Source organism: Salvelinus fontinalis, chromosome 18, assembly GCF_029448725.1.
Source record: "Salvelinus fontinalis isolate EN_2023a chromosome 18, ASM2944872v1, whole genome shotgun sequence".
NCBI lineage: Eukaryota > Metazoa > Chordata > Actinopteri > Salmoniformes > Salmonidae > Salvelinus > Salvelinus fontinalis.
Window position 1 is genome coordinate 25,258,989 of NC_074682.1, and position 144,179 is coordinate 25,403,167.

General features: G+C 42.8%; 3 protein-coding genes and 1 long non-coding RNA gene across 6 annotated transcripts; 1 reads left to right on the forward strand and 3 right to left on the reverse strand.

The window, feature by feature from the left end:
• The first annotated feature begins 37,400 nt into the window (after positions 1-37,400).
• Positions 37,401-63,503, forward strand: LOC129815195 (syntaxin-18-like). 2 transcript variants are annotated; one of them, XM_055868707.1, is made up of 11 exons: positions 37,401-37,917; positions 51,829-51,896; positions 57,973-58,088; positions 58,253-58,330; positions 58,440-58,506; positions 59,096-59,205; positions 59,597-59,694; positions 61,932-61,990; positions 62,101-62,170; positions 62,275-62,355; positions 62,624-63,503. In XM_055868707.1, exons 1-11 carry the CDS (start codon positions 37,768-37,770, stop codon positions 62,717-62,719), a joined length of 993 nt encoding a protein of 330 aa, XP_055724682.1. In that variant the 5' UTR covers positions 37,401-37,767; the 3' UTR covers positions 62,720-63,503. The 2 variants fall into 2 exon arrangements, with proteins under 2 accessions (XP_055724682.1, XP_055724683.1); XM_055868708.1 differs by lacking the exon at positions 51,829-51,896 and having other exon boundaries at positions 37,770-37,917.
• Positions 63,504-65,015: 1,512 nt separating this feature from the next.
• On the reverse strand, positions 65,016-69,557 carry LOC129815196 (neuronal vesicle trafficking-associated protein 1-like). Its single transcript, XM_055868709.1, has 5 exons — positions 69,377-69,557; positions 68,883-69,042; positions 68,445-68,561; positions 66,855-66,965; positions 65,016-66,539 (listed from the first exon to the last, which is right to left on the reverse strand). Exons 2-5 carry the CDS (start codon positions 69,009-69,011, stop codon positions 66,348-66,350), a joined length of 549 nt encoding a protein of 182 aa, XP_055724684.1. The 5' UTR covers positions 69,012-69,042; positions 69,377-69,557; the 3' UTR covers positions 65,016-66,347.
• A 788-nt stretch (positions 69,558-70,345) lies between these two features.
• zbtb49 (zinc finger and BTB domain containing 49) lies at positions 70,346-76,988 on the reverse strand. 2 transcript variants are annotated; one of them, XM_055868710.1, is made up of 9 exons: positions 76,722-76,988; positions 76,041-76,242; positions 74,655-75,793; positions 74,475-74,521; positions 74,295-74,368; positions 73,832-73,914; positions 72,318-72,410; positions 71,930-72,091; positions 70,346-71,667 (listed from the first exon to the last, which is right to left on the reverse strand). In XM_055868710.1, the coding sequence occupies exons 2-9, from the start codon at positions 76,190-76,192 to the stop codon at positions 70,895-70,897; spliced, it is 2,523 nt and encodes an 840-aa protein (XP_055724685.1). In that variant the 5' UTR covers positions 76,193-76,242; positions 76,722-76,988; the 3' UTR covers positions 70,346-70,894. The 2 variants fall into 2 exon arrangements, with proteins under 2 accessions (XP_055724685.1, XP_055724686.1); XM_055868711.1 differs by lacking the exon at positions 72,318-72,410.
• An 8,066-nt stretch (positions 76,989-85,054) lies between these two features.
• Positions 85,055-111,401, reverse strand: LOC129815199 (uncharacterized). The gene is made up of 5 exons (XR_008753401.1): positions 111,259-111,401; positions 86,046-86,085; positions 85,796-85,936; positions 85,615-85,709; positions 85,055-85,519 (listed from the first exon to the last, which is right to left on the reverse strand). It is a non-coding gene; the product is annotated as an uncharacterized LOC129815199 (long non-coding RNA).
• Positions 111,402-144,179: the final 32,778 nt, after the last annotated feature.

The window sequence follows — 144,179 nt, forward strand, 5'->3', positions numbered from 1 at the left end:
TGTATTTGGCTTGTCCTGTCTTGTCCCATGTACATAGCCGTTTTCCTCGTTTTTTCGTATATATTTCGTATATATTTTAATCTCACTTTCCATCCACGGACTGAATATACTTTCCTGCAACCCACCTCACCCAATGTGGTACGGATCTGCTATTTTTATACTTTAGAATCGGAACCTCCATCAGAAGCTAGCCAGCTAACTAGCTACTAGCTAGTAGTCAGTTAGCCACTGCTAGCGGTCTTCAACGTTAACTCGGACTCCAGCCAGCTTCTGCTCGGTCAATACCTGCCAGTCTGCACAGCGCGATATCAACCCAGAGAATATCGGACTGCTTTTTCTCTACCTCAACACCGGATTCCTGCCAAGCCCTGGTCGATTTCACCGGATCATCGCAGCTAGCCAGCTGCATTCAAGTGGCTACTGCTGGCTAACGCCTCTGTCCCGAAGCAAGCACCAGTTAGCCTTGAGCTAGCCTCGAGCTTGGCCCATCTCCCGGCTAGCAGAAGAGGTCTACCAGCTAATTCTTGGGCTACAATACCGCTTTGCCAATTGGCCTGGACCCTTTATTGCCGACACGGAGCCCCACCAATCCATCACGACTGGTCTGCCGACGTAATCGTACGAGGTGGTTTCAACAGGCTCTTCCGTTGCGATGTCGCCGAAGGCCCATCTGCTAGCCCCGGCCCGCTAGCTGTCTGAATCGTCGTGTCTCTAGCTCGCCTAGCGTAGTAGACACCACTGAACGGCTCCCTGACTCACCTATTGCTGATCATTGGACCCTATGATCACTCTGCTACACATGCCTCTCCCTAGTGTCAATATGCCTTGTCTATTGCTGTTTTGGTTAGTTATTATTGTCTTATTTCACTGTAGAGCCCCCAGCCCTGCCCTACATGCCATAGATAGCCCTCTTGTCCCACCCCCCACACATGCGGTGACCTCAACTGGCTTAACTGTTGCCTCTAGAGGCAAAACCTCTCTCATCGTCACTCAATGCCTAGGTTTACCTCCACTGTACTCACATCCTACCATACCTTTGTCTGTACGTTATGCCTTGAAAAACATTATTCCACGCCCTGAAATGTGCTCCTTTACTCTCTGTTCTGAATGCACTAGATGACCAGTTCTTATAGCCTTTAGCCATACCCTTATCCTACTCCTCCTCTGTTCCTCTGGTGATGTAGAGGTTAACCCAGGCCCTGCAGCCCCCAGCACCACTCCTATTCCCCAGGCGCTCTCATTTGTTGACTTCTGTAACTGTAAAAGCCTTGGTTTCATGCATGTTAACATCTAAAGTCTCCTCCCTAAGCTTGTTTTTTTCACTGCTTTAGCACACACCGCCAACCCTGATGTCCTAGCCGTGTATGAATCCTGTTTTAGGAAGGCCATTTTCCGACAAGATAGAACTGCCAAAGGGGGTGGAGTTGCAATCTACTGCAGAGATCTGTCTTCCTATCCAGGTCTGCGCCCAAACAATTCAAGCTTCTACTTTTAAAAATCAACCTTTCCAGAAACAAGTCTCTCACCGTTGCCGCTTGTTATAGACCCCCCTCAGCCCCCAGCTGTGCCCTGGACTCCATATGTGAATTGATTGCCCCCCATCTATCTTCAGAGTTCGTATTGTTAGGTGATGTAAACTGGGATATGCTTAACACCCCGGTCGGCCTACAATCTCAGCTAGATGCCCTCAATCTCACACAAAGTATCAAGGAACCTACCAGGTACAACCCTAAATTCGTAACCATGGGCACCCTCTTAGATATCATCCTGACCAACTTGACCTCTAAATACACTTCTGCTGTCTTCAACCAGGATCTCAGCGATCACTGCCTCATTGCCTGTGTCCGTAATGGGTCCACCGTCAAACGACCACCTCTCATCACTGTCAAATGCTCCCTAAAACACTTCAGCGAGCAGGCCTTTCTAATCGACCTGGCCCGGGTGTCCTGGAAAGATATTGACCTCATCCCGTCAGTAGAGGATGCCTGGTTGCTCTTTAAAAGTGCTTTCCTCACCATCTTAAATAAGCATGCCCATTTCCCCAAAAAAATAGGACTAAGAGCAGATATAGCCCAGCACAAAAACATTCTGAGGTGGTCGGCATTAGCATCGAATAGCCCCCGCGATATGCAACTTTCAGGGAAGTCAGGAACCAATATACACAGTCAGTTAGGAAAGCTCAGGCTAGCTTTTTCAAACAGAAATTTGTATCCCGTAGCACTAATTCCAAAAGGTTTAGAGACAATGTAAAGTCCATGGAGAATGAGGGCACCTCCTCCCAGCTGCCATCTGCACTATGGCTAGGAAACACTGTCACCACCGATAAATCTACGATAATCGAGAATTTCAGTAAGCATTTTTCTACGGTTGGCCATGCTTTCCACCTGGTTACCCCTACCCCGGCCAACAGCTCTGCACCCTCTGCAGCAACTTGCCCCCCCCCCCCCCCCCACACACACTTCCCCTTCACCCAAATCCAGACAGCTGATATTCTGAAAGAGCTGCAAAATCTGGATCCCTACAAATCAGCTGGGCTAGACAATCTGGACCGTCCCTTTCTAAAATTATCCGCCGAAATTGTTGTAACCCCGATTACTAGCCTGTTAAACCTCTCTTTCGTATCGTCTGAGATCCAAAAGACTGTAAAGCTGGCGCGGTCATCCCCCTCTTCAAAGGGGGAGACACTCTAGACCCAAACTGTTATAGACCTATATCCATCCTGCCCTGCCTTTGTAAAATCTTCGAAAGCCAAGTTAACAAACAGATCACCGACCATTTCGAATCCCACCTTACCTTCTCCACTATGCAATCTGGTTTCGAAGCTGGTCATGGGTGCACCTCAGCCACACTGGTCCTAAACGATATCATAACTGGCATCGGGCCGACTCTTTTCTCTGTGTATATCAATGATGTCGCTCATGCTGCTGGTGAGTCTCTGATCCACCTCTACGCAGACGACACCATTCTGTATTAATCTGGCCCTTCTTTGGACACTGTGTTAAAAAACCTCCAAATGAGCTTCAATACCATACAACACTCCTTCCATGGCCTTAAACTACTTTTAAATGCAAGTCAAACTAAATGCATGCTCTTCAACCTGCTCTCTGCTCTCATGCTCTCTGGACAGTTTTGACTTAGAATATGTGGACAACTACAAATACCTAGGTGTTTGGCTAGACAGTAAACTCTCCTTCCAGACTCAAATTAAGCATCTCCAATCCAAAATTAAATCTAGAATCGGCTTCCTGTTTCACAACATAGCCTCCTTCACTCGTGCTGCCAAACATACCCTCGTAAAACTGACTATCCTACCAATCCTTGACTTTGACGATGTCATTTACAAAACAGCCTCCAACACTCTACTCAGCAAACTGGATGTAGTATGTCACAGTGCCATCCGTTTTGTCACCAAAGCCCATATACTACCCACCACTGCGACCTGTATGCTCTCATTGGCTGGCCATCGCTACATAGTCATCACCTAACCCACTGGCTCCAGGTCATCTATAAGTCTTTGCTTGGTAAAGCCCCGCCTTATCTCAGATCACTGGTCACCATAGCAGCACCCACCCGTAGCATGCGCTCCAGCTGGTATATTTCACTGGTCATCCCCAAAGCCAACACCTCGTTTGGCCGACCTTTCCTTCCAGTTCTCTGCTGCCAATGACTGGAATAAATTGAAAAAAATCACTGAAGCTGGAGACTTATATCTCCCTCTCTAACTTTAAGCATCAGCTGTCAGAGCAGCTTACTGATCACCGCACCTGTACACAGCCAATCTATAAATAGCACACCCACCTACCTCATCCCCATATTGTTATTTATCTTTTTGCTCTTTTGCACCCCAGTATCTCTACTTGCACATCATCATCTGCACATCTACTTCATTACTCCAGTGTCAATGCTACATTGTAATTATTTCACCTCTATGGCCTATTTATTGCCTTACCTCCCTAATCTTCTACATTTGCACACACCGTACTTACATTTTTCTATTGTGTTATTGACTGTACGTTTGTTTATGTGTAACTCTGTGTTGTTGTTTTTGTCGCACTGCTTTGCTTTATGTTGGCCATGTCGCAGTTGTAAAAGAGAACTTGTTCTGAACTGGCCTACCTGGTTAAATAAAGGTGAAATAAAATGTAAAAAAAATATTTCTAAAGAAAATAATGCACTTTTTACAACATACATTTACCCAGACATCCAAAAGTACATTTTGAATGCTTTGCTGGAGATTAAAATTGGCCAATTGTCACGCCCTGGCCTTAGTATTCTTTGTTTTCTTTATTATTTTAGTTTGGTCAGGGTGTGACATGGGGAATGTTTATGTTTTGTTGGTTTTGGGTGTTGTTTATGGTAAAGGGGTTGTGTATAGTATATGGGTTTGTGTGGAGTACATGTTTCTAGTGTTGTCTATGTGTGTTTAGTTGTCTAGGAGAGTCTATGGTTACCTGAATGAGTTCCCAATTAGAGACAGCTGATTTCGGTTGTCTCTGATTGGGAGCCTTATTTAGGGTAGCCATAGGCTCTCATTGGTTGTGGGTAATTGTCTATGTAGAACGTTTGTAGCCTGTATGTATGTGCACAACGTTTGTAGCTTCACGGTCGTTTTGTTGTTTTGTTAGTGTTTCGTGTTTATTTTTTGTCATCTTTTTTTAAAATAAAAGAAGATGGCTTATTTTCCAACTGCTGCGTTTTGGTCCGTCAATCCGCCACACGATCGTGACAGAATTACCCACCATAGGACCAAGCGGCATGGAAGGCGGCAACAGGACCTACCCACAAAGGATTTCTGGAGATGGGAGGAAATTCTAGACGGGAGAGGACCCTGGTCACAGCCAGGGGAATATCACTGCCCCAAGGCAGAGATAGAGGCAGCACGGCGACACGGGAGGAAGCCCAAGAGACAGCAAAAAAAATTTTTTGGAGGGGGGCACTTGGAGCAGTCGGCGAAGTTGAGGGGTGAGTCTGAGTGTGTCGAGGAGTTATTGGACAGATTGGAGGAGAGTGAACGAAGGGGAGATTATGAGACATTCGAAGAGTTGTTGACGAAATTGGAGGAGAGTGAAGAGAGAGAACTGTTGGTTTGGCAGAGTATGCAATGCATTCTTCCTGAGGAGCGTATTAGCTGTCCGATGCCACCTGTGTCAGTTTCTCGTACTCAGCCTGAAACTCGTGTTAAAGTTCCGGAAGATTTGATGCCGGCTATACACACCAGGTCTCCAGTACACCTTCACAACCCGGTGTGTCCTGTTCCTACTTTTTGCACTCATCCTGAGATGCATGTCCCCAGCCCTGTACCACTAGTTCCGGCACCAAGCACTAGGTCTAAGGTGCGTCTCCAGAGCCCTTTACGCACTGTTCCTGCTCCCCGCACTAGCTTTGAGGTGCGTGTTTCCAACCCATTACCACCAGTGCCTACACCACGCATCAAGCTTCCTGGGTGTCTCCAGAGCCCTGTTGTTCCTCCACGTACTAGCCCTGTGGTGCGTGTCTCCAGCACATTACCACCAGTGCCTACACCACGCACCAAGCCCTCTGTGTGTTTCCAGAGTCCTGTACGCACTGTTCCTTCTCCCCGTACTCGCCTTGATGTGCGGGTCCTCAGCCCGGTACCACCAGTACCGGTACCACGCACAAGGCCTATAGTACGCCTTGAGAGTCCAGTGTGCCCTGTTGCTGCTCCCCGCATTAGCCCTGAGATGCGTGTCCCCAGTCCGGTACCACCAGTTCCGGCCCCACGCGCTAGGCCTAATGTGCGTCCCCAGGGTCCAGTATGCCCTGTTCCTGCTCCCCGCACTAGCCCTGAGATGCGTGTCCCCAGCCCGGTACCACCAGTTCCGGCCCCACGCACTAGGCCTAATGTGCGCTCCCAGGGTCCAGTATGCCCTGTTCCTTCTCCCCGCACTAGCCCTGAGATGCGTGTCCCCAGCCCGGTGCAACCAGTCCCGGCACCACGCACCAGGCCTACAGTGCGCCTCAGCCGGCAGGAGTCTGCCGTCTGCACAGCAATGACTGAACTGCCCGTCTCCCCAGCGCCATCTGAGCCATCCGTCTCCCCAGCGCCATCTGAGCCATCCGTCTCCCCAGCGCCATCTGAGCCATCCGTCTGCCATGAGCCTGCAAAGCCGCCCGTCTGCCATGAGCCTGCAAAGCCGCCCGTCTGCCATGAGCCTACTGAGCCGTCCGCCAGACAGGAGCCGCTAGAGCCGCCAGCCAGACAGGAGCCGCTAGAGCCGTCCGTCAGACAGGATCTGCCAGAGCCGCCAACCAGACAGGATCTGCCAGAGCCGCCAACCAGACAGGATCTGCCAGAGCCGCCAACCAGACATGATCTGCCAGAGCCGCCAACCAGACAGGAGCAGCCAGATCAGTCAGCCAGCCATGAGCAGCCAGATCCGTCAGCCAGCCATGAGCAGCCAGATCCGTCAGCTAGCCATGAGCAGCCAGATCCGTCAGCTAGCCATGAGCAGCCAGATCCGTCAGCTAGCCATGAGCAGCCAGATCCGTCAGCCAGCCATGAGCAGCCAGATCCGTCAGCTAGCCATGAGCAGCCAGATCCGTCAGCTAGCCATGAGCAGCCAGATCCGTCAGCCAGCCATGAGCAGCCAGATCCGTCAGCTAGCCATGAGCAGCCAGATCCGTCAGCTAGCCATGAGCAGCCAGATCCGTCAGCCAGCCATGGGCCATCCCTCAGTCCGGAGCTGCAGTCCCTCAGTCCGGAGCTGCAGTCCCTCAGTCCGGAGCTGCCATTCTTCAGTCCGGAGCTGCCCCTTATCCTGGTGCTGCCCCTTATCCTGGTGCTGCCCCTTACCCTGGTGCTGCCCCTTACCCTGGTACTGCCCCTGACCCTGGTACTGCCCCTTACCCTGGTACTGCCCCTTACCCTGGTACTGCCCCTTAGTCCGGAGCTGCCCCTTAGTCCAGAACTGCCCCTTAATGCAATGGGGTTAATGTGGAGAGGGGTCATTTTGAAGAAGCTAAGGAGGTGGTTAGGGTCTGTGGTGAAGTGGGGACCACGACCAGAGCCGGAGCCGCCACCGTGGAGGGAAGCCCACCCAGACCCTCCCCTAGACTGTGTATGGTGCGCCCGGAGTTCGCGCCTCAAGGGGGGGGTTATGTCACGCCCTGGCCTTAGTATTCTTTGTTTTCTTTATTATTTTAGTTAGGTCAGGGTGTGACATGGGGAATGTTTATGTTTTGTTGGTTTTGGGTGTTGTTTATGGTAAAGGGGTTGTGTATAGTATATGGGTTTGTGTGGAGTACATGTTTCTAGTGTTGTCTATGTGTGTTTAGTTGTCTAGGAGAGTCTATGGTTACCTGAATGAGTTCCCAATTAGAGACAGCTGATTTCGGTTGTCTCTGATTGGGAGCCTTATTTAGGGTAGCCATAGGCTCTCATTGGTTGTGGGTAATTGTCTATGTAGAACGTTTGTAGCCTGTATGTATGTGCACAACGTTTGTAGCTTCACGGTCGTTTTGTTGTTTTGTTAGTGTTTCGTGTTTATTTTTTGTCATCTTTTTTAAAATAAAAGAAGATGGCTTATTTTCCAACTGCTGCGTTTTGGTCCGTCAATCCGCCACACGATCGTGACACCAATTCATGCACGTATCAAGAGAACATCCCTGATCATCTCTACTGCCTCTGATCTAATGGACTCACTAAACACAAATGCTTAGTTTGTAAATGATGTCTGAGTGTTGGAGTGTTCCCCTGGCTATCCATACAAAAACAATTTAAACAAGAAAATCGTGCTAGCTGGTTTGCTTAATATAAGGAATTTGAGATGATTTATACTTTTACTTTTGATACTTCAGTATGTGTTAGCAATTACATTTTCTTTTGATACTTCAGTATGTGTTAGCAATTACATTTTCTTTTGATACTTAAGTATATTTAGCAATTACATTTTCTTTTGATACTTAAGTATATTTAGCAATTACATTTTCTTTTGATACTTAAGTATATTTAAAACCAAATTCTTTTTGACGTATACTCAAGTAGTATTTTGCCGGGTGACTTTCATTTTTACTTGAGTAATTTTCTATTACGGTATCTTTACTTTTACTTGTATGACTGTTAGGTACTTTTCCCACCACTGGTGCCCAGCGGGTAGGCTTTGAATATGATATCCTAGTAAAACATGTCCGTTAATTGTTTTCTCTGTCCACATGATCTTTGTTACCTAGTATCGCAACTTCAATCTGAGGTCCTTTTTAAGTTATGTCACACAGTATATTCATTTGTAATCTCTCATAGATTTAATATTACAGAGATGTCACATGTCACTTCTCATAGTGTCTGAAACTGCTGTGAATGATAGATGTGCACCAATGTTCTGTTCACACTACTGTTGTCAACAGAAGATTGTGGAATCACAAGTCTAATTTAACAAATAATGCTTGTCCATATGTCTTTACCTGTGAATTTCTAAAGTATTAGTAAAGAGATAGAGAGAGACAGAGAGACGAGGGAAGTGCTTGTCCATTCAGGTGTGGTCATTATCTGTTCTAGAGTTTTTTCGGGCCCTACTCCTTGTGAGATATGACTTGCATTTGACTACAAACAGTTTTGTTTAAGCACCCTCCCATGCAGGTCCTCTATTCTGCACTCAATGCTTGCAGTGTAGATACATATATCATTTCTCCCTTAAAGGCCTAATGCAGTCATTTTTATCTCAATATCAAAACATTTCTGGGCAACAAGTACCTTACTGTGATTGTTTTCAATTAATATAGTCAAACATAAACTAAAATAGCTTCTTAGCAAAGAGCAATTTATCAAACAATAATTTTGCTAGCACTGTCTGGGAGCGGTCTAAGTGGGAAGGGGAACACTAAAAACTAGCTGTTGGTGGCAGAGAGATTTGGAACTCTCTTTCTTATTTGTCTATTAACTAATTAACTGCCTCGTGATTTCACCAGGCAGGCCAAAACACCATCCCACCAAAACAGACGTCAATTTCAGGTGGTCTTTTCAAACAGCTCTTACAATAAAAGGGCATTATCATAATTTAAAACATTTCACAGTATTATTCCAACCACAATGTGGAAATATTTATATATATAATATAAGAAAATCAAATTTTTGTCTGCACTGGGCCTTTAACGTTGGTCTCCAGTACTACAGCTGTCTTCACTTTGCACTTTATTATTCACCAGTTTCATTGGCCTGGCAGGCAGCCGTAGTACAGTAATAGCCATCAGGCTTAATTTACACAAACCGCCATTCTCAAAACCACATACAGTATAACACTCAGTACCAAAAAACTGAGGGCTCCACCGACTCTCACCCCTGTTGAGTTGCAGAGCAGAAGTCGCTGTAGACACGAAAATAATGACACATTTATTTGGTGACAGCGTCTTTCTCTGTCTGTATCCACCACAATTCAAAAAGTGCCTTCATAAATGACCAAATGAAAGTTGTGAACATAGACACTAAAAGAGCTGTTCTGCTGCCAGATGTTCCACAATTCTCAGTTTCTCATTATCTCTGTCATAGATGATGCAGCCAGGCAGTGCTTTGACAACACAAGCCTCCCCCTTCTCTTACACATTGAAACCGTCTCTAGGTGTGCGTGAGTAAACATTGACTCTATTTCATTGCCCAGAGTGGGTTTTTGGCCTCTCCGTTTTGTAGGCTCACCATTGTGCCCTACTGCCTTTTCTTTTCTCATTCATTCCAAAGGACCCCTTATGACTTTGTCCAGCACACCCCCACCCCCTACCACCACCCATTTTAAAGTCTTGAAGTGCCCCCCCTCCCCCCAGTCTGACAAACATAACAGGACCTGCTTTGACTGTCAGTTAATTACACACCGTTTTACTCCACTGTTTACCAGTCAAAGGGAGGGCTGGCAGGGCCTGCATGGGACATGCGTGGCATCCCCTCCATCAATGTCGGTGGGCCCACAAAGGCCACAATGGGGATGACTCCCTTAAAGCCGTGGCGTGTCCACTACTCAAAGCCACCCATTCCTAATTACCTTCAGAGATGCCTGATAATGTCCACTTTGAAGTGGAAATGAGCCCTAATGAGAGGGAGGGAGGGAGGGAGGGATCATGGAGTGAGAGGGAGTGGAATAGGGGTGCTATCCTGGCCTGGATGGGAGCACGGAGAAGTCGGAGAGACAGGGGCCTCGAGACGGACTCCTGGCAGGGGTCCCCTCTCTATCCATCTTCTGGGCCCCATTGGCCCCAGGCTCCCCTGTCGTTGTTAGAAGTGTCTCTATCTTTTCTATCTTTTCTCTCTTTCCCTCTCTCTCTCCTTTCGTTCCTCCCTCCCCCTCTCTCTCTCTCTCTCTTTCTGTATGAAAGCCTCTGAGGAAAGGGTGACAATATCACCGCCACTAGGTCTGGCGACTGAAGTTCCCTTAAGAACTACATGCCTGGCATTCTTTACACTGTCTTGCATCCTTTCATATGTTGTTGAGGTGCCTCGCAGCCTTTGTTTTCAAGCTCTTTGCTCTTCTTACCTTACACTCTTTAATCTTCTAATTTCATCTGATTTGGTTTCGTTCTCAGTAAAATACTATGCTTAATATTGACATAAATCGGGCATACAATCTAGCTTCCTAAAGCATATCTTTACACAAATGAGATTTTGTAAGATGACAAATCCTATATGTTTAACACCCACATTTACCGAACAGAATACCTACAAAAGGATATCTGAATCACAACATAAAATACATGTACAACCAGCACTTTGTAACTTGATATAACCTAAGAATAGGTTTTCATACACTCATAGAAGTAAAGGTGCCTGGAAGAACCTTTTGGGTTGCCACACCGGTGGAACCTTTCTAGTTCAAAAAGGTTCCTCAAGGAACCCCTCTCAAAAGGGTCTTCGAGGAAGCCCTGTGTAAAGGTTAAAACTGGAACCGTTTTAATAATATATGGTAGAGGTTGCAGCCTATCAGATTGGAGGCGTGGCTAATTAGAGGCCATCCGTTAGCATAAATATCATTCCAGTTCATCATTATACGTTTGTTCACAGCAAATAGTAAAACGTCCTTGATCTTGTCTCATCGCTGCAACTCCCCAATGGACTCGGGAGAGGCAAAGGTTGAGAGTCATGCGTCCTCCTTCTTAAAACCTTTTCTCAATAGGGGGTGCTGTTTGCACTTTGTAATAATTTAGTTCCCAAATTAAACTGCCTCGTACTCAATTCTTGCTCGTACAATATGCATATTATTATTACTATTGGATAGAAAACACTCTCTAGTTTCTAAAACCGTTTGAATTATATCTGTGAGTAAAACAGAACTGGAGTTGGAGCAATTTTCCTATGAGGATGTGAGAATGCTGAAATCTGCAGGCTGTTCTGAGGTCCCTTTATTAATTTGCCTGTCTTCTATTGGTTGAGATGCACTGCATACGCCTTCCCCTAGATGTCAGTGAATAGTGAGAATTAAAATGGTGTCGCTAGGCAGATCTGAGAGCTTATAAATGGGCTGGCAACGTGGGGTCCTTCCTTTCTTCTCTACGCCATGACGCAAAAAGGACCTCTGGATGTCGTTCTAGAAAGCTCCCGTTATAGCCCTTAGATATATCCGGCTCTGTTTTTATTCGATATAGGTGTTAAAGACATCATAATGTTGTTATTTTAAATCGAGTTATATCAGTTTATATCAGTATATTGCGATTTTCGGATATTTATTAGTGCTGCGTTATAGTGAGTTGGACACGTCTTTGCCACATGGCTAATGTTTACTGCTAATTCCAACGTTGAAGGCGACAATCTACAACCGAGCAACGATTCTTTTGGAAAAAGGACAACTTGCCCAAGATTCTGATGGGAGCTCATCAAAAAGTAAGAACTATTTATGATGTTAATTCGTTGTTCTGTTGAAAAATGTTAAACTCATATTCCGCCATTAATTTCGGTGCGGTCTCGTTTTAACGCACGCTGTATGTCGTAGTAACGTTAATTTAAAAAATCTAACACAGCGATTGCATTAAGAACTAATGTATCTTTCATTTGCTGTCCAACCTGTATTTTTTAGTCAAGTTTAGGATTAGTTACTGATTAGATTAGGTGCCTCTCCCAAGATTTCCCCCGACATATTGTTGGCAGCTTGGCTACTTTTCTCATTGTATAACCACGATTTGTGCCGCTAAATATGCACATTTTCGAACAAACTCTATATGTATTGTGTAATATGATTTTATAGGCCTGTCATCTGAAGAAGTTTGAGAAGGTTAGTGAAAAAATGAATATCTTTTGCTGGTTTATTCGTTATCGCTATTGTTGGCCTGAATCAATGCTGTTGTGTGGTTGGCTATTGTAGTAAGCTAATATAATGCTATATTGTGTTTTCGCTGTAAAACACTTCAAAAATCTGAAATATTGTCTGGATTCACAAGATCTTTGTCTTTCATTTGCTGTACGCTGTGTATTTTTCAGAAATGTTTTATGATGAGTATTTAGGTAATACACGTTGGTCTCTGTAGTCATCCACCTCTGGCCTGCTCGCCTCCCTACCTCTGAGGAAGTACAGTTCCCGCTCAGCCCAGTCAAAACTGTTCGCTGCTCTGGCACCCCAATGGTGGAACAAACTCCCTCACGACGCCAGGTCAGCGGAGTCAATCACCACCTTCCGGAGACACCTGAAACCCCACCTCTTTAAGGAATACCTAGGATAGGATAAAGTAATCCTTCTAACCCCCCCCTTAAAAGATTTAGATGCACTATTGTAAAGTGGTTGTTCCACTGGATATCATAAGGTGAATGCACCAATTTGTAAGTCGCTCTGGATAAGAGTGTCTGCTAAATGACTTAAATGTAAATGTTAAATGTTATTCTAGTTTCTTTGGTGAGAGTTGTGATCGTGGCTGCAATGGTAAACTATGATTTATACCTGAAATATGCACATTTTTCTAACAAAACATATGCTATACAATAAATATGTTATCAGACTGTCATCTGATGAAGTTGTTTCTTGGTTAGTGGCTATTTATATCTTTATTTGGTCGAAATTGTGATAGCTAACTATGCAGGAAAAAAATGGTGGAAAAAAAAGTTCTGTCTTTTGCTATCGTGGTTAGCTAATAGATTTACATATTCTGTCTTCCCTGTAAAACATTTTAAAAATCAGAAATGATGGCTGGATTCACAAGATGTGTATCTTTCATCTGGTGTCTTGGACTTGTGATTTAATGATATTTAGATGCTAGTATTTACTTGTGACGCTATGCTAGGCTATGCTAGTCCGCTTTTTTACTGATGGGGGTGCTCCCGGATCCGGGATTGTGATGAAGTAGAAGATGAAGTAGAAGTTGTTAAGCTGCTCGCCTAACCCGGAAGCCAGCCGCACCACTGTGTCAGAGGAAACACCGTCCAACTGACAACAGAAGTCAGCTTGCAGGTTCCCTCCAGGAACCCGTCGCTACATTGAACCATTAAAGTTCTACCAAGAACCCCTTAACTAACCAAAAGTGCAAATATGAACCATTGACTAGCAATGGCTCCTTGAGGAACTCCAGGGTTCTTTGAGTCACGACTATTCTTACAGGCCTATTTCTATTGTGCCCTATTTATCAAAAGTGTTGGAAACACTTGTCAATAATCAACTGACTGGCTTTCTTGATGTCATAGTATTCTCTCTGGTATGCAATCTGGTTTCCACTCAGGTTATGGATGTGTCACTGCAACCCTAAAGGTCCTCAATGATGTCACCATTGCCCTTGATTCTAAGCAATGTTGTGCTGCTATTTTTATTGACTTGGCCAAAGCTTTTGATACGGTAGACCATTCCATTCTTGTGGGCCGGCTAAGGAGTATTGGTGTATCTGAGGGGTCTTTAGCCTGGTTTGCTAACTACCTCTCTCATAGAGTACAGTGTATAAAGTCAGAAAATCTGCTCTCTCAGCCATTGCCTGTCACCAAGGGAGTACCCCAAGGCTCGATCCTAGGTCCCACACTCGTCTCAATTTACATCAACAACATAGCTCAGGCAGTAGGAAGCTCTCTCATCCATTTATATGAAGATGATACAGTCTTATACTCAGCTGGCCCCTCCCCAGATTTTGTGTTATATGCTCTACAACAAAGCTTTCTTGGTGTCCAACAAGCTGTCTCTACCCTTAACCTTGTTCTGAACACCTCCAAAACAAAGGTCATGTGGTTTGGTAAGAGGAATGCCCCTCTCCCCACCGGTGTGATTACTACCTATGAGGGTTTAGAGCTTGAGGTAGTCACCTCATACAAGTACTTGGGAGTATGGCTAGACGGTACACTCTCCTTCTCTCAGCACATGTCAAAGCTTTAGTTAAAGTTAAATCTCGACTTGGTTTCCTCTTATCGTAATCGCTCCTCTTTCACCCCAGCTGCCAAACTATGCTTGATTATGGAGACATAATTTATAGATCAGCTGGTAAGGGTGCTCTCGAGCGGCTAGATGTTCTTTACCATTCGGCCATCAGATTCACCACCAATGCTCCTTATAGGACACATCACTGCACTCTATACTCCTCTGTAAACTGGTCATCTCTGTATACCCCTTGCAAGACCCACTGGTTGATGCTTATTTATAAAACCCTCTTAGGCCTCACTCCCCCCTATCTGAGATATCTACTGCAGCCCTCATCCTCCACATACAACACCCGCTTTGTCAGTCATATTCTGTTAAAGGTCCCCAAAGCACACACATCCCTGGGTTGCTCGTCTTTTCAGTTCACTGCAGCTAACAACTGGAACGAGCTGCAACAAACACTCAAACTGGACAGATTTATCTCAATCTCTTCATTCAAAGACTTAATCATGAACACTCAATGATAGTTGTGGCTGCTTTGTGTGATGTATTGTTGTCTCTAACTTCTTACCCTTTGTGCTGTTGTCTGTGCCCAATAATGTTTGTACCATGTTTGTGCTGCTACCATGTTGTGTTGCTACCATGTTGTTGTCATGTTGTGTTGCTACCATGCTATGTTGTCATGTGTTGTTGCCTTGCTATGCTGTTGTCTTAGGTCTCTAGTTATGTAGTGTTGTGATGTGTATTTTGTCCTATGTTAATATATATACTGTATATAAAACAATTTAATCCCAGCCCCCGTCCCTGCAATAGGCCTTTTGCCTTTTGGTAGGCCGTTATTGTAAATAAGAATTTGTTCTTAACTGACTTGCCTAGTTAAATAAAGGTTAAATAAAAAAAATAAAAAAAATATTCCTCAGTGTAGATTGTGTGGAGGCTACAGAGGCAAGAATCAAGCTAGTCATCCCATCCTTTGAAACCAGTTTTTGGTGGCAGCAGGTAGCCTGGTGGTTAGAGCGATGGGTCAATAACTGAAAGGTCGCTAGATCAAATCCCCAAATCCCTGACAAGGGAAAAATCTGTCATTCTGCTCCTGTTCTTAGGCTGTCATTGTAAATAACCATTTGTTCTTAACTGTTTTGCTTTGTTAAATGAAAAATAAAATTCAGCAGTTAATAAGAGCCTCAGTCATGTTGCGACCTGCCCTCATTACACCATAATACAGAACCTGTTGGGATAATGAAAGACAGTTAACTGTAATCTCTCTATCTGGCAAAATCATCCGTTGTGATCCACATCGGGTTGTTTTACTGTGGCCTGGCATTTCAAAGGAACTCTCTCCTCAGACAAAGACCAGAGCCACTGGGTTTTAAATGACAATGCTTTCAGGAATCAGTCAATATTTACTACCAGAGCAGTTTAGTGCATTAAGGCTCAGGCCTGCTTGTCTGCTCTGTTTGCTTGTACTAATTGCCTGGAAAGCAATCGGTGTTGATACAACACAAAAGAAAACAGTGATCAGAAGGGAGGAGAGGATAGAGAGGCTTACAAGGAATATTCATGTGGAAAACGTGCAATAGTATAAGGGGTCACCCATACAGAAGACGGATCCTGAAACAAATGGGAAAGGTAAAGATCTTATAAACAGGTGGGTGTGACAGGCTTCAAAGGCATGTAACCCCAGTTCATTGCACGTAGGTGAAGAGTGGCGGTGAAGCATAATTCCCATGCACGTCTGTATGAGACCCAGTGGCCACACCAGGGCAGCGTACTTGAGCACTTGCCTGACAAAGCAGGTGTACACTGTCAATAGGTTCTCAGAGGGAAATTCAAAGGTGATATCATCCTTACGACTGTGCATGGTCCCCGTAACCAGTCATTAAGTGAGAAATTACCATTATTCTTAATCATGACACAATCATTTACGTTAGAACTGAATGTGTTATGCTGGTGAAGGAGGACCCAAAAGCGACGTAATAGAAACAGAGTCTTTATTCCAGTCTTAGACAAAAACGATACTCCTGATATATCTAAGGTAAAAACAAAACAGGAAAACTGAAATCCTCTCGTCAGTAGAGATGAACGACTGGAGACGCGACCACTAGACACCTGCTCACATGCAGCATCTGATGAAGGCAAAAACACGACAGGGCGGAACAAGGACACAGAACAGCAAACATCAAACAAGAATCCGACAAGGACTGAAGCGGAAAACAGAGGAAGAAATAGGAACTCTAATGAGGGCAAAAATAGGGGACAGGTGTGAAAGAGTAAATGAGGTCGTTAGGAGAATGAGAAACAGCTGGGAGCAGGAACGGAACGATAGAGAGAGAGCGGGAGAGGGAGAAAGGGAGGAGGAGAGAGAAGGATAGAAAGAGGGAAAGAACCTAATAAGACCAGCAGAGGGAAGCACAGGGACAAGACATGATGATCAAAAACATGACAGTACCCCCCCACTCACCGAGCGCCTCCTGGCGCACTCGAGGAGGAACCCTGGCGGCAACGAAGGAAATCATCAATCAACGAACGGTCCAGCACATCCCGAGATGGAACCCAACTCCTCTCCTCAGGACCGTAACCCTCCCAATCCACTAAATACTGGTGACCACGTCCCCGAGAACGCATGTCCATGATCTTCCGTACCTTGTAAATAGGTGCGCCCTCGACAAGGACGGGAGGGGGGGAGGGAAGACGAACGGGAGCGCGAAGAAAAGGCTTGACACAAGAGACATGGAAGACAGGGTGGACGCGACGAAGATGTCGCGGAAGAAGCAGTCGCACAGCGACAGGATTGACGACCTGAGAGACACGGAACGGACCAATGAACCGCGGAGTCAACTTGCGAGAAGCTGTCGTAAGGGGAAGGTTACGAGTGGAAAGCCACACTCTGACCGCGACAATACCTAGGACTCTTAATCCTACGTTTATTGGCGGCTCTCACAGTCTGCGCCCTGTAACGGCAAAGTGCAGACCTGACCCTCCTCCAAGTGCGCTCACAACGTTGGACAAAAGCCTGAGCGGAGGGAACGCTGGACTCGGCGAGCTGGGACGAGAACAGAGGAGGCTGGTAACCAAGACTACTCTGAAACGGAGATAGCCCGGTAGCAGACGAAGGAAGCGAGTTGTGAGCGTACTCAGCCCAGGGGAGCTGTTCTGCCCAAGACGCAGGGTTTCGAAACGAAAGGCTGCGTAAAATGCGACCAATCGACTGATTGGCCCTTTCTGCTTGACCGTTAGACTGGGGATGAAATCCGGAAGAGAGACTGACGGAAGCACCAATCAAACGACAGAACTCCCTCCAAAACTGTGACGTGAATTGCGGACCTCTGTCTGAAACGGCGTCTAACGGGAGGCCATGAATTCTGAACACATTCTCAATGATGATTTGTGCCGTCTCCTTAGCGGAAGGAAGCTTAGCGAGGGGAATGAAATGTGCCGCCTTAGAGAACCTATCGATAACCGTAAGAATCACAGTCTTCCCCGCAGACGAAGGCAGACCGGTAATAAAGTCTAAGGCGATGTGAGACCATGGTCGAGAAGGAATGGGAAGAGGTCTGAGACGACCGGCAGGAGGAGAGTTACCTGACTTAGTCTGCGCGCAGTCCGAACAAGCAGCCACGAAACGGCGCGTGTCCCGCTCCTGAGTAGGCCACCAAAACCGCTGGCGAATAGAAGCAAGCGTACCCCGAACGCCGGGGTGGCCAGCTAACTTGGCAGAATGAGCCCACTGAAGAACAGCCAGACGAGTAGAGACAGGAACAAACAGAAGGTTACTAGGACAAGCGCGCGGCGACGCAGTGTGAGTGAGTGCTTGCTTTACCTGTCTCTCAATTCCCCAGACAGTCAACCCGACAACACGCCCTTCAGGAAGAATCCCCTCGGGGTCGGTAGAAACCACAGAAGAACTAAAGAGACGGGATAAGGCATCAGGCTTGGTGTTCTTATTTCCCGGGCGATAGGAAATCACGAACTCGAAACGAACGAAAAACAACGCCCAACGAGCTTGACGTGCATTAAGTCGTTTGGCAGAACGGATGTACTCAAGGTTCTTATGGTCAGTCCAAACGACAAAAGGAACGGTCGCCCCCTCCAACCACTGTCGCCATTCGCCTATGGCTAAGCGGATAGCGAGCAGTTCGCGGTTACCCACATCATAGTTGCGTTCCGATGGCGACAGGCGATGAGAAAAGTAAGCGCAAGGATGAACCTTATCGTCAGACTGGAAGCGCTGGGACAGAATGGCTCCCACGCCCACCTCTGAAGCGTCAACCTCGACAATGAATTGTTTAGTGACGTCAGGAGTAACAAGGATAGGGGCGGATGTAAAACGCTTCTTGAGGAGATCAAAAGCTCCCTGGGTGGAACCGGACCACTTAAAGCAAGTCTTGACAGAAGTCAGAGCTGTGAGAGGGGCAGCCACTTGACCGAAATTACGAATGAAACGCCGATAGAAATTAGCGAAACCGAGAAAGCGCTGCAACTCGACACGTGACTTAGGAACAGGCCAATCGCTGACAGCCTGGACCTTAGCGGGATCCATCTGAATGCCTTCAGCGGAAATAACAGAACCGAGAAAAGTGACAGAGGAGACATGAAAGGCGCACTTCTCAGCCTTCACGTAGAGACAATTCTCTAAAAGGCGCTGGAGTACACGTCGAACGTGCTGAACATGAATCTCGAGTGACGGTGAAAAAAATCAGGATATCGTCAAGGTAAACGAAAACAAAGATGTTCAGCATGTCTCTCAGTACATCATTAACTAATGCCTGAAAGACAGCTGGAGCATTAGAGAGACCGAACGGCAGAACCCGGTATTCAAAATGCCCTAACGGAGTGTTAAACGCCGTTTTCCACTCGTCCCCCTTTCTGATGCGCACGAGATGGTAAGCGTTACGAAGGTCCAACTTAGTAAAGAACCTGGCTCCCTGCAGCATCTCGAAGGCTGACGACATAAGGGGAAGCGGATAACGATTCTTAACCGTTATGTCATTCAGCCCTCGATAATCCACGCAGGGGCGCAGAGTACCGTCCTTCTTCTTAACAAAGAAAAACCCCGCTCCGGCGGGAGAGGAAGAAGGCACCACAGTACCGGCGTCGAGAGAAACAGACAGATAATCCTCGAGAGCCTTACGTTCGGGAGCCGACAGAGAGAATAGTCTACCCCGAGGAGGAGTGGTCCCCGGAAGGAGATCAATACAACAATCATACGACCGGTGAGGAGGAAGAGAGCTGGCTCTGGACCGACTGAAGACCGTGCGTAGATCATGATATTCCTCCGGCACTCCTGTCAAATCACCAGGTTCCTCCTGAGTAGAGGGGACAGAAGAAACAGGAGGTATAGCAGACATTAAACACTTCACATGACAAGAAACATTCCAGGATAGGATAGAATTACTAGACCAATTAATAGAAGGATTATGACATACTAGCCAGGGATGACCCAAAACAACAGGTGTAAAAGGTGAACGAAAAATCAAAAAGGAAATGGTCTCACTGTGGTTACCAGATACTGTGAGGGTTAAAGGTAGTGTCTCACATCTGATACTGGGGAGAGAACTACCATCTAAGGCGAACATGGGCGTGGGCCTCCCTAACTGTCTGAGAGGAATCTCATGTTTCCGAGCCCATGCTTCGTCCATAAAACAACCCTCAGCCCCAGAGTCTATCAAGGCACTGCAGGAAGCAGCCGAACCGGTCCAGCGTAGATGGACCGACAAGGTAGTACAGGATCTTGATGGAGAGACCTGAGTAGTAGCGCTCACCAGTAGCCCTCCGCTTACTGATGAGCTCTGGCTTTTACTGGACATGATATGACAAAATGTCCAGCAGAACCGCAATAGAGACAAAGGCGGTTGGTGATTCTCCGTTCCCTCTCCTTAGTCGAGATGCGAATACCTCCCAGCTGCATGGGCTCAGTCTCTGAGCTGATGGGAGAAGATGGTTGAGATGCGGAGAGGGGAAACACCGTTAACGCGAGCTCTCTTCCACGAGCTCGGTGACGAAGATCTACCCGTCGTTCTATGCGGATGGCGAGTGCAATCAAAGAGTCCACGCTGGAAGGAACCTCCCGGGAGAGAATCTCATCCTTAACCTCAGCGTGAAGTCCCTCCAGAAAACGAGCGAGCAACGCCGGCTCGTTCCAGTCACTGGATGCAGCAAGAGTGCGAAACTCTATAGAGTAATCCGTTATGGATCGATCACCTTGACATAGGGAAGCCAGGACCCTGGAAGCCTCCTTCCCAAAAACAGAACGATCAAAAACGCGTATCATCTCCTCCTTAAAGTTCTGATAAACGTTAGAACACTCAGCCCTTGCCTCCCAGATAGCTGTGCCCCACTCCCGAGCCCGACCAGTCAGGAGCGATATGACGTAAGCGATCCGAGCTCTCTCTCCTGAGTATGTGTTGGGCTGGAGAGAGAACACAATATCACACTGGGTGAGAAAGGAGCGACACTCAGTGGGCTGCCCAGAGTAACAAGGTGGGTTATTAACCCTAGGTTCCGGAGACTTGGAAGACCAGGAAGTAGCTGGTGGCACGAGACGAAGACTCTGAAACTGTCCTGAGAGATCGGAGACATGAGCGGCCAGGGTCTCAACGGCATGACGAGCAGCAGACAATTCCTGCTCGTGTCTACCGAGCATTTCTCCCTGGATCTCGATGGCAGTCTTGCGAGAATCCGTAGTCGCTGGGTCCATTCTTGGTCGGATTCTTCTGTTATGCTGGTGAAGGAGGACCCAAAAGCGACGTAATAGAAACAGAGTCTTTATTCCAGTCTTAGACAAAAACGATACTCCTGATATATCTAAGGTAAAAACAAAACAGGAAAACTGAAATCCTCTCGTCAGTAGAGATGAACGACTGGAGACGCGACCACTAGACACCTGCTCACATGCAGCATCTGATGAAGGCAAAAACACGACAGGGCGGAACAAGGACACAGAACAGCAAACATCAAACAAGAATCCGACAAGGACTGAAGCGGAAAACAGAGGAAGAAATAGGAACTCTAATGAGGGCAAAAATAGGGGACAGGTGTGAAAGAGTAAATGAGGTCGTTAGGAGAATGAGAAACAGCTGGGAGCAGGAACGGAACGATAGAGAGAGAGCGGGAGAGGGAGAAAGGGAGGAGGAGAGAGAAGGATAGAAAGAGGGAAAGAACCTAATAAGACCAGCAGAGGGAAGCACAGGGACAAGACATGATGATCAAAAACATGACAGAATGATAATACAGTATGTTCTGTCTCTGTCTGCTGCCTGTGCAATATTTGCAGGGGTCCCTTGCAATCACAATCCCTTGTCCTTCAGTAAACTCTCATAGGCCATCACGTCAAAACATGTAGGGAGGGAAACAAGCGGCCTGAGGGTTGGTTCCATCTAACCATGGGCTCTAGTCTAGTTAGTAATCAGGACAAGCTGTGCGAAGACTTGGCCACAATCCAGAAAAGCCCAACCACGATTTCTGTCTCTGAGTGGGAAGATGAGAAGAAATACCAGAAAGAAAATGGGGGGAAAATACAAAAAGAATTCAGCTGGAAGAGATCCTTTTAATGTTTAGGGAGAAGGCAAGCCACAGGTCTAGATGGTGAGGTCGGGGTTGTATGGAGGCGTGCATCAATACATTGTTTTGATGACGCGAGCCTCTGAAAAACAGAGAAGCTACTCATCAGCTTCTAGGTCAGAAAGAGCCCAAATTGACCGTGTGACAGACAGCGAGGGCTCAATGCGAATGTAAAAAAGGCAGTTTCCAAAACGGTCATAGTTGAAGCCAGTATTCACAGAGAATTTCCGGCCACAGTCCCCTGATTATTTTCTGGTTCAGGGGTTGCTTCAATTCAAAGGCCCTCTCTACCCTCATCTATGATTTGGTATTTTTAAGGGGTCTATATTTCATTGGAGAAACACACAAAGACCTAAAATTAAATTAAAAGTGACTATCAATCACAAAGGGTCGACTGTATTCAGTTGCTGTACAGTGTATACCTAAGTCCACAGTCTGTGTCTAACATAGCCTACTAATACAAGTATTTGCTGAGTGTGTTTTTGCAATAGAGGCATAAAATCTGTATACACAAAGATTGAACTTCTACCTTGATCAATTCTCTAGTTTATTAAACAACGGGGGGTCTATAACACATCATGTAATAAAGGATCTTACTTCAGAGGATAAAATCAAAAAAATCTTGTCTAGTCAGACCTAGAGGAGCAAACAACATTGCCATTGTAATATTTATAGAAGGCCAAGTGAAAAATGGGCAAAGGAGAGCTATTTTCCTATGGTTATAGGTAGAGTGTGCTGAGTTTTGCACCAAAGGACATCACAGAGCAAAGGGACGACACAACAGTGACAATTGGCTCATTCATCCCCCTCCTCTCCCCTGTAACTATTCCCCAGGTCGTTGCTGCAAATGAGAATGTGTTCTCAGTCAACTTACCTGGTAAAATAACGGTAAAATAAAATAAATAAATAAAAGGGGAAGACATATCAAACTTTGAGATAACATAAACCGCAAAGCGCTAGTCAGCGGGAGATAAAAGACAAAAATGAGCTATTCCGACAAAGTAAAAACATATCTGTTTCACAAAGTACCATTCCCTGTCCTCATCCTCCATCCACCCCTTGTCTCCTATGAAGCATTTGATGAAAGAGAAAACCTCATCATAAAATTGAATAAACCATCTTCCAAGGTTGAATTATTGTAATTACGTGTAATTGACTGTTTGGCAGCATAGTCATTTCCTCCTCAGATCCAGCATCACTTTGTTCTTTGCCTAGCCACGGACTGACCTTCTCCGGTTGCAGTCTGTTCATGAATGTCTCTGACATGACACAGAATGGAGCTGGCTTGGCTATGAGGGACGGCAATGCTATATTGTCACAAGATTAGTTACTTTCTTACCAATACCATATGGTTCTATTCACGTTTTCGGGTCCTCTCTCTCATTCTGCCTATTTATAAATATGTTGAGTCTCTCACAAAGATTTGGCCCGAGGGAGTCTAATGTTAAGAACAGGAGAAACACAAATGAGTTAGAGTTTAGTTTCTCTGTGCTGCAGAGGGCTTCGGTTTTGGATCCAGCAATTTACCCGAAAGTGTCCATAAACTTTAATATCAGTCACTGTTTTCTTAATGTTACTCACATCATTTTTCATTAAGTAAAGCCTACTATTCCCAGGAACAGAAGAGTACTACTTTTACTGACCTCAAATGGGCCAATGGCAGTCGTAGAAGATTGGATGAATGTGCTGTTCAGAATCCTGTGATGACAGTCTTAACTTGTCCCATCTGCTCTAATGAATCAAAGATTCAACATACAGTAGCTCCTAAAGTTTGATAGAATAATATTCCAGCATCATAATTCATAAGGAAGATAAATATTATGCTACACCTTGTGCTCTGATGTTTGACTACATTCATACTTTGTCTACGTAACCTGTGTAACCAACAATGCACTGAACACTGTAGCTACCTCTTACATAATGTTTCCCATTGACTTCAGTAAATAACCTTAATTACCTAAATAATTTCATACATCAACTCTTTTTCTAATGTCAAAGCTGCAATGGGGCAATCTATGACTCATTATTTTTTAAACATGCTTGTGTCATCATGAATGAACATTGCTGTGTCATGACAGATGGAAATTGTCTGACCACTGTGCTTATTGAGTTGTTACAGACACCTTGCCAGAGACATGGCAAGGCGTACAGTAGCTGCACTCAAGGCAGAAGTGGGTTGAGTCAACATTGTTTCAGCGTTATTTCAACTCCCTTATCAACGTAATCACACTGTGTCGATGTGGCTAGTTGGTTAGAATTTGCAAGTCATCAGCAGGTTTTGTCTACCCCAGGTGTCAACCACAAAGAAACAATAGGGTTTTGAGATTTGATTGATTTCCAGTTGAATTCTGCAGAATTTTTTACATTCTAAGATTTATGCAAAACATCAAATGGCTGCATTTAAAATTGATACATAAATTACTGAATGAAGGAATGCCACTAACATAAAACTCAAATCATTTTATAATTAACAACTATAAAGTGTTTATTGGTACACCACATCTGTAAAATAATCAGTGTTCCTTACATGGTGAATGAAGGTTGTGCTCTCATACAAAGTATCATTAATTACATGAATTCAGGATCAAAAGCACAATGCTATTGAGGATGTCAGGCAGCCATTTTCTTATGAATGCTTGAAGAAAGATCTAATTTGGAACTGCCTTGGTAACTCAATTGCCTTAAATACCATATTACCTAGGAATGTGAAAAGTGTCTGTGCAAAAAATTATGCAATTTTCTGTTGAACTTAATTACAAAGAGGATTCCCTTTTACTGGTGGGCCAAATGCTGTCCATTTTAAGGACCGACTATTCCTATGAATTAATGAATGAAGACACAAATTATCTGCATTGATATATTGTCACATACAGTTGAAGTCGTAAGTGTACATAAACCTTAGCCAAAAACATTTAAACTCAATTTATCCCAATTTCTGACATTTAGTCCAAGTACAAATTCAATTTCTTAGGTCAGTTAGAATCACCACTTTATTTTAAGAATGTGAAATGTCAGAATAATAGCAGAGAGAATTATTTATTTAAGCTTTTATTTCTGTCATCACATTCCCAGTGGGTCAGAAGTTTACATACACTCAATTAGTATTTGGTAGCATTGCCTGTTAATTGCTTAACTTGGGTCAAACGTTCTGGGTAGCCTTCCACAAGCTTCCCACAATAAGTTAGGTGAATTTTGATCCATTCCTCCTGACAGAGCTGGTGTAACTGAATCAGGTTTGCAGGCTTCCTTGCTTGCACACAGTTTTTCAGTTCTGCCCACAAATTTTCAATGGGATTGAGGTCAAGGCTTTGTGATGGCCACTGCAATACCTTGACTTTGTTGTCCTTAAGCCATTTTGCCACAACTTTGGAAGTATGCTTGGGGTCATTGTCCATTTGTAAGACCCATTTGCAACCAAGCTTTAACTTCCTGAGTGATGTCTTGAAATGTTGCTTCAATATGTCCACATAATTTTCCTACCTCATGATGCCATCTATTTTGTGAAGTACACCACGCCCTCCTGCACAAAGCACCCCCACAACATGATGCTGCCATCCCCGTGCTTCACAGTTGGGATGGTGTTCTTCGGCTTGCAAGCGTCCCCCTTTTTCCTCCAAACATAACAATGGTCTTTATGGTCAAAAAGTTATATTTTTGTTTCATCAGACCAGAGGACATTTCTCCAAAAAGTATGATCTTTGTCCCCATGTGCAGTTGCAAACCGTAGTCTGTTTTTTTATGGCAGTTTTGGAGCCATGGCTTCTTCCTTGCTGAGTGGCCTTTCAGGTTATGTCGATATAGGACTCGTTTTACTGTGGATATAGATACTTTTGCACCTGTTTCCTCCAGCATCTTTACAAGGTCTTTTGCTGTTGTTCTGGGAATGATATGCACTTTTCGCACCAAAGTACGTTCATCTCTAGGAGACAGAACGCGTCTCCTTCCTGAGCGGTATTGTCACGTCTTCGTGGAGTAGTGGGTGGAGGAATCAGGCGCAGAGAGCAGAGGTAGTTCAATCGTGATCTTTTAATCCCGAACAACAAGTAACGGTAACGCCAAACACTAAGGCGCATCACTTTCAAACAGTCCAAAAACAGGACCAAACAGTCCGGAGAAAATAGTACACGAGAAACACACCACATGAACAGAAAAACAAAGCCCGCACAAAAGCAGGCGGGCATACCTGGTTTAAATAGCCCAAATCAAAACCCAAACAAGAAACAGGTGTAACAAATCAGACAAAACTAACTGAAACAGAAAAGGGGATCAGTGGCAGCTAGTAGACCGGTGACGACAACCGCAGAGCGCCGCCCGAACAGGAAGAGGAACCACTTTCGGCGTGATTCGTGACAGGTGTCATACCTGGTGTCATACCTGCATGGTCCCATGGTGTTTATACTTGCGTGCCATTGTTTGTACAGATGAATGTGATGCCTTCAGGCCTTTGGAAATTGCTCCCAAGGATGAACCAGACTTGTGGGGGTCGACAATTTTATTTTGAGGTCTTGACTGATTTCTTTTGATTTTCCCATGATGTCAAGCAAAGAGGCACCGAGTTTGAAGGTAGGCCTTGAAATAAATCCACAGGTACACCTCCAATTGACTCAAATGATTTCAATTCCCTATCAGAAGCTTCTGAAGCTATGACATAATTTTCTGGAATTTTCCAAGCTGTTTAAAGGCACAGTCAACTTAGTGTATGTAAACTTCTGACCCACTGGAATTGTGATACAGTGAATTATAAGTGAAATAATCTGTCTGTAATTGGAAACATTACTTGTGTCATGCACAAAGTAGATGTCCTAACCGACTTGCCAAAACTATTGTTCAACCATTGGAGTGGTTGAAAAACGAGTTTTAATGAGTGTATGTAGACTTTCGACTTCAACTGTACTGTATTTATATAAAAAATTATAAAAAATTAAAGAATGTTCTTCACATTTTCAAACAGTCCATTTATATTTTCCAACGGTGCTATACATTTGGGCAAAAAAAATTCTCGCCTGAATGATCTGAATCTAGGATTACATGGATTCTCCACAACTATTTTGTGCGGGACAAAATTGAGGCTATGATTATGAAGCTGGAGCTCTTCTCTAACTGCATTAACAAGGACTTTCCATCATTGTATGATTTTTTGGGTGCAAATGAACTCAAGCTTACAGACAATGTCAAATTTGATATAGCGAAGCATCTGAGTGAGTTGGGCCTCCAGTCCTCTTACCGACATCTGAACAAGAGAGCCTCATCGAAATTGCAACAAGCGGTTCTGTGAAAATTTAATTTAATCAGAAGCCACTGACAGATTTCTGGATTTGGCTGCACTCAGAGTATCCTGCCTTTGCAAATCGCGCTGATAAAGACACTGATGCCATTTGCAACCACGTACCTACGTGAGAGTCGATTCTTGGCCCTCACTAGTATGAAAACGAAATACAGGCACAGACTACGGTTGGAAAATTATTTAAGACTGACACTCTCCAATACAACCCAACATTGCAGAGTTATGTGCATCCTTCCAAGCACACCCTTCTCATTAACCTGTGGTGGGTTATTCACAATTTTTGATGAACAGATAAAGTTTTATATGTAAGATGGCTAAATAAAGAGCAAAATTATTGATTATTATTATATTATTATTTGTTCCCTGGTCCTATAAGAGCTCTTTGTCACTTCCCACAAGCCGGGTTGTGACAAAAACTCACACTCATTCTTATGTTAAATTAATATTAAATGGCCTCCCGGGTGGCGCAGTGGTCTAGGGCACTGCATCGCAGTGCTAACTGCGCCACCAGAGTCTCTGGGTTCGCCCCCAGGCTCTGTCGCAGCCGGCCGACGCACAATTGGGCTAGCGTCGTCCGGGTTAGGGAGGGTTTGGCCGGTAGGGATTTCCTTGTCTCATCGCGCTCCAGGACTCCTGTGGCGGGCTGGGCGCAGTGCGCGCTAACCAAGGGGGCCAGGTGCACGGTGTTTCCCCCGACACATTGGTGCGGCTGGCTTCCGGGTTGGAGGCGCGCTGTGTTAAAGAAGCAGTGCGGCTTGGTTGGGTTGTGCCTCGGAGGACGCATGGCTTTCGACCTTCGTCTCTCCCGAGCCCGTACGGGAGTTGTAGCGATGAGACAAGATAGTAATTACTAGCGATTGGATACCACGAAAATTGGGGAGAAAAGGGGATAAAAAAATAATAATAATAATATTAATAATAATAATAATATTAAATGTATTGTATAGTGTGTATGTGGCATGCTTACAATGATGGCAAAAAACAACATTTGAGCGTGCACTAACCCTGGTGCTAGAGGGTGTACGCTGCTGGAGGTTGAATGTTTGAAGGGGTACGGGACTATAAAAAGTTTGGGAACCACCGCTCTACAGGATCGGTGATTACTTTGATTACTTTGTAAACATAAAAATAAAAATAAAAAAAATAACACTGACATTATGGGGTATTGTATGTAGGCCAGTGACAAAATATTTCAGACTGTAACACAACAAAATGTGGGAAAAGTTAAGGGTTGTTAATACCTTCTGAAGGCACTGTATTAAAATACATATGATGCTAATGTAAATAGGGCTTTATAAATCAATTTGATTGATTGATATCCAAAAGATGAGATGAACCAGCAAACAATATCCACCCCAAATCAGTGTCTTCTAATCCTAAAACCATTCCAACCGTTCAGAAACACGAGGAAGGATATAGCTGCAGGGACCAAAGGGAAGGGCCTTTGATGTAATCTAACCATGTTGAAACAGTCAATAGATGAGCCCTCTGAAGATAAAGTGGTGAGGACTGACAGGCCAGATAATGGTCCAGACATAGAAAGTGAAGATTAAGCGTAAGATTTAAGGCTCCTTTTCAGAGAGTTAAGTGGTCTGCCCAGAGGCCACTCAACAACATGGTTCATCTGTCACACAGAGAGTGACTGAATACTATTTTTTTTTTTTTGTACCTTTATTTAACTAGGCAGTCAGTTAAGAACAAATTCTTATTTACAATGACGGCCTACACCGGCCAAACCAGGACAACGCTGGGACAATTGTGCGCCGCCCTATGGGACTCCCAATCACAGCCGGTTGTAATACAGCCTGGATTCGAACCAGGGTATCTGTAGTGATACCTCTAGCAGTGCTTCAGACCACTGCGCCACTCACCAAGCTAGGCTTCTCTCTTGTCAAAAAAAATATAGATATACAGTGCATTCGGAAAGTATTCAGACCCGTTGACTTTTTCCACATTTTGTTACGTTACAGCCTTACTCTAAAAAAATTTTTTTTTTTAAATGCTCATTAATCTACTCATAATACCCCATAATGACAAAGCAAAAACTGATTTTTAGAAATGTTTGCAAATTTGTTAAAAATAAAAAACTGAAATATGACATTTACATAAGTATTCAGACCTTTTACTCAGTACTTGTTGAAGCACCTTTGGCAGCAATTACAGCCTCGAGTCTTCTTGGGTATGACGCTACAAGTTTGGCACACCTGTATTTGGGGAGTTTCTCCCATTCCTCTCTGCAGATCCTCTCAAGCTCTGTCAGGTTGGATAGGGAGCGTTGCTGCACAGCTATTTTCAGGTCTCTCCATGGATATTTGATCGGGATCAAGTTCGGGCTCTGGCTGGGCCGCTCAAGGACATTCAGAGACTAATCCCGAAACCACTCCTACTTTGTCTTGGTTGTGTGCTTAGGGTCATTGTCCTGTTGGAAGGTGAACCTTTGCCCCAGTCTGAGGTCCTGAGTGCTCTGGAGCAGGTTGTCATCAAGGATCTCAAGGATGATCAATGGAAACACGATGCACCTGAGATCAATTTCAAGTCTCTAGCAAAGGTTCAGAATACCTACAGTATGTAAATAAGGCATTTATGTTATTTATTTTTTATACATTTTCTAAAATTTCTAAAAGCCTGTTTTTGCTTTGTCATTATGGGGTATTGTGTGTAGATTGCTGAGGATTTTTCTCAATATTTAATACATTTTAGAATAAGACTGTAACGTAACAAAATGTGGGAAAAGTCAAGGGGTCTGAAAACTTTCCGAAAGCAAGTACTGATCTACACAGCAGCAAATCATTTTTTTTTATTTTGGCAGTTTATGGACTTCATATGACATGGTACTGAAAGTCAAACCCACTAAAATCCTGTAGATGACCATGAGATTTTAGAATTTATACTAAAATGCTAGAAGGTGCAATTGATAGAATAATTGTATATTTTCACCAAATCTGCAGTTGATAGCCTTTATGTTGAATGTAATAGCATGATGTATTTTTGTCTTGCTCATCAGCCTACTTTACATTGCTATAGACATGGTAAAGCAGAGATTGTATGTTGTTATGATGAGAATGGATTTGCCTGCAAATAAGTCAAATAATTAACAGTGGTACAGGAGGCTATAGAAACCTGACATAACACATACAGTAACTGTCACATCTATCATGCCAATTCCAAGCAGCTTTGAACTAGGCCTAAATGTTTGTCTATATATTCCAACATGGTTATTTCTCCTCTGGGCAATCTTTACACAAACTGAATTTTTCAAGGCAGCTTAAGTTAACAACAACTACCATAACTCTTCAAGAATGCATGATTTTCCTCTATTTGGAATACTATATTTGGATATCCCTCAAATGAACATTTGGACGTCAAACCACCAGTCACAGTCTTGTGTCCATATAGCCTCAGTTCATGAAAGGAGCCTCTCTTTTGACAGGCAATGCTTGTGGAGGTGGAAAAACGGCTGACATGGAAGCAGCTGAGTGCTGAAGCTGCAGAAGACACAGTCACAGCGCTCTGTAAATGTCTGGCGCAACACTAACAAAGGAAATGAGCAAACCGCTCAGTAAATAACAGGGTTTTATTCCACACTTTGGGCCCCTCCCTCCACTTACATCTGGGTGCCAACCCAAGTGAAAAATATTATGTACAAATTACTACATTTGTCTAGACAGGACATTATTTTAGTTTTACTTACCTTGGCAATGTTGTAGTGTAATTTTTATAAATATGTATATTGGTTTATGTCAAACATTTACATCCAAATGTGCACTTAGGCATAAATTACACAGCCTACTTCAACCCTAGCAATTAAATTACTTTTTGAACAATGCAGAACTATTCATATGCTGAAGAAGGCTCAGGATCCCACATTCTACAGTGCACTTAGGTAAGAATCCTAAAGAAGCACTCCTACCAAATACTTGTATAACTAAACCAAGATAGACCACAGTCTATCGTTTCCAACGGGAGCAAATGAATCAGAGTGGGCAGAACAAGCAAGGAGGTGGGCAGAGCCAAACACGAGCTAGTGATGTATTTGCATATTTCCGTTAGGAGAACGCCTACTGTGTGAAGTGCGGGTGTGCAATAACCGAGTTGGGGAGTAATTGATTACATGTAATCTGGTACATGTAAAGGATTACAAAAACGGTAAATGTAATCAGTTACATTACAAGAAAAATATTATAATCAGATTACCGATACTTTTGAAAAACTAGATGATTACTTAGAGGATTTCTATTAAATTCAGAAAGGATGTTTTAGTAAAAAATCTTTGACACTTCTCTGTTTTCTCAATGACATTCAAATCAGCATTGAAAAAAGACGCAAATTTAAATTTGTTTCACCTGAGCGAGTCTGACAAGTCAGGGACCACTATGATGACATGCCAAATGTGTTTGGTGGATCGCGGGAAAAGAGCAGGAATAGGTTTTTGTAGGCTACAGTCCAAGCTATGTCTTCCAATGGTGCGACTGCTGTCAGCATCCAAAGATTATCCAATTTGAGTAAACGCTTGGAAGTAAGGATGACAGCAGTGGTGTAGTCTACAGCGATACGGATATCACTTATTATTGACATCTACATAGCGCATTGATGTGAATCACACACCTGCTCTGTGCTCTCTCATTTAGCTATTTGCGCCTGACGGATTGTGGTTGTTGTGGATGACTGGTCACAAATCTAAATGTGTATTTGAACCCAATAATGGTTGAATTCAAGAAGTTTAAACTGACTATCAATCATTGTTTTTGAAACCAGTGGACAGCCAGTGAAAAATGTGCTCTTGCAACAACTGCATATTGCGGATCGAAGCCTATGGAATAAAAGTGGGAATTTTATTTCTCAATCTAATTCATGATGATAAAAAAATATATCCATAGACCTAATGGACACATGCTCAAACTTGCACACTTTTGATAGACTTAAAAGGGGCAATCTGTAGTTGCTACATCCATTTTTGGACTTGTAAATTATATATATATATATATATATATATATATGTATATCCATTGATACTTGAAGAATATAATTTAGAAATGCCTCATGAGCTCACAATCCATGAGAACCCAAAATATAAGCTTGTTTTTCTCCAATGTTTATAAACATTGTAAATGTAAACAAACACTGTATAGCCTCATAACATGGTTAAAATAATACTTTTTATATAATGGATGGTCAGTCCTTGCATCCATAGCTCTGTCTATTAATCTGAGAGTGGTTACATTTCTCAATGCCCATCCCTCAGATATTTACCAAAACAGAGGCGGGGCAATCATTTTGTTATTGTTTCATTTGCCCTTTTAACAGCTGCATATTATCAAGATATCAAAGTATCACCAACAAAAGGTAAACAATAGGCCTATAGCGAATGCAGCATATGGCATTCATTTTTCACATGTAAATAGCACTTTTCAGTAGTGCTCAAAGCATGCCATTCCATGAGCGCAGAATTTATTTTTCAACTGGAAACAATGAGCCAAATCAGTCATGACAACAAAATCAAAATCATAAACAACAGAGTAGGGCATTTTTGTCTTCTTCTAATGCCTCTTTAAAGGGAAAGGAATCTAAAAGTAACGGAATGTAATCATATTACGTTACTGATTACAATTTTGGACAGGTAACTTGTAAATGTAATGGATTACATTTAGAAAGTAACCTACCCAACCCTGGCAATAACTCAATTCACCCTTGCACTCCTTCAAAACAATGCAATTTTTAGAAACTTCGGCAAAAGGAAAAAAGTCTAGAAATTTATTCCACTCTTTTCGTAACAGATTCTAGTTTTGGAAACATAAAATTGTATTGAAATCAAATGTATCATCAATGAGAAAATCAGAAGAATGTTGGCCGAAATCCATCTCTCTCCATCTTCTCCCACTGCCAGCCACTGGGCTTCCTCTCACCACCATATTTGGTAGTGAGTGGAAGTGCCAACTGGATGCTTCACATTTATACATCCAATGAAATATCTGTTTCATTGTTCTATCTGTGCTACTGTGAGTTCTTTGTGAATAGCCTGAATTTCTTTGCGTAACAACTCATCCTGAATGTAATTCCGCTGCTCTATCAATTGCTCTTTACATTCATTGTGGAGAAGAAATTATTTTCACTAGATAGCACAGACACAAAGTAAAAAGTGGATATATCGTAAAAATGTACGAAAACAAAAAATTGCTTTTTGGTCTTAATTTAAGGTTAGCGCATAAGGTTAGCAGTGTGGTTAAGGTTAGGTTTAAATTAAGATCAATTGTAGAAATAGGTGGGGTTTATGACTTTGTGGCTGTGGTAACTAGTGAAACGCTAGTGGGCGTGGCGTTTGGAAGGTGCAATGTTGATGGGTAGTCAGGCTGTGAATACCTAGCCCGGTTGCCAGCCTGCCAGGGCCTAGTTCTTCAAAAGTTATCTGTCTTGATTTCGCCTATAGTAGAGTATTAAATGCATAGAAGTAGTATTAATAGAATGGACAAATCATTGACTTGAATGGGGACTCTCGGTCTATTCTTTCTATATCTATGCATTTAATCATATCTGATAGCTGAAATCCAGATAGAGAACTTTTGAAAAACTGGTCCCTGAATATGCTTTAGCTAACATTTTTAAAGACCAAGTACAGTCAAAAGTGCAGTGTTTTATATATATTTCCACACAATGAGGTTGGAATCCCATATGGTAAACTAATGTATGGCAAAATATGTGCATTACTTATATATTTTATAAAATAATATATGGTGGAAACATATATGCCATATATTCTTACATATGTATCCACACATATAAGTACATATATGTCACATACACACTATATATACAAAAGTATGTGGACACCCCTTCAAATGAGTAGATTTGGCTAGTTCAGCAGCACCTATTGCAGACAGGTGTATAAAATTGAGCACACAGCCATGCAAATTAACATAAACAAACATTTGCAGTAGAATGGCCTTACTCAAAAGCTCAGTGACTTTCAGATGACACCTTTCCAACAAATCAGTTTGTCAAATTTATGCCCTGCTAGAGCTGCCCCGGTCAACTGTAAGTGCTGTTATTGTGAAATGGAAACGTCTAGGAGCAACAACGGCTCAGCCGCGAAGTTGTAGGCCACCCAAGCTCACAGAACAGGACAGCAGAGTGCTGAAGTGCGTAGCACGTAAAAATTGTCTGTCCTCGGTGGCAACACTCACTGCCGAGTTCCAAACTGCCTCTGGAAGCAACATCAGCACAAGAATTGTTCGTTTGAAGTTTCATGAAATGGGCTTCCATGGCGGAACGGCCGCACATGAGCCTAAGGTCACCATGCGCAATGCCAAGCGTCAGCTGGAGTGGCGTAAAGCTCGCAGCCATGGGACTCTGAAGCATTGGAAATGCGTTCTCTGGAGTGGTGAATCAGGCTTCTCCATCTGGCAGACTGACAGACTAGTCTGGGTTTGCCGGATGCCAGGAGAACGCTACCTGCCCCAATGCATAGTGCAAGGTGAAAAGTTTGGTGGAGGAGGATTAATGGTCTGGGGCTGTTTTTCATGGTTTGGGCTAGGCCCCTTCCAGTGAATGGAAATCTTATCACTACAGCCAAGAACGACATTCAGGACGATCACAAGTGTCATCGAAGGGAGGGGAGATACAAACCGTTGTGCTCCCCCGCCCCCTGCAGGTGGCAACAGGCATCAACAATTCCCAAAGGAAATCCTTGGAGGACTCAGCCCAAAATAATAATGGATTGCAACCATTGTTGATTACAACAATATCATGTTTTATAAATACAATGTGATTCCTAAAAATGAAATGGCAAGTATCATCTATAGTGGATAGATACGACAAAGTAGATGTAAGGTTGCCTAACACTGAATGCAATTAGAAGATAATGAATCCCTACATGTGAGATTTATTTATTGTTTTTAAATATATGCCATGTAAAAATAAAAATAAACGATTCTGGAACACATTTCAAAGCAAATAAACAAATGTTTTGAGTGCATTTTTCATAATGAAAATGCATATCCATATTCTAATTGTTTGTATGGGGGAGGGTGTGAGATGTATATATGTTATTAAAATATATTATCATATATTTGAAAATGTACATCACTTTTATATATTGGTTTTAAATATATGATCATATATGGTTGGAGTGGTGGTTGGAGCCCTGAATGCTGATTGGCTGAATGCCATGGTATATTTAAGCAATAAGGCAGGAGGAGGTGTGGTATATGGCCAATATACAACGGCTAATGGCTGACCTTACGCACAACAGCCATGATATACCACGGCTGTCAGCAAATCGGCATTCAGGCCTCAAACCACCCAGTTTATAACAGACCATATACCACGGGTATGACAAAACATGTATTTTTACTGCTCTAATTACGTTGGTAACCAGTTTATAATCGCATTAAGGCACCTCGGGGGTTTGTTGTATTTAGCCAATGTACCATAAGAACAGCCCTTAGCCGTGGTATATTGGCTATATATTTTACATTTACATTTAAGTCATTTAGCAGACGCTCTTATCCAGAGCGACTTACAAATTGGTGCATTCACCTTATGATATCCAGTGGAACAACCACTTTACAATAGTGCATCTAACTCTTTTAAGGGGGGGGGGGGGGGTAGAAGGATTACTTTATCCTATCCTAGGTATTCCTTAAAGAGGTGGGGTTTCAGGTGTCTCCGGAAGGTGGTGATTGACTCCGCTGACCTGGCGTCGTGAGGGAGTTTGTTCCACCATTGGGGTGCCAGAGCAGCGAACAGTTTTGACTGGGCTGAGCGGGAACTGTACTTCCTCAGAGGTAGGGAGGCGAGCAGGCCAGAGGTGGATGAACGCAGTGCCCTTGTTTGGGTGTAGGGCCTGATCAGAGCCTGAAGGTACGGAGGTGCCGTTCCCCTCACAGCTCCGTAGGCAAGCACCATGGTCTTGTAGCGGATGCGAGCTTCAACTGGAAGCCAGTGGAGAGAGCGGAGGAGCGGGGTGACGTGAGAGAACTTGGGAAAGTTGAACACCAGACGGGCTATACATATATCACACCCCCTTGGGCCTTATTGCTTAAATATATGTCACCTTTTTCATATATAAGGCCATATATTACTTTTCATATGGGATAATGCTGTGAAATTGTTTAAATTATGATAATTAACTTTTAGTTTAAGATCTGCTTGAAAAGACTGCCTAAAATGTCAGTCTGTTTAGATGGGGAAGGAGTTTTCGCCTGCTTTGTGACATCACCAGGCTATAAATTAGTTAACAGACCGATAAGAAAGAGTTTTAAACCTCTCTGACAATTGTTTGATTGATTTTATTTGTCAGTTAAAGAAAATACATATATATATATACACACAGTACAAAGAATATAACAGCTGGTTTTCATATTTCTCCTCCCTACTCAGACCACTCCCAGACAGTCCTAGCTGAATTGTTGCATGAGAAATAGCTCTTGCTAAGAAGCTTTTTTTTTTTTTTTTTTACCATTTTGATCGAAAATAATTACAGTAAGTTACTTAATTGTTACTCAGAAATGATTTAATATTGAGATAAAAACGGCTGCATTGGGCCTTTAATAAAACAAATCTGTCCAACATATTAAGGCCACCACAGGTGGCTGGTAGCACCTTAATTGGGGAGGACAGGCTCATAGTAATGGCTCGAATGGAATCAATGGAATGGTATCGAACACATCAAACTCTCTCCAGTCCAGCCATTATTATGAGTCGTCCTCCCCTCAGCAGCCTCCTGTGAAGGAAGGCCACACTTGTATTGGCATAATAGTCAGCAACTCCCTGCACATCGCAAATATGGTATTGAAACTGACCATTGATCCTATATATGGATGCTTTGTTTCTCGTGTTCTTATTTCTCATTTTTATTTATTGTGTGTTTTTGTTCCACCTTATGTTATTTTTAGTGCTACATTGGTATTGTTTACTGCATTGTTTTGTTTGGAGCTTGCAAGAAAGGCATTTCACTATTTATTCATGTGACATTAAAACTTGAAACATTAACTATTCCTTGAAAAGATACATCTCTGCCTCCCACTGAATGTATTTCTAATATCTGAACCTACTGGAGTAATACTAGCTAATTCCATTCCTTCTATTATTTTCTTATTTGATCCCTAAATAGTATTCACTGGAATACTGCTAACTTTAGTAGCATGATCTCATACTTGTCTCAAACACGGCCATGTGTCGCAAAAATATGACGTCAAATTGGTGCCATGTCTGAGGGAGTTCTATTACGAGGGTTCAACCGGGCAATGTTCCATACCATCATCGGGCGAAAGCGGTGAGGTAATCATAGCAGTTCGGTAATGTTGTTGACAAGGCAGCATGGTGCATCGTCCAGAAACATATTACGTCTCTTTTTCATAAAACACATGTTTGAATTGTCAAGCTAGTTTTCATTGGGAAGGCAGATAAAACCTTTTTTTCAAAAGCAATCACTTTTGCATGTGAAAACACAAAATCCTGCTCATTAAATAATTTAGTTTTGAGACGATTTCGCCATCGGACAGAGCAGGGCACCCCAACCGCACCTGGCTCAAGCCCAGGAAGCAGGCCGTTTCCTTATCAAATGGGATCAACTTTCAGCCAGTGAAAATCAACCCTACACGGGCGCCCGAATGAGATGAATCGAACCTCCTCTCTGTGTTGACAGTGGACCTCATCGGTGTTACTAACAGAATGGCTGTTGATATAACTTTACTGTTCAAAGCCAGTGTAAAAACGGTCAAAACCCGAAATAAAGCTATGGGAGTAGTGTTTGATTCGCCTAAAGATGAAATATTCAAGAGCAGACCGAAGAACGGATTTTCTCTCAAGGCGAAGGAAGTGGTGAGTGTCCATTCACTGGCTAACTAGTTCATTTAGCTAGCTAAGATATTTGTTGTTGTAATTTATTTCCATAACAGTTGTAGCTATAGACAGGGGAAATACAATGTAGGTAAATCAATAGAGTTCGGGTGCCGTTACAGGTAACTTAGCTAACGTTAGCTAACTTGTCAACTAACTAACGTTAGCTAAAGGTTTCTTAGCTAGCTTAGTCATGAACGTTTCCTAGTTAACTAACGTAGATAGCTATCTAATTTAGTTCTAAAGTTAGGTCTATGATGTGTTCGCTGCTTATATTATTTGATCTCTAACTTGCTAAGTTACCAAACCAATACAACGTTGCTCAAACGTTCAGTACTTTGCATGTAACTAATTAGCTACCTGGCAGCATTTGACAGGTTAGTGGTGCCTCCCGAGTAGGGTACAGCATTAGTGCACTCCTGCTACTCCCATGTAATTAGCCTTACTTTGGTGGTATCCCGAGTAAACTACTGAGACTTTTTTGGGGTTTTTTTCAACAAACGTTTTCAGAAGCATAATTTGTCTTTATTAATTAAAAACTTCTTGAGAATACAGGGGGTGCTGTTTCGCATTAGCATAATTGCCTCTACAGATTAAACTGCCTCTTATTCAATTATTGCTGTTACTATATGCATATAACCATATACCATTGGATAGAAAACAAGCTATGGTTTCTAAAACCGTTCCAATTGAGTCTCTGAGTCAAACACAGGTCATTTCACAGCACTTTCCCTGAGCCAGAAGAAGATTGCAAGATGTGTATGCTCGCTTCAACGCTCTGCCTATATATGGTCACGCCACCTATGACCCGAATCACACTTCCTTCTTCTTCCTCTGGGTGTCTGGAAGACGTCAGAGGAGAAATTTTTTGTTTATCTTGTACTGACGTGAAATAAGACCTATTTCTTTAGCGTGACCGACAACTTCCGGTTTCTGAAATGCGCGTTTTCAGAGGTGGCATTGTCTTTTGTTATGCTGACGTTACGGATGAAAACTATCTCCGTGTCGAAGTTTGTTTGATACATGTGACCATATCACCGTAATGTATGTTTTTTCAATATAGTTTAATCAGATTATTAGAATTTTTTCGGGAGTTTTGCCGTGTTCCGTTCTTTGAGTTTTTTAACTTTGGACATGGACCGTGCCAGTCGACCAGTACCCAGGCTAAATGAAGAGGGGAAGTTGCCATTGTGAATGGATTGAACGACTCATCAGGACTAAGGACACCTTGATCAACATTCTGATGAAAGACCAGCAATAGTAAGACCCAATTTACGATGTTATTTCATATATCTGTCGTGCATGTGAACTGGTCGGGCGCGTCCAGCCGGTTCTGGCTGGCCTGGTTATGCTAATTAAGCGATACATTTTGTTTTCGCTATAAAACATTTAAAAAATCTGAAATATTGTTTGGATTCACCAGATGTTGGGCTTTCAATGTCTGTACGCTGTGTATTTTTTCTGAAATGTTTTAAGACAAGTAATTAGTTATATAACGTTGGTCTCTGTAATTGTTCTAGCTGCATCAGCACTATATCAGATTGCAGCTGCAATGTAGAACTGTGATTTATACCTGAAAAATGCACATTTAAAAAAAAAAAACTATGCTATACCATAAATATGTTATCAGACTGTCATCTTATGAATTTGTTTGTTAGTTAGTGGCTATCAATATCTTAGTTTAGCCGAATTGGTGATAGCACCTGATGGAGTAAGAAACTGTTGGAGTAAGAAAATGGTGTCATTTTGCTAACGTGTTTAGCTAATAGATTTACATATTGTGTCTTCCCTGTAAAACATTTAAAAAATCTGAAATGGTGGTTTTATTCACAAGATCTGTGTCTTTCATTGGGTGTCTTGGACTTGTGATTTAATGATATTTAGATGCTACTATTTAATTGTGACGCTATGCTAGCGATGCTAATCAGTGTGGGGGGTGTGGGGGGTGCTCCCGGATCCGGGTTAGGTACTCTGTAGAGGCTGTCACAATAACTAATGATTAGCATGACACTTATTCTGCCACTCTCTGGGGAGGTTCCCGATGCTTGGAAGGCAGCCATGGTGAGTCCTTTATTTAAAGGGGGAGGTCAAGCTGATCCTAACTGTTATAGGCCAATTTCTATTTTGCCCTGATTATCAAAAGTGTTGGAAAAACTTGTCAATAATCAACTGACTGACTTTCTTGATGTCTATAGTATTCTCTCAGGTATGCAATCTGGTTTCCGCTCAGGTTATGAATGTGTCACTGCAACCTCAAAGGTCCAAAATGATGTCACCATTGTCCTTGATTCTAAGCAATGTTGTGATGCTATTTTTATTGACTTTGTCAAAGCTATTGATGCGGTAGATCCTTCCATTCTTGTGGACCTCCAAAACAAAGGTCATGTGGTTTGGTAAGAAGAATGCCCCTCTCCCCACCAGTGTGATTACTACCTCTGAGGGTTTAGAGCTTGAGGTAGTCACCTCATACAAGTACTTAGGAGCATGGCTAGATGGTACACTGTCCTTCTCTCAGCACATATCAAAGCTGCAGGAAAAGGTTATCGTAATCGTCTATCGTAATCACTCCTCTTTCACCACAGCTGCCAAACTAGCCCTGATTCAGATGACCATCCTACCCATGCTTGATTACGGAGATGTCATTTATAGATCGGCAGCTAAGGGTGCTCTCGAGCGGCTAGATGTCCTTCACCATTTGGCCATCAGATTCACCATCAATGCTCCTTATAGGACACATCACTGCTCTCTATACTCCTCTGTAAACTGGTAATCTCTGCATACACGTCACAAGACCCATTGGTTGTTGATTATTTATAAAACCGTCACCTGTTCTGCCAGTCACATTCTGTTAAAGGTGCCGTGCGGTAGCTGAGAAAACAGTCTATGACTTGGGTGACTGGAGTCTTTGACAATTTTTAGGGCCTACCTCTGACACCGCCTTGTATAGAGGTCCTGGATGGTGGGAAGCTTTGCCCCAGTGATGTACTGGGCCGTACGCACTACCAACTGTAGTTCCTTGCGGTCTGAGGCCGAGGAGTTGCAATACAAGGCATTGATGAAACCAGTCAGGATAGTGCAGCTGTATAACTTCTTGAGGATCTGAGGACCCATGCCAAAATGTTTGTCTCCTGAGGGGGAATAGGCTTTGTTGTGCCCTCTTCACGACCGTCTTGGTGTGTTTGGAACATGATCGTTTGTTGGTGATGTGAACACCAAGGAACTTGAAGCTCTCAACCTGCTCCACTACAGCCCCGTCGATGAGAATGGGGGCGTGCTCTGTCTTCCTTTTCCTGTAGTCCACAATCCTCTCCTTTGTCTTGATCATGTTGAGGGAAAGGTTCTTATCTTGGCACCACACGGCCCGGTCTCTGACCTCGTCCCTATAGGCTGTCTCATCGTTGTGTCATCGGCAAACTTAATCATGGTGTTGGAGTTGTGCCTGCCCATGCATTCATGAGTGAACAGGGAGTACATAAGGGGACTGAGCGCGCACCCCTGGGGGGTACCCGTGTTGAGGATCAGGGTGGCGGATGTGTTGTTACCTACCCTTACCACCTGGGGGTGGCCCGTCAGGAAGTCCAGGTTACAGTTGCAGAGGGAGGTGTTTAGTCCCAGGGTCCTTAGCTTAGTGATGAGCTTTGGGGGCACTATGGTGTTGAATGCTGAGCTGTAGTCAATGAATAGCATTCTCAAATAGGTGTTCCTTTTTGTCCAGGTGGGAAAGGACAGTGTGGAGAGCAATAGAGATTGCATCATTTGTGGATCTGTTGGGGCGGTATGCAAATTGGAGTGGGTCTAGGGTGTCTGGGATGATGGTGTTGATGTGAGCCATGACCAGCCTTTCAAAGCACTTCATGGCTACAGACGTGAGTGCTACAGGTCGGTAGTCATTTAGGCAGGTTACCTTTGTGTTCTTGGGCACAGGGACTATGGGGGTTTGCTTGAAACGTAGGTATTACAGACTCGGCCAGGGACATGTTGAAATTGTCAGTGAAGACACTTGACAGTTGGTCAGCGCATGCTCGGAGTACACGTCCTGGTAATCTGTCTGGCCCTGTGACCTTGTGAATGTTGACCTGTTTAAAGGTCTTACTTACATCGGCTACAAAGCGCGTGAGCACAGTCATCTGGAACAGCTGATGCTCTCATGCTTGTTTCAGTGTTGCTTGCCTCGAGGCAACCATATTAGTAACTTAGCTAATCTGGTAGGCTTGTGTCACTGAGCAGCTCGCTGCTGTGCTTCCCTTTGTAGTCTGTAATAGTTTGCAAGCCCTGTCACATCCGAAGAGCGTCGGAGCTGGTGTAGTACGATTCATTCTTAGTCCTGTATTGATGCTTTGCCTGTGATGGTTTGTCGGAGGGCATAGCGAGATTTCTTATAAGCTTCCGGGTTAGGGTCCCACTCCTTGAAAGCGGCAGCTCTACGCTTTAGCTCAGTGTGGATGTTGCCAGTAATCCATGGCTTCTGGTTGGGGTATGTATGTACAGTCACTGTGGGGATGACGTCATCTATGCACTTATTGATGAAGCTAGTGACTGATGTGGTGTACTCCTCAATGCGATCGAAAGAATCCCGGAACATATTCCAGTCTGTGCAAGCAAAACAGTCCTGTAGCTTAGCATCTGCGTCATCTGACCACTTCTTTATTGACCGAGTCACTGGTGCTTCCTGCTTTAGTTTTTGCTTGTAAGCAGGAATCAGGAGGATAGAATTATGGTCAGATTTGCCAAATGGAGGGCGAGGGAGTGCTTTATACGCGTCTCTGTGTATGGAGTAAAGGTGGTCTAGAGTTTTTTTTTTTTTCACTGGTTGCACATTTACCATGCTGGCATTCAAGTCCCCAGCCACTAGGACCGCCGCCTCTGGATGAGTGTCTAAGTGCCAGCATCAGTTTGTGGTGGAAAATAGACAGCTACAAAGGATATACATGAAAAGTCTCTTGGTAGATAGTGTGGTCTACAGCTTATCATGAGATATTCTACCTCAAGCAAGCACCCCGCTAACTAGCTAGCTATTTCACATCGGTTATACCAGCCTAATCTCGGGAGTTGATAGGCTTGAAGCACAGCGAAGAGCTTCTGGCAAAACGCAGGAAAGTGCTGTTTGAATGAATGCTTACGAGCCTGCTGCTGCCTACCACCGCTCAGTCAGACTGCTCTATCAAATCATAGACTTAGTTATAACATAATAACACACAGAAGTAAGAACCATAGGTCATTAATATGGTCGAATCCGGAAACTATCATCTCGAACACAAGACGTTTATTCTTTCAGTGAAATACGGAACCGTTCCGTATTTTATCTAACGGGTGGCATCCATAAGTCTAAATATTCCTGTTACATTGCACAACCTTCAATGTTATGTCATAATTACGTAAAATTCTGGCAAATTAGGGGGCCCAAACTGTTGCATATACACTGACTCTGCGTGCAATGAACTTTTGGAGTGCATGCAATGAACGCAAGAGAAGTGACACAATTTCACCTGGTTAATATTGCCTGCTAACCTGGATTTTTTCTGGCTAAATATGCAGGTTTAAAAATATATACTTCTCTGTATTGATTTTAAGAAAGGCATTGATGTTTATGGTTAGGTACACATTGGAGCAACGATATGCACCACATCGATTATATGCAACGCAGGACACGCTAGATAAACTAGTAATATCATCAACCATGTGTAGTTAACTAGTGATTATGTTTGATTGATTGATTGTTTTTTATAAGATAAGTTTAATGCTAGTTAGCAACTTACCTTGGCTTCTACTGCATTCGCGTAACAGGCAGACTCCTCGTGGAGTGCAATGTAATCAGGTGGTTAGAGTGTTGGACTAGTTAACTGTAAGGTTGCAAGATTGAATCCCCCGAGCTGACGAGGTAAAAATCTGTCGTTCTGCCCCTGGACGAGGCAGTTAACCCACCGTTCCTAGGCCGTCATTGAAAATAAGAATGTGTTCTTAACTGACTTGCCTAGTTAAATAAAGATTAAATAAAGGTGTAAATTGTTGTTATTGTTGCTATTGTTATGAAAACTTGAAATCGGCCCTAATTAATCGGCCATTCCGATTAATCGGTCGACCTCTAATCTCTACCGCACCTGCTGTCTCTAGAAAGTTGAAAACAGCAGGTCTGGGACAAGGTAGCACGTCCAGTGAAAAGGTCAGGGTTCCATAGCCGCAGGCAGAACAGTTGAAACTGGAGCAGCAGCACGACCAAGTGGACTGGGGACAGCAAGGAGTGGGAGAGCGAGAGAGGGATAATTCACATTCACACAGGACACCGGATGAGACAGGAGAAATAGTCCAGATATAACAGACTTACCCTAGCCCCCCGACACAAACTATTGCAGCATAAATACTGGAGGCTGAGATATTAGGGGTCGGGAGACAGTGTGGCTCCGTCCAACGATACCCCCGGACAGAGCCAAACAGGCAGGATATAACCCCACCCACTTTCCCAAAGCATAGCCCCCACACCACTAGAGGGATATCTTCAACACCAACTTACCATCCTGAGACAAGGCCGAGTATAGCCCACAAAGATCTCCGCCACCGCACAACCCAAGGGGGGGCGCCAACCCAGACAGGAAGATCACGTCAGTGACTCAACCCACTCAAGTGACGCACCCCTCCTAGGGACGGCATGAAAGAGCAGCAGTAAGCCAGTGACTCAGCCCCTGTAATAGGGTTAGAGGCAGAGAATCCCAGTGGAGAAAGGGGAACTGGCCAGGCAGAGACAGCAAGGGCATACACCTTAGCAAAATACATTTAAACTCAGTTTTTCACAATTTCTGACATTGAATCCTAGTAAAAATGCACTGTCTTAGGTCAGTTAGGATCACCACTTTATTTTAAGAATGTGAAATGTCAGAATAATAGTAGAGATTTATTACAGCGTTTTTTTCTTTCATCCCATTCCCAGTGGGTCAGAAGTTCACATGCACTCAATTAGTAATTGGTAGCATTGCCTTTAAATTGTTTAACTTGGGTCAAATGTTTCGGATAGCCTTCCACAAGCTTCCCACAATAAGTTGGGTGAATTTTGGTCCATTCCTCCTGACAGAGCTGGTGTAATGGAGTCTGGTTTTTAGGCCTCCTTGCTCGCACACGCTTTTTCTGTTCTGCCCACACATTTTCTATGGGATTGAGGTCAGGGCTTTGTGATGGCCACTCCAATAGCTTGACTTTGTTGTCCTTAAGCCATTTTGCCACAACTTTGGAAGTATGCTTGGGGTCATTGTCCTTTTGGAAGACCTATTTGCGACCAAGCTTTAAATTCCTGACTGATGTCTTGAGATGTTGCTTTAATATATCACATAGTTTTCCTACCTCATGATGCCATCTATTTTGTGAAGTGCACCAGTCCCTCCTGCAGCAAAGCAACCCCACAACATGATGCTGCCACCCCCGTGCTTCACGGTTGGGATGGTGTTCTTCGGCTTGCAAGCCTCCCCCTTTTTCCTCCAAACATAACAATGGTCATTATTGCCAAACAGTTCTATTTTTGTTTCATCAGACCAGAGGACATTTCTCCAAAAAGTACGATCTTTGTCCCCATGTGCAGTTGCAAACCGTGGTCTGGCTTTTTTATGGCGGTTTCGAGGCAGTGGCTACTTCCTTGCTGAGCGGCCTTTCAGGTTATGTCGATATAGGACTTGTTTTACTGTGGATATAGATATTTTGTACCTGTTTCCTCCAGCAGCTTCACAAGGTCCTTTGCTGTTGTTCTGGGATTGATTTGCACTTTTCGCACCAAAGTACGTTCATCTCTAGGAGACAGAGCGCGTCTCCTTCCTGAGGTATGACGGCTGTGTGGTCCCATGGTGTTTATACTTGCGTGCTATTGTTTGTACAGATGAACGTGGTACCTTCAGGCATTTGGAAATTGCTCCCAAGGATGAACCAAACTTGTGGAGGTTTACAATTTTTTTTCTGAGGTCTTGGGGGATTTCTTTTGATTTTCCCATGATGTCAAGCAAAGACGCACTGAGTTTGAAGGTAGGCCTTGACATACATCCACAGGTACACCTCCAATTGACTCAAATGATGTCAATTACCCTATCAGAAGCTTCTAAAGCAATTACATAATTTTCTGGAATTTTCCAAGCTGTTTAAAGGCACAGTCAACTTGGTGTATGTAAACTTCTGACCCACTGGAATTGTGAAACAGTGACTTATAAGTGAAATGATCTGTCTGTCTGTAAACAATTGTTGGAAAAATGACTTGTCATGCACAAAGTAGATGTCCTAACGTTTGTTGACAAGAAATTTGTTAAGTGGTTGAAAGGAGTTTTAATGACTCCAACCTAAGTGTATGTAAACTTCCGACTTCAACTGTACATATTACCTTAACTAACCGTAGCCCCCGCACATTGACTCTGTACCGGAGTCACTGTACCGCAGTATATAGTCTCGCTATTGTTATTTTACTGCTGCTCTTTAATTACTTAATTACTTACTTGTTATTTCTTATTCTTATCTGTATTTTTTTAAACTGCATTGTTGGTTAGGGGCTCGCAAGTAATCATTTCACTGTAAGGTATTTCACGCATGTGACTAATAACATTTGATTTTAAATGAGTTTGGTCCATCTCCTTCCATCTCTCTCGAAAAACACACCTTCCCTCCAAATTAGTGCAGTCCAGAATGATTTTCTGGATGGTGTCTGGGAGGAACAGTTCAAAAGAAGTCGTCCTGCACATGAGTAACCGCCATCTGCGTCAGCCCAGGTTGCATCCTTATCACAGTCAGATTTGATTAAATATAACAGAACAGATAACCTGGGATGGCATTCACTGGATTGGTTGCCCAAAAAAACTAACTGAAAGCCACACTCCCAATAAGCCACGAATATGACTGCATTGAGGCATGTCACTGCTTCTTTTGGCTATATGCACCATGCCAGTTCCTGTTTCATTCGTTCATTTAGCAAATAATGTAGCGCATAATCCAGTGCCTTTATCACAGTCAACACACCAATATTTTAGCTTTAATTAACTATTAAACTGCACATTTTCCTCTCAGCCTCATGGCTGAGGGGAACACCTGTTGTTTTTTTGTTTTTCTATAGAAATGTTTGGCGATGGACTAGGAATGCCTTTGAGCTCGATTGCAATCGACTGGTTGGTGACTACTGGGCTAGACTATATCTGTCACGATCGTCTTTTGGAGAGAGTGAGGACCAACATGCAGCGCGTGGAAAATACATCTTCTTTTTATTATAAGAAGGAAAAACAAAACAAACCAACAAAACAGACGACCGTGAAGCTATACAAACATAAGTGCTGACACAAAACACTTCGACATAGACAATTCCCCACAAACAGCTAAAGCCTATGGTTGCCTTAAATATGGCTCCCAATCAGAGACAACAATAACCAGCTGTCTCTAATTGAGACCCAATTCAGGCAACCATAGACTTTCCTAGATACCTACACTCAACCATAGACACAGCTAGACTTCTATACTAAACATAAACCCAACTACTCTAATAAACCCCCTAAACCTTACAACCACCCTAGACACTACAAAAACACATACATTCCCCATGTCACACCCTGGCCTAACTAAAATAATTAAGAAAACAAAGAGTACTAAGGCCAGGGCGTGACAATATCTAAAAGGAGATTTAGACATGCTTAAAAATGGACAGAGAGGGGTCAAGCCATGGAGACATAAATGACTGCTGGGTGATCATTATAAAATTAGCTCAGTTACCAAATCTGCTGGCTAAACCCCTGTGACGGTTTGTTTGCGCATTGTTCAGGCTGAGGGGTAGGAGAGAGTGGAGGTAAAGTGGGGGTCCTTGATGATGAAATTAGATTTAGCTCGGCAGACTCCTCCTGCTGCCTCGCTCCAAACACACACACACGCAAGCGCATATTCATATAAATTCACATACTTTGGCAAAGACATGCATGCACACACACTCCTCCAGCACAAGGTTACCCCCTTTCCTCATTGTTTAGGTATTATTTGCTCTTTAGAGTCTTAAGTTACAAGAGCAATTGATCCCGGTGACCCCCTGCAAACCCTGAAAGTTGTAGTGGGAATCTGAACCTAAATGTATACACAAAGGAGATGTATCACCCCCCTCCAAACCAGCACGCTTGACATCTTCTCTCTGTTCTCTCCTGAGAGCTAGTGGGGCTCTTACACTAGGAACCTACTGCCACATGCTGGTGAGGTGTTGCAAAGCAGAGACACATTGGCTTGTATGGAATTTAAGAATATGACGTTTGTCATTTTGATTTGAAGTAGATTTTAAATAGCACACCAGTGGTCTAGTGACCCTGGATTGTAGGTATACTATGTGCGTATTGTTTTTTAAAAAAAATGCTAGGTATTAATATTGCACTGTTGGCGCTGGAAACACAAGCATTTTGAATGCACTTGCGGGATTTGCAAATCTGGTTACGTGACCAATAAACCTTGATTCGATTTTTTATTTATTTACAATAATTAGCATGTTATGGGATTATAGCTGTGAGAAATAAAGTGAAAGTGCCTGGGAGAATTGGAAAAACAACACACTCAGGCCTTTGACGGTTGGAGATGCCCAGACACGGTAGACAACACACTCCTGCCTTTCAACCATGGGGATGTTTCGCTTCACTCAACCCCTTTACAAGCACAAGTGCTCTAAATAACAAATAACATTTGATCCCTTAAATCTGCTTGGTTCTAATTGCTCTGAAGCAATGTCATACGTTAAGACTAAACTGTCTAAACTGCTTGGAGTAACTCTGGATTGTAAACTGTCATGGTCAAAACATAGTGCTACAACAGTAGCTAAGATGGAGACGTCTATCCATAATAAAGTGCTGCTCTGCCTTATCAACGAGGCAGGTCCTACAGGCCTTGGTTTTGTCGCACCTGTACTACTGTTCAGTAGTGTGGTCAAGGGCCACAAAGAGGGACTTGGGAAATTGCAGTTGGCTTAGAACAGGGCAGCACGTCTGGCCCTTACAAGTACATGGAGAGCTAACATTAATGACATGAATGGCAACCTCTTATGGCTCAAAGTGGAAGAGAGATTGACTTCATAATTACTTGTTTTTATAAGAGGTATTGACAAGCTGAAGGTACCACCCATGCATACCCCACAAGACATGCCACCAGAGCTCTCTTCACAGTCCCCAAGTCCAGAACAGACTATGGGAAGCGCACAGTACTACAGAGCCATGACTATATGGAACTCTTTTCCAAATCAGCTAACTGATGCAAGCAGTAGAATCAGATTTAAAAAGCAGGTAAAAATACACCTTATGGAACAGTGAGGACTGTGAAGTAACACACACACAGGCACAGACACATGAATACACACACATGATAACATACGCACTATGCACACATGTACAGTCGTGGCCAAAAGTTTTGAGAATGACACAAATATTAATTTTCACAAAGTCTGCTGTCTGAGTTTGTATGATTGGAATTTGCATATACTCCAGAATGTTATGAAGAGTGATCAGATGAATTGCAAAGTCCCTCTTTGCCATGCAAATGAACTGAATCCCCCAAAAACATTTCCACTGCATTTCAACCCTGCCACAAAAGGACCAGCTGACATCATGTCAGTGATTCTCTTGTTAACACAGGTGTGAGTATTGACGAGGACAAGGCTGAAGATCACTCTGTCATGCTGATTGAGTTCGAATAACAGACTGGAAGCTTCAAAAGGATGCTTAGAATCATTGTTCTTCCTCTGTCAACCATAGTTACCTGCAAGGAAACACGTGTCGTCATCATTGCTTTGCACAAAAAGGGCTTCACAGGCAAGGATATTGCTGCCAGTAAGATTGCACCTAAATCAACCATTTATCGGATCATCAAGAACTTCAAGGAGAGCGGTTAAATTGTTGTGAAGAAGGCTTCAGGGCGCCCAAGAAAGTCTGATATTTTGCAAAAGGTACAGGGATTGGACTGCTGAGGACTGGGGTAAAGTCATTTTCTCTGATGAATCCCCTTTCCGATTGTTTGGGGCATCCGGAAAAAAGCTTGTCTGGAGAAGACAAGGTGAGCGCTACCATCAGTCATGTGTTCTTCCAACAGTAAAGCATCCTGAGACCATTCATATGTGGGGTTGCTTCTCAGCCAAGGGAGTGGGCTCACTCACAATTTTTCATAAGAACACAGCCATGAATAAAGAATGGGACCAACACATCCCCAGAGAGCAACTTCTCAACCATCCAGGAACAGTTTGGTGACAAACAATGCCTCTTCCAGCATGATGGAGCACTTTGCCATAAGGCAAAAGTGATAACTAAGTGGCTCGGGGAACAAAACATAGATATTTTGGGTCCATGGCCAGGAAACTCCCCAGACCTTAATCCCATTGAGAACTTGTGGTCAATCCTCAAGAGGCGGGTGGACAAACAAACCCCCACAAATTCTGACAAACTCCAAGCATTGATTATGCAAGAATGGGCTGCCATCAGTCAGGATGTGGCCCATAAGTTAATTGACAGCATGCCAGGGCGGATTGCAGAGGTCTTGAAAAAGAAGGGTCATCACTGCAAATATTGACTCTTTGCATCAACTTCATGTAATTGTCAATAAAGCCATTGACACTTTTGAAATGCTTGTAATTATACTTCATTATTCCATAGTAACATCTGACAAAAATTTCTGAAGACACTTAAGCAGCAAACTTTGGAAATTAATATTTGTGCCATTCTCAAAACTTTTGGCCACGACTGTACACATGGATTTTGCGTTGTAGATGTGTTGTAATGGAGTATGGGCCTGAGGGCACACACTTAGTGTGTTCTGAATTCTTTAATGAATGTATTGTAATGTTTTTAAAATTGTATAACTGCCTTAATTTTGCCGGACCCCAGGAAGAGTAGCTGCTGCCTTGGCAGGAACTAATGGGGAGCCATAATAAATACAAGACGTCTAAGCCTATTTGTTTTCTAGGAGAGGAGATGGGTTTCAAGCAAATTGTAGCTCTGTATTAAAAGTTAAAAAAGATTTTTAGAAAGCCATGTTAACACAGCGATTTGGTCACTAGAAGAAAAAGATTGGACCGAAGACAGTGGGCTTTGGCTTTACCAAAACAATCCAGCGCACCATGGGTCTCTGTCACAGTCAGTCTTTTTTTTTTTTTCTCTCTCAAACAGAGCCTGCTGTGTGTGGACTCACACACACTTCTGTCCTTCTCGCGCTCCGCTCTGTGGATGGGGAACAATCAGATATTTTTAGATGTTGCCCGAATTACAGGAGTAAATATTGGATTCCACCGAGTGTCCTCTGGTTTTCCTGCGCACACATTTACTCTGACATTTTATCTGTGATAAATAGTTGACAGATTATACATTTTAGGCATATTTGAATGTTTTCTGTCAGGGCAGCTATATCGAAGCGTATAATTTTATTTACTGGTACTATTTAACAAGGAAATTGCCAGTTTGAATTTGGTATGTCCTGCCGTAAACGAATAGTAATTGGTAAACATTCAGATTGGATAGAGAGAGACACATGGACACGGTTTGCCTTTCACAGTTAATGAAAGCAAAGTTGTGTTGTTTTAGGCCTAACTTGAGATGTGTGAGCAAGGCCTGAAATTAACTCTTTGGTCCACCAGTGAAGGAATGAAATCCACCAACCTCTGACTTCTTATCAGCATTTGGCTGTGCGAGACATAGTGTGCGAGACATCGTTGAGAGAGAGGCCTACTTCTCAAGATACTGCATCGTTATCTCATAAGCCCTTTAGATGTTTACACTGGTTTGGTAAAAAGAAAGGGATTCCAGGTACATCTTACCAATGAAAGTCCACAATGATGGCCAAAATCATGAAGAGGAACTGTGATGTCGTCAACAAATGGAGAAGGACACATAAAGAAATTGATAAACGTTCCTGTAATGTATTTTCTATTCATATTGACAGATCTCCAACATCACCAAGCTGAAAGACTTTCTACTGCAGCACAGGAAGGACTATGTGAATGCTGGAAGGTAAGCCTCCTATCAGGTTACCGAACCATCTCCTGTTTACTGTCTGTTTTCTGTCCATTTCAACTGTATGACTTTCATGTGGCTAATCCATTTTCACGTTTGACCCCAAAAATGCCCCCACCAAGGTTGCAGCTCGGCCTTCGTGTGGATTGTGATATATTTAACCGTTGACAAATTAATTGATGTTTCGGAAGTTTACATACGATATGATTTGGCACCAGATCCAAACAGCTAAGAAAGACAAGAGAGACCTCTATGTCATCTTCCTCGACCTGGCCAATGCCTTTGGCTCAGTTCCCCATGAACTCCTCTGGGAATCCTTCAACTTTTTCCACGTACCAGAACCCATCACTACACTGGTAAAGGCCTATTTCCAAGACCTGCAATTGTGTTTCACAACACCTGACTTCACAACAACATGGCAGCGCTTGGAAGTGGGCATAATGGCAGGCTGTACAATTTCACCTCTGGCCTTCACTATGGCCATGGAAGTCATCATCAGGGCATCGAGATGGGTGGTCGGCGGTGAGAGAACTAAGGAAGGGCTCCGTCTCCCACCTATCCGAGCATACATGGATGACATGACTACACTGACCACCACTGCAGCATGCACCAGGCGGCTACTTGCAAAACTGCAGGATAACATCAAGTGGGCCCGGATGAAAATCAAGCCAAGCAAATCTCGAAGCATCTCCATAGTCAAGGGACAGCTTAAAGATTTGAGGTTCTGCATTGGAGATGACCCGATACCAACGGTGTCTGAGCAACCCGTCAAGAGCCTGGGTAGATGGTACAACGAAAGCCTCCGAGATAAAGATCAAGTGCAGCAAGTAAGACAGGACATCGCCGACGGACTTGAGAACATCAACAAGACCCTACTGCCTGGGAAGTTCAAGCTTTGGTGCCTACAGTTTGGACTTCTCCCCCGGGTAATGTGGCCACTCACCGTCTATGAGGTCCCAATAACAACAGTGGAGAAGATGGAGCGAACCATTACCTCATACGTGAAGAAATGGCTGGGTGTCCCACGATGCCTGAGTAACTTCGGCCTCTATGGCAAAGGGGTCCTTGAACTACCTCTTACAAGTCTAACGGAGGAGTACAAGTGCTCTAAAGTAAGACTTCAGATGACATTGAAGGACTCCAAAGACCAGACCATCAGCAAGGCTGCACCTCCCCTACAAACTGGACGGAAATGGACATCATCCAAGGCTGTGCAGCAAGTAATATCAGCCCTGAGACACCAAGACATTGTGGGGAATATCCAGCATGGAAGAGGAGGCTTTGGCCATTAAGAAGTTAAGATGCAGATAAATACACACCAAAATATGTTACAGATACAATAAACATTTCCATCATTCAGAATGTTTTTGAATACACAGCATCCACGCCTGGAGAGGAGAAAGATCAACTGGAGTGAGCTTTGGAAAATGGAGGCAAGCAACATCAGCTTCATCATAAGAGCTGTTTATGATGTGCTTCCATCACCAAAAAACCTACATCAATGGTATGGCGAGGACCCGACCTGCCCCCTCTGCCCAGCTCCAGCGACTCTCAGGCATATAATGACAGGTTGCAAGACCAGCCTCTCACAAGGCCGCTACACCTGGAGGCACAATCAGGTCCTCAAGAGCCTGGCTGCAGCACTTGAGACCAAGAGGAGTGCAACCAATTCATTACCTCCAAAAACAAGCAATCCCGTCAAAACAACAACATTCATCCGGGAGGGACAGAAAAGGCCCAAGCATCCTCCTACAAAGCCAGAAACTGGACACCTAGGCATGGCCCGGGACTGGAAGATGCTTGTCGATATTGGCCAGCAACTCATTTTTCCACCTGAGATTGCTTCTACCAACCTTAGGCCAGACATGGTACTCTGGTCCGCTTCACGAAAGGCTGTGTACATCATAGAGCTCACAGTCCCGTGGGAAAACTCTGTTGAAGAGGCCTACGAGCGTAAGAAACTGCGTTACACAGAGTTGGCAGCAGACGCAACTCAGCGTGGCTGGAATGCAAAAGTCTGGCCAGTTGAAGTGGGATGCAGAGGATTCGTGGCTTCTTCCACCATCAGGTTGCTGAAAGAACTTGGAATCCATGGACAGGCTCTGCGGCAGACCGTCAGAGCAGTTTCTCAAGCAGCTGAAAGAGGCAGCCAGTGGATCTGGATCAAACGGAATGACCCTTGCTGGGCTATAATTTCATGACCCCCCCCCACCCCCACCTGAGAACCCAATTCAGATCCATCCAACTTGAGGAGGGCATATGAGGTATGCGGTCAGCTGTAGGGCTGGCTCAGGGAAGAGGACGCCCCTGCCTTGCATAGTCCCGTGGGAAATCTTAATTGGGCATGGGACACAAGCTAAGGCTTGATCACCCTTTAGCTGGCCACCTTTGATGAGGGTGTTTAGTGATTAAAGGCCGAAACACCCACTGATTCGAAGGCACACTACTGAGGATGTGTCCCAAAATTGACATCTTAACCTAGTCTAAGAAATAAACCTCCCATGCCACTCTGTCAACATCACGGCAAATCTCATGTGCGTGCATACCATCTATTGGCACAATGGAAAGTTTCAACATCTCGTCCCGTGTTTTATGATTCTGATTCACCTAAGTTGGAGTCATTAAAACTTGTTTTTCAACCACTCCACAAATTTCTTGTTAACAAACTATAGTTTTGGCAATTCGGTTAGGACATCTACTTTGTGCATGACACAAGTCATTTTTCCTAAGGCTAATTGACATCATTTGAGTCAATTGGAGGTGTACCTGTGGATGTAATTTTTTTGCGAAAAGTGCAAATAAATCCCAGAACAGCAGCAAAGGACCCTGTGAAGCTGCTGGAGGAAACGGGTACAAAAGTATCTATATCCACAGTAAAACGAGTCCTATATCGACATAACCTGAAAGGCCGCTCAGCAAGGAAGAAGCCACTGCTCCAAAACCGCCATAAAAAAAGCCAGACTAAGGTTTACAACTGCACATGGTGACAAAGATTGTACTTTTTGGAGAAATGTCCTCTGGTCTGTTGAAACAAAAATAGAACTGTTTGGCCATAATGACCATCGTTATGTTTGGAGGAAAAGGGGGAAGCTTGCAAGCCGAAGAACACCATCCCAACCGTGAAGCACTGGGGTGGCAGCATCATGTTGTGGGGGTGCTTTTCTGCAGGAGGGACTGGTGCACTTCACAAAATAGATGGCATCATGAGGCAGGAAAATTATGTGGATATATTAAAGCAACATCCAATGGAGGTGTTGGCTTTGGGGATGACCAGTGAGATATATCTGCTGGAGCACATGCTACGGGTGGGTGTTGTTATTGTGACCAGTGAGCTGAAATAAGGTGGAGCTTTACCTAGCATAGACTTAAAGATGACCTGGAGCCAGTGGGTCTGGCGACGAATATGTAGCGAGGCCCAGTCGGCTAGAGAATACAGGTCGCAGTGGTGGGTGGTATATGGGGCTTTGGTGACAAAACGGATGGCACTGTGATAGACCGCATCCAGTTTGCTGAGTAGAGTGTTGGAGGCTATTTTGTAAATGACATTGCGAGGTTCGGAAGGATAGTCAGATTTACAAGGATATGTTTGGCGGCTTGAATGAAGGAGGCTTTGTTGTGAAATAGGAAGCCGATTCTAGATTTTATTTTGGATTGGAGATGGTTAATATGAGTCTGGAAGGAGAGTTTACTGTCTAGCCAGACACCTAGGTATTTGTAGTTTTCCACATATTCTAGAGTAGTGATGCTAGTTGGGCGGGCGGGTGCGGGTAGCGAACGGTTGAAAAGCATGCATTTAGTTTTATTAGCGTTTAAGAGCAGTTGGAGGCCACGGAAAGAGTGTTGAATGACATTGAAGCTCGTTTGGAGGTTTGTTAACAGTGTTCAAAGAAGGGCCAGATGTATACAGAATGGTGTCGTTTGCGTAGAGGTGGATCAGGGAATCACCCGCAGCAAGAGTGACATCGTTGATATATATATTATGATCGCTATGTTGCACTCATTGCTATGATTATAATTCTTCCACGAAGACCTAAGATGTGCAATCTGTTTAGCCTACCGGCCGTTGTGTCACTGTCGTTAGCTAGGTTACTTAGCTAGCCATTCTGGGTGTTGTGTGTGTGTTTTTGACAGACCTGGTCCCTTACTGGAAAACATGTCGCTTATTTTGCAGCATTTAGCTGCGTATGTGGCAAGGGCCTTTCTCTTTTTTTATTCTCTCCCTCTCTGCTCCACTTTTCCTTTTCTGACCGTCCATTTCGCCATGCGACTTGTCTAAAGTGTTATCGGTAGAGAAGCAGGTAGATGGTTGCTATGTGCGTCGCAGAAAGATCTGATGTCATTTTTGCCGCGCGCGGGGACACTGAGCGAGAGTCGCACCTGATGCGTGGATTCTCCATCAACTCATTCCTGCTTGCTATGTTATCGCTGGTCAAGTTGACTATTCACAGCAGGCCAAAACGACCCTCAGGCCACCGGGAAATGTCCCGGTGCTCCCGACCGTCAGTCCGCTATTGTGTGGAAGCACCTGCTTTCAATATACTTTGTATCCGAGGGCCCCTCGGCTGTGTTCGGGGCCCCTTACCAAAAAACTATCATGGTCCAAGCACACTAAGACAGTTGTGAAAATGGCACGACAACACCTTTTTCCCCTCAGGAGACTGAAAAGATTTGGCATGGGTCCCCAGATCCTCAAAAAGTTCTCCAGCTGCACCATCGAGAGCATCTTGACCATCGAGAGCATCACCGCCTGGTATGGCAACTGCTCGGAATTTGACCGCAAGGCGCTACAGATGGTAGTGCGTACGGCCCAGTACATCACTGGGGCCAAGTTTCCTGACATCCAGGACCGATATACTAAGCCCAAAAAATTGTCAAAGACTCTAGTCACCCAAGTCATAGACTCTTTTCTCTGCTACCACACGGCAAGTGGTACCGGAGCTCCAAGACTAGGACCAAAAGGCTCCTTAACAGCTTCTACCCCCAAGCCATAAGACTGCTGAACAAGAATATCAAATGGACACCCGGACTATTCATAGCCTCGTTATTGTTATGTCATTTTCTTGTTACTTTTTAATATTATTTTTTACTTCAGTTAATTTAGTAAATATTTTCTTAACTCTTTCTTGAACTTTGTTTAAGGGCTTGTAAGTTAGCATTTCATGGTATGTTGTATTCGGTGCATGTGATAAATACAATTTTATTTATTTTGATCCCTCATTTACTCAAGTGTTTCCTTTTATTTTGGCAGTTACCTGTATGTAGCGATAGAGCAGCGGAATAAAATGTAGTATGGGCCTACGCCTAAATTCAGTATGAGCCAGCAATTTGGATCCATTAGCCAAATTGTTAATATGATTTCTTTAAACCTGTGTCTAATGGAGAATTTTAAATAAAAATGTTATGAATGAAACATTATTTTTATTATTAGTTTAAATGGGAAGAAGTACATTCTATGACATTATCTTCCCATAGACTTGTATAATATGTACGTATATTGTTTCTTTATTAAACACGGCAAAGGTCTGTGTGCCCTTTTCATGTTTATTTGACAGAAAATGAAAATAACTGTACACGTGTCCGTCATCACAGAACTATCATTCAGAAACTGAGATTTAGCACCTGTACAGTCCAATCCTCTGATTGGTTAGAGACTTTCCAATCTCTAACTTGTTTTGTACAATGTCCCTCACTTTGACGTCAGCAGAAATTATTACTACGATGGCAGTCTCGGTCTCTAAAAGGCTAGGGTGGCCAGAGCTCCTGACAGAACATTGGAGTCTGTCAGAACTCGGCTCATAGTGATTTGTTTGTGTGTGTGTGTGTCACAGTCAGCAGAGTAACTGATATCATTTAACTGCACAGAATCAGCAGATCTGGGTCCAATACTACCTAGCTCTCGATACCATCTCAATGACCATGTATCCTGACACTTTTAATATTGGTTTTGTTTAATTAAATTACTTGCATTTATGATATGTTGTATGCTCATGGATTGTATTGACTTCTATATGAATGTAATAAAAAACTTGAATTTGAAATACGTTTTTTATTTAATTGCTTTGTGTGTTTACAGTCTAATCTCATCAGACCTAACCCGGATGACAGACAATGAGCGAGACCAGATCGACCAGGACGCCCAGATCTTCATGAGAACCTGCTCTGAAGCCATCAAGCAGCTCCGCTCTGAAGGTGTGTGTGTGTGTGTGTGTGTGTGTGTGTGTGTGTGTGTGTGTGTGTGTGTGTGTGTGTGTGTGTGTGTGTGTGTGTGTGTGTGTGTGTGTGTGTGTGTGTGTGTGTATACTGCTTAATACACAATAATAATAACACTTTTCAATTTTTTTGTCGCTCTCCAGCTGAGAAACAGGTCATATCGACCCAGATTAAAGAGCACAGGGGGGCGGTCCTCGACCTAATCGAGATGTATTTGAAAGGTGGGCTCGTTAGTGATGCCGGTATATATTTGATGTCAGTGCATATTGTAAGTACTGTACATTGTAATAATGTTGACAATATATGATTTGTGTCGATCATTGTTTGCAGGAGTATGCAAGCTTTATTCCGAGCAGAGGGCTATACGAGTGAAGAGAGTGGTAGACAAGAAGAGACTGTGAGTGTTCGAGGAGCTATTAATCTCGATGGAAGGATAAAACAAAAAATACCTTGAATTATTCATTTATTGTTAGAATTCTTGATTTTAGGGTTAAATGAGTTAAATTCTGACAAAAAATGTGTATTATTAGTCTGTATTTTTACAACACGTAATTTATTTGTGAATTATTCTTCATTCATTTACAACATTATGGCAGTAATCTATCTCCATAAAACACATTGTGACCTTGCCTTAAAGGGATAGTTGGAGAGTTTATCTACTTCCCTAGAGTCAGATGAACTCGTCGAAACCATTTTTATATCCCTGCCCAGTTTGAAGGAAGTTGCCAACTAACGTTAGCACAATCATGGGAAGTCTATGTTCCTGCAGACTTCCACTCATTGCGCTAATGCTAGTTAGCATTGGCTCACGAAACGACCTCTAACTTCATTCATACTGGATGCAGAGACATACAAATGGTATCCACGAGTTCATCTGAATGGTGAATTAAAGGGCTTCATTGCCAAACACACAAACTATCCCTTTAGTGTTTTTCTTGACATTTAGGAAGACTGAGCTTGCCTTTGGCGTTTTGATATTATTCTAGGTCCCGACTAGAGCCAGAGCACTACCACAGTAGGGTGGTGGTGGAGAAAAGCCCACAGGTGGAACAGCACAGCGAGGAGAAAACATCCAAGGAGGAGAGCAGCAGCGGTGGTGAGTACAGAGACCAAGAGGTGATCCCACTGGTGGAAAGAAAATCTATTTTGAGAACAGCTGACTATTTCAATGGTGTTTGTCTTGGAAATCATACATGCAGTGCATTTAACTGAAATGTTTGAATGGAAATAGTCAACTTCTGTATTTAAAATAAAGAGTTATGAAAGGAGTGACTTCTTAATCTTTGCGTTAGCTTTTTTTCACCTTTATTTAACCAGGCTAGTTGAGAACAAGTTCTCATTTACAACTGCGACCTGGCCAAGATAAAGCAAAGCAGTGCGACACATACAACAACACAGAGTTACACATGGAGTAAACAAACATACAGTAGAAAAAGTTTATATACAGTGAAGTGAAGAGTGTACATCTCCTTGTTTTCTCCCTGAAGAGCGGAGCGTGATGGAGGTCCCGGAGAACAATGTGAGCCTGTGGGAGGAGGGCCAGGGTCGTGTGGATGACGAGCTCTCACCTGAGGAGATGCAGATGGTATGGAACTATGGAACAGAGATGTTGTGTATGCTAACATGTGCTTGTGTAACAGTATAACTTTACACCGTCCCCTCGCCCCGACAAGGGCGCGAACCAGGGACCCTCTGCACACATCAACAACGGTTGCCCAGCACAGTCGTTACCCATGGTTCCACAAAGGCCACGGCCCTTGCAAAGCAAGGGGCAACCCTACTTAAAGTCTCAGAGCAAGTGACGTAACTGATTGAAATGCTACTAGCGCGTACCCGCTAACTAGCTAGCCATTTCACATCCGTTACACTTGCTCTCTCTCCCCAATGCAATTTTCTATTATTGTCTCTACGTTGTTGTCTGATCTCATGTGATTCAAATCATGTGATTCATGTACAGTGCGTTCAGAAAGTATTCAGACCCCTTGACTTTTCCCAAATTTTGTTACGTTACAATCTTTCTAAAATGTATTAAATTATGTTTTTCCCTCATCAATCTACACACAATACCCCATAATGCCAAAGCGAAAACAGTTTTTAAAAACATTTTTGTTAAATACATTAAAATAAAAACAGATACCTTATTTACATAAGTATTCAGACCCTTTGCTATGAGACTCGAAATTGAGCTCAGGTGCATCCTGTTTCTATTGATACTTTTTGAGATGTTTTCTACAACTTGATTGGAGTCCACCTGTGGTAAATTCAAGTGATTAACATGCTTTGGAAAGGCACACACCTGTCTATATAAGGTCCCACAGTTGACAGTGCATGTCAGAGCAAAAACCAAGCCATGAGGTTGAAGAAATTGTCCATAGAGCTCCGAGACAGGATTGTGTGGAGGCACAGATCTGGGGAAGGGTACCAAAACATTTATGCAGCATTGAAGGTCCCCAAGAACACAGTGGCCTCCGTCAATCTTAAATAGAAGAAGTTTGGAACCATCAAGACTCTTCCTAGAGCTGGCCGGACGGCCAAACTGAGCAATCGGGGGAGAAGGGCCTTGTTCAGGAAGGAGATCAAGAACCCAATGGTCACTTTGACAGAGCTCCAGAGTTCTTCTGTGGAGATGGGAGAACCTTCCAGAAGAACAACCATTTCTGCAGCACTCCACCAATCAGGCCTGTATGGTAGAGTGGCCAGACTGAAGACACTCCTCAGTAAAAGTCTCATGACAGCCCACTTGGAGTTTGCCAAGAGGCACCTAAAGGACTCTCCGGCCATGAGAAACAAGATTCTCGGGTCTGATGAAACCAAGATTGAACTCTGGCCAGAAGGCCAAGCGTCACATCCGGAGGAAATCTGGCACCATCCATATGGTGAAGCATGATGGTAGCAGCATCATGCTGTGAGGATGTTTTTCAGTGGCAGGGACTGGAAGACTAGTCGGGACCGAGGAAAATAATAACGGATCAAAGGACAGAGAGATCCTTGATGAAAACCTGTTCCAGAGTGCTCAGGACCTCAGACTTGGTCGACGTTTCACCTTCCAACAGGACAATGACCCTAAGCACACATCCAAAACAACACAGGAGTGGCTTTGGAACAAGTCTCTGAATGTCTGAGTGGCCCAACCAGAGTCTGGACTTTAACCCAATCAAACAACTCTTGAGAGACCTGAAAATAGCTGTGCAGCGAGGCTCCCCATCCAACCTGACAGATCTTGAGAGGATCTGCAGATAAGAATGGGAGAAACTCCCCAAATACAGGTGTGCCAAGCTTGTATGGTCATACCCAAGAAGACTCGAGGCTGTAATCGCTGCCAAAGCTCCTTCAACAATATACTGAGTAAAGGGTCTGAATACTTATGTAAATTTGATATCATTTTTTTAGTTTGAATACATTTGCAAACATTTCTAAAAACCTGTTTTTGCTTTGTCATTATAGGGTATTGTGTTTAGATTGAGGGGAAAAAATGTTTGAATACATTTTAGAATAAGGCTTTAACATAACAAAATGTGGAAAAAGTCAAGGGGTCCGAATGCACTGTATCTACCAACTGCATATTGATATGATACTGGTACTGACCTTGTGTACATTCTCATGTGTTTTACTTCCCGTGTTTTTATTTGTAGATATCTGACCTAGTATTGATTCTGTGCTCTTTAAAATCCTGTTCTGATTTTCTATTTTCGTATTTTGATATTAGACATTGCATTGTTGAGGAAGAGCTTGTAAGTAAGCATTTAGCTGTACTGTTTACACCTGTTGTATCCTTTGCAAAATAAAATAAACGTTGATTTGATTGTGTTTCACTCTGTCTAGTTTGAACAGGAGAACCAGAGGCTGATGAGTGAGATGAGCAACCTAGTAGATGAAGTCAGGTTAGTGTTTAATCAGCCCTTCAGACCATTCTTACCACTACATTCCGAAATATGACTGAGGTGAAGCAAAAATGAAAAAGATAAATTCATCTTCTCCCAATTTTTTTCAGACAAATCGAAGGCAAGGTTGTTGAGATCTCGCGACTCCAGGAGATTTTTGCGGAGAAGGTGCTAATGCAAGTGAGTGACTTCCTTATTCTCCCTGGTCCAATGCCCATCCCACTTAATAAAGTGTTCTTGATGTGTTATTAGTGTTTTTATTTCCTGTTTTGTGTTCTTCACAGGAAACTGAGATAGACAGTATCCATCAGCTAGTCGTGGGAGCCACTGAAAATGTCAAAGAGGGGAACGAGGACATCCGAGAGGTAATGGCAGGTTATGCTAAACAACCACAGTAGTTTCCCCTGCTTTTTATACTGTACAGTATATTATTGTATGTAGATATTAAACATATTTTGAAATATTTATCTAAAAATGTTTTTATTATGAGGGTGTCCATATGGAGGATGGAGTATGTAACTTTTAGAAAAACAAATGTACCAAATATTCGTGACTGACTCTTGAAGTGCTTAGCACAGCCAGTGATCTCTTTTAACTCTGTGGTTTCATCGTATGCTTGCCTTGCGTTTCCAGGCCATCCAAAACAATGCTGGATTCCGTGTCTGGATTCTCTTCTTCCTCGTCATGTGCTCCTTCTCTCTGCTCTTCCTGGATTGGTACGACAGCTAACCCCTTGAACCTGGCAGAACCAGGAAGTAAGTGACTTCCATCAGCAGGAAGTGACATCAGCCTGAGCTTAAGTGGTTATCACATTGAAGTATATGGTTGGATGGACGAAGTGTTGGGTTTAGGACCAGCTTTTCCTACTCCGAAGAGAACTGACCCCAGACATGCGCTTTCAGGACGACTTCACTACTGTCAACCGTACTCGATCCACTAGAGGACAGTGTAAACGCATGTTTACAAATGCAGTAAAGCACACTATTGGCTGAATGCAAAGTGCTGTCGTCCACCTGTACTGTGTGTATATATGGGCGATCAGTATCACATACTGACCACAATACTTGTTATTGCATCAACAGCAACTGTCCTCTGCCGTCTTTCTCAAAGGAAGTAAATGGTTTTTGAGCTGTTCATCATTCTTTGTTTGTATTGAGGTCTTGACAATACACATTGTAGACTTACGCTTTGTTGGGATGAAGAAAATGCTTTTTGAAACCCTTATGGTCTTTCATATGTATGTATTTCAATGGTATGCACATTTTTGTCGTTCAAGGGAAAAGATATGAGAGAACCACATACCATTGGGTAAGGTTTAGCTCTTGCAGATGGGTTATTTTCAAGAAGGGGTTATGAGTTACACAGACCATGTAAGCCTTTTGCTTGTGTAAATATGGTAGTTATGATCAATCAATGGGAGTATTTTTGGTGGTATAACTCCACTTGGCCCTTGCTGCTTGTGTTGAAACCTAGTCCTAAGACAAATAAATTGAAGCACTGCTTATGAAAGAAATTTGACTATTTTCTCTTATTTCTCCAAATTACAGCAAGAGATCCACAGTCACTAGTTCAGTGGTTCCCAACCCCAGTCCTCGAGTACCCCCAACAGTACACATTTTTATTGTAGCCCTGGTGAAGCACCTGATTCAACTTGTCAACTAATCATCAGGCCCTCAATGAGTTGAATCAGGAGTTTTTTGTCTGGGGCTACTCGAGGATTGGCATTGAGAAATACTGCACTAGTTGATACATGTAAATGACAAAATAAAGGAAATGCCAACATAGTGTCGTAAATAGGGCATTGGGGCATCTTGGCACAGATTCTACAAGTGTCTGGAACTCTTTTGGATGGATGAGACACCAGTAGTGGTGCATGGATAAAATCACTGGGGAAGCCAAGGCCCCCCCCACCAAAAGACACATTACAACCTACACTGTATGTGTTGTGATAATTGTGTTGTTTGCTGCTAATTCATATGCCTTGCGACCGTGATACTGATTGCATTCAATGCTACGGGCGGCAACAATGTCATACTCATTTGGACCAGACAGTATCAGATAGATGGCCTACACGTAGAGACAGAGGGGCACTGTTTCGCTCGCTCTGATGTTCTCCTGTGAGATAGTCATCAGCCTCTTGCGAATTGAAGGAAAATTATGAAACACAGAGACAAAATAAATATTTGGGGGGTACATTTTTGTGGGAAGCTTGGCATCCACAAATACACACCACTGTGCGAAACCATTCTTCCACGAGAAATTCCATTATTTGGTGTTTTGTTGATGGTGGTGGGAAAGGCTGTCTCAGGCGCCACTCCAGAATGTCCCATAAATGTTCCAAAGGGTTGCGATCTGGTGACTGAGATGGCCATGGCATATGGTTTACATCGTTTTTAAGCTCATCAAACCATTCAGTGACCACTTGTGCCCTGTGGATGGGTCATTGTGATCCTATGGGGGCATAGCCATGGTAGCCAAAATAATGGCCTGTCCAGCATTTGTATACATGACCCTAAGCATGATGGGATGTCAATTGCTTAATTAACTAGGGAACCACACCTGTGTGGAAGCACCTGCTTTCAATACACGTTGTATCCCTCATTTACTCAAGTGTTTACATTACTTTGGCAGTTACCTGTATATTATACAAATTGTACTATAGCAATTCTCCAGTCTAGTGTATGACAAACCAACAGTATCCAGATGTAGAACTCTGGGCCAACGGCATGAACCCCCATCCAGAAAATGGCCTTTGGAACAATGAGCTTTAGAGATTTCATTCTCAGATTTATGCTTCTGAAAATCTGTTCATTTGGATGATCCTATATCCCAGCAAAAGGATTATATCACTCCAATATCTCACTTTGATCAAGGCCCTGGGGAAAATACTGTTAAAAGCCATGATTTCCTTTATTTTAAGGGAATTGAACACTGAATTGAACTGATACAAGATTAAGCATTATTACACCATGCTCGTAAATACATGAATGAACTTCATCTTGAGATATGATCGATTACTCAAACGTTTTTGGAATGTGTGCATTTTAATAGATGTTTGTTTACATTGGTTTCCAGCTCAAAGCCTATTACTCATATGTCCCCCCCAAAAAAAGCATCAAATGTACTTCTGTTTACATCATTGTATAAAAAAATCTGTGAGAACAGAAGGCATTACTCTTAAAATACATATGTTGAAAAAAAAGCTACTAAAGATACTGTCATTACACGTTTACATTCAATAGTAATGCAAAAAAAATGTTCAATATCAACGAGAAGAAAACACAATATGCTATGCAGTGACAATAAGCATTCCCATGCTTTATGAAGGCATTGACATAGTGCCTGACCAAATAGAGTGTAGTTCCCAATAAAGACGAGCTCTAAGTGCTGTATGTGGAGACGGATAAACTACAGAGGGTTCAATTATGCAGGATAAATATAATGAGCATCTTACCTGTGTCGTATTCAGGTGTTTTGAAATGGAAAACAAAAATGGGCATTTCTTATTGGACTAGTTTAGTTAGTACCGCCCTTTTTTCCTATTGGACAAGAGTCAGAATTAAAAAGGTCCTCTACACAAATGGAGGAGTCATTTAAAATGCATCTTCAAGTGAGTCACACACCCATTCATCCACAAATGGGAGAGGCAAAACAGTCTAGGAGGACCAAAAAGTTATCCTTTTTAGCTGGATCTCAATGGTTAAATGGCACATGCTCTGACAGTAATTCAAATGTTTTTTTGTAGTAATAAAGACAAAGTATGGTTGTGTGAAATGCAGAAGCCTAAAAAAATGAACCGTGCATGTGTTTAAACCAGCTACGCAGACACTAGAATGGTTCAGTCAGTTTATATTTGGGGTACTGAAGTGAGATTTTATTCCCCATTATGTTTATGTACAAAGATGTTTTGTCAACAAGTGTCTGTGTGGCAAGACTTGTTTGTGTATGTATTCAAACAAACCAGATACCCATCCAACCGCAGTTCCTGTCTGTGCTTACACAAATGCATTTGTCAAATAATTTCACAGATTAAAACACATTATGCCTGATACATTGCAGTTATATCATATCATTTAAAACTGGCGTAGCTCAAGAAGAACCATTTTAGCTAAAGAATGTTTTTCCAGATTTCGGGTTTGCTTGAACGGCACCGTGTATACTATTTTTCACACGGCTGGATGGTGATCCTAGGGTCTGTTCAGAAGGGTGCAACGTTACAAAACGCTCAGATAGAAATACATTTTGTAGAACAGATGTGATTATCGCTCATGTTGAATTAGGCATCAGGTCAGCTCTATTTATTGTAGTTCTATTTGTAACATTCTTAACGTTTCACCTCTGAATACAGCCCAGTGCGTTAGGCCAGCTTCTGGTGGGTCTCTGTCTCTTGCTGGGTGACCTTCTCCTCGGACATGACGGTCATCCACGGGGACACGGACCGGGTGATGGTCTGCTTGGCCATGTTGTAGTGGTTGATGATGGTGAAGAGACGCCCGCGCCCGCCAGGAGGGTAGTAACCGTACATCCCCGTCGGCATGCACCGACCTTGCTGCAAGACAGGGAAAGAGAGGGAGAGAGATTTATAACAGAGGAACAAAGGGAATAACTATAGAAATGTGGACAAGAGAAGCAAAACTTGGAGTCTAGGAAGTGCCTGTGAAAACCTGTCATTTCCAAAATTACCAAACATCAAGTTGCCAATAACAGAGAGAGAAAAGAGAATTGATTTATCACAGCAAGTTCTATCTTGCAGATGCAATTGTATGCTGCCATTGATATGATTAGTGGATTTCTTAAAGATGTCGGTCTTCATTGGTACCTTGAATACTTAAGAGAAAAAAAAGAGGCATGCTTAGTTGCTTACCACATACATGAAGCCCTCTGGACAGGGCTGCTCATACTGGTAGACTTTATAGACCACCAGAAACACCACGCAAACCAGAAACGCCAAAGCACAAATCACCAGCAGAGTGACCTGGGAAGACGAGAGAGACAAACATCACCTCTGGGTTACTGAAGGTGCCTAAGCCCCTAGATACTAATCTGTGGCGCTTTATGGATACAGGGCCAGAAGGCTAGGTGGAGTTATTACCATATTGCTTATTGCACCTATTCTATTGTTCAGATCTACGAGAGCTCATCAAGACGTGGCTTAGGGTTTGATTAGGGAATATGAATTGGATATTAAACTGAACAGAGTGAGAAACATGACGTCTTTAAAAGAGTCTGCACAAGAACATTGCACTGACATCGCTAGGGTGTTACGCAATGACTACTGGCGCTTTGAGGAACTGAGGAGGCGGGGAGTGGGAGAGAGGTGTTGGAGAAATCACTCAGTGATGAGGCCTGGGCCATATTCATTAAAAGTCTCAGAGTAGCCGTGCTGATCTAGGATCAATATAACCAAATGCAAAACTGGTCCTAGATCAGCTCTCCTACTCTCAGACACTTTATGAATATAGAACCTGATCTTGTCTTGGTTGGGGGACAAAACATAGTGAATTATATCAATAATTTTATTTCACAGAGGTTTAATAAGAGTTCTTCTGATTTCCAGGTTATAGATGTCCTATTTCTCAGAGTTAGAAACATCTTGCAAAAATCATTAAAAAAATGTAAATGAGGGGATGCTATGCAAAACCAGTCTTGGCGCCAGAGAAGAACCCATGTAATGAATGTCCCTTTCATCTACAGTGCATGTTGCCTACAGCAAAGTACATGTCTTACAAGTGATAACAGATTATGCCTTATTAAGCTGGGAAATACCACGAAGAGCACTACAGATATAGAAATCACGTGCTATGGAATGTCATGGGATGCATTTGCTCCATTGATGTTGATGGCCCACACTTTGATAGCTTGCAAATCAGAGCAGATATGGCTTTTTAAGATGATGATCTGTAGCAATCGAATAATTTGCTTCTCAAAGACCTCTATGGTTGTGTTTAGACAGGCAGCCCAATTCGTTTTTTTTTAAACTAAATTGGTCTTTTCCACTACTAAATTGGTCTTTTGACCAATCACATCAGATCTTTCCACATCAGCTCTTTTACAGAGCTGATCTGATTGGTCAAAAGACCAATTAGTGAAAAAATATAAAAATTTGCCTGAGTGTACTGAGTGTAACAAAACCAGTAAAAAGGCCATTGCCATGGCAGTGTAACGGATGTGAAATGGCTAGCTAGTTAGCGGGTACGCGCTAGTAGCGTTTTCAATCAGTTACGTCACTTGCTCTGAAACCTAGATGTAGTGTTGCCCCTTGCTCTGCAAGAGCCGCGGCCTTTGTGGAGCGATGGGTAACGACGCTTCGTGGGTGTCAGTTGTTGATGTGTGCAGAGGGTCCCTGGTTCGCGCCGGTGTCGGGGCGAGGGGACGTACTAAAGTTATACTGTTACAGCAGCAGTTGAAATAATCAAGAGGTTGGGGTGAAGAAGAAGAATGTAACATGTCTTACTTTGAGTCGTTCAGATACCCCTTCGATTATGCTTATTGAGAATTCTGCTATTTTTGGGGACCGCAGCCTGCTCTTCTTGTTCCCCCCATCATAGTCTGTTTTGGTCTTTACCACCACCTGAAACACAAGAAAAATACCAAGATGTATAAACAATGAAGCTCATAGGCCTGCATGAAGGTGTTTATTCATGTGGAATAAATTGTGGGCTATTTCCTTCATGTGTGTAATGAAGAATAGGTTTATATATGTTTATTTGAGGCTATTGACCAAACAGTGATTATATTATCTCTAGACACGTTTATTTCCATTGGGTCCTTATTTGACCACATTCATATTATTTCAGACTATAAAGAAAACGGACCCCATGAAAACATTTGACGATGGGTAGCGTAGATATATTGCATCAATAGGCATTCAAGTTACTTGAATAAATCTTACCCTGTCGAGTGCAGGGAACTGCAGTTGACTGGCATCTAAGGGTGTTATAAGGGGAATGGTGTCGAATCCATCTTCTGAGACTGCTTTGGCGTTGTTTTTGTCACTGAAATTATTCCCCAATTGAACCATTTTCCCAGACTAAAGGCTGTAAATGTATAACCTGTTCGGAGAGATACAAATCGTTCAGTGATTGTCTGAGAAATACATGTATGCGTCGTCAAAATTGAATGGCATGTGATTGTTTTCATTTTATTTTAACGTAGCGAATCACTCGTGAGATTAGGCAAAATCACACCTACATATCACATTGCAATTGATAAAATATACTGTATGCAAGGTGGATTATTTTCGTTAATTTCATAAAAATACACGAAGGAGGGCTCGAGAATAACACATCCATTGTATCCTATGAATGTTACGGTTGCAATAAGCACAATTTTAATGATACGAACGATAAACCTGTATATGGTATTGACTAATACATCAGCATTTACCTGTTAACGTTTTTACTTGTAGTCCGTGTTTATTTTGTTGTCCTATTTTATTGCTTTAACTGAGAACGCCGGTGTAGGTGTGACGCAGACGATTTACGACAAACTGGATGCACAATATGGCCAAGCTCTCGTTGATGCTTCTCAAAAGGCGGTCTCTTCGAGCTATGGATGCTGCTGTTGGCAGCGTAAGTGATGTAACAACATTACATCCCATACATAGGCAACACAAGACATGAACCCTTGAGAGCAGGTCCAGGGAAAGAAAATTGCTACATTAACAAAACCAATATGTTGTGTTATTTGTGCACCCCTTCTCACCAATTTGGATTGCTTTTTTTCCCCTATTGGGACTTTTTTAGGGTTAGTCTATTAAACACTATTTAGAATTATACAAACATTACTCCTGTTAGTTATGGAAATAAGCAACTTTATCATAATGTGTAGGTGGCCGTGTTTAGTTACAATTAGCTATAGTTCTTCACCCCAAAAATGAATAGTTGTGATTAGTTTGAGAAATGTAGTCCTTACTGTGTCATAAAACTGGCGCACCAAAAACAGTACTGCGATCAACGCGAAGTGGAGGACTGATCTCCAATTTCAGCTCCATAGCCACTGAACAGCACCGTGCCCAGCTCACATGAACCTGTTTTAGGGCAGTGGCTGCGGGAAGGCCTTCCGATAGACATTTTGCTATGCTTTGCTATTGTTCCCATTCCACTTTACCGTGAAATTTTCGATTGTGAATTTATAGTAAATATTACAAGATTATAGCAATATTTATCTGACTTTTTGATATATTCTATGCACTGCTGCAACATTGTCTGTGCCTATTCTCAATCCATAGACCTTAGCCGTGATCATTCTCATGACTTCATGTTCATGCCTAATGTTTGGGTCTTCGTGGAGGAGGTCAGAGCACTCAGACTGCAGACTAAATCCCTGTTCTGAAGAGAGAACTTAGCCACTGGCTTGGAGCCACTAAAGGAGACATTTATTGAAGCCATAATGAACCAGAAATACATTTCCTCTATGTTGTGTGGTTGACAGAGCAGGCTTACACAATACACCATTGTAACATTACTGCATGAAAATACAATATATTTTAAACTAAAAAACTATATTTTTGGCATCTTTTATTTCAAAACAGTGCATACTTATCCAGAAAGAATATACCTTTTTTGCCATCTTTATAACACATTGTTCTAAAAACAATATCCTATAAAAGGAAATACCTGAGTGTTATATTCTATTCATTGAAGTTAGATAATATCATAGTGCTAAGCAGTCTTCCTTCATAAGGGAACTCTATGGCTAGTTCTGAATAGACTAAAGTGACCTCCTTTCCTCATCTCCTTCCCTTCATCTACAATGATGTGAAAGAACTGAACAGATGAATGATGATCACCAGTAGGTATCATCATGTGGATTTGCCCTACAACAGTGTCTTCAAATCAGTCCTGACAATGGAGACGAGACGAGGAAAGGAAGCCACATTAGACACACTACTTGCTCCAGCTTTCACTGCTCCAGGTCATTGTCATTCTGCAGTGTTTTCATGGCCAGCCCCCATAGTGTTACACTGGAAAAGAAGGGTCCCTCACTTGCCCTGTAGGGGGTACCACTGGGGCGGCTAGCCCCTGGGAGGGTCCCACAGTAACTGTCTGGGGCTGAGAGGTACGGCCGGGCAACCACCGAGGCCCCAGACCCCTGCTGTTGTATCTCCACACCCACCGGCCCATTCTCCACATATGGGCCAAACACAAGGGCCTCTTGAGGTAGGTGAGTTTTGCCCAGTTTCAGGGAGTCTGCTAGAGGAGGGCACTTCTCCTGCTGCTGGGAGGGGGTGGAGGGGAGGAGGTGCTGGGGCACGATGGCGAGGTGCTGGGGCACGATGGAGCGCAGCTCGGGGAAGGACGTTGAGGTAGACGGGCTGAGGTGGATGCTAGTCGACGGGGCTTCTGTATGTGCTGGTGGGGGCGAAGGCTTATCGAGCTCCATCACAGTATTGGAGGTTGGTGGTGGTTGCCTGGGCTCAGGTGCTTTACTGTGGCTGACAGTCTTGTGGAATGGGCCTCCTCCTCCTCCATCAGTACTGCTACTGCCAGGCTGCTCTGGGTCCTCTACGTCAGGGCTGGAGTCGTCAGGCGTGGCCTTGCAGTGCATGCTGCAGTGTCTCCTCAGGACAGCCGAGCGGGTGAAGCTCTTGCCGCAGGTGTTGCAGAGGTAGGGTCTCTCCCCCGTGTGCGTTCTCACATGGCGACGCAGGTCGCCCGACCCAGCAAAGCTCTTCCCTGTGGTACGGTTTGATATGAGTTATCATGATATGTACCCAACCAACACAATCAACCATCCATTGATATGTGCTCTCAACAACTGCCTTCATGCAGAAAAATATACTGTTGCCTGAATTTGGAAAACTACATTCAGAGACACTTTTTTTCTACCAATCTTTTCTTGTGGTCTTCATGTCTATCTATAAAATACAGTATCCATATTCAGACAGCCTCAGGGTCTGTCCCCTCAGAGGCTGTCCTAATACAGGTTGATACGCACCACAAGTCTGGCAGGTGTGCGGTTTCTCCCCGGAGTGTCTGATCTTGTGCTTCAGCAGTTTCCTGTGCATGTTGAAGGACTTGCCACACTGGTCACAGGTGAACTCTCTGTCTGTAGTGTGAGTCTTCTTGTGCTCCTTCAGGTTGCTGATGTTGCTGAAACCTGAGTAAGGAAGGATACAACATGCATTCAATGAGAACTTAATAACACTTAATAATAATGGATAGATAGGAGATCGACATGAATCATCCTTAATAAATGCATGTTTATAAAACTAGTGATGTGCCGTTTGCAAACAATTTGTCCTTTTTGAACGACTCTTGTAACTGACTCGAGAGTCATGATTTGTTTTTCTGAGTGACTCATTCGTTTTAGTCGTTCATTTGACCTGCTAGTGCTGGTAGCAATGAGTCTTTCAGCAGGATTAATACACGCTCCTCCAGCTCAGCGGCTCCAGAGACGTGCTCCGACCACCAACTGTCTGTCATATATGCATGCAGGAAAATACATCATGAGCACTGAGAAGAAAAATACATGTTTAGAACTGATAATAGATTGCATGGTGCACGAATGAATGCAATTAATTTAGTATTGAATTTTATGATGGACACAGCTTTGTAGAACCAAAACATACACAGCCCCTGGTCAACAAATTCAAACTCGAGAAAAAAATGTGTTCGGGAGGTGCAGTTTGCAAGCGACATTGTGCTTGAGCCTCACGGCAGTCACGCAATACATTCCGCCAAGAGTCGTTCACAATCTAGTCCGGTTGTTGCCACAACTAGACCTTGTTTCAAATATATCAATAAATAATCGTATTTGTATGCCTAGCAATCAACAAATGTATATTGTTTAAAGCACACATGTATAAGTCTCAGTCACAAATTACGCTAAGCCCGCTATGGTGAACGACATGTGTCGTGGAAAATTGCAAGATTATGTTATAATGCTTGTATTGCATTATAATGGTTGTTTTATTCAACAGAATAGAATATTCTGTTAACTATTGTGTGTGGGTTCCACTGAGGATGGGCCTCTGAGATAGCACTGACAGAGAAGATTTACGATGTCTTTGGGTGATAAAACCTAAAGAGCATTCCAGAGAACATGAGCTAATGGTTCTGTTCTATGCTGTACCAGGGAGAGAGGGTTCTAGTTTGGAGTAGGAGGGCCAGACACTGGTCTTTACAATGAAAACTGTTGACACAGCAGTAACTGTCTGCTATGTTTTATAGATATCTTTCATACAAATCTTAACCTTTGTGAACTGTTCCTAAGATCTGTGGTTCGTCATGTAAATTGAGGGGTGGATCTTGGCTATAAAATATATTTGTACTTTTATGTTGGTACTTTTCAATGGTTCATTAGAGATAGTGCATCATTGAAAGTCAAAAATTGCTATTGCAAACTCTTATTATTAAAGATGTTGTTTAAGTATAACTCTGACTGGTGTGTGAAGTTTAACTCTCCTCATTTGGTAATGCAGAAATATGCCCCCACACATGTGAATGAGACAGTCATGAGTTTTCAGTTTTCAGTTCATCTTCCGCCAGTAGGGGGTCCACCGTGCTCTGGCCATTATTGACTCAAATGAACAAAATGAGTCTAAAGATTTGTTCTTATGACTGAACGAGTCGAAAAGATAAGTAAAACGAGCCAAACTTTCCATCACTATTATAAACACGTTTAATTGTTGTTTCTTTACATTTTTAAATGCTTATATATAGCAGGCCTTGTAATGTTATGAGAATGTTAGAATTATTATTGATGTTTGATTTCTCAAACATTATATACCGCCCACCTTAAAACGCACATAGGAACACTGTAACATCTAAGAATCGATGTTTATATTGTGCCAGTAATCCATACTGGGATAAGTCATTTGTTGGTTGTAGCACTCACCGCGTCCACATATGTCACACAGGTGTGGCCGCTCTCCCGTGTGGATCACAATGTGACGCTGAACATCCCCCGAGGCAGCAAAGCTGGGAGATGCCACAGTGAGGGAAGGAGAAGTAGTCAGCATAACACAAATACACCTCATTAGATGGCTGAGTCAATGTTATGACTCACATCCATTGTTATCTAGACGGCTGTGGCACATGCAGATTCATGATTGTTGTTACTGCTTATGAAGGTCTAATGTATTGTTTGTAAATGTGTTATGTATATGTAGTGCCCTTCACAGTGCTATCTAGGACAAGGGTCTACAACTGCTAGGCTAGATCAAAAGCCTGCCCACCAAGTAACTGACCAGGACCAGAGTTGGAGACAACTGATTTAGAGCTGTCCATTCTAGCAGTATGGTGACAGATGACCCAATATGGAAAACTTTTCTAAATTGTAAAAAAAAATAAGTGTTTACCTTTTCCCACAGAGTTCACAAATGTAAGGTTTTTCTCCAGAATGGCGTCGTAAATGGGTCTGCAAATTACCTGCCTGTCAAAAAAAAAACTGTGTTCATGTAAACCTCCCTATTTGCCTAGTGGACACACTAAATTACTTTCATAAATTGATTAAACAAAGGATAACTGTGCACCTTTACCTGTGAAAAGTTTTTCCTACAAACATTACACTGGAATGGTTTCTCCCCTGTGAGAAAAAAAGATATATATTTTTTTTTCACCTTACAAAAAGTCAGCATACAACTTTTTTGTGCATTTTTTCCACACATTTTAAAGCTCCAAAAATCAGTAATGACACAATAGTGAAATTAACAAACTACCAGTGTGTGAGCGCTTGTGAAGTTCCAGGTTGCTTGGGTGTTTAAAAGTCTTCCCGCACATCTCACAGCAGTACTGCACCTTATGCCCAGTTGGTTCTGTTGGATCACTGATGGTTGGTGGGTCCGGTTCCTCCTCTTGGTCAAGAGGAGGTGGACTAGGAAGTTGAGAATCCATTGCGGTCTCCAACACCTCTTCCCTGTCTCTGGCCAGGCAGTCTATGGGAGGTAGGCAGTCTACGGGAGCTTCAGGTATCTCACTCTGGACCACTACCTCCTCTTGGTGAGTCTCCTTTGTGCAGTGGTTGACTGGTTCGCTGCTCTGCTCCAGGCACATCTCTTCTAGAGCCTTCTGAGGGCGCAGGTAGTTGTATTTCTTCAGGTAGACGGCTTTCTTTGGCCGCATGTGCTTGTTGACAGGGGAGATTTTTCCTCCTGGGTTGGCTGTGGTTGACAAGTCTTCAGCAGGCAACGTTGAACCAAACTCCTTCTCAGCTGGTATAGCCTGCAGACAGGGTGGGTTTGACTGAATCGCATTGCCTGAACATACAGGGGCATTCGCGCATGGTTGTGTGACCCCAAATTGGAACTGCTGCTCTTCAACCAGCACCAGGGGGCTTGGGCCTTGGTTTAATGCTGCATTGCTAGTCTCAGCAGCAGCACTCTGCTTGAAGTACTGCTTGCTGTAGAAGTTGCGTAGCTTGTAGCCGTGTACTAGCTGCTTCTCTGGGACTGGCTGGGTAATGGCTGTAGTCTCAGAGGTAGCGTTCCCACCATGGGACATTGGTGCCCCACTGCCAAAGGCAGACCTCTGGCCTACCGAAGAAGGGCAAGGAAGGTCCACGTCTTGGGCAAGGCCTGTCCCGAGGAGGTAGTCGTGTTCCGAGGTCAAGACACCAGACAATGAGAAAGAAGGGGCCTCCACGGCAGGCGCGCTGGGTTTCAGGAAAGTGTTGCACATGCTCTGTACATTTGGGACCTGTAAGCACTGGGCGATGTCCAACAGTGCTTGTACATTGTCCTGGTTGACATCTAGATGGGAAGTGTACATGTAGTCCAGTATCTGGCCTATACCTCCCACGTCCTGAATGACCAGTTGAAAAACGTCATTTTTTTGACTTGGCGAATTTTGGAACAAAGACCTGCTGGCACAAAAGTTAAAAGGTTATTTTACAATGTCGACACATTGCTAATTTATCCCGGTAGAGCTCTATCAGGCTATAATATGAGAACACAAAGCGTGTTGAATCTCCATTTCATGTCTGTTTTGTTTAATAGCAGTAGTAAGGGAAAAACAAAATCCTAAGAATCAAGGTATTCATCTAGTATGGCAATATTCTTGAATATATTCACTACATGACTTGTGGATGATTATTATTAATGACACACCTGAAATAGGAACTAAATGCAGCAAGTACATTTTTGTGGGCTTTGAAGCATACTCCTTTGACTACTAGCATGCAGTCACAGAGAAGCCCCTGTATCCTCTGCTCCTGTAACTGCTGGAGAAGGTAAGCACTGTGACTGGACAACGTTTCCATGCTTTAAAGAGCAGTCTTCAGGTGACCCAGGGAAGTGACCATCAAAACAACTAGAAAACATTAATAAAACAGAAGAACTGAGCATTTATTATTTACAAACAAGCAATGTACTGCCTCTCATTGAAATTGTATCACTTAATTGTTGAAATGTATTACTATGGGCCCCCTGGATAGAATTCGAGGGTTATTTAGACAGCGGGGAAACATGACAGCAGTAGGCCTATTTATGAAACTACAACTCAATTATATGGGGATTGACTAACGTGTGACAAGTGCAGAATATTTAGGCAACACAATTAATTTAGGAAGATAACATTGCAAGAACCGCGCAAACACCTATTACTGTTTTGAGACCAACAACGAGAAAATTTGACCAATACGGTACTCTGTCTTTTGCCGATGTGCCACATCGAAAACAAGTTACATTAAGCGACCTGCAACTGTACTAATAGACATGGTTCTAATTGCAACATATACTGATGTTATTTAGCCACTACATAACTATGTAATACTTATTTCGCTGACTTACCTCTATAATTTATATTTCATTTGGATGATTGGTCCCTTTCAAACATGTTACATAACTTCCGGTATGACTTTCCACACTTAGCCAAAGAGAAAATGCGTAATACCAACTCTTACGAGACAAGATGACTTCTACTTTATGTAGGAACGACCAATAAACTATGTTCATCTCTGGGTAAACACTAAAGTATCATTTTTTTTGAACGTCTTTAAGAATCATGACATGGAACCCCTTCAAAACCACCTGCTGTATTTTCGGGAATGTAAATAATGTAACACTTCCTGTATAGAAAGAAGTCACGTGTACGTTGACCGGTTATGCTGCGTTCGTCACCAAGTGGGAGGTGGGAATGTACCAGTTGTGAAGCCGTAATTAACAGTTGAATTTAGTCCTGTGCTTTGAACTCGTTGAGAAATGCCGATTGGCTAATGGCCAACAAGCTGCATAAACCATAAACAAAAATTACAGCTGCGTTCGTCACCAAGTGGGAGGTGGAATTGGTGGGGATTTGGTGACAAAACAGATGGCACTGTGATAGACTACATCCAATTTGCTGAGTAGAGTGTTGGAGGCTATTTTGTAAATGACATTGCCGAAGTCAAGGATCAATAGGATAGTCAGTTTTACCAGGGTATGTTTGGCAGCATGAGTGAAGGATGTTTGTTGCGAAATAGGAAGCCGATTCTAGATTTTATTTTGGATTGGAGATGCTTAATGTGAGTCTGGAAGGAGAGTTTACAGTCTAACCAGACACCTAGGTATTTGTAGTTGTCAGAACCATCCAGAGTAGTGATGCTAGTCAGGCGGGCGGGTGCGGGCAGCAAACGGTTGAAAAGCATGCATTTGGTTTTACTAGCGTTTAAGAGCAGTTGGAGGCCACGGAAGTAGTGTTGTATGGCATTGAAGCTCGTTTGGAGGTTAGTTAACACAGTGTCCAAAGAAGGGCCAGAAGTATACAGAATGGTGTCGTCTTCGTAGAGTTGGATCAGAGAATCACTAGCAGCAAGAGCGACATCATTGACGTATACAGAGAAAAGAGTCGTCCCAAGAATTGAACCCTGTGGCACCCCCACAGAGACTGCCAGAGGTCCAGACAACAGGCCCTCCGATTTGACACACTGAACTCTATCTGAGAAGTAGTTGGTGAAACAGGCGAGGCAGTCATTTGAGAAACCAAGGCTGTTGAGTCTGCCGATAAGAATGAGGTGATTGACAGAGTCGAAAGCCTTGGCCAGGTTGATGAAGACAGCTGCACAGTATTGTCTTTTATCGATGGCGGTTATGATATCGTTTATGACTTTGAGCGTGGCTGAGGTGCACTCATGACCAGTTCGGAAACCAGATTGCATAGCGGAAAAGGTACGGTGTTATTCGAAATGGTAGGTGATCTGTTTGTTAACTTGGCTTTCGAAGACTTTAGAAAGGCAGGGTAGGATAGATATAAGTCTGAAAGCAGTTTGGGTCTAGATTGTCTCCCCCTTTGAAGAGGGGGATGACTGCGGCAGCTTTCCAATCTTTAGGGATCTCAGAGTTAAGGGCCCAGGGACTAAACACCTCCATCTGCAACTAGATCCTTGACTTCCTGATGGGTCACCCCCAGGTGGTAAGGGTAGGTAACAGCACATCTTTCACACTGATCCTCCACACGGGGGCCCCTCAGGGGTGCGCCCTCAGTCCCCTCCTGTACTCCCTGTTCACCCATTACTACATGGCCAGGAACATTAAGTTTGCCAACGACACAGCGTATAGGGAGGAGGTCAGAGACCTGGCCGTGTGGTGCCAGGATAACAACCTCTCCCTCAACGTGATAAAGACAAAGGAGATGATTGTGGACTACAGGAAAAGGAGGACTGAGCATGTCCTCATTCTCATTGACATGGCTGTAGTGGAGCAGGTTGAGAGCTTCAAGTTCCTTGGTGTCCACATCACCAACAAACTATCATGGTCCAAGCACACCAAGACAGTCATGAAGAGGGCACGTCAAAGCCTATTCCCCCTCAGGAGACTGAAGATTGGCATGGGTACTCAGATCCTCAAAAGGTTCTACAGCTGCACCATCGAGAGCATCCTGACTGGTTGCATCCCGGCCTGGTATGGCAACTGCTCGGCCTCCGACCACAATGCACTACGGAGGTTAGTGCGTATGGCCTAGTACATCACTGGGGCTAAGCTTCCTGCCATCCAGGACCTCTATACCAGGCGGTGTCAGAGGAAGGCACTAAAAAGGCCCTACCGGAGCGCCAAGTCTAGGTCCAAAAGACTTCTTAACAGCTTCTACCCCCAAGCCATAAGACTCCTCTACAGCTAATCAAATGGCTCCCTGGAATATTTGCATTGTCCCCCGAAAACCCCAAACCCTCTTTTACGCTGCTGTTACTCTCTGTTTATTATCTATGCATAGTCACTTTACCGCTACCTACATGTACATATTACCTCAATTACCTCGACTAACCTGTGCCCCCGCACATTGACTCTGGGAGAACTTGCACAATTGGTGGCTGACTAAATATTTTTTTTGCCCCACTATGTATTAAAGTCTCCATAAGGGGGCAGTCTCTCACCCCTCCTACACTACAGGCAGACTACACAGATGTATTCATCTGCTGTTTCTCCCATGTGGCATTTCTGCTCATAGGTCTGGTTTACAGACAAGACGCAGCCATAGACCACCATGTGATGGACCAGGTCCAGTTGATCGATTGCCAGCTCCATCTAAGACCGACAGAGAGAGAGGGAGGTAGAGAAAGAAGGAGTAGAGAAGGGAAGAGACGTCAGAAACCTCTATGGACTCCAACAAACTTATGTCATAATTGTAAAAGGTTTAGACCATTAAAAGAGAAAGGGGTCCTTTACCCGAGTGATATGATTTTTCCTGTTGAGCTTTGGCACCTTCATGACCTTGCAGTGGTAATATGCAGGTTCTGTTAATATTATCTGTGTATATTGTCTGTGTTGTTGTCTGTGTCACACTGCATTGCTTTATCTTGGCCAGGTCGCAGTTGCAATTGAGAACTTGTTCTCAACTAGCCTGGTTAAATAAAGGTGAGATAAAAAATAAAAACATATATACAAATACACTGACTTATATGGGTGGTTAACATTTAGACATTTAGCTTGGAAAATTCCAGAAAACGACGTTATGGCTAGAAGCTTCTGATTGGCTAATTGACATCATTTGAGTCAATTGGAGGTGTACCTGTGGATGTATTTCAAGGCCTACCTTCGAACTCAGTGCCTGTTTGCTTGACATCATGGGAAAATCAAAAGAAATCAGGCAAGACCTCAGAAAAAAAATTGTAGACCTCCACAAGTCTGGTTCATCCTTGGGAGCAATTTCCAACCCCCTGAAGAACGTGGTACCTTCTGTACAAACAATAGTATGCAAGTATAAACACCATGGGACAACGCAGCCGTCATACCGCTCAGGAAGGAGATGCGTTCTGTTTCCTAGAGATGAACGTACTTTGGTGCGAAAAGTGCAAATCAATCCCATAACAACAGCAAAAGACGTTGTGAAGATGCTGGAAACAGGTACAAAAGTATCTATATCTACAGTAAAATGAGTCCTATATCGACATAACCTTAAAGGCCGCTCAGCAAGGAAGAAGCCACTGCTCCAAAACCACCATAAAAAGCCAGACTATGGTTTGCAACTGCAAATGGAGAAATGTCCTCTGGTCTGATGAAACTAAAATAGAACTGTTTGACCATAATGACCATTGTTATGTTTGGAGGAAAAAGGGGGAGGCTTGCAAGCCGAAGAAGACCATCCCAACCCTGAAGCACGAGGTGGCAGTGTCATGGTGTGGGGGTGCTTTGCTGCAGGAGGGACTCGTGCACTTCACAAAATAGATGGCATCATGAGGTAGGAAAATTATGTGGATATATTGAAGCAACATTTCAAGACATCAGTCAGGAAGTTAAAGCTTGGTTGCAAATGGGTCTTCCAAATGGACAATGACCCCAAGCCTACTTCCAAAGTTGTGGCAAAATGGCTTAAGGACAACAAAGTCAAGGTATTGGAGTGGCAATCACAAAGCCCTGACCTCACTCCTATGGAAAATTTGTGGGTTTGAACTGAAAAAGCGTGTGCGAGCAAGGAGGCCTACAAACCTGACTCAGTTACACCAGCTCTGTCAGGAGGAATGGGCCAAAATTCACTTATTGTGGGAAGCTTGTGGAAGGCTGCCCGCAACGTTTGACCCAAGTTAAACAATTTAAAGGCAATGCTACCAAATACTAATTGAGTGTATGTAAACTTCTGACCGACTGGGAATGTGATGAAAGAAATAAAAGCTGAAATAAATCATTCTCTACTATTATTCTGACTTTTCAAATTCTTAAAATAAAGTGGTGATCCTAACTGACCTAAGACAGGGGATTTTTACAGGGAATAAATGTCAGGAATTGTGAAAAACTAAGTTTAAATGTATTTGGCTAAGGTGTACAGTGGGGCAAAAAAGTATTTAGTCAGCCACCAATTGTGCAAGTTCTCCAACTTAAAAAGATGAGAGAGGCCTGTCATTTTCATCATAGGTACACTTCAACTATGACAGACAAAATTAGAAAAAAAATCCACAAAATCACATTGTAGGATTTTTTATGAATTTATTTGCAAATTATGGTGGAAAATAAGTATTTGGTCAATAACAAAAGTTTATCTCAATACTTTGTTATATACCCTTTGTTGGCAATGACAGAGGTCAAACGTTTTCTGTAAGTCTTCACAAGGTTTTCACACACTGTTGCTGGTATTTTGGCCCATTCTTCCAATGCAGATCTCCTCTAGAGCAGTGATGTTTTGGGGCTGTTGCTGGGCAACATGGACTTTCAACTCCCTCCAAAGATTTTCTATGGGGTTGAGATCTGGAGACTGGTTAGGCCACTCCAGGACCTTGAAATGCTTCTTACGAAGCCACTCCTTCGTTGCCCGGGCGGTGTGTTTGGGATCATTGTCATGCTGAAAGACCCAGCCACGTTTCATCTTCAATGCCCTTGCTGATGGAAGGAGGTTTTCACTCAAAATCTCATGATACATGGCCCCATTCATTCTTTCCTTTACACGGATCAGTCGTCCTGGTCCCTTTGCAGAAAAACAGCCCCAAAGAATGATGTTTCCACCCCCATGCTTCACAGTAGGTATGGTGTTCTTTGTTCTCCAAACACGACGAGTTGAGTTTTTACCAAAAAGTTCTATTTTGGTTTCATCTGACCATATGACATTCTCCCAATCTTCTTCTGGATCATCCAAATGCTCTCTAGCAAACTTCAGACGGGCCTGGACATGTACTGGCTTAAGCAGGGGGACACGTCTGGCACTGCAGGATTTGAGTCCCTGGCGGCGTAGTGTGTTACTGATGGTAGGCTTTGTTACTTTGGTCCCAGCTCTCTGCAGGTCATTCACTAGGTCCCCCCGTGTGGTTCTGGGATTTTTGCTCACCGTTCTTGTGATCATTTTGACCCCACGGGGTGAGATCTTGCGTGGAGCCCCAGATCGAGGGAGATTATCAGTGGTCTTGTATGTCTTCCATTTCCTAATAATTGCTCCCACAGTTGATTTCTTCAAACCAAGCTGCTTACCTATTGCAGATTCAGTCTTCCCAGCCTGGTGCAGGTCTACAATTTTGTTTCTGGTGTCCTTTGACAGCTCTTTGGTCTTGGCCATAGTGGAGTTTGGAGTGTGACTGTTTGAGGTTGTGGACAGGTGTCTTTTATACTGATAACAAGTTCAAACAGGTTCCATTAATACAGGTAACGAGTGGAGGACAGAGGAGCCTTTTAAAGAAGAAGTTACAGGTCTGTGAGAGCCAGAAATCTTGCTTGTTTGTAAGTGACCAAATACTTATTTTCCACCATAATTTGCAAATAAATTCATTAAAAATCCTACAATGTGATTTTCTGGATTTTTTTTCTCTCATTTTGTCTGTCACAGTTGAAGTGTACCTATGATGAAAATTACAGGCCTCTCATCTTTTTAAGTGGGAGAACTTGCACAATTGGTGGCTGACTAAATACTTTTTTGCCCCACTGCATGTAAACTTCCGACTTCAAATGTACATAGGACATACACATTTAAAGGCACTTGCATACCACTGTCTGAAGTCAATGATGCATTCAAAGTGACACGTATTGAAAAAATAAGCAAAGTCCACCTCAAGGACAGGAGCTGGAGGAGGAAGAGGGAAAGCAGAAGGTGGAGGAGAGGAGGGGGGAGGAGGACAGGAGGAGAAGGGGTAGGTGGAGGAGGAGGAGGACAGGAGGAGGGTAGTGAGGAGCGGATGAAGGTCGAGGAGAGAGGAGGACAGGAGGAGATGAGAGGAGGAAGTAGGAGAGAGGACGATAGGAGGATCAGAGAGAAGCAGGACAAGAGGATGAGGGGGAGGAGGAGAAGGAGAGGATATTTTCCTCCTTGCTCTGCTGATTAGTATTTATCTCCGCGAGTAATAAAGGCCTAGTGCACACTTTAAAAAAAGAAATGAAATACAACATGTTTAAAGCACCCCTATTTCCTGTGGCTATGGGTGAACAAACTGTACATAAGAGAAAATAATCAGGGTTTTAGGAAGAAACTGTAGCTTTGCATGTAGGCCTGTAGTGATATTATGAGAAGATTTAACATTACAAACAATGAAGTACAACAATGAAAAACCAAAGCACAATAGACTAGAAACCTGGCTCTGAGCCCAGAAAAAAAGGTAACACTCTTTTAACAGTAATGTCCGATTTCTCAGGGGTGTGAGATCCTTTGTGTCCTGGAGGCCATACCATTATTACCGTGGCACACCCCCCCCCCCCCCCCCCCCCCCCTTCGTCATTATGCAGTGTTGCCTATTGTCTATGTAGAGTATTTAGCTGCTATTTATTAAATAGCCTAACAATTCTCCTGAAATATTCTTTGCTGCGTCTCTCTCTCTGTGTAGCTAGGTTTTCGTCTAATTGGCGACATTAAATTGAGTTATTGCAGTTAAAAGTCAGTGCGGGATGACATACTGCACACCAATATAACGTTTGCGGTTAAATTCCCATGTACCGAATGAAAAATACAAGTTAAATGGGTTTCCATCGCATTTTCAACTCTACTGATGGTTTTGACACGCAGACTTTTGCGTTATATGGAGCATGTGTCCACTCTGGTCTTGACACATGCTCTAGCCAACTGCTCAACAGATGTGTGCGGGTAGGCGATGAGATTATTATGGATAAGAGCATACTATTTTTATTTGTCAAACGGCAGTCACAACCATTAACATGTCACCAGAATAAGACTCTTGATATTTATTGGAAAGGAGCATCAAGCTCATCACGTGCACTTTTACCACACTGTAAAGTTCATCATAATTTATTTGATCTGTAACCTAATAAACTGCATAGTTTCCAGGGTCGTAGTGGGAGGACCAAACAACATATCATCGCGTGATAGGTATAGTCTATTATACTGTATCAATATTTGCGCATAAATCCATTTCCACCGCAATTTCACGCATAATTACTTTTGCCGGCACAAAAAGATCCCACCATGTCGAACGAACAAATTGTCTGTCGGTATTTTTACAATTCTATCGGCATATCCTGTTTCCATCAGCCCCGCTGTGACATTTTTCATGCGTCAGGTAGCTAATTCATCTGCATGAAATAGTTGGATGGAAACCTGGTTAATGTCTGTGCTTGCCTCTCTTTTCCTATGGGCTATAGTCTACACAGTATGCATCTGCGTCACCTTACATTTTTGTGTGCAAATGTTTTCATCACGACCTGTTGGCATTTTCTGCGGAGAGATCGTTTTCTAAACTAAAACTAATAAAGAACTAAGACGCATTAGGCTCTCGGCCAAATATGCTCTTTGGAACACCTGAGTAAGCACCACTGATTTCACTGGAGCCATCGTAGCCTTGACCACGGCATTTGTTCACCGATATCCGCTTACTTTCCATCAGTTCAATAGTTTATTTTTCAAGGCCTGACACACTTTGATCAGTCACATTCTTGAAGCCCAAGAAACAGACAAGTAGCTTCCTACCCTCTAAAAGGTAAATGTTCCTGGAGTATTCTTTAAGGGTTCTTCAAATTGAAACTGTGGGGGAACCCCTATAAGTTCTTAATGGTTCCTCGAAGAACCTTTTGGGGTTCCTTTTTTAAACTCCCTGTCCACTCTCCCTCCATTATAAAAACATAGTTTAATAATATTAACAATATTGACAATATTTATTTAAATAATTTATTGTTTATTTAGTGGCACCACAAATGTGAAATAATATTTACAAAACAATTTACCAAAGAAAACACACTACAAAATTGCAACATTTCTGCAGACATGTCAGACCATAATAAATAATACATTTACTTTGTATAGTGCTTTTTATTACATTTAAAATGTTTTTTTTTAATAATGATGTACAATAAAAACAACATACATTAAAATGAATCATAGGTAAACTAACAATATTGTAGACTTGATGCTAAATACAGATTTTTTAGCTTTAGTGTGTGTGTGTGACTAACAACCACATGCCCAACAACCACTTAGTTATGTTAGGAAGTTTGTCATCTTTATGACCGGCCCTGGTAACTTCACCCCAAATTGTCTTATCCCCAGAGCACAGTAACTTTAAGAGCATAATGTTTTTCTGACATTTTTGGGAAATTTAACGGGGGAAAAAATACAGCCCTAACAGAGCCCCAAGTCCCATAGGGATGTTCTCTAGGGCGTGGATGTTCTCCCCATCAAAGGCCAGCATGATTTCACTTTCATGGTGAAATGGATTTCTGCCAATGTGCAGTAAAGGAGTGAAGAGCGGTGAAACCTGTGTCAACAAATGTAAGAAAAGATGAATACACATACAATTAACAAAGAACATAACAAATGTTCAGCTGTAGTTTTATTTAAAAGTATACACACCTATGTTTATGAAGAAACAGATCATTTGTGCAAAGGCCACTGGTCCTCATTGAAGAGGTAGGGCAAGAGCAGGATCGCTGCTGTGGTCTCAAGTCCTAGTAAGGTAAAGCAATGATCTTACTACACTTGATCATTTTATTACAAAATACATTAGAGAAATGGAAGGAATAAGAGCAAATACCTCTTCTGTATTGTCCTTCAGGGACTGTCAAAATAGCAGGATGATGTCCTCACCCCTGCCTCGCCTCTCTACCTCGGATTGTCCTTGAATTATCTTTTTGTCTATATCCATTACATGGACTTTATTAATTTCTGAGAAGATCTGAAAAGATTTGCACATTATTTGTATGCTAATAGAGTTCAGTTTGTATTGACTGCTATGTAGGTTAAATGAACACTTCAAATGCAGCAGTCCTACAATATATCCATACCTTCTTCTTGATCCCAATTGCATTGTGTCCATGTTCTTTCCTTTAATAATTTCAAAGGAAGAGAAAATGTGTAAAAAAAATAGTCTTACAAGCATTAAAAAATATATATATATTAAATAAATATTGAAAGATAAATTGCATCGACATACAATTGAATGCAAAATAGAAGAACATATTGGAGAAAGCACTTGCTAATACAGTACTGCCATACAGTATAACTACTGCCATACAGGCCTAATGTCAAATTTCATCCTATCTTTGTACACAAATTCTTCTATATTTTATCAGGCTGACTTGAAAGATTATACGCAACGTTTTGCTACGTGGCAATACTGTGTTTGGATTCAGAAGGGCATGCATTACACAAAAGAGGTAGTCTAGTCACTGTATTAATACCATTATACATTTGAATCCCAACTACAGCTACCACTTAAGCTATTAATTTCTCTTCACAAGGGGGCATACATGTAATGTTTCCAAAATGGGATAGTATTGTACATGTAATGTTATGCCTCCTTGTGAGTTGATAGTATTGAATGCTGTACCAGGCTATATAAAGAGGAAGCTCTCCATTGACGATTCAGTTCGTTGTAACATCTTGTCTGGACATGTCACCATCCTTAGTTAGTTGGTTAGCTAGCTAGCTAACGTCAACAAAGCTAATGTTAGCTAGTTCATTCTCACAAAAGAGAACTGCTCTAGATTGGAAACTTACGTTAGTGAGTATAAAGCCATGTTGGCTTTATGGAAACGATATACAATATATGGGAGAGAATATAGTTCAGGAAATTATACAAACCTAGTTCTGCCTAGTTAGGACATAACGCTAGCTAGCTAGCTAGCTAAAGTACTGTAGCTCATACAATGCCAAAGGTCAAACCCGGCTTTCTAATATTTACGTTAATTCTTCTGAACTATAGCTATAGTAACGTTATGGAAGCTATTCACAGAAGACCATAATTGTCTTCGTTATTCATTAGTATTTTATATTATTATATCAATTATTTCAATACATATTCAGAGCCAAACATCAACTGAACTGTTGTCGTATTCAAACTTGGCACGAGCGTTTTCAGATCCCTGAAGAACTCCAGCAACAATGGGGGTTCCTCGATGAACCCCACCACCTAAGAATTTCTTTGAATAGCCTTTTGGCGTTGTTATTCATTGCCAAGAACCCTAATGTTCTTCGGGGATCTTTAAGGATCTTAGAAGAACTCCAGTTGAATCCCACATTTTTAGAGTGTAGTACATTTGGAAATTAAAACGTTTTATGAATTAGTTTTGGGGAGTTACTTACAAAATGATGAAAACTAAATATATAGAGATATCAACCGCAAACACAATTGACTGCTTGGCATCCAACTGCAAGGCCTTACATAGGGTAGTGCATACAGCCCAGTACAACATTGTGGCCGAGCTCCCTGCCATCCAGTACCTCTATATCAGATTGTGTCAGAGGAAGGCCCTAAAAATGGTCAAAGACTCCAGCCACCCAACTCATAGACTGTTCTCTCTGCTACCGCAAGGCAAGCGGTACCGATGCACCAAGTCTAGAACCAACAGGACCCTGAACAGCTTCTAACCCCAAGCCATAAGACTGCTAAATAGTTAGTCCCGTATAGCTATTTGGTTTAACTATCTGCATTGACTCTTTTTGCACAAACTTTTTGGACTCATCACATAAGCTGCTGATACTGATTATAATCTGTCACTTTATTTCTAGTTGTACACACTACATTACCAGGTGTATGTGGACACCTGCTCGTCGAACATCTCATTCCAAAATCATGGGCATTAATATGGAGTTGGTCCCACCTTTGCTGCTATAACAACCTCCACTCTTCTGGGAAGGCTTTCCACTAGATGATGGAATATTTCTGCGGGGACTTTCTTCCATTCAGCCACAAGAGCATTAGTGAGGTTGGGCACTGATGTTGGGCAGTTAGGCCTGGCTCACAGTCGGAGTTCAATTTCATGCCAAAGGTGGTCAATGGGGTTGTGGTCAGGGCTCTGTGCAGGCCAGTTCTTCAACACCGAAGTTCTTCAACACCGATCTTGAATAAACATTTATGTATGGGACTTGCTTTGTGCACCGGGGCATTGTGTTGCTGAAACAGGAAAGGGTCTTCCCCAAACTGTTGCCACACAGTTGGAAGCACAGAATCGTCTGCAATGTCATTGTATGCTGTAGCATTAAGATTTCCCTTCACTGGAACTAAGGTGCCTGTACCATGAGAAACAGCCACAGACCATTATTCCTCCATCAAACTTTACATTTGGCACTATGCATTGGGGCAGGCAACGTTCTCCTGGCATCCACCAAACCCAGATTTGTCCATCGGACTGCCAGATTCATCACTCCAGAGAATGTGTTTCCGTTGCTCCAGAGTCCAATGGCGGGGACCTTTACACCACTCCAGCTGACACTTGGCATTGTGCATGGTATTTTAGGCTTGTGTGCGGCTGCTCGGCCATGGAAACCCATTTCATGAAGCTCCTGACGAACAGTTATTGTGCTGATGTTGCTTCCAGAGGAAGTTTGGAACTCGATAGTTTGGACCTCGGTAGTGAGTGTTGCAACCGAGGACAGACCATTTTTACACTCTACGCACTTCAACACTCGGCGGTCCGGTTCTGTGAGCTTGTCTGGCTTACCACTTCGCGGCTGAGCCATTGTTGCTCCTAGACGTTTCCACTTCACAATAACAGCACTTACAGTTGCCCAGGACAGCTCTAGCAGGGCAGACATTTTACGAACTAACTTGTTGGAAAGGTGACATCCTATGACTGAGCCAAGTTGAAAGTCACTGAGCTCTTCAGTAAGGCCATTCTATTGCCCATGTTTGTATGTGGAGATTGCATGGCTGTTTGCTTGATTTTATACACCTGTGAGCAACGGGTGTGGCTGAAATAGCCAAATACACTAATTTGAAAGGGTGTCCACATACTTTTGTATATATACAATATGTGCGTATCTGCCTCAATTACGTCGTACTGGTACCCGGTGTATATAGCAAAGTTATCATTACTCATTGTGTATTTATTACTTTTATTATTACACGCTTTACTTTTCTCTTATTTCTCTATTTTCTTTCTCTCTGCATTGTTGGGAAGGGCCCGTTTCTAAGCATTTCACTGTCTACACCCATTGTTTGTGAAGCATATGAGGAATAACCTTTGTTTTGATGATAGGCACATGGGCCCCCAGAGTCCGTGGGCCCTCAGCCTTGCGGGGTTGCGGGGGTGTCTGGTGACAGTATATTTAGGTACAGGGGAACAAATCTCAAAACAGGCTTAGGTTGCTTTGATATTTGTCAATAAACCTTTTCTGAATGTTTGTACCATATAGTGTCTAGTCTCCCCATTTTACAACCCCTCCAGGACTTCGCACCGATTTTTTTGGTGATATCTGTAGGCAGAAATGCTTGATTTTGCTGCAGCAATTCTGACTTTTTTTCATGGCAATATGCAATGAAAATTTCTCGGGGCCCTTTACACCCGTTGTTTGTGAAGCATGTGAGAAATAACCTTTTGACCTTGAAGTACTTTCTTATTGTTGCTGATGAGACACTGGAATTCATTTGCTGGTCCTCTCGTGTCACATTTCTGCTTGTATGTCTGGTTCACGGTCATCAGTAGCTTCTATAGTTGGGATCATCAACTCGATTCAGCTGTGGGACAATATTTTTAATTTTAGACCGCTACCAGCCCAAACAGATATACCATTTGACTAAAACATAATCATTTCAAACCTTGCTTTATTTGTATACGATCACGTACACTACATTAACCAAAGTATGTGGACACCTGCTTGTCGAACATCTCATTCCAAAATCATGGGCATTAATGGTCACCCCTTTGCTGCTATAACAGCATCCACTCTTCTGGAAAAGCTTTAAACTAGATGTTGGAACATTGCTGCAGGGACTTGCTTCCATTCAGCCACAATAGCATTAGTGAGGTCGAGCACTGATGTTGGGTGATTATGCATGGCTCACAGTTGGCGTTCCAATTCATCCCAAATGTGTTTGATGGGGGTGAGGTCAGGGCTCTGTGCAGAACAGTCAAGTTCTTCCACACAGATCTCGAGTAAACCATTTCTGTACGGACCTCGCTTTGTGCACCGGGAATTGTCATGCTGAAAGAGGAAAGGGCCTTCCCTAAACTGTTGCCACAAAGTTGGAAGCACAGCATTGTCTAGAACATCATTGTATGCTGTAGCGTTGAGATTTCCCTTAACTGGAACTAAGGGGCCCGAACCATGAAAAATAGCCCCAGACCATTTTTCCTCCTCCTCCGAAATTTACAGTTGCAACTATACATTCGGGCAGGTAGCATTCTGGTATCTGCCAAACCCAGATTCGTCCGTTGGACTGCCAGATGGTGACGCGTCTGGCAGTACTTTCTAATTGTTGCTGATGAGACACTGGAATTCATTCGCTGGTCCTCTCGTGTCACATTTCTACTTGTATGTCTGGTTCATGGTCATCAGTAGCTTCTATAGTTGGGATCATCAACTAGATTCAGCTGTGGGACATTTTTATTTTATTTTAGACCGCTACCAGCCCAAACAGATATACCATTTGACTAAAACATAATCATTTCATATGATCACATATATCTCTCCATTGTGTGTGGGAATTCTTTGGAACAGATTTCCAAAATTAAAATCACTTGGATCTAATTTGCTGGTGTTTTTACAGTCTTTTATGTCCAACAATTATACATATAACAAATTCTAACTTATAGAAACTAGTGGAAACCCTGGTTTACAGACAAGGGACAGCCATAGACCACCATGTGATGAACCAGGTCCAGGTGATCGATCGCCAGCTCCATCTAAGGCCGACAGAGAGAGAGGGAGGCAGAGAAAGGGGCAGATAAGGGAAGAGACGTCAGAAACCTCTATGGACTCCATTGACAAATGTATGTCATAATTGTAAAATGCTTAGACCATGTAAAGAGAGATCGGTCATTAACCCGAGTGATAGGATTTTTACGTTTTGAGCTTTGGCACCTTCATGACCTTGCAGTGGTACATACAGTACATGTTCTACAGGGACAGTAATCTGCAATGGAAGAGGAACTACTGTGTTCATTTGTCAGATTGACTGACAGGTTAACACTTTTTGGCGTGGCTAGCTTGTGATTGTTTGAAAAAATGCATCTGGACACAGTACCATCTTTTTTTGTTTCACCTGGCTGCCAATTCCTGATCTTTGAGAACATAATTTGAAGAGTCACCTGAAGTGTGAGAGGAATGGGAGATAGAGGAGGACAGCAGTGCTGAGGCAGAGTGCTCGTAGAGAAGACAACAGGCTACCATTCTGAACTTTGTGTGCTGATCTTTCTGGCACCCAGAGCTGTTAAGGCATCACCCTGGTGGGTGCTACACAGAGAGGAAGAGAAGAAGTCCAGTGGCTATAAGACTCCTAGTTCCCAGACTTACCCTCTACAAGATCATCAGCAGTCTCCATCAACATCATCATCTGTCCAGTTCCCTTCGCTCAAGCCACAAACTTACCCTCTCCATCTTCGTGGGATGCAGCTTTCTAAAGACTTGACCTCTATTGGTTGACCTGTCATGATATATTGCTTGTTTGTTTTTTTGCTCTTGAAGTGCTTTGACATTCTGGAAGAAGCGCTATAGAAATGTAATAAATAATTATTGTTATTATTAATACTGTCTGTGTTTCCAGTCCATTCCCCATATGGAAAAAATAGAGAATCATTTAAGAGTCTCTTATATGGTCTACCTGGAAGATGTCAGTAATACATATGGCAGCAAATACACTGACTTATATGGGTGGTTAGCATTTAGCCATAACAGAAATGTTGCATGTATTATATAAAAAACATACAAGAGGCATGTAAGCTAAGCCTTCTAAGGTCTCACATACATGGGACAAACACATTTCAAAGCAGTTGCATACCACTGTCTGAAGTTATTGATGCATGCAATGTGACACATTGACTAATGAAGAAAAGTGTGCCGTGAGGAGGAGCAGGAAGAAGAAGGGGACAAAGCAGAAGGACGGGGAGGAGAGGGGGAAGAGAGGATAGGAGATGAGGAGGAAGAGTAGTAGGAGGACAAGAGATAAGGAGGAGGAGGAAAGCAGGAGGACAGGAGGTGGACAGGAGGAGAAGAAGGAATGACTGATAGCAACAGTGAATCTATTTAGTTATTAATTGGAGATCTCTCAACAAGAATTCTCATGATAGCACATTGGTAGTAGTCAGGGACAAAAATCAAAGATAAGCAGGCGTAACTGTCCAGTATGAGGTGCTGCGCAGCCGGAACTTTGGAAACTCACACCTGAACATTTACATACAAATATGGTATTTTTTCTTATAATTGTCTTTTTTATATGTTGACTTATAATAAACAACTAGTGGCACCTGTCTAGAGTAAATCAATGAAAATGTATACTTTTATTTAATGCAATTTCCCCCTCCTGCATATCAAAAATATGCTCATCTGTTCAGTTTTTTGGTCTCTGCATATACCAATATTCTCAACTCAAGTTCTTTCATCTAACATTTCCAAGCAAGAATGCGTTATAAAGATGTATTGATATGCTATAGGCCTACCTAAACCAGTAATTGGCATGAATTTTAGGTTGACAATTAGGTTATTGTTGCTATAATCTGACTGTCAAAATAGTGCTCCAGAATTGCAGACTTATTTTGTTCAGTATAAATTAATTTGCTTGCATATTTTTGTGTACAAATAGGCTATCGTATAGGCTAATTCACTTGGGGCTAATCGACGAGTAAGGGGAAACTTGAAACCAAAACAGTACCCTACTGTTTTTCCCACGATTGCATTTTGAAATGTTGCGCAATTATTGAATTTTTCTCTTCCTCTGCTTCTCTCCATCTAGGCAGTGGTGTAAAGTACTTCAGTAGTACTTTAAAGTATTTTTACTTACAGTGGGGCAAAAAAGTATTTAGTCAGCCACCAATTGTGCAAGTTCTCCCACTTAAAAAGATGAGAGCGGCCTGTCATTTTCATCATAGGTACACTTCAACTATGACAGATAAAATGAGAAATAAAAATCCAGAAAATCACATTGTAGGATTTTTTATGAATTTATTTGCAAATTATGGTGGAAAATAAGTATTTGGTCAATAACAAAAGTTTATCTCAATACTTTGTTATATACCTTTGTTGGCAATGACAGAGGTCAAATGTTTTTTGTAAGTCTTCACAAGGTTTTCACACACTGATGCTGGTATTTTGGCCCATTCCTCCATACAGATCTCCTCTAGAGCAGTGATGTTTTGGGGCTGTTGCTGGGCAACACGGACTTTCAACTCCCTCCAAAGATTTTCAATGGGGTTGAGATCTGGAGACTGGCTAGGCCACTCCAGGACTTTGAAATGCTTCTTACGAAGCCACTCCTTCGTTGACCGGGCAGTGTGTTTGGGATCATTGTCATGCTGAAAGACCCAGCCACGTTTCATCTTCAATGTCCTTGCTGATGGAAGGAGGTTTTCACTCAAAATCTCACGATACATGGCCCCATTCATTGTGTCCTTTACATGGATCAGTCGTCCTGGTCCCTTTTTCAGAAAAACAGCCCCAAAGCATGATGTTTCCACCCCCATGCTTCACAGTAGGTATGGTGTTCTTTGGATGCAACTCAGCATTCTTTCTCCTCCAAACACGACGAGTTGAGTTTTTACCAAAAAGATATATTTTGGTTTCATCTGACATTCTCCCAATCTTCTTCTGGATCATCCAAATGCTCTCTAGCAAACTTCAGACGGGCCTGGACATGTACTGGCTTAAGCAGGGGGACACGTCTGGCACTGCAGGATTTGAGTCCCTGGCGGCGTAGTGTGTTACTGATGGTAGGCTTTGTAACTTTGGTCCCAGCTCTCTGCAGGTCATTCACTAGGTCCCCCCGTGTGGTTCTGGGATTTTTGCTCACTGTTCTTGTGATCGTTTTGACCCCATGGGGTGAGATCTTGCGTGGAGACCCAGATCAAGGGAGATTATCAGTGGCCTTGTATGTCTTCCATTTCCTAATAATTGCTCCCACAGTTGATTTCTTCAAACCAAGCTGCTTACCTATTGCAGATTCAGTCTTCCCAGCCTGGTGCAGGTCTACAATTTTGTTTCTGTTGTCCTTTGACAGCTCTTTGGTGGAGTTTGGAGTGTGACTGTTTGAGGTTGTGGACAGGTGTCTTTTATACTGATAACAAGTTCAAACAGGTTCCATTAATACAGGTAACGAGTGGAGGACAGAGGGGCCTCTTAAAGAAGAAGTTACAGGTCTGTGAGAGCCAGAAATCTTGCTTGTTTGTAGGTGACCAAATACTTATTTTCCACCATAATTTGCAAATAAATTCATAAAAAATCCTACAATGTGATTTTCAGGATTTTTTTTCCTCATTTTGTCTGTCATAGTTGAAGTGTAAATATGATGAAAATTACAGGCCTCTCTCATCTTTTTAAGTGGGAGAACTTGCACAATTGGTGGCTGACTAAATACTTCTTTGCCCCACTGTAAGTTGTTTTTGGGGGGTATCTGTACCTTACTATTTATATTTTTGACAACTTTTACTTCACAACATCCCTTAAGAAAATATTGTATGTTTACTCTATACAATTTCCATGTCACCCAAAAGTACTCATTACATTTGGAATGCTTAGCAGGTCAGGAAAATTATACAATTCACACACTTATCAACAGAACATCCTTGGTCATCTAGTGGACTCATTAAACACACATGCTTCGTTTGTAAATTATGTCTGAATGTTGGAGTGTGTCCCTGCCTATCCATAATTTGAAAAATAAGAAAATGGTGTCGTCTGGTTTACTTAATATAAGGAATTTGAAATTATTTATACTTTTACTTTTGCTATTTAAGTACATTTTAGTGATTACATTTACTTTTGATACTTAAGTGCTTGAAACAAAATAATTTTAGACTTTCACTGAAGTAGTATTTTACTGGGTGACTCACTTTTACTTGAGTCATTTTCTATTAAGGTATCTTTACTTTTATTCAAGTATGAGATTTGGGTACTTTTTCCACCACTGCATCTAGGCTATTCTGTGAGCACAGGGGGAAACAGGGGAAGGTTAAATACTTTCATGCAGGAATCAGGATGCTACTGTTTGACTAAATCATGGTTTTAGCTGCTCCAAAAATAAAAAGTTTTGAGTGAAGTGAACAGTTAGAATTTGTGGCTATAATTTCCACCTCTCCCATATACTGTATCTACCAGCTCACTTTTGTTGCCTATTGTAACGAATACTCAGGGAGAAAAAGGTGTAGATTCACGCACAGAGCGCGGCAGGTGTTTATTTCGCCTTCGCAGAAGGCAGGAATCGTGGTCACTGTCAGGCAATGGTCATACACAGGTAAGCAAACAGGCAGGTGAATTAAATCTAGGACTAAAGGCTATAACTGGTTATCACAAACGAGCTAGGAAAAGGCTTAGTCGAGTCAAAACGAACAATACCTCACAAAGGCACAAACAGAATGAACTGAACTAAATAAGGAGCTGATGAGACCAGGTGAGTAACTAACACAGGTGAAAACAATGAACAAAAATGAAAGACAGGGCTACGTTCAAGAACACAACAAAACAGAACGCAAGGTTGACTAATAAAATAAATACAGAACTTTACACCTACTGTATAAGTTTTATAGCCAGTGCTTATTTGACTAATTAGGTCTATCTACCTTGCTTTATTTGTCAACATTATTTGAAAGAATTTGAGGGTTAGTTTAAGAAAACAGGGCAGCGGGTCATCATGAGACGCTATTAAAGATTTTACACAATTTAAAGCGCAGTAGTGCAGTTGATAGGCTACTGTATGCCTACCTTGGATATGATGGATTGCATGTTGCATATTAATATAACTATTGTGATGTATAGAAATCAGTATCATGGACAGCCAAATATTTAGCTTACGTTGATTGGACTAAATCGTTTTTATAATTTGGTTGTCACTGTATTTGACTAAGCATAGGTGATTAGATGATGTTGAAATGGTGCTGGAATAGTGGAGGCATCTCCGTTTCCTTTGTGACTTGTGCTAACTCTCCATAGTTCTAAATCAATAGTTGTTTAGTCGTCCGAAAATGTTGGATACATTACCTTGCTTGACCACGCTGTAGTTCATGCAATATGTTTTGTGGACTTCACCAGACCAACACAACAACAGATGTAGCTCTCTGGTTTTGTAATGAACAGGGATGTAAACTGGTGAGGGCTCAAGAAGCATGCCAAAAAATCCCTGCTAGGGGGGATAAAAAGAAATAAAAAAGATCAGCTTTAAAATGCTACTTTTTAGTGACTTAGGCTGGATCCCATCTTGAAATGCAGGTTCTAACTAATTAAATAACACATCATATGATCTACATGATCAGTCTCTGTGTGTAAAATAAAAAGTGGTTAATGTGAACCTAACTCACAACTAGAAAATGTAAGGAAAGCAATCCAATATTATTTGTTGCCTATACTTTACTGCAAATGACACTCAAGTCCAGAGAAAAAACAATACACTAATATTGCAGTTAGCCATGACAGCCTTTATAATAGAATGCTTGTGACCACACACATCTAAATATTGCACTTGGGAAAAAAACATCTTAAAGTAGAAACCGAATGAAACAAACAGGCATTCTATTTTTGCTCTATTATAGTGGCCACTATAGACATCGATCAAGTGCACAAGGCTACACGTGTGCAAAAATAACGTTCACTGACTACATTTCTTTTATAATCCCCTTCACTCACAAGTGTTACTGTATGTCATGTTCAACACAACAAAAACAATATCTTTGGGCTACATTGCACGTTATTACATTGTACACTTTCTGCCTGTGGACATCTGTTCTACAATGTGCCAGCAGCAGAGCATGAGACCCTTTGTTGGCATAATTGATCTCTTTCAGGCAGAGAGTACACCTGGCATACCCCTTTTATCCACAAGTGAGAAAGAGGGAAAGTGTGTGGTGTTCCTTTCACCTCTATAGTGACATCCAGCTTAAGCCAGGCCCAGCTCCAGCAACACTTCATCCCTCTTCCAAAGTGGAAGAGAGATTGACTTCCTCATTACTTGTTTTTGTAAGAGGTGTTGACAAGGTGAAGGTACTGAGCTGTCTTTTTAAAATACTAGCACACAGCTCGGACACCCATGCATACCCCACAAGACATGCCACCAGAGGTCTCTTCACCCTCCCCAAGTCCAGAACAGAAAATGGGAGACGCACAGTACTACATAGAGCCATGACTACATGGAACTCTATTCCACATTAGGTAACTGATGCAAGCAGTATAATCAGATTTTAAAAACAGGTAAAAATACACCTTGTGGAACAGCGGGGACTGTGAAGTAACACAAACATAGGCACAGACACATGCATACACACACACATGATAACATACGTACTATACACACACGTACACATGAATTTTGCGTTGTATATATGTGGTAGTATGCATGTGCAAGTATGGGCCTGAGGGCACACACTTAGTGTGTTGTGAATTCTGTAATGAATGTATTGTAATGTTTTTGAAATTGTATAACTGTCTTAATTTTGCTGGACCACCGGAAGAGTAGCAGCTAATGGGGATCCATAATAAATACAAATACAAATACACTTGTTTAACAAGCAATGCCTCATTTTCACCTAAATCTCTCATTCTAAATATTAACCACATATTGTAAAGGGAAAGTATTAGTTCATAGATAGTAGTTCGTTTGTTAGCTAGTTAACATTTAACACATTTTGCCAGGGTCCAGTAAACAACTAATGTTACAATTGAGGAACGGCAAGGAGTCGTACACCAGTTAATACTATAGCGAATTGGTTAGGTTACTAACGTTAGTTTATCTGGCGTTGTAACATTAACTAGCTAGCTGTCTGACTTTACTAGCCAGCAAATTTTCACACCATAAACTCAATTATTTGATAAGCTAAGTTGGCTAATGTTGCTTAACATTTCTCTGGTTATCTAACAGAGAATTTGATACAGCAAGATACTTAACAATGCTAACAATTCTTGTTCCACCACACTTGCTCCCTCACCTCAAACTTTCCAAATGCCAGTTGTTTTTCGGTTACAGCTCATGAAGTATGCTTCATCACCTTCTGACCCCCCTCGCCGGGCGACAGGCTTCTCACCTACCTCTTCGTTATCATTCAGGGGACACGCTGATGTAACTGGCAAACTGCCTTTCCACTCTCTGCGGTCTTTCCAAAGCGAATCAGGGTCTGTAGTGACGCCTCTAGCACTGAGATGCAGTGCCTGAGACCGCTGTGCCACTCGGGATTCCTAAATATAAAGTGGACAACACCACGTGAGAGGACAACGTGCTTCCTTTGAGAGTAAAATGAAGTAAATGGCGCCAGATGAGATGGCTGCCGTTTTACGGCCTCCTAACCAATTGTGCTATTGTGTGTGTTTCTTCGCGTTATTTTAGTTTATTTTGTACATAACGTTTTTTCCACCATCTCTTATGACCGAAAAGAGCTTCTAGATATCAGGACAGGGATTACTCCCCTCGTCCTGGACAAAGAGTTTTTCTTTAACGAGTCGGACATGAAGGATTTACTTCAGACACCCGACAAGACCCAAATCCCTGTGATTTGCATGAGAAAGAGACCGAGATATCGAGGACGTAGGTCGGGGTGCCTTGTAAGGATCCAACAACGAGTGGAGAATCAGCCTCTACCATTAGTCCTATTAGCCAACATACAATCATTGGATAACAAAATAGACAAGCTACGATCACAAATATCTTACCAACGGGTGATTAAAAACTGTAATATCTGATGTTTCACAGAGTCGTGGCTGAACGACGACATGAATAACATACAGCTGGCGGGATTTACGCTGCATTGGCAAGATAGAACAGCGGACAGGAGAAGAGGAGGAGGACGGGGAAAGGAGGAGGAGAGGAACATTTTTATTTTTTTATTTTTTCATCCCATTTTCTCCCCAATTTTCGTGGTATCCAATCGCTAGTAATTACTATCTTGTCTCATCGCTACAACTCCCGTACGGGCTCGGGAGAGACGAAGGTCGAAAGCCATGCGTCTTCCGAAGCACAACCCAACCAAGCCGCACTGCTTCTTTAACACAGCACGCCTCCAACCCGGAAGCCAGCCGCACCAATGTGTCGGAGGAAACACTGTGTACCTGGCCCCCTTGGTTAGCGCGCACTGCGCCCGGCCCGCCACAGGAGTCACTGGAGCGCGATGAGACAAGGATATCCCTACCGGCCAAACCCTCCCTAACCCAGACGAAGCTATGCCAATTGTGCGTCGCCCCACGGACCTCCCGGTCGCGGCTGGCTCCGACAGAGCCTGGGAGAGGAACATTTCTGTCGGGGGAGGGGTATTTTTTATCTGTGCTCTGCTGATTAGTATTTATCTCCACTCATACATGCGGAATAAAGGCGTAGTGCACAATATATATTAAATACAAAATGTTTAAAGCACCCCTGCTTCCTGCGGCTATGGATTGAACTAACTGTTCATAAAAGAAAAGAATCCGGGTTTTAGTAAGAAACTGGAGCTTTGTAATGTAGGCCTGTAGTGATATTATGAGAAGAAGATTAAACATTACAAACAATGAAGTACAACAATGAAAAACCACAGCACAATAGCATAGAAACCTGGCCCTGAGCCCAGAGAAAATGTAACACACTTTAAACTAAGAACTGAACCTCAGTAATGTCCTATTTCTCAGGGGTGTGAGCTCATTTGAGTCCTAAAAGCCATGCCATTATTACCGTTGCACTGATGGTCTCCTGAGGAAGATTGTTTTGGCTCACACTTCCTTGAGAAACCAACTGATCTCCAGCTCTGTTTTACAGAATACAGTCCCTTACAAAGGTATTCATCCCCCTTGGCGTTTTTCCTATTTTGTTGCATTACAAAATATAATTTATATAGATTTTTATTGGGATTTCATGTAATGGACATACACAAAATAGTCCAAATTGGTGAAGTGAAATGAAAAAAATTACTTGTTTAAATTTATTAGTATTTTTATTTCAACTGAAAAGTGATGTGTGCATATGTATTCACCCCCTTTGCTATGAAGCCCCTAAATAAGATCTGGTGCAACCAATTAACGTCAGAAGTCACATAATTAGTTAAATAAAGTCCACCTGTGTGCAATCTAAGTGTCACATGATCTGTCACATGATCTCAGTAAATATACACCTGTTCTGAAAGGCCCCAGAGTCTGCAACACCACCAAGCAAGAGGCACCATGAAGACCAAGGTGCTCTCCAAACAGGTCAGGGACAAAGTTGTGGAGAAGTACAGATCCAGGTTGGGTTATTAAAAAATATCAGAAACTTTGAATATCCCACGGAGCACCATTAAATCCATTATAAAAAATGGAAAGAATGTGGCACCACAACAAAGCTGTCAAGAGAAGGCCGCCCACCAAAACTCACGGACCAGGCAAGGAGGGCATTAATCAGAGAGGCAACAAAGAGACCAAAGATAACCCTGAAGGAGCTGCAAAGCTCCACAACGGAGATTGGAGTATCTGTCCATAGGACTACTTTAAACCGTACACTACACAGAGCTTGGCTTTACGGAAGAGTGGCCAGAAAAAAGACATTGCTTAAAGAAAAAAAGAAGCAAACACGTTTGGTGTTCACCAAAAGGCATGTGGGAGACTCCCCAAACATATGGAAGAAGGTACTCTGGTCAGATGAGACTAAAATGTAGCTTTTTGGCCATCAAGGAAAACACTATGTCTGGCGCAAACCCAACAATTTGCATCACCCCGGAACACCATCCCCACAGTGAAGCATGGGGATGGCAGCATCATGCTGTGGGGATATTTTTCATCGGCAGGGACTTGGAAACTGGTCAGAATTGAAGGAATGATGGTGCTAAATATAGGGAAATTCTTGAGGGAAACCTGCTTCAGTCTTCCAGAGATTTGAGACTGGGATGGAGGTTCAACATCCAGCAGGACAATGACCCTAAGCATACTGCTAAAGCAACTCTCGAGTGGTTTAAGGGGAGACATTTAAATGTCTTGGAATGGCCTAGTCAAAGTCCAGACCTCAATCCAATTCAGAATCTGTGGTATGACTTAAAGATTGCTGTACACCAGCAGAATCCATCCAACTTGAAGGAGCTGGAGCAGTTATGCCTTGAAGGATGGGCAAAAATCCCAGTGGCTAGATGTGCCAAGCTTATTGAGGCATACCAAGAGACTTGCAGCTGTAATTGCTGCAAAAGGTGGCTCTACAAAGTATTGACTTTGGGGGGGGGTGAATAGTTATGCACGCGCTCAAGTTCTGTAATTTTTTCGTATTTCTTGCTTGTTTCACAATAAAAAATGTTTTGCATCTTCAAAGTGGTAGGCATGTTGTGTACATCAAATGATACAACCCCCCCCCCAAAAAAAATCTATTTTAATTCCAGGTTGTAAGGCAACAAAATAGGAAAAATGCCAAGGGGGTGAATACTTTTACAAGCCACTACATACAATATTCGTACACTGGCGTAACGCAGTTTCTCTGGACCACAGCAGGGTCGAAGATGGCCTATTATACTTTATCAATATTTGCGCATAAATAATTTCTCGCATAATTACTGTTACGACACTAAAAGATCCCACTATTGTCTGTCTGCATTTATAAAATTATACCGCCATATACACTTTCAATGAGCCCAGTCGTGACTTTTTTCAGGCGTCAGGTAATCAATCCGCATGAAATGATTGGACAGAAACCTGGTTAATGTGTGGGCTTGTCTCTCTCTCTCTTTCTACATAGAGGGCTATAGTAGCTACAGTATGTATGCACCTTGCATTTTTGTGTTGACAATCCAGACGGTATTTCCTGAGACATTGTGCATTATACTGTATGTCCATTGGGTTGCACACAATTTCAACTTAGTCTTGAATGATGCATTGCAAGATATACCAGAGATATGAGACTGCTGATATTGCAACCACACAACTCAAACGCTGGTTCACCAGTATGAACGAAATTGCAAAGCTCTTTTTGTTTGTTTTATCCCTTAAGAACTGTTGTACGCTAAAGATAATAATCTGTATGCATCTGCCAATTTATTGGCTGTCAAGTATCCAGACGACCTGTCCCCAGAGCTTCCCATACAGTCAATCTCGTTCTGTAATGTGTTTAGGCCGGCGGTTAAGGAGAATGAGAGGCTCAATTAAAGATGTTGCAGAATTGCATTTTTGAAGCACCACTCCCTTCTGCCCAGTTTCCCTGATGTTGCTACGACAATCAAGCTGTTTTTACCATCCCTGTAACTCTCTTCTGTGGAGAGATCATTTTCTAAACTAAAACTAATAAAGAACTACAGTGCATTTGGAAAGTATTCAGACCTCTTGACTTTTTACAGATTTTGTTACATTACATCCTTATTCTAAAATGGATTAAATCGTTTCCCCCCCTCATCAATCTACACAAAATACCCCATAATGAAAAGCAAAAACATATTTTTAGAAATGTTGTCAAATTTATAAAAAATGTAAAACCATGACATTTACATAAGTATTCAGACCCTTTACTCAGTACTTTGTTGAAGCACCTTTGGCAGCGATTACAGTCTTGAGTCTTCTTGGGTATGACGCTACAAGCGTGGCACATCTGGCACCTTTATTAAATACTACCTTGCAAAACACCAGTCTCAACATCAACATTGAAGAGGCGACTCAGGGATGCTGGCCTTCTAGGCAGAGTTCCTCTGTCCAATGTCTGTGTTCTTCTGCCCATCTTAATCTTTTCTATTTATTGGCCAGTCTGAGATATGGCTTTTTCTTTGCAACTCTGCCTAGAAGGCCAGCATCCCAGAGTCGCCTCTTCACTGTTGACGCTGAGACTGGTGTTTTGTGGGTACTATTTAATGAAGCTGCCATTTGAGAACTTGTGAGGCGTCTGTTTCTCAAACTAGACACTCTAATGTACTTGTCCTCTTGCTCAGTTGTGCACCGGGGGCCTCTCACCTCTCTTTCTATTCTGGTTAGAGCCCGTTTGAGCTGTTCTGTGAAGGGAGTAGTACACATCGTTGTACAAGATCTTCAGTTTCTTGCATGGAATAGCCATCATTTCTCAGAACAAGAATAGACTGACGAGTTTCAGAAGAAAGTTCTTTGTTTCTGGCCATTTTGAGCCTGTAATCGAACCCACAAAGGCTGATGCTACAGATACTCAACTAGTGTAACGATCGTCGTCATATTCCTCCTCCTCGGATGAGGAGGAGCATGGATCAGACCAACACGCAGCGAGGTATGTGGACATAATGATTTATTAGACAAAACGACGAAACACAAAATAACACTTTAGAAAAACAAAATAACATAACGAACTAAACAGACCTAAACTTACGAACTTACATGAAACGAAGAACACACGAACAGGAACAGACAAACCGAAAACAGTCCCGTGTGGTAACATGTACTGACACGGAAGACAACCACCCACAACAAACAATGTGAAACAACCTACCTTAATATGACTCTCAATTAGAGGAAACGCCAAACACCTGCCTCTAATTGAGAGCCATACCAGGCAACCCATTAACCCAACATAGAAAACACATAACATAGACTACCCACCCAAAACTCACGCCCTGACCAATTAAACACATACCAAACAACAGAAAACAGGTCAAGAACGTGACAGAACCCCCCCCCTCAAGGTGCGAACTCCGGGCGCACCCCTACAACTCAAGGGGAGGGTCTGGGTGGGCATCTGTCCGCGGTGGCGGCTCCGGCGGTGGACGAGGACACCACTCCACCACTGTCTTTGTCCCTCTCCTTTGCGTCCTTTGAGTGGCGACCCTCGCCCCCGACCATGGTCCAGGAACCTTCACTAAGGCCCCTCCTACATAGAGGAGACAGCTCAGGACAGAGAGGTAGCTCAGGACAGAGAGGTAGCTCAGGACAGAGAGGTAGCTCCGGACAGAGAGGTAGCTCCGGACAGAGCGGTAGCTCCGGACAGAGAGGTAGCTTAGGACAGAGGGACAACTCTGTACTAATGGCAGCTCCGGACTGAGTGGCAGCTCCGGACTGGGTGGCAGCTCCGGACTGAGTGGCAGCTCCGGACTGAGTGGCAGCTCATGACTGGAGGGCAGCTCATGACTGGAGGGCAGCTCATGACTGGAGGGCAGCTCATGACTGGAGGGCAGCTCATGACTGGAGGGCAGCTCATGACTGGAGGGCAGCTCATGACTGAAGGGCAGCTCATGACTGTAGGGCAGCTCATGACTGTAGGGCAGCTCATGACTGTAGGGCAGCTCATGACTGTAGGGCAGCTCATGACTGGCTGGCGGTTCTGGCAGCTCCTGACTGGCTGGCGGCTCTGGCAGCTCCTGACTGGATGGCGGCTCCTGACTGGATGGCGGCTCTGGCAGCTCCTGACTGGATGGCGGCTCTGGCAACTCCTGACTGGATGGCGGCTCTGGCAGCTCCTGACTGACGGACGGCTCTGGCGGCTCCTGACTGACGGACGGCTCTGGCGGCTCCTGACTGACGGACGGCTCTAGCGGCTCCTGACAGACGGGCGGCTCTAATGGCTCGGGACAGACAGGCGGCTCTAATGGATCGTGGCAGACGGATGGCTCAGAAGGCGCTGGGCAGACGGATGGCTCAGAAGGCGCTGGACAGACGGATGGCTCAGAAGGCGCTGGACAGACGGATGGCTCAGACGGCGCTGGACAGACGGATGGCTCAGACGGCGCTGGGCAGACGGATGGCTCAGACGGCGCTGGGCAGACGGATGGCTCAGACGGTGCTGGGCAGACGGATGGCTCAGACGGTACTGGGCAGACAGATGGCTCAGACGGTGCTGGGCAGACGAGCAGTGCAGGCGGCGTTGGGCAGACAGCCGACTCTTACCTGCTGAGGCGCACAGTAGGCCTGGTGCGTGGTGCCGGAACTGGTGGTACCGGACTGGAGACACGCACCTCAAGGCTAGTGCGGGGAGCAGGAACAGGGCACACTGGACTCTCGATGCGCACTATAGGACTGGTGCGTGGTACCGGAACTGGAGGTACCGGGCTGAGGGCACGCACCTCAGGGCGAGTGCGGGGAGAAGGAACAGTGCGTACAGGGCTCTGGAGACGCACAGGAGGCTTGATGCGTGGTGCCGAAATTGGAGGCACTGAGCTTGAGACACGCACCACAGGGAGAGTGCGTGGAGGAGGAACAGGGCTCTGGAGACGCACTGGAAGCCTGGTGCGTGGTGTTGGCACTGGTGGTACTGAGCTGGGGCGGGAAGGTGGCGCCGGATATAACGGACCGTGTAGGCGTACTGGCTCCCTCAAGCACTGAGCCTGCCCAACCTTACCTGGTTGTATGCTCCCCGTAGCCCGTCCAGTGCGGGGAGGTGGAATAACCCGCACTGGGCTGTGTTGGCGAACCGGGGACACCATGCGTAAGGCTGGTGCCATGTACACCGGCCCGAGGAGACGTACTGGAGGCCAGATATGTTGAGCCGGCTTCATGGCACTTGGCTCAATGCTCACTCTAGCCCGGCTAGTGCGGGGAGGTGGAATAACCCGCACCGAGCTATGAACACGTACAGGAGACACCATGCGCTCTACTGCGTAACACGGTGTCTGCCCGTACTCTTGCTCTCCACGGTAAGCCCGGGAAGTTGGCGCAGGTCTCCTACCTGACTTCGCCACACTACCCTTTAGCCCCCCCCCCCCCCAATACATTTTTGTGTTGTACTTGCGGGCTTCCAGCCTTGCTTCCGTGCTGCCTCCTCATATCGTCGCCTCTCCGCTTTAGATGCCTCCAGCTCCGCCTTGGAACGGCGACACTCCTCTGGCTCTGCCCAGGGTCCTTCTCCGTCCAGAATCTCTTCCCATGTCCAATCCTCCTTGACCCACTGCTGCTGTCGTTGCTGTCCGTTAACCCGCTGCTTGATCTGGGTTTGGTGGGTGGTTCTGTAACGATCGTCGTCATATTCCTCCTCCTCGGATGAGGAGGAGCATGGATCAGACCAACACACAGCGAGGTATGTGGACATAATGATTTATTAGACAAAACGACGAAACACAAAATAACACTTTAGAAAAACAAAATAACATAACGAACTAAACAGACCTAAACTTACGAACTTACATGAAACGAAGAACACACGAACAGGAACAGACAAACCGAAAACAGTCCCGTGTGGTAACATGTACTGACACGGAAGACAACCACCCACAACAAACAATGTGAAACAACCTACCTTAATATGACTCTCAATTAGAGGAAACGCCAAACACCTGTCTCTAATTGAGAGCCATACAAGGCAACCCATTAACCCAACATAGAAAACACATAACATAGACTACCCACCCAAAACTCACGCCCTGACCAATTAAACACATACCAAACAACAGAAAACAGGTCAGGAACGTGACAACTAGTCTAAAGAAGGCCAGTTGTATTGCTTCTTTATTCAGCACAATAGTTTTCAGCTGTGCTAACATAATTGCAAAAGGGTTTTCTAATGATCAATTAGCCTTTTAAAATGTATAAACTTGGATTAGCTAACACAACGTGCCATTGGAACCAAGGAGTGATGGTTGCTGATAAGGGCCCTCTGTACGCATATGTAGATATTCCATTAAAAATCAGAAGTTTCCAGCTACAAAAGTCCTTTACAATATTAGCAATGTCTACACTGTATTTCTGATCAATTTGATGTTATTTTAATGGACAAAAAACAATGACATTTCTAAGTGACCCCAAACTTTTGAACGGTAGTGTATATTGAGAGACATCAAACGCAACTGCAAATTGACTGCTTGGCATCCAACTGCAAGGCGCTACATAAAGTAGTGCGTACAGCCCTCTACATCACTGGGGTTGAGCTCACTGCCATCCAGGACCTCCATACCAGACTCCAGACGAAAATGGCGCCGGAGGAGATGGCCTCCTAACCAATTGTGCTATTATATGTTTTTTTTTTTGCGATATTTGTAAATTATTACGGCAAGTGGCACAGATGCATCAAGTCTGGAACCAACAGGACCCTGAACAGCTTCTAACCCCAAGCCATAAGACAGCTAAATAGTTAGTAAAATAGTTAACCAAATAGCTACCCGGACTATCTGCGTTGACCCTCATCACATAAGCTGCTGCTACTGTTTATTATATGTCACTTTATTCCTAGTTATATGTACATATGTACCTAAATGACCTTGTACCCGTGCACATGGACTCGGTACTGGTACCACGTGTCTAAAGCCAAGTTATCGTTACTCATTGTGTATTTATTATTACATGTTTTACTTTTCTATTATTTCTCTGTTTTTTTCTCTCTCTGTATTGTTGGGAAAGGCCCGTTAGTAAACATTTCAATCTTAGTCTACACCTGTTGTTTACGTTGCATGTGAGGAATAAACTTTGATTTGATGATAGGCACATGGGCCCCCAGAGCTCGTGGGCCCTCAGCCTTGCGGGGTTGCGGGGGTGTCTGGTATGCCTGTGACAGTATATTTAGGTACAGGGGAACAAATCTCAAAACAGGTTTAGGTGGCTTAGATATTTGTCAATAAACCTTTTCTGAATGTTTGTACAATATGGTGTCTAGTCTCCCCATTTTACAACCCCTCCCGGATTTCACAATTTTTGGGGGGTGATATCTGTAGGCAGAAATGCTTGATTTTGCTGCAGCAATTCTGACTTTTTTCATGGCATTATGGAATGAAAATGTACAAAATTCTATGACCTGGAAGTACTTTCTTATTGTTGCTGACGAAACACTGGTAAATTGACCGTAACAAGCCCAAACAGATATAACATTTGACTAAAAGATAATAATTTCAAACCTTGCTTTATTTGTATACGATCACATACACTACATTAACAAAAGTATGTGGACACCTGCTTGTCGAACATCTCATTCCAAAATCATGGGCATTAATATGTAGTTGGTCTCCCCTTTGCTGCTATAACAGCCTCCACTCTTCTGGAAAAGCTTTAAACTAGATGTTGGAACATTGCTGCAGGGACTTGCTTCCATTCAGCCACAATAGCATTAGTGAGGTCGGGCACTGATGTTGGGTGATTAGGCCTGGCTCGCAGTTGGCGTTCCAATTCATCCCAAATGTGTTTGATGAGGGTGAGGTCAGGGCTCTGTGCAGAACAGTCAAGTTCTTCCACACAGATCTCGAGTAAACCATTTTTGTACGGACCTCGCTTTTGTGCACCGGGCATTGTCATGCTGAAAGAGGAAAGGGCCTTCCCTAAACTGTTGCCACAAAGTTGGAAGCACAGTATTGTCTAGAATATCATTGTATGCTGTAGCGTTAAGATTTCCCTTAACTGGAACTAAGGGGCCTAGCCTGAACCATGAAAAATAGCCCCAGACCATTTTTCCTCCTACACCGAACTTTACAGTTGCAATTATACATTCGGGCAGGTACCATTCTGGTATCCGCCAAACCCAGATTTGTCCGTCGGACTGCCAGATTCATCACTCTAGAGAACAGGTTGCCACTGCTCCAGAGTCCAATGGCAGCGAGCTTTACACAACTCCAGTCGATGCTTAGCATTGAGCATGATGATCTTAGGCTTGTGTGCGGCTGCTCGGCCATGGAAACCCATTTCATGAAGCTCCCGACGAACAGTTCTTGTGCTGACGTTGCTTCCACAGGCAGTTTGGAACTCGGTAGTGAACGTTGAAACCGAGGACGGTTGATTTTTACGCATTATACGCTTCAGCAATCGGCGGTCTCGTTCTGTGAGGTTGTCTGGCTTACCACTTTGCGGCTGAGCCATTGTTGCTCCTAGACGTTTCCACTTCACAATAACAGCACTTACAGTTGACTAGGGCAGCTCTAGCAGGGCAGAAATGTGACGAACTGACTTGTTGGAAAGGAAGCCTCCGATGACGGTGCCACGTTGAAAGTCACTGAGCTCTTCAGTAAGGCTATTCTACTGACAATGTTTGTCTATGGAAATTGCATGGCTGTGTGCTAGATTTTATACACCTGTCAGCAATGGGTGTGGCTGAAATAGCCACCAATTTGAAAGGGTGTCCGTATACGTTTGTATATATAGTGTATACAAACAGATAGGCAACTTCACTTGTGGATTAATTTGCTCAGGCCTACATCTCTTTGTGTACAGACAGATAGGCTACTTCTCTTGTCGATAGATAATCAAATGTTATTGGTGACATATACATATTTAGCAGATGTTACTGCGGGTGTATCGAAATGCTTGTGTTCCTAGCTCCAACAGTGCAGTAGTATCTAACAACAGTGCAGTAGTATTTGGGTCGGCAGGTAGCCTAGTGATTAGAGTGTTGGGCCAGTAACCGAAAGGTTGCTGGATCAAATCCCCAAGCTGACAAGGTAAAAAATCTGTCATTCTGCAAGGCAGTTAACCACTGCTCCCCAGTAGGCTGTCATTGTAAATAAGAATGTGTTCTTATCTGACTTGCCTAGGTAACATTTATTTTTTATTTTTTTTATCTGAGAATTGCAAAGTTTAGGAGCTAGAAGCAGAGCTGCCATATCTGTCGGCGCCATCTTATTAATTAGGAAGGGGAAACTGGAAACCAAAACATAGTTTTAGCTGCCCCAAAAATAGAACAATTTGAGTGAAGTGACCAGCTATAATTTGTAGCTCGCACTGATGCGATCTCATCCAAGCGTGGAAGTAGGCCTAATTTCCATCTCTCCAGTTTATCTTCCAGCTCATGTTTATTTCCTATGTTTTAGGCCTAGTGCTTATTTGACGCATTATACACCTTGCTTTATTTAACAGCATTATTTGATAGGATTTTGAGGGATAATTTAAGAATGGGTGAAAACAGGGAAGAGGGTCACGGGCCCACCATAAACTATCAGCACAGCGGCGCAGTAGATACTAGTACTGTATGTGGATTACTGCATGTTGCACAATTAGTATTACTATTGTGACGCATATTGCCATGGTAATTTGTCATTTCCAGTAAATTAGCATAGTGAATTAATAGGCCGAGGGACGTCATCAAGTTATAAATTATGATGCAATAATTATGAGTTTGAATTTGAAAAACTCCTGTCTTCAGTTACTTAATTGTAGCCTAGTATTGTCAGGATGATGCAATAGTAACCATGCCATTCCAAACACAAAAACAGGAAAATAAACACAAATGAAAAACACAGCGGAATATAAAGTAGATAATCCCATGTGGGGGGAAGACATGCCTCTTTTGAGCCTAAAATTAAGAAAATCGTTCCAAAATAGTAGGAGATCTTCCAGCAGCTTAGAATTCCTTAGCATATTATAATATAGATGTCATGTAAGGCATATAGCTAGCTAGTTAAGTTAACACATACAAATACACCACTGACATAAGGAAAAACATACAAAATCTTACCAGATCCTATCAGATTATTTATTTGATTTCTGTACAAATACAATTCTTCTGCCATACAAGATTCTTATTTCATTTTCATGATTCTTTTCCATATGGGCCTGTTCCACAGTCACCTGTTGTACGCTAAGGATACAACCTCCCATATAACATGTTTCACAATATCGATTCAATTTCATTGAATTCAATCATATTTGACCCGTTGAACGCCAAGAATAAAATAAAAGACTTGAAGTGCCTGATCCACATTGGACAATTTGGTTCCGGTTACAGGACATGTGCGTGAGATAACTCTTACATTCTCCATAACTAGGCATTGAATCTCCAGAATGGCCTATTTCTCAGGGATGTGAGCTCCTTTTTGTCCATAAGGCATGCCATTATTACTGTGGCACAGATGGCATACTGTGGAAGGATATTTTGGCCCACTCTCACTTGAGAACCCCCCCCCCCCCCCAAAACAAAGATTAAACAAATGTTTTATTGTCACATAGACAGGATAGATGCAGTGAAATGTGCTGTGTTACAGGGTCAGCCATACTGGTATGGCACCCCTGGAGCAAGTGCCTTGATTAAAGGCATATCGACAGATTTTTCCCCTCGTCGGCACAGGTATTCAAACCGGCGACCTTTCGGTTACTGGCCCAATGCTCTTTAACAGCTAGGCTACCTGCCACCCTCAACTCATCTCTAACTTTGTTCTACAGAATACATCCATTTAGGTAAAAGGGGAACAACTCTCAAAACAGGCTTTAGGTTGCTAAGATATTTGTAAACAAACATGGTTGTCATCTTCAATCCTTTTAAGACTTCCATTACATATTACTTGTAGTTTGTGTCTCTGTGAGAAAAAGTTGACTCACGGTGATGTGGAAGTCATCCTCATCACATGATTGGATAGATCTCCAGAAGGTTATGGTGGTTTGACCGTCTGCCTCAGTCAGGGACAGGATGGTGCAGCTCAGTTTCTTATCCACCAGGGTAATCCAATTCTTTGTGATATGATGATCCTGAAGGAGAGACAACACAGACTGATGTTATCATGAGTATCTATAAAGCCTTCTAGAGTTCTGTGTTAATACACTTCAACGTTGTGGAGATCTCTTCTCTAAAACTTGAGGAGGAGCGACACATTCACATGAACCTTTAAATAGTAATTTGATCTTCCAAAGGTTTTGGAGGTGTTGAGAACCAATACACCTACAACTCCAGACGACTAGACGACTAATACCACTTTACTGTTACAGTAGCCTAGATCTACAATATAACTACTGCTACTCCTACAATGATATCATACATTTTCCCATAGGTATAGATCAGCTAGACTGACCTATGAGAGGAGGTGGGATAGAACAAAACAACAGAAATTGACATAAAACACACAAGAGCACAAAATAACAAATTTCACAGGTTGAGGACTATGTGTTAAGAAAAGGCTTAGTAGGCAGTAGTCACTAAGTGTGACGTACATAATGTTGTAACATTGAAGTTATGACACTTGTTATGACACCGTTGTCTTTATTAATGCTCTTTTGTCTGCTTAGATTGCTGAATCCCTGGGAAACATGTAGGGCAGGGCTGCGCAACCCTCTTCCTGGAGATCTACTGTCCTGTAGGTTTTTAGTCCAACCCTAATTTCTAATTTCATATCTCATTCAGCTAGTTAAGGTCTTGTTGAGCAGCTAATTAGTAGAATCAGGTGTGTTAATTTAGGGTTGGACTGAAAACCCACAGGACAGTAGATCTCCAGGAAGAGGGTTGGGCAGCCCTGATATAGGGTTATGGACAGGTCACTTTTGAAGATATCTGCCCGTCTCCCTGTGTTCAGGCCATTGTTCTACGCCCCTGATTGTTTGTGTTGAATTACTCACAAAAGAACCAGTAGCTGGATGTAAACAAAAGACAGCCTCCAGAGAGTTTTCAAAGAGCAGGTACAGTAGATTGAGCACACTGTACAGAAGAGAAAATAATCAGGGTTTTAGGAAGATACTGGAGCTTTGCATGGAGGCATATAGTGAGAATATGAGAAGAAGATTTAACATTACAAACAATGAAGTACAACAATAAAAACCAGAGCACAATAGCATAGAAACCTGGCATTGAGCCCAGAGAGAAAGGTAACACACTTTCAACTAGGCATTGAAACTCAGGAATGTTAATAGGAGCAGATCCTATTTGTGAGGGTTGTGGTTAAGGATCGGACCCTTTTTTAAATTTTTCCCTAAAATGACATCTGACACCCAAATCTAACTGCCTGTATCTCAGGACCTGAAGCAAGGATATGCATATTCTTGATAACATTTGAAAGGAAACACTTTAAAGTTTGTGGAAATGAATGTAGGAGAATATAACACAGTAGATCTGGTAAAAGATAAAACAAACCAAAAAACATGCGTTTTCTTTTTTGTTTTGTTTCAAAATCTTTGAAATGCAAGAAAAAGCTCATACAATCAGATAGGAGTTTAGGTGTAATTTAGATTTTGGCAGTAGTGTGTGCAATGTTTCAGACTGATCCAGTGAAGCATTCCATCACTACACTATATTTTGTATGAAGTCTGCCATGAGTTTGCCCAAATGTGCCGAATTGGTCAATTGATACATTTTTAAGTACATAACTATAGAGAACATACAAAAATGCTATGGTAATTTAAAAATATATATGTTTACACACATCCAGGAATGTCATACATGATGGATAATTAGCTTCACTACAGAAAAAAACACTAAACTTCACACATCCAGATAGCCGGGCGGGGTGAGTGTGGGGCCAGACAGCAGGAGTTCAAAGTGTAGAACCCAGTTCCACCATTTAATATAAAATTGATTTTTAAAACTATGCTACATTTGATCTTTAGGACCCCCAGGATGACAAATCAGAGCAAGATTACTCAATGTAAGTACATTATGTACCTTCAGAGGTGAATGTCTCAAACCAGTTGCCGTGATAAAATTGTTTTGTTGCTGTGCACTCTCCTCAAACAATGACATGGTATTCTTTCACTGTAATAGCTAACAAGAAGTTAAGCTTTCTGCCCATATAAGACATGTCTATGTCTTGGAAAGTTGGCTGTTACTTACAACTTCATTCTAGTCATATTAGCGTACGTTAGCAACAACCGTCCTGGTTTAGGGGCACCAATCCCATTGTTACGCCCTGACCGTAGATTGCTTTGTATGTTTCTATTTTTAGTTTGGTCAGGGTGTGATGTGGGTGGGTATTGTATGTTGTAGGTCTAGGTTTTCTGTTTCTATGTGTTTTGCCTGGTATGGTTCTCAATCAGAGGCAGCTGTCTATCGTTTTCTCTGATTGAGAGCCATACTTAGGTAGCCTGTTTTCCCAATTGTGTTTGTGTGTGGTTATTTTCTGGTTAGTGTTTGTTGCACCTGTCAGAACTGTTCGTTGGTCATTTTGTTGTTTTTGTTTGTGTATTCATTTTTGATTAAAAGTATTATGGATACGTACTACGCTGCACTTTGGTCCTCCTCTCCTTCTCCCGACGACTTTCGTTACACCCGTAGAGGTTTTAAGGCCATGCCATTCATTGTCTTACATCAGTTAGCCAGTCGATTCCGCCTGCACTGATCCGTCTTGTATCTCGCAAAGGGTAATGGGATATCTCTTAAGTAGTTTAGCTACAATGTGCTGTCTAACTTCGGAAAATATTAAGTAGGTAACATCGCCTAATGAAGAAAGGCATTTCATTGTACTTGAGCATGTGACATTAAAACTTGAACCCTCAAAAGAGGCTGAATTAATCAAAGCTAAAACAATAAATCTATAAATAATGTTGACTTGTTTTGGTCAGTGAAGTCTTAGTTGCACCATTTCACATCTAGCTAAGGAGTTGTGTGCTTCAATGAGCAGTATTTCTGAAGTTTGACAATGGGCACGAAAGCTGGCATGAATTTCAAATCCACCGCTTTGTTTGTATTTTCTCACAATTGCAAATTATTAAAACAATTTAGCTAGCTATTCTGCTTATTTTGTGTAGAGTTATGCGAGAGTGCAGTGATATTATAAACAAGGCAACAGGAAAAATGTCATCCTCCATGGATGATGCAGTGCCCCCCTTGGCCCAATCAGTGTAATTTTGTAAATGCCGGATCTCCATGGCAAGACGCATCATTCACCCACGTTTCATAAAAATTGTGCCAATGCTGTCTGAGATGTTGTGTGATGAGTACAAACGTACTAACGTACGGAGACAGATCCACAGTTCTCTCCCTGAATTCATTGTGGGGGACAATTAGGAACTATGTTTTCATTTTTGAATGGTGGATGCTTTGGAATATAAACATTTTCATATGCGTTACAAGTCCTACAAGACAAATCGGTTGAGGGACTAGCATCAAGTAGGAATGGCGTCATCTGATGAAAGACAATGCATGACATTATGATGCATAGTTGCCATGGCACCCTTATGGCAGCTTTAACTGATTGCTCTGCTATTTTAATAGAAATGTATTTTAAAGTGTTTTTAAAAAACTTCTTAGGGCTAGGTGTCCCGCTAGCTGAAGGTACTTCCGGTTGGTACAGGAAGCTAAAAGTAAACACATATCCTCATTGGGGTAGGCTTTTACAGAATCCTGAGATTTAAGTATTTACGTTAAGAACTGACTTATTTACAGAGGGTTGAATGAGTGTGTGTTATTTCAGAAAATCACAAATCTCGCAGAGCTCCGAAACCCGCCTTAACGGATTCGTCTGAATACGCTGCAACTGGATCTGTAACTTTTTTGAAAGAAAACCCACATTTTTTTGAACATCACCAATTGTAAATTGTATGATTTATACTCTTATATTACGATAGATAAATGTCTGGTTCTTTTTTCCTGACACCGTATGTTCATGTACTTTGACGTGAAGCGGTCAAATTAGCGCTATATTTTCATTTTTTACCTTTAATACCAGAAAAATGGCCTTAACTCAAAAAGCGTTGAGGCCTTGACGCCATATTGTTCGGGGCCAACTGCCCATTATGCCAAACCTATGCTCACCAAGTTTCGTCTTCAAAGTCTTTTCCGTTTAGGAGAAACGCCACGTCGTGATTGGGGATGTTTTGTACATTTGCAATATGATTCCATTCGCCCTCTGGTAGTATTTACCGGGACAGCGGAAAAATGACCAACATTTGAAGATTTTATAAAACAGAAACCGAATGTCCGAGAGACTTCGTTCGATGACTTCCCGAAAGATCTGGCCCCGGTGCACAGCCCGCTGCCGTCTGCGAATTTTAGAAAAATTTGTGGATGTCTAGTAAGGGACCGTAGATTTGCAATATGGATTTTCTCATCAATCCTACAGCAAATGCCAAAATGTGGCCTTCATGTATGCAAGGGGCACCACCAAGCAAGCGGCACATTTGGTGTTCGCCAAAAGGCATGAGGGAGACACCCCAAACATATGGAAGAAGGTACTCTGGTCAGATGAGACTAAAATTCAGCTTTTTGGCCATCAAGGAAAACGCTATGTCTGGCGCAAACCCAACACCTCTCATCACCATCCCCACAGTGAAGCATGGTGGTGGTAGCATTATGCTGTGGGGATGTTTTTCATCGGCAAGGACTGGGAAACTGGTCAGAATTTAAGGAATGATGGATGGCGCTAAATACAGGGAAATTCTTGAGGGAAACCTGTTTGTCTTCCAGAAATTTGAGGCTGGGACGGAGGTTCACCTTTTAGCAGGACAATGACCCTAAGCATACTGCTAATAGAGACATACCCTAAGAGACTTGCAGCTGTAATTGCTGCAAAAGGTGGCTCTAGAAAGTATTGACTCTGGGGGGGTGAATAGTTATGCACACTCAAGTTTTCTGTTGTTTGCTTCACAATAAAACATATTTTGCATTTCAAAGTGGTAGGCATGTTGTGTAAATCAAATGATACAACCCCCCCCCCCCCCAAAATACTTTTTAATTCCAGGTTGTAAGGCAACAAAATAGGAAAAATGCCAAGGCGGGTGAATACTTTTGCAAGCCACTGTATACATTTAAATACATTTTTGGATGCATTTCAGGATACGTGAAATATTTATTAGTGTAAAATATCATTTGTTATTCATTTTGAAATGTATTTTAGTGCCTGACATACATTTGTAAATGTATTTGTAATTATTTTTATTCCACATGTACTTTTGGGGGGTATGAGAATAAGGAAGTGTTCTGCAACAGGGACAGCACATTTATTTTGGTTACAATTATTATGAACAAAACAGTGCTACAAGTTGCCGTGCTGCTCTTTTGACAATTGAGTTCCTTAATATTGATCAGGAGAGAATTAACTGCCCTGTCCAGTCTGCCGTGGCTGCACGCCACTCTAGTTGTGAGGGGCATTTATTTTTATTTTTTCTCCCCAATTTCGTGGTATCCAATTGGTAGTAGTTACAGTCTTGTCTCATCGCTGCAACTCCCGTACGGACTCGGGAGAGGCAAAGGTCAAGAGCCATGCTTCCTCCAAAACACAACCCAACCTAGCCGCACTGCTTCTTGACACAACGCACATCTAACCCGGAAGCCAGCCGCACCAATGTGTCGGAGGAAACACCGCACACCTGCGACCTGGTCAGCGTGCACTGTGCCCGGCCCGCCACAGGAGTCGCTAGTACGGGATGAGACAAGGATATCCCTGCCGGCCAAACCCACCCTAACCCGGACGACGCTGGGCCAATTGTGCATCGCCCCATGAACCTCCCGGTCGCGGCCGACTGCGACAGAGCCTGGGCTCGAACCCAGAATCTCTGGTGGCACAGCTAGCACTGCGATGGAGGCCCCGTGAGGGGCATTTGTTTACAAATGCGTATCCAATCACCTTGGTCCCGGACCCTTATGAAATCAATCTTAAGCTTCAAACTGCCACGGATCACAGTGTGGTGGCAGGAAAATGACGGATCTCCTGGGTGAAGCTGCCGGGGTTACAACGCTCATGTTGTAGAATTGCAGGTGCATATGCTCCGATTTCAAAAAGATTGGTGACACAATTGAAAAGTTAACACAATGAATATACACAGACTTGATAAATTATTATTTGGCACAATATATAATTTAAAGAACAACAATAAACAATACCGTTACAACCTGCTGCGGACATTCTTTTGTGGGAAGGCAGTGTCAATGTAAGATCTTGTAAGATAATGTTGTTCATATCCAAACTATCACACTTCACACTAACACTAATGCAGTGTTTGGTTTTCGCCAGGCATAATGGGACCCATCTCATCCAAAACGTTGACTCAAGTTTGCCAAAAAAAACCTGGAAGCACCTGGATGATCATCAAAATTCTTGGAAGAATGTTCTAAGGACAAATAAATCAAAAGTATAACTTTTTGGAGGACATGGGTCCCATTATGCCTGGCGAAAAACCAAACACTGCATTCCACAGTAAGAACCTTATACCAATGGTCAAGCATGGTGGTGATGGTTTGGGGATGCTTTGCTGCCTCAGGACCTAGGCAACTTGCCTTAATAGAATGAACCATGAATTCTGCTCTGTATCAGAGAATGTCAGGCCATCTGTCTGTGAGCTGAAGCTGAAGCGCAGCTGGGTCATGCAGCAAGAAAATGATCCAAAACACACAATGAAGTCTACATGAAAATGGCTAAAAAGCAACACATTTAATGTTTTGGAATGGCCTAGTTGAAGTCCAGAGATAATTCCAATTGAGATGTAGTGGCAGAACTTGTGGCAGAACTTGAAACAAGCAGTCCATGCTCGAAAACACACACATGTTGATGAGTTAAAGCAGTTCTTCATAGAAGAGTGGGCCAAAATTCCTCCGCAGCGACGTGAGAGACTGATCAACAATTACAGGACACGTTTGGTTGGAGTCATTGCAGAAAAAGGAGGCACGACCAGTTATTGAATGTAAATGGGCAATTACTTTTTCACACAGGTGCATTGGGCGTTGCATAGCTTTGTTTATGAAATAAATGAAATAAGTATGTAATTGTTGTGTTATTTGTTCACTCAGGTTCCCTTTATCTCATATTAGGTTTTGGTTGAAGATATGATAACATTCAGTATAAAAAAAAATGCAAAAGTAGAGAAAATTAGAAATGGGCAAATACTTTTTCACAACACTGTACATATATTTACGCATATGTAAATTACAGATATCTAAAAATATGTTTAACCCTTATATGTACATTAATACAAAAATATACTGAACAAAAATATAAATGCAACAATTTCAATGATTTTACTGAGTTACAGTTCAAATAAGCAAATCAGTCAATTTAAATAAATTCATTAGGCCCTAATCTATTGATTTCACATGACTAGGCAGGGGCACGTCCAAGGGTGGGCCTAGGAGGGCATAAGCCCACTCACTTGGAAGCCAGACCCATCCACCTGCGAGCCAAGCCCAGCCAATCTGAATTAGTTTTTCTCTAGGAGTTTTGACGTAATTTCCGCTCGCAACTTGTGGACTTGTTTATGTGCTGCTGTGCGGTTTGTTTCTGACCTTACTTTGCTACCTGCCAACTTTACGGTTTTGACTTTTAAATTACCGTTTTATATATTTATTTATTTTCCCCCCACTCAACTTTTTCATTCAACTTTTTCATTCAACTTTTTCACCCTGGGCGCTTTATCTGGACATGGTTCTACATGACCTCCACCAGCCGAAGCTAAGTAGTGACATTGCAATTACAAGGCATAATATTAGTCGCTGTACTCATAATATACAGGAGAACGATCGCCTTATGGTGAGGATAGCAGTGCTGCAAGCCCAGCTTCAGACGCAATCCTTAGGCAAGGATAATTTAAGTGTAGGAAAGAATGAAACATTGTCTGTGCCACGAATAAGTACAGATAGTAGTATAATTCCCCTCGCACAGTCTCCGCAGCCAGACAATTTTCTCATGGCTTCTGGAAGGAAATGCTGTAGGAATGCTCAACCGGTGTCGCTTATTCAGCCGACAGAAACTTTCAACCGGTTTTCCCCATTAAGCAACGAGTCGGAGTCAGAGGCCAAGCCTTCTCTGGTCTCTCCTCCACCTGTAACGGGGTCTGAGACACCGAAGCCGGCCCACCATTAGCTCTGACAAATTGAAAACCCTAGTCATTGGCAACTCCATTACCCACAGTATTAGACTTAAAAAGAATCATCCAGCTATCATACACTGTTTACCAGGGGGCAGGGCTACCGACGTTAAGGCTAATCTGAAGATGGTGCTGGCTAAGGCTAAAACTGGCGAGTGTAGAGAGTATAGGGATATTGTTATCCACGTTGGCAAAAACAATGTTTGGATGAAACAGTCAGAGGTCACCAAGCGCAACATAGCTTCAGCGTGTAAATCAGCTAGAAAGATGTGTCGGCATCGAGTAATTGTCTCTGATGAGTGATGAGTCTCACATGAGTCTCACAACTCAATCGCTGGTTGAAAATTGTTTTCTGCCCCTCCCAAAATATAGAATTTGTAGATAACTGGCCCTCTTTCTGGGACTCACCCACGAACCGGACCAAGCCTGGCTTGCTGAGGAGTGATGGACTCCATCCTAGCTGGGGGGGGGGAACTCTCCTCTTACCTATGAACATAGACAGGGCTCTAACTCTTCTAGCTCCACAATGAGATAGGGTGCAGGCCAGGCAGCAGGCTGTTAGCCAGCCTGCCAGTTTAGTGGAGTCTGCCACTAGCACAGTCAGTGTAGTCAGCTCAGCTATCCCCACTGAGACAGTGTCTGTGCCTCGATCTAGGTTGGGCAAAACTAAACATGGCGGTGTTCGCTCTAGAAATCTCACTGGAATAAAGACCTCCTCCCTTCCTGTCATTATTTATAGATATCTTGATATCTCACATTTCAAAATAGGGCTACTTAATAACTTCTCTGCGCCACAGATCCCTTTTACGGGATAATTTTCCTAAACAACCTCTGAATTGCAGGGCGCAAAATATTACTAAAATATTTATAATCATGCAATCACAAGTGAAATATACCAAAACACAGTTTAGCTTGTTGTTAATCAACCTATCATGTCAGATTTTGAAAATATGCTTTACAGAGAAAGAAATCCAAGCTTTTGTGAGTGTATCAATCAATGCTAGAACAGCTAGCCCCAAATTAGCATGGTCACGAAAGTCAGAAAAGCAATAAAATGTATCGCTTACCTTTGATAATCTTCGGATGTTTGCACTCACGAGACTCCCAGTTACACAACAAATGTTATTTTTGTTCGATAAATATTACTTTTATAACAAAAAAAACGCCATTTGGGTTGCGCGTTATGTTCAGAAAACCAAAGCCTCGTTCCGTTCGACGAAAATTCCAAAAAGTATCTGTAATGCTCGTAGAAACATGTCAAATGTTATTTATAATCAATCCTCAGGTTGTTTTTAACAAACATAATCGATAACATTTAAACCGGACCATAACCTATTCAATAAGAGAGAAAAAGAAAATGGAGAGCTACCCTCTCGCGCGCAGGAACTAATCAGAGGACACCTGACTAGTTTTGAAAAATGAGCGAGATTTTTCAAAATAAAAGCCTGAAACTATGTCTAAAGCCTGGTCACAACCTGAGGAAGCCATTGGAAAAGGAATCTGGTTGATACCCCTTTAAATGGAAGAAAGACCGGCAAGGAAACAAAGATAAAAAAATCACATCCGGGTTAGATTTTCTCAGGTTTTCGCCTGCAGAATCAGGTTTTGTTAAACTCACAGACAATATTTTGACAGTTTTGGAAACTTTGGAGTGTTTTCTCTCCTAATCTGTAAATGATATGCATATTCTACCATCTGGACCTGAGAAATAGTCCGTTTACCTAGCGTCAAGAGGTTCATGTTAGATCCCTCACATCCAAGGCTGTTATAGTCAATGAACTAATCACTGACCATAATTATGATGTGATTGGCCTGACTGAACCATGGCTTAAGCCTGATGAATTCACAATGTTAAATGAGACCTTTCCTCCTGGTTACACTAGTGACCATATCCCCCGTGCATTCCGCAAAGGCAGAGGTGCTGCTAACATTTACGATAGCAAATTTCAATTTACGAAAAAACATGATTTATTTTCATCTATTGAGCTTCTAGTCATGAAATCTATGCAGCCTACTCAATCACTTTTTATAGCTACTGTTTACAGGCCTCCTGGGCTGTATACAGCATTCCACACTGAGTTCCCTGAATTCCTATCGGACCTTGTAGTCATGGCAGATAATATTCACATTTTTGGTGACTTTAATATTCACATGGAAAAGTCCACAGACCCACTCCAAAAGGCTTTCAAAGCCATCCTCGACTCAGTGGGTTTTGTCCAACATGTCTCTGGACCTACTCACTGCCACAGTCATACTCTGGACCTAGTTTTGTCCCGTGGAATAAATATTGTGGATCTGAAGGTTTTTCCACATAATCCTGAACTATCGGATCACCATTTTATTACATTTGCAATCGCAACAACTAATCTGCTCAGACCCCAACCAAGGATCATCAAAAGCCATGCTATAAATTCTAGGACAACCAAAAGAATCCTAGATGCCCTTCCAGACTCCCTCCACCTACCCAAGGACGCCAGAGTTCAAAATCACTTAACCACCTAACTGAGGAACTCAATTTAACCTTGCGTAATACCCTAGATGGAGTCGCAGCCCTAAAAACAAAAAACATTTGCCATAAGAAACTAGCTCCCTGTTATACAGAAAAGACCCAAGCCTGAAGCAAGCTTCCAGAAAATTAGAACGAAAATGGCGCTACACCAAACTGGAAGTCTTCCGATTAGCTTGGAAAGACAGTACCGTGCAGTATCGAATAGTTCTCACTGCTGCACGATCATCCTATTTTTCCATCTTAAATCGAGGAGACTAAAAACTTTTTATTTTTGATACTGTCGCAAAGCTAACTAAAAAGCAGAATTCCCCAAGAGAGGGTGGCTTTCACTTCAGCAGTGGTAAATTCATGAACTTCTTTGACGAAAAGATCATGATCATTAGAAAGCAAATTACGGACGCCTCTTTAAATTTGCGTATTTCTCAAAAACAAGTTATCCTGAGTCTGCATAACACTGCCAGGACCTAGGATCAAGGGAGACGCTCAAGTTTTTCAATACTATATCTCTTGACACATTGATGAAAATAGTCATGGACTCAAACTTCAAGTTGCATACTGGATTATATTCCAACTAATCTACTGAAAGAGCTGCATCCTGTGCTTGGCCCTCCTATGTTGAACATAATAAATGTCTCCCTATCCACCAGATGTGTACCAAACTCACAAAAAGTGGCAGTAATGTCTCTCTTGAAAAAGCCAAACCTTTACCCAGAAAATATAAAAAACTATCGGCCTATATCGAATCTCCCATTCCTCTCAATTATTTTTGAAAAAGCTGTTGCGCAGCAACTCACTGCCTCCCAGAAGACAAACAATGCATAAGAAATGCTTCAGTCTGGTTTTAGACCCCATCATAGTACTGAGACTGCACTCGTGAAGGTGGTATATTACCTTTAATCGCGTCAGACCAAGGCTCTTTATCTGTCCTCGTGCTTCTAGACCTTAGTACTGCTTTTGATACCATCAATCACCACATTCTTTTGGAGAGATTGGAAACCCAAATTGGTCCACACCTCATTCATTTTTCTTAGTTTTAAGTTTCTTAGTATTATAATGTAAGGTGTATGTAAAGTGCATGGATGCGTGAATAAGTGTGTGTGAACATGACTGTGAAAACTATGCAAAACTACAAAGGAACAAACAAAACATGAGCATACCTGCAGGAGCAGAGAGAGAAGTGATTAGTGACAGTTTAAATACTTAGAGCCCAGGCGACTCCAATCACTAACGACCCTCTGCCTACAGGAGGAACAGCCCCTGCACTGCAGAAGAGGAGCTGTGACAACTTACAAACGCTCAACACCAGTTGAATATGGCCGGTGTCAGTAAATGTTAGAATATTTTTAAATTATTACCATTACAGTCACCAACGCTGTGGATAACATGAAAATAGCCTAACCAGCTCTGCTACGGCGAGTAAAATGGTCAGAGTGAGGTGATCTCTCATTTGTGTCTGGAAGTAGTTAGCAAGTTAGCCAGTTAGCTTGAGTGCTTGACTGCCATTGTGAGGTCAGAACGCTGGGATCAACCCTGCTCCTCGGCCAGAGCGTCCAGTGTGTATTCTGACTGCTCTGAATTTACCAACGGACAATCTGACAACGCTCTGAATTTCTGAACACCCAGAGCACACACTAGCACTCCAGATTGAATGTCTAGTTAGTAATTTGTTATGCTAGCAAGAGGTTGCATAGCAACAGCATCAACTAACGGTAGACAAGCGAAGCTCTTAGTGCGCTCAACTGAAAGAATACCGTTCATTTACACTATACTAAAATGAATACTAAACTCAGCAAAAAAAGAAACATCCCTTTTTCAGGATCCTGTCTTTCAAAGATAATTCACAAAATCTAAATAACTTCACAGATCTTCATTGTAAAGGGTTTAAACACTGTTTTCCATGCTTGTTCAAGGAACCATAAACAATTAATGAACATGCACCTGTGGAATGGTCGTTAAGACACTAACAGCTTACAGACGGTGGGCATTTAAGGTCACAGTTATGAAAACTTAGGACACTAAAGAGGCCTTTCTACTGACTCTGAAAAACACCCAAAGAAAGATGACTTGGAAACAGGGCCCCTGTGCATTTCAATGAAATTACATTGAACCAATGTTGAATTGATCTGGGTGCCCAGTGGGTATTCCTCTTATATTTCTTGAACCAGTAGCCTAATCCAATGAGTGTCCCAGAAGTAGAAATATAGTTTGGTCACAAATTGTAAGTAATTAAAGAATATATATATATTAGATGAAAAACATTTTGCAATTGCTTGTTGCAAAATAGGCAACAGTGTTTAAATGGCGAGAGCTTCTCTGTTGATGTGATTACATTGGCTGGTGGTAAAAATGCAATATATGGGAATCCTCTGCATTTATGTTTACAATTAAATATATTACGTTAGAATGCTCAATGTTAGAATGTTTCCAATCAGATGTATGAATTAAATTAGAACGTTTTCCAATCAGTCTAATTTGCATAAACAGTGTGATTGGATGAGGGTTATCGAATCAGCATCAAATTCCCTAGCTCATTAATGATATAATATTCATATTTGAAAATAATCGGAGTCATTATTCACATGATAAGAAGGAATTTCCCTCATCCACGCCCACAAATTGGGGAAAACAATCTTTACCATTGACCCTCTGTCACGGCCGTTGAAAGGAGCGGACAAAGGTGCAGCGTTGTGAGCGTATATTTTCCTTTATTAAATCAAAATGACGCCGAACAAAACAACAAACACTACAAAAACAAACCGTGAAGCTACAGGCTATGTGCCCTAAACAAAAAAGTAAACTTCCCACAAATACAGGTGGAAAAAAGAGCTACCTAAGTATGGTTCCCAATCAGAGACAACGATAGACAGCTGTCCCTGATTGAGAACCATACCCGGCCAAAACATAGAAATAAAAAATCAGAGAAAAATAAAACATAGTATGCCCACCCCAACTCACGCCCTGACCAAACCAAAATAGAGACTTAAAAAGGATCTCTAAGGTCAGGGCGTGACACCCTCATTGTAAAAGAGCCAACTTCGTCGTCAATTTTTAGTTATATAGAAATAACAAAACATGCTGAAAAGCTGTTGTGTTTTCAACGTACACTACCATTCAAAAGTTTGAGGTCACTTAGAAATGTCCTTGTTTTTGAAAGAAAAGCAATTTTTTGGTCCATTAAAATAACATCAAATTGATCAGAAATACACTGAAGACATTGTTAATGTTGTAAATCACTATTGTAGCTGGAAACAGCAGATTTTTTTATGGAATATCTACATAGGCGTACAGAGGCTCATTATCAGCAACCATCAATCCTGTGTTCAAATGGCATGTTGTGTTAGCTAATCCAAGTTTATCAATTTAAAAGGCTAATTGATCATTAGAAAACTCTTTTGCAATTATGTTAGCACAGCTGAAAACTGTTGTGCTGATTAAATAACCTGTCATGCACTGATCTGTTTCACCTGTACTTGTGCTTGTCTCCACCCGCCTCCAGGTGTCGCTTATTATCCCCGGTGTATTTATCCCTGTGTTTCCTGTCTCTCTGTGCCAGTTCGTCTTGTTTTGCCAAGTCAACCAGCGGTTTTCCTAGCTCCTATTTTTCCCAGTCTCTGTTTTTTTTCCTAACCCTCCTGGTTTAGACCCTTGCCTGTCCTGACGCCGTATCCGCCTGCCTGACCTCTCTGCCTGTTCTGACCTCGAGCCTGCCTATCCCCTTGTACTGTTTGGAATCGGACCTGTTCACTGAACCCCTGCCTGTCTTGACCTCGAGCCTATCTATCCCCTTGTGCTGTTTGGACTCGGACCTGTTCACTGAACCCCTGCCTGTTCTGACCTCGAGCCTGCCTATCGCCTTGTACTGTTTGGACTCGGACCTGTTCACTGAACCCCTGCCTGTTCTGACCTCGAGCCTGCCTATCGCCTTGTACTGTTTGGACTCGGACCTATTCACTGAACCCCTGCCTGTTCTGACCTCGAGCCTGCCTATCCCCTTGTACTGTTTGGAATCGGACCTGATCACTGAACCCCTGCTTGTCCTGACCTCGAGCCTGCCTATCGCCTTGTACTGTTTGGACTCTGACCTGGTTTATGAACTCTTGGCTGTCCCCGACCTGCCTTTTGCCTACCCCCTTGTTATAATGAATATCGGAGCTCAACCATTTGCCTCCTGTGTCTGCATTTGGGTCTCACCCTGTGCCCTTATAGAAGCAATAAAACTGGCCTTCTTTAGACCAGTTGAGTCTCTGGAGCATCAGCATTTGTGATTTCGATTACAAGCTCAAAATTGCCAGAAACAAAACTTTCTTCTGAAACTCGTCAGTCTATTTTTGTTCTGAGAAATGAAGGCTAATCCAATGTGAGAAATTTCCAAGAATCTGAAGATCTCGTACAACGCTGTGTACTACTCCCTTCACAGAACAGCGCAAACTGACTCTAACCAGAATAGAAAGAGGAGTGGGAGGCCCCGGTGCACAACTGAGCAAGAGGACAAGTACATTAGAGTGTCTAGTTTGAGAAACAGACGCCTCACAAGTCCTCAACTGGCAGCTTCATTAAATAATACACACAAAACACCAGTCTCAATGTCAAAAGTAAAGAGGCGACTCTGGGATGCTGGTCTTCTAGGCAGAGTTGCAAAGAAAAAGCCATATCTCAGACTGGCCAATAAATAGAAAAGATTAAGATGGGAAAAAGAACAGACACTGGACATAGGAACTCTGCCTAGAAGGCCAGCATCCTGGAGTCGTCTCTTCACTGTTGACGTTGAGACTGGTGTTTTGCGGGTACTATTTAAAAAAAGAAGCTTCAGGCTATTTGGCGTGGGAGGGTGGAAATTGTGGGAACCCGGTGTCCAAGTAGACTACACGTCTATGTGTGTGGAAAACATGTATTCAGCAATAGGACATTTAACTTGTTTAGTATAGTCCGTTTGTAACGCCACTCACTACTTATAGCTGTATAGTCCATTTGTTTGTGTTGTCGGTCTTGGCTATCTTAATGTTCAGATCGGTAGCTAGCACTTACTCACGTGGCTGCTAGCACCGTCATGAAAGGGGCATGAGGGAAGCCCTACAATATTAAGTTTTTGTAAGTAGTTAGAACAGGCAATGTTGAAAAGTTATCATTAGACATGTTGTATTTTTCTTAAATGTAGTTTTGTAATTGACTAAAACAAGTCGACAAGAAAATTGCATTTGAAAAAGGTCAAGTTTTTGCTGTGAGCCAATGGGGTAACCTAGGTAACCAGAGGTTGTTTTCCACACAGGCAGGTGGGGCCATTACATTCTATCTAATACAGACTGGGACTATTGAAAGGCCAGTCTCTTTGGCAAATGACAGGAGTGGCAAGTAGTGTCATAGATGAAAAACTGTAGAAGGAAACCAGACTTGCTCTTCAGGGTTTTAGGCTCGGTTTCTGTATAAGCACTTTGTGACAAGTGCTTATGTAAAAAGGGCTTTATAAATACATTTGACTGATTGACTATGTGTCTCACTGCTCAATGTGTGAGAGTTGGCAGCCCTGTAATTATACAAAGTCAAAAACAAACATTTAGCTAGATATTTAGGCAAGTTTTTATATTTTGAGGCTTTAAATCAAAGCTAAGACGTTTCGTGGTGGAATTGCAGTATGCATTTAGTTAGAGAATTTAGACCTGAGCTGTCAACTTTTGACATACTGGTTGTCGTCTGGACAACAAAACGTGGTTGCTTAGCAACTAGATACTAAAGCAATCTGTGGAGAAATAAGTGATAGAGTTTTAATATTTGCATAACCTTTGTGATTGGAGGATAGCTATGAGGGTTATTGATTCAGGATAAAATCCTCTGATCTGCTCAAGGTTATTAATGATATAATGTCCATATTTGACGATACTGTGAGTCGATATTCACAGCATAAGAAGGAATTCCCTTCGACCACGCCCACAAATTGGGGAAAACAATCTTTCCCAGTGACCCCATTGTAAAAGAGCCAACTTCTTTGTAGATTTTTTTGTTATACAGAAATAACAAAACATGCCAAAAAGCTGCTGTATTGTTCAATTTACATGTAAACAGGTCAAAATACCACCCTATGGTTTGCAATTCTCCCATGTAGGGAAAGAGAGCCTGAAATAAGAGTCCTGTGCTGTGGATTCAGGCTATTTGGTGTTTGAAATGTGGGTGCCCAGTGTCAAAGTAGGCTACATTTAGCTTTTTTTGTGGAAAATAATTAATCACAGTTAAGAGATGTAGGGACCCCAGGGTCTAAGGAGCCCTGTGCTGTGGCTTTAGGCTATTTGCCAGTGGGTCATTTGGGAACTCTGTGTTAAAGTAGGCTACACGTAGCTACGTGTGTGGAAAACATTTTATCACAAGTAAGACATTTAACATGTTTAGTTAGAACGCTCAGGAGCAGGCCAGGTTGAAAAGTAATCTTTAGACATTGTTTTACTTCTCTTAAATGTAGTTTTGTAATTGACTAAAACAAGCAGACGACAAGAAAATTGTGGTTGAAAAAGGTCAAGGGTTTGCTGTGTAACCTAGGTAACGAGAGGTTATTTTCCCCACAGGCAGGCGGGGCCGCAACGTTTTATCTAATACCGACTGGGACTATTGAAAGGCCAGTCTCTTTGGCAAATGACAGGAGTGGCATAGTTTAGTATAGTCCGTTTGTAACTCCAGTCACTACTTGTAGTGGTATAGACTGTTTGTTTGTGTTGTTGGTCTTTGCTAGCTTAATGTTCTGGTCGGTAGCTAACTAGCACTCACTCACGTGGCTGCTAGCACCTATCATGAAAAGGGACATGAGGGAAGCCCTACAATAATACGTTTTCTAAGTAGTTTGAACTCTTGGGAGCAGACATCTTGTACTTTTCTTAAAAGTAGTTTTTTAAATGGCTAAAACAAGCAGACAGCAAGAAAATGCCGATTGAAAAAGGTGACTTTTTTTGCTGTGAGCCAATGGGGTAACCTAGGTAACCACAGGTTGTTTTCCCCACAGGCAGGCAGGGCGGTGACGTTCTATCAAATACTGACTGGGACTATTGAAAGACCAGTCTCTTTGGCAAGGAGTGGAATGTAATAGCTGAACAGAGAAGGCAACCAGACTATGTGTCTCACGCCCAGTGCGTAAGAGTTGACAGCCCTGTAATTATAACAAAGTCAAAAGCAAACGTTTTGGCAATTTGTTTTATTTTGAAGCTTAAAATTGAAGCTAAGACATCTTGTGGTAGAAATTGCAATATGTATTAAGTTTGAGAATTTATAAGTGACCTAGCAACTTTTGCCAGACAGGTTTTTGTCTGGACAACAAAAAACTGTTGCTTAGCAACCAGACACCAACTTGATCTGTGGAAAACATTGGATTTGTTCAACCTGTGGTTACCTCACTAGCTTACAGCAAAAAATGTCACCTTTTTCAATCGCAATTTTATTGTCTGCTTGTTTGTCAATTACAAAACTAAATTTAGGAAAATTGCAGCCGAAGGTGCGGGCAACTGCGGACTGAATGATTTACAAAGAGTCTTGAATAAAAAATAATAACGTAGTATTATTTGTAGATCCATCAGTCACAATTTACCCAATTTACCCATGATACATTACGGTTTTGACCCTCTCTAACATCACCTGACTCTAGATTCTAATTCTGAAAATCACTCTGCTCTCAGTAGCTATGACGCACTGCCTACTACGGCAAACCATGCTCGATCAGCTGAGCGAATTTACTCCAGCTAGCAGCCTAGTTTGAATTGCCATACAGTACAGTAGCTACCTAGTTTTCCAGCTTGTGGAGGAAGTTGTATTGCACCAAAATTATGGGACCGTTCTCTGACTGACAGCTGGCACTGTGTCGCGCTACTTTGTAACATTTGTAGAACTCGGCTCACTAATCACCTCAGAACAGATATCATGAAAACTAATTTGTGCATTAGCTAGAACTTCACTACACTAGCTAGCTAGCTGGATTAAATATTATTGAGTGTGTGAACTGTTGTTGTCAGCATTCTTGCCTTTCGTTTCATATGGATTGAATTGTGACTGGTTCAGCCAGCAAGTAGAACGCGTCAGCTAGCAAATTTTTGGCCACCGCAAAACACCTTAGCTAGATGTAGAATTAGGTAGTGAAGACTTAGTCGTGGAAAAAAGTCAATATTAGCTCCAGGTTTATAGTTTTTGGTAAGATTAACTCTGACTCAATTGAGAATGAAAGGTAGATCAGTGGACGATTTTAACTTGGTAACATTTTCAAATATTAGGACAGCATATTGTAGCCAAACATCTTTTTAGCTTCTCCATGAGTGTTTGCGAGTTATCAGTGCAGACAGCCGTCACGCTATTTGACATGAGACAATGCTGTGGTCTCCACTAGTTACCACATCCACAAAGTCAAAATTGACAATTTCTTAAAAAGTAATGAAAACCAAAATGTGCTTTGGACTTCATTTAAGTTTAGGGTTAGGCTTAAAATATGATTTTAAGAAGAGAAATGGTAGAAATAGTTCCAATATTTGCATAACCTGGAGGATAGTTATGAGGGTTATCGAATAAGGATCAAATGCTCTGATCTCCTCGCTCGTTAATGTTCATATTTGAAGATTGGGGCGGCAGGTAGCCTAGTGGTTAGAGCGTTGGACTAGTAACCGAAAGGTTGCAAGATTGAATCCCAGAGCTGACAAGGTAAAAATCTGTCGTTCTGCCCCTGAACAATGCACTATTTTCAATGACGGTCTAGGAACAGTGAGTTACACTGTTCCTAGGCCGTCATTGAAAATAAGAATTTGTTCTCAACTTACTTGCCTAGTTAAATAAAGGAAAATAAACAATTGAAAGGCCAGTCTTTTTGGCAAATGATAGTGGCAAGGATATATATGACGGGCCCCAGTGTTGAGGGTCAGCGAAGTGAAGATGTTGTTTCCTACCTTCACCACCTGGGTACTATGATGTTGAATGCTGAGCTGTAATTCAATGAACAGCCATCTTACATAGGTATTCCTTTTGTCCAGATGGAATAGGGCAGTGTGTGGCGATTGCGTCGTCTGTGGACCTGTTGGAGCGATATGCAAACTGAAGTGGGTGGCTGGTAAGGTGGAGGTGATATGATCCTTGACTATTCTCTCAAAGCACTTCATGATGACAGAAGTGAGTGCTACGAGGCGGTAGTCATTTAGTTCAGTTATCTATCTTTGCCTTCTTGGGTACAGGAACAATGGTAGCCACCTTGAAGCATGTGGGGACAACAGACTGGGATAAGGAGCGATTGAATATGTGTGGAAGCGTGACGTTGGTGTCCGTTATGTGGCTGGATTTCTCTTTGTAGTCCTTGATTTCCTGTAGACCCTGCCACATACGTCTCGTGTCTAAGCCGTTGAATTGTGACTCCACCTTGTCCCTGTACTGGCATTTCGCTTGTTTGATTGAGTTGCGGAGGGAATAACTACACTGTTCATATTCAGACATATCCCCAGACCTCTTTCCATGGTTAAATGCGGTGGATCGCGCTTTCAGTTTTGCACGAATGCCACCAACCATCCACTGTTTCTGATTAGGGTAGGTTTTAATAGTCACAGTGGGTTCAACATCTCCAATGCACTTCTTTATAAACGCACTCACCGAGTCAGCGTATTTGTCAATGTTGTTCTCAGAGGCTGACCGGAACAGATTCCAGGCCACGTGATCAAAACAATATTGAAGCGTGGCTCCGACTGGTCGGACCAGCGTTGAATGGTTCTTGTCACAGGTATGTCCTGTTTGAGTTTCTGCCTATAAGACGGAAGGAGCAAGATGGCGTCGTGGTCGGATTTGCCGAAGGGAGGGCGGTGGAGGGCTTTGTATGCATCTCGGAAGTTAGAGTGGTCGAGGGTATTGAGCATGCGCGTAGCGCAATCAATATGCTGGTAGAATTTAGGTAGCCTTCTTCTCAAATTTGCTTTGTTAAATACCTCCGCTACAATAAATGCAGCCTCAGGATGTAGGGTTTGCATATAGTCCAGTGAAGTTCCTTGATGGCCATCTTGGTGTCTGCTTGAGGGGGAATGTACACAGCTGTGACTTTAACTGACGGGAAATATCTTGGTAGGTAAACTGGCCGGCATTTGATTGTAAGGAATTCTTGATCAGGTGCGCAGAAGGACTTGAGTTCCTGTATGTTGTTATGATTACACGATGAGTCGTTAATCATAAATCATACACCCCCGCCCTTCCTCTTCCCAGAGAGGTGTGTATCTCTGTCGACGCAATGCATGGAGAAGCCCGGTGGCTGGACCGATTCCTACAACTCTTATATCCAACAGTTCTTCCCGGCTGTATATAATAAGACTTAAGATTCCAAGGGGTAACAATGTAAGAAACAATAAATAAAAAAACAAAATACTGCATAAATTCCTAAGAACTCGAAGCAAGGCGACCATCTCTGTCGGCGCCAAGGAGATACATGTAACTTAGAGTCATATGATCGTCCACAGGTTTTGGAGGTGTTGAAAACCTATATACAGTACCTACAACTCCAGACGACTAAATTATGATTACAATTACTAATACCACTCTGTTATGTAGCCTACTTCTAAGATCTAGGCTGACAATATAACTAATGCTACAATGATGTCATCAGTTTTCCCATAGGCATAGATCAGCTTCACTGGACTGACCAATAAGAGGAGGGGGATAGAACCAAACAACACCAATTGACATAAAATATACAGAAGAACAAAAATCACAGGTTGAGGACTTTGTCTGAAGATAGTACCTAGTAGGCACTAAGTGGGGCCTACATAATGTTGTGACATTGAAGTTACCACACTTGCTATGACAACCCTGTCTTTATTAACGCTGTTTTGACTGCTTAGATTTCTGAATCCCTGGGAACCAGGTAGGGTTACTGACAGGTCACTTTTGAAAATGTTTGCGTGCCTCCCTGTTTTTAGGCCATTGTTCGACTCCCCAGATTGTTTGTGGTGAATTACTCTCAAAAGAACCAGTAGGTGGATGTAAACGAAAGACGGCCTCCAGAGAGTTTTCAAAGAGAAGGTACAGTAGATTGAGCACACTGTACAGAAGAGAAAAGAATCAAGGCTTTAGGAAGACACTGGAGCATTGCATGGAGGCCTGTCGTGATATTATATGAAGAAGATGTAACATTCCAAACAATGAAGTACAACAATGAAAAAAACAGAGCACAATAGTGTAGAAACCTGGCACTGAGCCCCAAAAAAATGTAAACGGGCTGGGACTGAAGTTATTTTCCAATCATTTAATTCTGAACCCAACCATACATTTTTTGTTGAGTTTGAACAACAACAAAAAAATAAGTTTACAGTACCAGTCAAAAGTTTGGACACACCTACTCATTCAAGGGGTTTTCTTTATTTGGACTATTTTCTACATTGTAGGATAGTAGTGAAGAATTTCAAAACTATGAAATAACACATGGAATCATGTATTAACCAAAGAAAGTGTTAAATATATTTTATATTTGAGATTCATCAAAGTGGCCACCCTTTGCCTTGACGACAGCTTTGCACGCTTTGGCATTCTCTCAACCAGCTTCACCTGGAATGCTTTGCCAACAGTCTTGAAGGAGTTCCCACATATGCTGAGCACTTGGTGACTGATTTTCCTTCACTCTTCGGTCCAACTCATCCCAAACCATCTCAATTGGATTGAGGTCAGGTGGATGTGGAGGCCAGGTCATCTGATGCAGCACTAAATCACTCTCCTTCTTGGTCAAATAGTGCTTACACAGCCTGGAGGTGTGTTGGGTCATTATCCTTTTGAAAAACAAATGATAGTGCAAACCAGATGTGATGGCGTATCGCTGCAGAATGCTGAGATAAGTTTGACTTGAATTCTAACTGGAAACCACATACCCTGAGGTCACATTTATTGTAGCTGAGATTTTAACAAAGCTAATCTGAAGAAAACGCTACCGAAGTTCTACCAACACATTGACTTTAGCACTCGCTCTGAGAAAACATTGGACCACTGCCCTCCCTTCGGCAAATCTGATCACTACTCCATTTTGCTCCTCCCTTCCTATAGGCAGAATCTCAAACAGGAATTTCTATTCAATATTGGTCTGACCAATCAGAATCCATGCTTCAAGATTGTTTTGATCACACAGACTGAGATATATTCTGGGTAGCCTCTGACAATAATATTGACGAATACACGGGTATGGTGACTGAGTTTGTCAGGAAATGTATAGGAGATGTTGTACCCACTGTGACTATTAAAACCTACCAAACCAGAAACCATGGATAGATGACAACATTCGCACAAAACTGAAAGCACAAACCACCGCATTTAACCAAGGCAAGGTGACTGGGAATATGGCCGAATACAAACAGTGTAGTTATTCCCTACGTAAGGCAATCAAACAGGCAAAACATCAGTACAGAGACAAAGTGGAGTCGTAGTGCAATGGCTCAGACACGAGATGTATGTGGAAGGGTCTACAGACAATTTTTATTTTATTTTTATTTCACCTTTATTTAACCAGGTAGGCTAGTTGAGAACAAGTTCTCATTTGCAACTGCGACCTGGCCAAGATAAAGCATAGCAGTGTGAACAGACAACAACACAGAGTTACACATGGAGTAAACAATAAACAAGTCAATAACATGGTAGAAAAAAGAGAATCTATATACAATGTGTGCAAAAGGCATGAGGTAGGCAATAAATCGAATAATTACAATTTAGCAGATTAACACTGGAGTGATAAATCATCAGATGATCATGTGCAAGAAGAGATACTGGTGTGCAAAAGAGCAGAAAAGTAAATAAATAAAAGCAGTATGGGGGGTGAGGTAGGTAAATTGGGTGGGTAGTTTACAGATGGACTATGTACAGCTGCAGCGATCGGTTAGCTGCTCGGATAGCAGATTTTTAAAGTTGTTGAGGGAGATAAAAGTCTCCAACTTCAGAGATTTTTGCAATTCGTTCCAGTCGCAGGCAGCAGAGAACTGGAAGGAAAGGCGTCCAAATGAGGTTTTGGCTTTAGGGATGATCAGTGAGATACACCTGCTGGAGCGCGTGCTACGGGTGGGTGTAGCCATCGTGACCAGTGAACTGAGATAAGGCGGCACTTTACCTAGCATAGCCTTGTAGATGACCTGGAGCCAGTGGGTCTGACGACGAACATGTAGCGAGGGCCAGCCGACTAGGGCATACAGTCGCAGTGGTGGGTCGTATAAGGTGCTTTAGTAACAAAACGGATGTCACTGTGATAAACTGCATCCAGTTTGCTGAGTAGAGTATTGGAAGCTATTTTGTAGATGACATCGCCGAAGTCGAGGATCGGTAGGATAGTCAGTTTTACTAGGGTAAGTTTGGCGGCGTGAGTGAAGGAGGCTTTGTTGCGGAATAGAAAGCCGACTCTAGATTTGATTTTGGATTGGAGATGTTTGATATGAGTCTGGAAGGAGAGTTTGCAGTCTAGCCAGACACCTAGGTACTTATAGATGTCCACATATTCTAGGTCGGAACCGTCCAGGGTGGTGATGCTAGTCGGGCGTGCGGGTGCAGGCAATCACGGACTACAAAGGGAAAACAAGCCACGTCGTGGACACAGACGGCTTGCTTCTGAATAAGCTAAACACCATTATCACACGCTTTGAGGATAACACAGAGCCAACGATGCGGCCCGCTACCAAGGACTGTGGGTTCTCCTTCTGGGTGGCCGATGTGAGTAAGACATTTAAGAGTGTTAACCCTCGCAAGGCTGCCGGCCCAGACGGCATGCGCAGACCAGCTGGCTTGAGTGTTTACAGACATATTCAATCTCCATATCCCAGTCTGCTGTCCCTACATGCTTTAAGATGTCCACCATTGTTCCTGTACCCAAGAAAGCAAGGGTAACTAAATGACAATCACCCCATCTGTCATCATGAAGTGCTTTGAGAGACTAGTCAAGGATCATACCACCTCTACCTTACCTGACACCCTAGAACCACTTAAATTTGCTTACCGCCCCAATACATCCACAGACAATGCAATCGCATTCCACTTCACACTGCCCTATCCCATCTGGACAAGAGGAATACCTATGTAACAATAATGTTCATTGACTATAGCTAAGTATTCAACACCATAATACCCTCCAAGCTCATCATTAAGCTTGGGACCCTGGGTCTGAACCCCGCCCTGTGCAACTGGGTCCTGGACTTCCTGACCTAGGTGGTTAACTTCTTATGGCTGCAGGGGCAGTATTGAGTAGCTTGGATGAAAGGTGCACAGAACTCATATGGCAGGCAAAAACCTGAAGTTCCACTTCCTGTTTGGATTTTTTCTGAGGCTGCTATATTTTCAACCAAGCTCCCATTGAAATTACAGCGAGATATGGATGAGTTTTCACTTCCTACGGCTTCCACTAGATGTCAACAGTCAATAGAACTTTGTCTGATGACTCTAATGTGAAGGGGGGCTGAAGGAGACAGGAATGATTCACCACTGCCATGAGGTGACCACGCATTGAACACGCGCGTTCACGTGAGAGGCAGTTCCGTTCCGTCGCTCAACTGAAGTCAATGTAATTCTCCGGTTTGAACGTTATTCAAGATGTATGTTAACAACATTCTAAAGATTGATTCAGTACCTCGTTTGACATGTTTCTACTTACTGTTACGGAACTTTTGGACATTTCGTCACGTTATAGTGGACGCGCTTTGTGACTTTGGAATTGTTTACCAAACGCGCTAACCAAAGTAGCTAATTGGACATAAATAACGGACATTATCGAACAAATCAAGCATTTATTGTGGACCTGGGATTCCTAGGACTGCATTCTGACGAAGTTCATCAAAGGTAAGTGAATATTTATAATGCTATTTCGGACTTCTGTTGACTACACAACATGGCGGATATCTGTTTGGCTTGATTTGTTGTCTGAGCGCCGTACTCAGATTATTGCATGGTTTGCTTTTTCCGTAGGAGAAGTATATCTTTAATTCTGTGAATAACACTTGTATCTTTTATCAAATCAAATTTATTTATATAACCCTTCGTACATCAGCTGATATCTCAAAGTGCTGTACAGAAACCCAGCCTAAAACCCCAAACAGCAAGCAATGCAGGTGCAGAAGCATGGTGGCTAGAAAAAACTCCCTAGAAAGGCCAAAACATAGGAAGAAACCTTGAGAGGAACCAGTCTATGAGGGGTGGCCAGTCCTCTTCTGGCTGTGCCGGGTGGAGATTATAATATAAAATGGCCAAGATGTTCAAATGTTCAAAAATTACCAGCATGGTCAAATAATAATGATCACAGTAGTTGTCGAGGGTTCAACAAGTCAGCACCTCAGGAGTAAATGTCAGTTGGCTTTTCATAGCCGATCATTAAGAGTATCTCTACGGCTCCTGCGGTCTCTAGAGAGTTGAAAAATGCAGGTCTGGGACAGGTAGCACGTCCGGTGAACAGGTCAGGGTTCCATAGCCGCAGGCAGAACAGTTGGCCAGGTGGACTGGGGACAGCAAGGAGTCATCATGTCAGGTCGTCCTGAGGCATGGTCCTAGGGCTCAGGTCCTCCGAGAGAGAGAAAGAAAGAAAGAGAGAAAGAGAGAATTAGGGAGAGCATACTTAAAACCTGTTGAGGCTGGGGGCGCTGTTGTCACTATTTATGGTAATCTTGTAATTTTTGAAACGGCTTCCTACAAAACTCTTGATCGTACAATATGCATATTATTATTATTATTGGATAGAAAACAGTCTATAGTTTCTATAGGAGTTGAAATGTTGTCTCTAAGTGGAATAGAACCCATTCTACAGCAATTTCCCTGACATGGAGTCAGATTTCAGAAATGTTGGCCCCTGATCTGGAGTCAGTTAAAAGGCCACTGTTATTGCTATGAGTATACGGACACTGCTTACGTCTTCCCCTGGATGCCTTTACGTGATGACGATTTGAATGGGGTCGATTGCGCGTTCACAGGCACTATAAATTAAAAAACCCTGTAGCTAGCAACTCTTTCATTGGTGCGTCACGCGCGTGGAGGACACCGACCCGCACCTGTTCCAAGCATTAGTGTTGGGAGTAATCTTTCTCCGGTCATGTTAAGACTCGTTATAGGAGTTAAAAACATCATAAGGTAGTTAATTTAAAGCGTTTTATAGCAATTTATATCCGTTTAGTGCGATTTTGGGACATTTATTTCTGAAACGCTGTGAATCGCCGGGCACGCTTCCAGTTCATGCTGAACGCAGTTGGCATTTCCACATGGCAAGAGGACAGCTTTCCACCAAAAGACGATTAGACCCAAGAAAGGATCCTTTGCCCAAGATACTGATGGAAGAACAGCTCAAAGTAGGACATTTTTATTATGATAAATCGTGTTTCTGTCGAAAAATGTTAGTGGCTTAGGACGCCATGTTTTTTGACGTAGCTTCGCTTGGCGCAAACTGTATTGAAAAGTAAGGATAATTTAAAAAATGTAATTCCGCGATTGTATTAAGAATTAAATTGTCTATCAATCGATGTCCACCCTATATTTTTTAGTCACGTTTATGAGTATTTATGTATAAGAGTAGATCACTGTCTAATATGGCGCACGGACATTTTCTCACCAGCTGGGCTACTTTCCCCATTGTCTAACCATGATTTTGGTGGCTAAATATGCACATTTTCGAACAAACTGTATATGCATGTTGTAATGTGATGTTATAGGGGTGTCATCTGAAGAATTCTGAGAAGGTTAGTGAAAAAAATAATATATTTTGGCGATGTTGACGTTATCGCTCACTTTGGCTAGAATTAATGCTGGGGTAATGTTTGCACCTGTGCTATGCTAATATAACGATTTATTGTGTTTTCGCTGTAAGACACTTAGAAAATCTGAAATATTGTCTGTATTCACAGGATCTGTGTCTTTCGATTAGTGTATGCTGTGTATTTTTACGAAATGTTTGATGATTAGTAAGTAGGTAAACACGTTGCTCTATGTAGTTATTCTAGTCCATTTGTGACGGTGGGTGCAATTGTAACCTATGCCATCTACCTGAAATATGCACATTTTTCTAACAAAACCTATCCCATACCATAAATATGTTATCAGACTGTCATCTGATGAGTTTTTTTCTTGGTTAGGGGCTATAAATATCTTAGTTTAGCCGAATTGGTGATAGCTACTGGTGTTGGTGGACAAATAAAAGATGGTGGATTATGCTAATGTGTTTTTAGGTAATAGATGTACATCTTTACATATTGTGTCTTCCCTGTAAAACATTTTAAAAATCGGACATGTTGGCTGGATTCACAAGATCTGTGTCTTTCATTAGCTGTATTGGACTTTAATGTGTGAAAGTTAAATATTAAAAAAAAAATTTTTTTTTTTAATTTCGCGGCTCTGCCTTTTCAGTGGGGGTGGGGGGGGAGTGCCGCTAGCGGCACCCTCAGCCTAGACAGGTTAAACTCACACAGGACAAGACAGGGCAAGTACTCCAGATATAACAAACTGACCCTAGCCCCCCGACACATAAACTAATGCAGCATAAATACTGGAGGCTGAGACAGGAGGGGTCAGGAGACACTGTGGCCCCATCCGATGATACCCCCGGACAGGGCCAAACAGGAAGGCTATAACCCCACCCACTTTGCCAAGGCACAGCCCCCACACCACTAAAGGGATAACTTCAACCACCAACTTACCACCCTGAGACAAGGCTGAGTATAGGCCACAAAGATCTCCGCCACGGCACAACCCAAGGGGGGGCGCCAACCCAGACAGGAAGATCACGTCAGTGACGCACCCCTCCTAGGGACGGCATGAAAGAGCACCAGTAAGCCAGTGACTCAGCCCCTGTAATAGGGTTATAGGCAGAGAATCCCAGTGGAGAGGGGAACCGGCCAGGCAGAGACAGCAAGGGCGGTTCGTTGCTCCAGAGCCTTTCCGTTCACCTTCACACTCCTGGGCCAGACTACACTCAATCATAGGACCTACTGAAGAAATTAGACTTCAATAAAGACTTAAAGGTTGAGACAGAGTCTGCGTCTCTCACATGGGTAGGCAGACCATTCCATAAAAATGGAGATCTATAGGAGAAAGCCCTGCCTCCAGCTATTTGCTTAGAAATTCTAGGGACAATTAGGAAGGCTGCGTCTTGTGACCGTAGCGTACGTGTAGGTATGTACGGCAGGACCAACTCGGAAAGATAGGTAGGAGCAAGCCCATGTAACGCTTTAAAGGTTAACAGTAAAACCTTGAAATCAGCCCTTGCCTTAACAGGAAGCCAATGTAGGGAGGCTAGCACTGGAGTAATATGATACATTTTTTGGGTTCTAGTCAGGATTCTAGCAGCCGTATTTAGCACTAACTGAAGTTTATTTAGTGCTTTATCCGGGTAGCCGGAAAGTAGAGCATTGCAGTAGTCTAACCTAGAAGCAACAAAAGCATGGATTAATTTTTCTGCATCATTTTTGGACAGAACATTTCTGATTTTTGCAATGTTACGTAGATGGAAAAAAGCTGTCCTTGAAACAGTCTTGATATGTTCGTCAAAAGAGAGATCAGGGTCCAGCGGTGATCAATGGTATCAAAGGCAGCACTAAGGTCTAGTAGCACGAGGACAGATGCAGAGCCTCGGTGTGACGCCATTAAAAGGTCATTTACCACCTTCACAAGTGCAGTCTCAGTGCAATGATCAATGTTTATTATGAGTATTTCTGTAAATGGATGTGGCTCTGTGCAAATTCACGGGATGTTTTGGAGGCAAAGCCAAATGTAAACTGAGGTTTTTGGAAACAAATATGAACTTGATCGAACAAAACATACATGTATTGTGTAACATGTTGTCCCGGGAGTGTCATCTGATGAAGAATATCAAAGGTTAGTGATTCATTTTATCAATCAATCAATCAATCAATTTTATTTTATATAGCCCTTCGTACATCAGATAATATCTCGAAGTGCTGTACAGAAACCCAGCCTAAAACCCCAAACAGCTAGAATGCAGGTGTAGAAGCACGGTGGCTAGGAAAAACTCCCTAGAAAGGCCAAAACCTAGGAAGAAACCTAGAGAGGAACCAGGCTATGAGGGGTGGCCAGTCCTCTTCTGGCTGTGCCGGGTGGAGATTATAACAGAACTATGCCAAGATGTTCAAAAATGTTCATAAGTGACAAGCATGGTCAAATAATAATCATGAATAATTTTCAGTTGGCTTTTCATAGCTGATCATTAAGAGTTGAAAAACAACAGGTCTGGGACAGGTGGCGGTTCCATAACCGCAGGCAGAACAGCTGAAACTGGAATAGCAGCAAGGCCAGGCGGACTGGGGACAGCAAGGAGTCACCACGGGCGGCAGTCCCGATGCATGGTCCTAGGGCCCAGGTCCTCCGAGAGAAAGAAAGAGAGAAGGAGAAAATTAGAGAGAGCCAAGATTTTCAAAATGTTCATAAATGACAAGCATGGTCAAATAATAATCAGGAATAAATCTCAGTTGGCTTTTCATAGCCGATCATTAAGAGTTGAAAACAGCAGGTCTGGGACAGGTAGGGGTTCCATAACCGCAGGCAGAAGAGTTGAAACTGGAATAGCAGCAAGGCCAGGCGGACTGGGGGCAGCAAGGAGTCACCACGGCCGGTAGTCCCGACGTATGGTCCTAGGGCTCAGGTCCTCCGAGAGAAAGAGAGAAGGAGAAAATTAGAGAGAGCCAAGATTTTCAAAATGTTCATAAATGACAAGCATGGTCAAATAATAATCAGGAATAAATCTCAGTTGGCTTTTCATAGCCGATCATTAAGAGTTGAAAACAGCAGGTCTGGGACAGGTAGGGGTTTCGTAACCGCAGGCAGAAACAGTTGAAACTGGAATAACAGCAAGGCCGGGCGGACTGGGGACAGCAAGGTGTCAGCATGCCCGGTAGTCCTGACGTATGGTCCTAGGGCTCAGGTTCTCAGAGAGAAAGAGAGAACGAGAGAATTAGAGAGAGCATACTTAAATTCACACAGGACACTGGATAAGACAGGAGAAGTATTCCAGGTATAACCAACTGACTCTAGCCCCCCGACACATAAACTACTGCAGCATAAATACTGGAGGCTGAGACAGGAGCGGTCAGGAGACACTGTGGCCCCATCCGAAGAAACCCCCGGACAGGGCCAAACAGGAAGGATATAACCCCACCCACTCTGCCAAAGCACAGCCCCCACACCACTAGAGGGATATCCTCAACCACCAACTTACAATCCTGAGACAAGGCCGAGTATAGCCCACAAAGGTCTCCATCACAGCACAACCAAGGGGGGGCGCCAACCCAGACAGGAAGTTCACGTCAGTAACTCAACCCACTCAAGTGACGCACCCCTCCTAGGGACGGCATGAAAGAGCACCAGCAAGCCAGTGACTCAGCCCCAGTAACAGGGTTAGAGGCAGAGAATCCCAGTGGAGAGAGGGGAACCGGCCCTGGAGAGACAGCAAGGGCGGTTCGTTGCTCCAGAGCCTTTCCGTTCACCTTCACACTCCTGGGCCAGACTACACTCAATCATATGACCTACTGAAGAGATAATTCTTCAGTAAAGACTTAAAGGTTGAGACTGAGTCTGCGTCTCTCACATGGGTAGGCAGACTGTTCCATAAAAATGGAGATCTATAGGAGAAAGCCCTGCCTCCAGCTGTTTGCTTAGAAATTTTAGGGACAATTAGGAGGCCTGCGTCTTGTGACCGTAGCGTACGTGTAGGTATGTACGGCAGGACCAACTCGGAAAGATAGGTAGGAGCAAGCCCATGTAACGCTTTAAAGGTTAACAGTAAAACCTTGAAATCAGCCCTTGCCTTAACGGGAAGCCAGTGTAGGGAAGCTAGCACTGGAGTAATATGATCAAATTTCTTGGTTCTAGTCAGGATTCTAGCAGCCGTATTTAGCACTAACTGAAGTTTATTTAGTGCTTTATCCGGGTAGCCGGAAAGTAGAGCATTGCAGTAGTCTAACCTAGAAGTAACAAATGCATGGATTAATTTTTCTGCATCATTTTTGGACAGAAAATTTCTGATTTTTGCAATGTTACGTAGATGGAAAAAAGCTGTCCTTGAAACAGTCTTGATATGTTCGTCAAAAGAGAGATCAGGGTCAAGAGTAACGCCGAGGTTCTTCACAGTTTTATTTGAGACGACTTTACAACCATCAAGATGAATTGTCAGATTTAACAGAAGATCTCTTTGTTTCTTGGGACCTAGAACAAGCATCTCTGTTTTGTCCGAGTTTAAAAGTAGAAAGTTTTCAGCCATCAACTTCCTTATGTCTGAAACACAGGCTTCTAGCGAGGGCAATTTTGGGGCTTCACCATGTTTCATTGAAATGTACAGCTGTGTGTCATCCGCATAGCAGTGAAAGTTAACATTATGTTTTCGAATAACATCCCCAAGAGGTAAAATATATAGTGAAAACAATAGTGGTCCTAAAACGGAACCTTGAGGAACACCGAAATGTACAGTTGATTTGTCAGAGGACAGACCATTCACAGAGACAAACTGATATCTTTCCGACAGGTAAGATCTAAACCAGGCCAGAACTTGTCCGTGTAGACCAATTTGGGTTTCCAGTCTCTCCAAAAGAATGTGGTGATCGATGGTGTCAAAGGCAGCACTAAGGTCTAGTAGCACGAGGACAGATGCAGAGCCTCGGTCTGACGCCATTAAAAGGTCATTTACCACCTTCACAAGTGCAGTCTCAGTGCTATGATGGGGTCTAAAACCAGACTGAAGCATTTCGTATACATTGTTTGTCTTCAGAAAGGCAGTGAGTTGCTGCGCAACAGCTTTTTCTAAAATTTTTGAGAGGAATGGAAGATTCGATATAGGCCGATAGTTTTTTATATTTTCCGGGTCAAGGTTTGGCTTTTTCAAGAGAGGCTTTATCACTGCCACTTTTAGTGAGTTTGGTACACATCCGGTGGATAGAGAGCTGTTTATTATGTTCAACATAGGAGGGCCAAGCACAGGAAGCAGCTCCTTCAGCAGTTTAGTAGGAATAGGATCCAGTATGCAGCTTGAAGGTTTAGAGGCCATGATTATTTTCATCATTGTGTCAAGAGATATAGTACTAAAACACTTAAGTGACTCTCCCGATCCCAGGCCCTCGCAGAGCTGTGCAGATCCAGGACAGCTAAGCCCTGGAGGAATACGCAGATTCAAAGAGGAGTCCGTAATTTGCTTTCTAATGGTCATGATCTTTTCCTCAAAGAAGTTCATGAATTTATTACTGCTGAAGTGAAAGCCATCCTCTCTTGGGGAATGCTGCTTTTTAGTTAGCTTTGCAACAGTATCAAAAAGAAA

What these genes read in the sequence shown, in the direction of transcription:
- LOC129815195 (XM_055868707.1), top strand. Translation starts at nt 37,768, where the DNA reads ATGGCTGTTGATATAACTTTACTGTTCAAAGCCAGTGTAAAAACGGTC. An exon ending in CAAGCAGCTCCGCTCTGAAG is followed by an intron (nt 58,089 to 58,252) that starts GTGTGTGTGTGT and finishes GTCGCTCTCCAG; the next exon opens with CTGAGAAACAGGTCATATCG. An exon ending in GGAACGAGGACATCCGAGAG is followed by an intron (nt 62,356 to 62,623) that starts GTAATGGCAGGT and finishes TTGCGTTTCCAG; the next exon opens with GCCATCCAAAACAATGCTGG.
- LOC129815196 (XM_055868709.1), bottom strand. Translation starts at nt 69,011, where the DNA reads ATGGTTCAATTGGGGAATAATTTCAGTGACAAAAACAACGCCAAAGCA. An exon ending in GGGTATCTGAACGACTCAAA is followed by an intron (nt 66,966 to 68,444) that starts GTAAGACATGTT and finishes TCGTCTTCCCAG; the next exon opens with GTCACTCTGCTGGTGATTTG. An exon ending in CAGAGGGCTTCATGTATGTG is followed by an intron (nt 66,540 to 66,854) that starts GTAAGCAACTAA and finishes CCTGTCTTGCAG; the next exon opens with CAAGGTCGGTGCATGCCGAC.
- zbtb49 (XM_055868710.1), bottom strand. Translation starts at nt 76,192, where the DNA reads ATGGAAACGTTGTCCAGTCACAGTGCTTACCTTCTCCAGCAGTTACAG. An exon ending in GCATTTAGTTCCTATTTCAG is followed by an intron (nt 75,794 to 76,040) that starts GTGTGTCATTAA and finishes TTGTGCCAGCAG; the next exon opens with GTCTTTGTTCCAAAATTCGC. An exon ending in GTAGGAAAAACTTTTCACAG is followed by an intron (nt 74,369 to 74,474) that starts GTAAAGGTGCAC and finishes TTTTTTTGACAG; the next exon opens with GCAGGTAATTTGCAGACCCA.